General features: G+C 37.4%; 1 protein-coding gene across 5 annotated transcripts; it reads right to left on the bottom strand.

Moving 5' to 3' along the window:
- Positions 1-223: 223 nt before the first annotated feature.
- On the bottom strand, positions 224-78089 carry FAP (fibroblast activation protein alpha). Of its 5 annotated transcripts, XM_086369893.1 has the most exons (26): positions 77978-78089; positions 77562-77646; positions 60086-60184; positions 58790-58884; positions 57797-57871; positions 55272-55324; positions 51431-51503; positions 50614-50734; positions 49541-49695; positions 47348-47451; positions 45407-45542; positions 41098-41142; positions 34434-34538; positions 34265-34335; positions 31604-31657; positions 29761-29885; positions 24919-24966; positions 18995-19093; positions 18467-18536; positions 17531-17725; positions 11824-11878; positions 4150-4249; positions 2947-3011; positions 2390-2462; positions 2056-2129; positions 224-623 (listed from the first exon to the last, which is right to left on the bottom strand). In XM_086369893.1, exons 1-26 carry the CDS (start codon positions 77981-77983, stop codon positions 522-524), a joined length of 2283 nt encoding a protein of 760 aa, XP_086226019.1. In that variant the 5' UTR covers positions 77984-78089; the 3' UTR covers positions 224-521. The 5 variants fall into 5 exon arrangements, with proteins under 5 accessions (XP_086226019.1, XP_086226044.1, XP_086226028.1 ...); XM_086369918.1 differs by lacking the exons at positions 55272-55324; positions 57797-57871; positions 58790-58884; XM_086369902.1 differs by lacking the exons at positions 55272-55324; positions 57797-57871; positions 58790-58884; positions 60086-60184.
- Between the last annotated feature and the right edge of the window lie 25866 nt (positions 78090-103955).

The following is a 103955-nucleotide window of genomic DNA, read 5'->3' on the forward strand; positions in this document are numbered from 1 at the left end:
GGTGCCTCTACAAAATGTATTGCCAACCTGATTTCTGAACAATGCTTTCGCACACTCTGAGCTATTTTTTTCCAGCATTTGGAATTCTATTTACAAAAATCCCAAACTGCTTCTAGATTCTTCTCCTCCATGACCACCCTATTATTCAAGCATTTGCCTAACACAAGCATTTCTTTCTCTGATAGAAACTGGAACCTGAAAGGAAGGAACACAGAGAAAATAATAGCATTTTAACTTCTGATTTTATTCTTTTCCCTGCAAATGAACAGGTAACAAAACACTGTTTGTGTCCAAAGCAAAAGGCAGGGCCTCCTTTTCTCTTCTTTCACAGAGTGCCAGAACATGTAAACAATATTTAGGTTGAACTTCTGAGTCCTCTGAATCTTCTGTCAGCCTTCAGAACAACATTCGTGTGTTTGTTTATACCAACATTTAACAGCATAAAGAGTGAAACAAGTAAACGGTCTGAGGCATTTATAGGAAGTGTTCAGATTGTGATACAGTCTTGTATCTGTATTGTTTTAGTCTGACAAAGAAAAACACTGCTTTAGGAAGTGGGTCATGTGAGTGTATAAGTGCTTCGTAGATAGGCCGGATAGGCCATGGTTCTGGTCCGAGTACCACTGAAACACAAAGGGAAGAAACTTATTTTATTCCTGCGACCCCACAGTGCATCCGGCTTTGACTTTTTTGTGCTCTCAGAACCTGGTAATTTTTCTAATATTACCATTGAAATACCTAAGAATACTTGCATAAATAAGATAATTTACATGTATACGTGAAGAACAAGAAGATTTAAAGCCCTTTTACTAACTTTCACCATTGTTTCATATTTTTTAAACCTATATGTGAGATCGCATTGGGGTGGTTGAGCTCTCACAGCAGCCAGCACCCTGGGATTCCGGGCCTGGGTTCCAGAACTGGGGTGGTGGGTTGGTTACTTTGAATTTCCAGAGCTTGGTTTCCTCATTTGAAAAATGAGGGGGTTGGATTTCACTTCCTCTAAGGCGCCTTCTAGCTAAAAAATTCCATGAGGCTTTTAGCCTCTGAATCTAATTCCTCTCTATTGTAGAAAATCCATAATACGTATAACCATAAACATCCTTCATAGGAGTTAAAAATAGTATTATTAAAAAAAAACAGGGAGATGGTATTATGGATTTAAATTTTATTGCTGGAGAGATGCCAGTAAGATGATTTTCACTGAATAAAGTTGGCTAGTGGTTATTGATGTAATACTATATTCTTATGAGTTGAATGCACTTTAGGAGTCACAGTTTAAAAAATGGTAAAGGGGATAAAAAAAGACCAGAAAAGTCTCACCTCACCCTCTGTAAATTATTTTAAGAAGCCAAATTTCTGAAAGAAGGAGGGTTTCCTTTTCTAGGTTCTTGTGCAACATAAGCAAGTGAGGGAAAAGTGGAGAAGGGGGATGGAACCATCAAGGATTGTCTCCCTCGACTTGGATTTTGCCTTATTTTCCTCTCTGTCTCCATTTCCCACTCCTCAAGCAACTGGATTTCACAGCTAGCTCATTCATTCATTCAGTCAGTGAAAATATGAGCTTCTGTGGTGGGCCAAGCGCATGTCAGGCATAGAAAACAGAGATAGAAGGATTCTCTAGCTCTGAGTGGAACCGCATGATTTCTGGGAGCCTCTGAGGTCTCTGACAGCCTTCTGTGATGGCTTCTTACTGAATACACAGAATCTTCTGGCTGCTTTGAGGTTTTACAGGGATTTGAAGCACGAAGCTGCAGTCAGTATGTAGGACCATAGAACTGTTGGATGTTTGAGCTAGAAGAGCCTCTAATCTTGTGGATGCCTTTATTTAATATATGACTCGACTGGGGTCAGCAAAGGTGGCGTGGTTTGCCTAGTGTCCCTCAGGGAGTTCATGGAAGATCCAAGAGTCATTTGCTAATGTTCTGCCTACTCTATTGAATAGCCCTCTTGTCAGGTTTTAGCAAAAAAAAAAAAAAGGAGAAGAAGAAGAAGAGTCCTCCTTTTAGCTTAGGGGTCTAAGGCCATCAACCTGAATAAAATGAAATTATGTACCATTGCCTGGAAATCCACTTGTGCATTAACCAGAGCTTTAGCAATCTGCGCTGAGTTTTGAAAGTGCACATTATCTGCAACAAAGAGAGAGAGTTAAAGTGCTGTTAAATACCAGAAAGCAGAGTGACAATGTACTGCCTGGAAATGAACACCAACAATTATCTAGTCATGCAGTTGACATTGTCAGCAGTGAGTAATCACACTCGCTTATGGAAATGTCCCTGACTCTTAGGTACTGACCCTGAGCACAGGCATAGGAGGATGCTTAATGTTTCTTAAACAAAGTGATGCTGGCTCAGTATTTTTATGTGTAAGAGTCTTGCTTAAACCTCACCATCTGCTGTTCCGTGGATGAGAAGATAGTCTACATTTCTGAAATATTCTGCTCTTGCCATCACAGTTGAATTCTGGAAAAGGGGAAAAATTAACATTTTAGTTGCTGCAAGTTCTAATAGAAATCTAGCTAAATCATTGTGCAATGGACTTAGCACCAATACTGAAATTATGTATTGCTTTGGTTGATAAATATTTAAGAGTCAGAGCAACACATTTTCATCATCATTTGCATTACTTCCATCTGATTCTTAGTTTGAAAAACTGAAAGTTTATGTGTCATATGTTACATATGAGTGAGACCTTAGGCATAAATGATGCCCGCTCAAGCTGTGTAGGGGTTGGGGGTGGGGAGGAGGATGAGGAAAGAAAAAGTAGAATCCAAAGGGAGTTAATTCCTTCTAGTAAGGTGTTTTACAGCTGACAAAAGATCATCATATTTACTTGTGGACCCAGCAGCAGTGTAAACTCTGAATGACCGCTTTACAATTATTTAGCACATATGAAATATATTATTATATATATATTTCATATATATATAAAACAGAAAATGCTTACTTTATAGTGCTTGAGATTATCATCCTTTGTTGGGAGGCCCATGAATCGCTCTGTGTAGATAGATGCTGTAAAATATGTAAGAGCATGAGGTTTGCATGTGATAACTCAGGCTGGATAGTGAATGTATTAGTCTCTCAGTCATGTCTGATTTCTTGCATCCCTGCTAGGTTCCTGTCAATGGAATTCTCCTGGCAAGAATACTGGAGTAGGTAGCCATTCCCTACTCCAGGGGATCCTCCCAATATAGGGATTGAAACTCTGATCTCCTCCATGGCAGGTAGATTCTTTACTGTCTGAGCCAGCTCCTCAGTCTCCCAGGGGGAGCTGCTGAGGAAAGGTCTTGCTCTCCTTTCTGTAATGCTCCGCCCTAGTCATTTGCTCTGCTAGTTGTCTCAACAAGCCTGGAGAAGAGATGCAGGAGAAGATTGTGGAAACAGGAGCACCTAACAATAGAAAGGACAGCTCTTCAGTTTTTTCACTTCTGCCCAAAGTTCTTTGATGGGGGAAATGTTGAGCTAGGAATGACCTCATTACATTTTAAAAGAAATCACAAATGCAGCCACCTCTAGTACTCTCACTGGTCTCTTAATTTGGGATAGTTTCCTCTGAATAAAGATTCCCAAGTCACAATTGCCTCATTTTCACCTCAACACAGGGAAGAGGATCTAATGAAAGCTAATTTTTGTGCGTTTATTATAATTAACTCCAAATAGTCATCCTGCATTGATGTTAATCATAAAAATAGGCACACATGGAAGGTATACTTCTCGAACAAATTTTTTGTTTCTTTGACTTCTGGAGTAATGTATCAGGCAGCTGCAAACTATTGTGTGGTTGTGAATTACTTGGCTTGGCTTGATTTTCCCTAAGAACTGCTTAAAAGCCAGTTTGGCTACACCTGTGTGTCTGCAAAAACAGAGTTAGCTCTGATTTTTAAAGATTTGGTTTATCAGGGGGCACAAGGTTCCTAGGAGAGAATAACATTCATTGGGTTTTGGAAGAGTCCTTTTTCGTCTTAAGATTTCTTTGATTGTTGCAACATGATTATAATGAATCATATAAACAACCTCATTTATAGATTATATTTTTCCCAGTGATGCTGGGGTGAATTTTACTGCATAATTTGTTTTCCTAGCAACCTTAAATATAGAGTAATTATGTGTTAAATGTTTTTGCAGCAACATTTATGAAATGTTTCCATACCGTAATATTCCCAGCTGGAGACCGGAGCCACCGCTATCCCACATTTGAAAAGACCAGTTCCTGAAGCAAGGGCCAGCGATGAAACATAACCTCCATAGGACTGTGGAGACATTGTTAGGAGTCAGTCCCAGATTCACTCTCCTAAACTCTCCAACATATTTGTATAATGATTCTACTCACAATAGTGCTGATGGGAGCTGGGGAATATGGATTGGGTAGATTAAATGTCTATCTTGCACTCTTGGCAGCAAGTTCCAACAATTTCATCCTAGTCAATTACAAAGACTTGGTGTGCTGATCAGAATATGGAGGGGGCAGTTTAAGAGATAGATACAACTGCAATTTTTCTGCAAAAATTTCTTTACCCATGCCTCTGTGTTTTTCCACCAGGACCTTGCTATGGCAAAAGCAGAATTGTACTCTTAAAAAGTGCACACAAAAAAGATCATTTCCAAATGTAAAAGCAAGATACATTCCACAATGTACAACAGTAATGTGAGGCAAAACTTATATCTGTGTATTTACTTAATTTGTTTTCAAAAGAGAACGTCAAGGGAATGACACAAGAATCTTTTGTGTAGTTTAAGAGAAGGAGATGCAACCAGTCCATTCTGAAGGAGATCAGCCCCGGGATTTCTTTGGAAGGAATGATGCTAAAGCTGAAACTCCAGTACTTTGGCCACCTCATGAGAAGAGTTGACTCATTGGAAAAGACTCTGATGCTGGGAGGGATTGGGGGCAGGAGGAGAAGGGGACGACAGAGGATGAGATGGCTGGATGGCATCACTGACTCAATGGATGTGAATCTGAGTGAACTCCGGGAGTTGGTGATGGACAGGGAGGCCTGGCGTGCTGTGATTCATGGGGTCGCAGAGTCGGACACGACTGAGCGACTGAACTGAACTGAACTGAAGAGATGGCCAGAGTTTGTATACACGTATTCTGTTTTGAGGATTTCTGGCATAGCAGCTCAAAGGAGGAAAAGCCATTGGTGCCTTAACAAATCTTACTTGCCCCTACTACCTCAACTTAATGGGAACACAAACACAAAAGGAGATACAAATTGCAGAGTCTGAAGCAGGTTTCGCACTCATCACTTTTCTTTACCAGGGAATCAGTAGGTGATTCAGAAATGTGACTCTGATAACAGAAGGAGATGTGTGTCTGTGTCACTTGGAAATGTGAACCTTTTCCTGAAAATGAAAAAATGAACAGAGAACTTCATAATAAAGCTGCATCTTCCCCCAGAAGGCAAATTTGTCTACCTGTTGGGAGAGAGATGCTTCCTCTGGGCACATGGATTAAGCAGTGTCCTGCTCAAAACCCACCCTCACCCCCACCAATGTCTGTGCTAGATTAGGATGTGATTATTCTTGCCCCAACACAGGACATCCCTACAAATCAAAAGAGGACAATATGGCTCTCTAACTAAGGGTGTGCCCTGTTATTACCACAAACTTCTGGGAATGATCTGCCCTCAGGTCAGGAGAGATCATATCATCTTTTGTCACAGAAAAGTCAGTCTTAAGACAGGGTGGGAGTGAGAGCCCTACAGAGCGAGGGAGAGACAGCAGACAGACAGGGTGAAATCAGGCAGCAGGTCAGTGGCCGGGGTCTAGTCTTAATCCACGAAATACATGGTCCGCAGGGATCAGCTAAACCCTCTTGCTGAATTCAATTGTTAGAAAAAGAATGCTCTAACTAGTTTACAGTTTTATGTTTCCATCTCCAGGGAATCTTACTGAGGACCCTTGGCTACAAAACACAGACTAAAAGAGGCAGCTCCAATTATACCGTGGCCTCCTTTCATTATACTTGGAGGAGAACTAAAACGTATTTTAATAGAGGAAAAATATATTTTAAAAACAGAAGGAAAATGTGGGTTTTAAAATCATTTTGATAAGTGAAAATTCTCATCAGGATCAAATTTTTACTTATAAAAATAATCTGTTTGGATTAGTAGGTTAGCAACAACTATTACTGAAATGAAAGATTTCTTCTTTGTTCTTAATTTTAGATTTAAATGCATGTAGAGTAAGCCTGAGTCCTTTAGAAATTTGATTGTTTACGGTTTTATTGGAAAAGTACGTTCACTGCAAATTATAATACTGGGTTCTGCTTTTCCTCTTGTATGCCCCATAACACAAAAAAGCACAGAATGATATTTGAAATTAGAGCATTTGCATATAGTAAAAAGGGTTTTGAACATCTCTGTCCCAAATCCTAGAAATTATAAAAATATTAATCTGTATTTGTTCACTGATTAGATAAGAGTGTGGTATCTGAATAAAATCGTCACCTTTTCGATATGAACACATTGTCTCCAGAAATTTGTAAAAGCAAAACTAGTATAGCAGCAGCACAACAAAAGAAGGTGTACTTTAAATTCTCAGGCAGCTTAGAAAAGCTGTTTCTATTGTAGAAATAAAGAGAGGAAAAAAAAAAACCACCCGAGTTGACTTTTTTCTGTTCTCCCATGGGTGGGGCTCCAAGGCAGAGTGGGTGGATGCAGTAAGAAAAGAACCCACGGAGCAGATTGGCCATGAGAATTCTAGAATTTTGTCCTTTGCACTTAGATGCCTTGCCATTTTGTTTAAATGGAGGATAGCTTTAAAAACTTTCTTAGAACGGCACAGAATTTTGAGGGATTTATGGAATAGTATTCTGATGGGAGCTATAAATCGGACTGGACTATTTTGCTTACAGGCAATAATAATAACTAGTTAACATTTGTGGGGCTAAGGTCATTGCAACAGTCTTTGTGGTCCTACAGGCTCTGTCTCCTTTCTCCCCCATCCCACTTCTCTTTGCTCACTGGCTCTCTTAATGTTCTTTGAACTCTCCAAGCATGATCTAGCCCCAGGACTTCTGCAAATGCCACCATCCCCTGCTTGGAATTTTCTTGTCTCCAAAATTGGCATGGCTTACTTCTTTCCTTTTTCAAGTCTTAACTCAAATAAATAAATAAATAAATAAATGTCTCACCTGTCCTTCTAATCTAAAACTGCATCAATCTTGTATGACACTCCTTACTCCTTTCTTGTTTTGCTTTTCTCCATTTCATCAATCATTATTTAACATTCTATCTGTGCTATTTATTTTTCTTGTGTATTGCCTTGTTCCCCAACCATTCCCAACTTGATAAAGGTAGAGATTTTTGTCCATCTTGTTAATGAATGTCCCCCCTAGCACTGATGATGCAATCTGAAACACATTGGGAATAGAATCAATATTTGTTTAATATATGACTTTCCTATTAACTCATCTAACTCTCACAGTGATTTGGGGGGAAATTATTGTTGCATTTCATGATGAGGAAACTGAGGCTCAGAATAAATTTAGAGTAAGCGGAGCTGAGACTCAACCGCAGGACATCTGACAACAAGCCACTTCCTCTATATCCCTACATTAGAGCAACCTTGTTGGGAAGTTTTAAATTCAGTCTAATATAGTCTCAATAGAGGTGCATTTGTCCTACTTTTACATCGTTGATCACACATAGCAATTCAAATTGCTTATAATTAGTCACTGGAAGAGAAAGGAACTAAGATTAAATCACGAACTAATGCTTATTCAACACCACCTGGCTAGGTCTATATTAACAAAGCAAAGCCCATAAATGAGGTTGTTATTCTAATAATTTAGCAAAACCCCTGCTGCTCTTCAATTGTCAGAATAATTGCTTTAATTTTTCTTCATATAAATCAAGGTTTTTCAACCTTGGCACTATTGACATTGGGGGCTGGATAGTTCTTTTCTGTTGGAGGCTGTCCTGTGCACTGTGGGATATTTGACAGCATCTCTGGCCTCTTCTCATTAGATGCTAGTAGTGCTCCCCCAGTTCTGACAACCCAGTGTCTCCAGACGTTGCCAATGTCCCCTGAGTGGCAAAATTGCCAGGTCAGAACCACTGTCGTAACAGACACTTCCTAAGCACAGGGCTGAGTACATAGTGCATAGTACATATCTATTAAGTAGCTAAAATCCAGGCTACTAGAATTTGGTTTGTGCGCCAGAAAAATGAAAAGGTACAATGAAAATGTCTTCTCTCCCCTTCTTAATCTGGATAATGGAGGGAAATGTATGATTTGTAACTTACTGACCAACTGGCCAAAGAAAAAATTGTATAGTTAGCTTTAGTGTATTTCTCAGTTTAGAAAGGTATCTAATACTTTGTGGAAACAGATGTTTACAGAACACAGTAATAGATAGACAAACCCAAATGGTCATTCTCAACATCTTTCTCTTTCCCTTCTCCAATTTCCCATAGATGTCTGCTTATTATATTATAAAAGAGCACACAAAACTATGACCTATTTTTGCCCCTTTCTTCACTGCATAAATTCAGGCCCTTGGTATTTGTTGCCAATATTACATCCCTCCTACTCCTTTGAACCACTCCCTCTCCCAACATCAGGCTATTCATTCTGCAGCCAAAGTATCTTTCTAAGACTCCAGTTTCACTCCCTATTGACTTCAAGACCACATCTCAAAGAGGTATCCATGGAATCAAATACTTTTTAGTAATACTATATTAAAAAAAATTAACAGATTTCTTTACTGTTCTTCATGGAACCTATATGCACTATTATATAGACTTCATAATTTACCAAATTATTAGACCAGAGAACGTTTGCCCCCAAATTTCATGGTACGACACATTGGAGGTACGTTAACTTACAGGATTAAATTCAGCTTAAACTGCCTCATAGATATGTGAGATGGCCAATACTGTGCTAAGCATTTGAGAAACAAAGTTGAAAAACAAAGTCCATTCCATTGACGAGCTTACATCCTTGTGAGAGAAAATCATGCACAAATAAGATAAAATGGTAATTCCTATAAGAGCAGTAATAAAGAGCTATTGGAGCATACAAAGGTCATATCTGAGTTGGGTCTTAAAAGAATAAATAGAAATTTTGCATTTTGGAGAGAGGAAGACATGGAAGAAGAGGATGGCCACTGAGGTGCATTGAACAGGCGTGATTGACTCATGGGAACAGACAAATCAAATTATTTATAAGGTCTGGGGAAAAGTAGAGGGAAATGAGACTGAGAAAGTAGGTTGCAATCAGATTGCCAAGGGCCTTGCATGCAAGTAAATGTGTTTGGGCCCTAGGCTGAAGTCAGCAGGTAGCCCTAGAATATATATGAGCAATATAAACGAAAAAGCAACATGGAAAGAGTTGTGTTTTAGAACAATAATTTCATCAGCAACATTGGAGCTTACGAAACTAAAGCAAGGAGGCTAGTTAAGGTACAACTTCAAGATTTAAACCTGTACCTCCCAGCCTATGGTCCATGCAAGTGGACTTTCATACCCCACTCTGGAGTACAGAATCAGATGCCCTGGTGTGAGGGCCCTGGGAACTGCTTTAACATGCTCTCCAGGTGATGCTTATATAAGCTAAGGTTTGAGAAGCTCTGGTTTAAATTACATATAAAGAAACTTGAACTAAAATAATGTCAGTGAGGATGATGAGAATAGACTCAGATATTTGGAGGCAGAATTGACAGAATTCACTAATCAATCGAATATTGGAGTCAGGGAGCTGGAGAAGTTGAAAGCATCTCTAGAGTTATGAATTTGGGTGACTTGGTATACACTGTGCATGCTCAGTGGCTTCAGTCGTGTCTGATTCTTTGCAACCCTATAGACTGTAACCCACCAGGCCACTCTGCCCATGGGATTCTCCAGGCTAGAATACTGTAGTGGGTCGCCATGCCCTCTTCCAGGGGATCTTCTCAAACCTGTGTTTCCTGCACAGGTATATAGGCAGTATATAGGCAGATTCCTTACCACTGAGCCACCTGGGAAGCTCAGGTATGTGGTAAGGTCCTTATTAAAGATGAAGATTTGTTTTAAAGTAGACTATTATCTGTTTAGGGCTTCCCTGGTGGCTCAGCAGTAAAGAATACACTTACCAATGCAGGAGATGCGGGTTCAACCCTGGGGTTGGGAATATCCCCTGGAGAAGGAAATAGCAACCATTCCAATATTCTTGCTTGGAAAATCCCATGGAGAGAGGAGCCTGGCAGGTTATGGTCCAAGGGGCAGCAAAAGAGTCGGACATGACTTAGAGACTGAACAACACCAACGTAGTATGTTTAACTTCAGCAAGTTAAGCTTGAGGCCTCGGTAAGACATCTGGGAAACATGATCAGCGGGCATTTGAAATGTGGTGCTCAGAAGAGAGAGGTGGGGGCTAGTGGCAGGCATCTGGCAGTTGGCCTCGTCTTTGAAACCATGTGGATTTCCCCAAGAAAGTGAAGAACAATGAGAATCAAGACCAGATCCAGAAAAACACCAACATTTAAAGGATGAATAGAGTATAATGATCACAGAAACAGAAAACTAAGAAGAGAAACATGTTACAGAGTCATGGATAAAGCCCACTCTCCTTCATGTGATGAGTGGGTTTCTTAAATCATCTACATATGTGGTTCTCTACCAAAGTACTTCAACCTAGAATGTTCTAGAAATGAAATTAAAAGTTCACTTTATGGTTATTTCAAAGCCTGAAGTAAAAGCAAAGTGAAACTCTGAAAGAAATGTTCATGATTATATGTAAGGGTTCAGTTCAAAATGTGAATCCTTCAAGAATTTACTTTAGGAAATTTTATAAAAATGGATGGTAAGAAAAGTCTTATCTGAAATGTTTCACTATAAAATATTTCATTTATTTCCACCCATTTGAATTCCATTCTGTTTTGATACTTAACACTTGATAGTTTTAAGAAGGACCAAATGGCTCGAAGTAAAAACTTTTTACAAATTCATAACAGCTCTTCATCTGGTCACTGAGCTGAGAGGAATCCTGCAGATTCCCTTCAATATTGGGTTTCATTCCCTCCATCTTGTGCCGGCCGCTCTCAGAAAACAGCCAAGAAAAACAACCCAAGCACAAATGGCTGCAAATTGACTTGCAAATGTACAAATTCAGACCAAAACGTGAAACAGGAAATCTTTGAAGGGTGATTATCATAATTTATAATAGGCGATTCTAAACTCTTTCCCATAATTCTCTGAACTTTCCAGTGACTTTATTGCCCAAGACTGGTAAATGTCGCCACTTTTTTTCAGTATGTATTTAGAAAACCAGTATAGTTTCTCAAACTTGAGAAATGATCTCCACGACCTATAACTAGTAATAAATAATTATTTCTTTCCAGTTAGCAGAAATTAACATTAGTTCAGGGGAAAATTTTGATTACAAAAATAAGAATCAAATAGCCAAGATATGACTAGGATAGACTGGGTCCTAAGGAATTTATACTTTGAAATTTCCTGTAATTTTCAACTTTATTGTAGCTTTTCATTAAAATGAAATGATGAGGTATAAAAGAAATATGTTAACTCTAAAAAAACAAAGGGAATTAAACTTCTGATAAATATGATTTAGTTTTATATACTCTAATAGCAGAAATTAAGTGAAAGAGTATCAATTATGAGTTAATTTTCTATACAAAGGAGAAATAAAATGATTTTTAAAAAAGGAACAAACGCTGAAAGCCACCACTTTGAAGCCCAGATTATCCAAATTGACTGTTTCCATTGACAGATCAAATTATGTTGCAACATTAACATTTCATGAGAAATCTTATAAGCGAACACTTTAGAAAATGATGATTGCTGAACCAAATAACAGGCATAAAACATATAAAACAACTCACCCAGCCCCATATGGCTATTCTTTTTTCATCAATGAAACCCATTTCTATGAATTTTCTAAAGTAAAAGAAACAAATTTTTAGAATTTTAAGTGTGTACACATGACATTTACTTCATTACACAAGCATATTTAATCCAAAGATTTAATAGAAACGCTACATTTTCTTTGTTTAAACACATGCATAATAAGGTTGCATTTACAAATAATTAAAATAATATTATTGTGTTTTCTGCAAAGGATAAAAGGAGCTGTTAAACTCTCTGGTACATCTATTGAGTAGTACTCTCCTGGCTGTAAGGCCTCCTACCCTAATTGTCCTGGTGTTACTTGGGGCTCAGGTGAAGAAGCTCATAGTCAGCAAATGAATATTGATCAAAAGGGGAAATAATTTTTTAATGCACTGAAGAAGTAAATGGTTAGTTCAGGTTCTCAGACTACAGCTACCTGTTTTTGAGTTTGATATTAAATGTAGTTAAATTATTTATAAGTAAAAAAGAGAGAAAGACAGGCTCATAGTAACACCAGAAGAAATAGTATTTTGAGTGGAACCAAATTTCCAAATCTGCAAGTTTTTGGGGGAAAAAAAAAAGGGTTTGTTGTTCCTGTTTTAAATTTTATTAATTTCTTATGATTTTGTTTGCTTACGTGTTAATGTGAAAGAATTTCAATCTAAAATGGGACTGAAAAATAAAAATGAAAATCACACACAAGTGCCCTCAGGACTGCAAGAGACTGATTTCCATATATGCCTGATGTACAGAAAACTGATATTACTGAAATTTTCTTAAATGATAGAGAGTTGGCCTCATATCAACCTTGGAAAGTTTTGCTTATGGTTTCCAGAGACCAGAACAAGAAATAACTCAAGTCAGGTTAGTTCCTCAAAATACATTGAATTGAGCTTTGTGTGATGGGACTAGTTTTATCTGCCCAGGTAGTAGTCAAAGTTTGTCTCTGTTTTTGATTTTAACAGACTCTCACTGAACTCTTCCCTCCTTATATTCCCTGCCTATAATACAGCCTATCCCAAACCCTCAATGAACTGGCCTATAGCTTGCTAAAATAGTTTGTGAGTCTAGAACTGCAATTCCTCTGCTATACCTGAATAAACTCATTTTTAAACAATTTTGAGTTTGCCTCATTTTAACCTTTTATTTAAGTTGACATGCATTATAATTGGAGAAGGGCAGGGCAACCCACTCTAATATTCTTGCCTGGAGCATCCTATGGACAGAGGAGCCTGGCAGGCTACAGTCCATAGGGTAGCAAAGAGTTGGACACGACTGAAGCCTTAGTACACACGCACACATTATAATCTCTGTCTCATTTTTGGTCACATCCATCCATGGAAAAATACCTATCCCTCTCTCATATCATATTTAGATACCCTCTGTTTATCATGGTTTGGACAACTACATGTATCTTTTAGAATATGAACATGATTCATTCAAGCTCCATCACAAAAGACCCTCCATTTGAAATCAAGTTTGAAGACAAATCTCTCCTTAGGAGCAAAGGGCCATGCTTAATGGTGACCTTCAGAAAGTCCCGGGAAACTCTCAGAAATCTAAGTGCATTGCTGCTACAAAGCAAGAGTGTTTTGGGCTAATTTACTCCATGCTTACCTGAAGGCTGGTATTCGAGAGCCATTGTGATTTATTTAGGGAGTGTTTTGATAGAAGAAACTCTCAAAGAAACAGAAGCAGTGGAAGAAAAAAGCAAAGTGAATGAGCCATTACAGAGGCCTGGATGGGACAGCGAAGGAAAAGAAGGGGATGAGACGAAGTGACACTCAGGACCAGAAAAACTTTTTTTTTTTTGGTTGCCTTAAGTGACATTAATGTCCTTCCTCATTCTTCTCTGGAACTAGAATGGAGTGATTTGCGTTAGTTGAATAATGGAATTTCTTAAAGGGATTTCACAGCAACCATTTTGCTCGTTGCATGTATTCAAAATGCATGTTTCTGCTGCACAGAGGAGTTGGGCAGATGCCCGGGACAAACAGATGGGAAGAAGCCCCGTCAGTCACAGCTTACTCGACACTAATTCTGAAGGACACTGAGGCGTCTTCAGGGGAGAAATGCAGTAGCAATCGGAGAGTTGCTACCTGTGTGGATGCTTGTTCACAGTAGGTAGAGAAAACGGGCTGTCAACTGCGGTATTTTGGCAATTTGCCCACAAACTTCAAAAGCCAAATGGAAGAAAAGAAGGTTCACTTTCTTTGTCAAAAAAAAAACACACACACACAAAAAAACCAAACAAAGCAATCTTGCTGCTAGTGCTTGAAGCCAGTTCGAAGCCATAAAATCAATCATGATTTTATGATCTCCCAGAAGCTAGCAATCATATTGCCTTGCATCTGGGGTAAAAGCAAATAACAGGTGATACATGGGAACAGGAAATTCTTAACAGCTCCCTTCCTAGGTTTATTCCAAAAGGATGACATTTACAGGAAATGATAGCGCAATAGTTAACATGGAAATGAAACATTAACACTTAATGTGGCAAGACTAGGTTAAAGGTTAGCTAGATAATCTGAGCACTTTGAGACCAACCAAGCTTTATAAAATTTACCTCCAAAATTCTGAAGAGCTTTCAGGAGGGTTATCAGAAATACTGCCAATAATGTAGTTAAATCAACAAATGTTAATAACAGGGGAAAAAGCATGTTTTTCTAATTTTGGAGACTGGTCTGGACATTACAAATTTTCTCTCTTAAAAATAACCCTAGGCTAAAGATCAGTTTGAAACCCTATTGATTGATTATTATTCTATTTTGGAAATGTTTTTATTGGTATCATGTATAACAGTATATTGTTTCTCATATAATTCTTTCTTACCACTATCCCTGAAGTTATATAAAGTTTCAAAATTGTGGGAATGTCTAAAGTGCCGAACTTACCCCAAATGAACAGATTTGACCCTGTAACTACTGAATGTGTACCACTTTGCATGTGTACCACTTGCAAAGGAGACTGAAGAACATAGGTCTCAGTTTTACTTAAGCTTTGACCTCAAATGCATTTCCTTTGGGGCATTCAAAATTTGTGCAGCTGTAGGGCTTTTTTTTCCCCTGCTTTGCTTCGTTGAATTTATTTCTCAACCTTGACTAGAATTTACTAGTATTTTCAAATATGTACATATGATTTTTTTGCTATGTAAAAAATTTAGCCTGATTGCATTTGCTAAGAGATTCAAGGAAACAAATTTCATTTTCTTTCTTTCTTTTTTTTTTTTTGCAGGAAGAGGTAATTTGAGGACCATGGACAGAGAAGCCTGGTGGACTATGGTCTGGGGACTGCAAGTTGCAGAATCAGACACAGTTTAGTGACTGAAAGACAGCAACAAGAGTTGGAGGGCTACCATAGAGGGATTACAATCCCAAGTCTTCAGGTCAGACATTCAGGGTCTGATTCCTAAAATATTTCTCTGGAAAATATGTGATTGAATTCTTTCCAGAATTATCACTATGAATCTATTCTCTAGCTTTTGTCTTCTCAAAACATCAGGCTTCCAGGCCTCCCTTGTACTTTGGCAGAATAGTGGCTTCAAGCAAGGTGAAGGCCAGTTGGCATCTCCACTGCTGCAGATGCACTTTGCATGGGCCACACAGACACCCCTGTTCACTGAGGCAAATACAGAAAGCTCCATGTGGTTTATTCTCTCTTCAGAAACTGCAAGTGCACTGAAAGCTGAGATTGTAAATTGCATGATTTTATACAGAGTATTGTAATTGCATATACTACTTCACCTGCTCTTGAATGGCTGAGTCAATGAGTGAACATATGTCTGATCTACAGTACAAAAACTTTCTTCAGGTTCCATCCAAAAATGGCTCAGAGGAGGTAAAGGTAGACAGTTACAGCCTCTGGTGCAATCTTCATTTCAGTTCTAAGCGTCATTTATGTTATTGTGAAAAATCAATAGAATTTGTGGCTTCCTGTTCTATGTGTTGAACAGAAATAACAATTTATGTTAAGGTCAATGCATGGATATCAGGTTTAAATTTTCAATTCATCCAAAGAAAAACTTTCAGAAGTTATCTATTCTATCTCTTCCGTTTCTTGAGGTATTCCTCTTAAATTTGAATGCCACATTTTTGGTGATAAATAAATGCACAAACATATAATGATGTATGATGGTAATGATTGTTTTTAATCAACACCAAACAAATCACTTTTTAGCTCTACCAACTTTGGAAAGTTGAATTATAAACCGCAGTTTACAGCTCTGTCCTTTGATATTGTCCCACGATTACGTGTCCCTGGTGTTTTATTGCATGGTTTAATACAAACAAGTGTGACACACAGCCAAAAAAGAATTAAGTCTATAATGCTGATAGCTGCATTAGTATTTGTAAGGCATACCATAGTCTTATATGAGACATTGTATCTTGGGATTTTTCTTTGAATTACCTTTCCTATGACTCTCTGTCACACAGAAGTATCTCTCAAAAAAGTTGAAACAGTGGAAAGGCCAAAAATCTGGGTGAGTAGGAAAGACAGAGCCTCCTAGAAGTTAAGTGTGAATAATGCCTACAGATTGTGTAACATTATTTAATAATTTACTTATTAATTTGTTAGATTTTATCCAAATAGACTTTGCTTTTAATTGAATGGTTTTTGTGTGTGTGTGTGTGTAATTAGTGTCCACAGAATGAAAGTTTAAAAGCATATGATTACTTTTCTATTTTAAAAAAATATCACTTGTGAGTCTAAACTCTTCTGCTTTGATTAGAGACAAAAAATACAGAAAAGTGTTGTCTGGGCCTGGCTCCTATTTGTTAAATACAGTCTGTGTTCTGTGTGCTACACTGAAATCAATAACCATTAGTGATATTAAGATGATAAAAGAAACATACTAATTAATTTTCTAAATTGCTCTTTCTGTGAAGCATTGTTTGACCTTTAGCTGTCATGCATGCACGTATATCCATGACCAAGAGTGCAATCAGACTGTTAGTTTTTACATTTACAAGCTACTATTCTCTAATGTCACCTACTCATACCATAATAACAGAAACCTGACAGCTATAAGAAATATCCAGAAGAATCCTGCACAGTGCTTCCAAATTAGGAACAATTTTGGTGACTCTTTTCTTTTTTTTTTTCAGGAAGAAATGATTGAGCCATAAATTGTGGTTGAGAATGTAATTGGGAAGAAGTCAGATTATAAATCTGTATTTCCTCTAAATGTTTTCATAATGTAATTTCCATTACATAAAATAATTTTTTTTTGGTCAAGTGAAAGTAGGAAAACACTTTCTTGCTAATATGATAGTTTAATTACAAATGAATGTCTGATATCTGTAAGTGCATAGTGCCGATGAAATCTTGAGCCATTTCTGAATTTATGAGGTAGAATCCACAAGGCTTGAGCACTCAGATGTCCGGTTTTCTACAGACCATTCCTAGAGTTATACAAATTTTTCTGTTAATTGTGAGCCATGTTAATGAAAGGCTATTAGAATGACTAAACCATGGAAAGAGAGTATTTATCATCTTTCACTACAAATTATTTTTCTACTCTTTTCCGTGAATAATTTTTTTCTCATATTGGGTAAAAATATCCCTTGATGATTAATGATAGCTTTAGATGATGTTAGGAAAACAGACAAAAAGCATTAAGGCATTAAGGATGGAGAAACCCAGAAGTTATTGCATAACTTTTGCTGACATCAGTTTCTGTTTGAATGAGAAGGCGCTCACCTGACAGCTGTGATCTGGTCCTCAACTTCATAAACACCCAGCTTTCGATACACTGCATACAGGAGTTTGTCACCTTGGAAAGCTGTTCCTCGACCATCCACCAAGGCAATGACTATCCCTTCCTTACTTGCAAGATAAGATATCCAACTAACAGCGAATATAGACCTTACACTCTGACTGCAGGGACCACCATACCTAAGGGGAAAAAAGAAAGAGAATCTCTGATGTTTTTGTGAAACTCAACTTCCCATCGGGGCCAAGAATTGCCTTTAGTATTTCCCAGTACATTTGTATGATAAAATTTCAATAACAGCGGCATTAGAACTGGCTCAGAATCAAGAGAGGACCAGGCTTTTCCCAGAGGTTTGCTACAAGGAAGTTGTTCTGGGACACAGCCCCTCCTATTCCCCAAAACGGATACATCTAGGGTTGGCATTTCAAGGAATATGTGTGGGTTTTTCGTCATTTCTGCCACCTGCCACTTGCTAAAAGCAGGCATAAGATATACTAAAAAAAATGCATGGTGTTTTAAGCAAATTGTGTGTAGGTCAGCACTGATTTGGGGTGTGATTCCACAAAATGTATTCCATTCCCTTATTTCATTTCTAACTCAATTACATAAGATGTGAAGATGATTTACAATATTTTTTTGGCTGCAATTTCTCTATCTCAAAGGTATTCTGACACATTAGGCAATTTGCCACACAAAGGAAATTCAAAACAGCAAATGCAAGCAAGTCCATCTAAAAATCTCAAAACTTTCTCAAGCTATTTTAAATAGCCATATTTTATTTACTCTGATTAGTTGGGGAATATATAAAACAGCATCAATAGGAACTGTTACCGAGGAGAATGGTTCATTCTATCTCACAAATGTGTATTTAATACAGCATGCTTTCAATAAATAGTTTTTAAACCAAAGAAAATATTACATACACTTGAATTAGCAAGGGATACTTCTTTGATTTGTCAAACTGAGGAGGAAGAATCATCTTGTACCACAATGCTTGAAAAACAAAAACAGAGAAAAATCTTCATTCCACTATACTCAGCATTATTTATTTTCTTTAATAATAATATATAATATAAAATCAACTTATAATTAGTAAATTGTGAAGAATCAAGACTATGTTTTTCTTGATTTTTATTATGTATTTTGTCTAATTTACAAGTTATTAGAAATATCGAACTATTGTTTTTCTAGAAGCATGCATTCTAAAATTAAAATTAGATAAACTTTTAAAAAATCAGTGTTGAAATGGAGCTATAGAAAAAATATCAACCTTATTCACAAACATATGAAAGATATTTCATAAAACCTTACTGCTACAGTAAGACTTTTAAATTAAGATCCTGTAATATTATAGGGTTGTACTATAATATTTACCCTACAATTTTGTTTTTAAAAAGCAAGATAAGTGCTCAGCTTCATATTTATTCATGAGAAGTTTTTAAAGATCTTACTAATATCATCCACTTTAAGTTTCTTAATTTCTTCTTTGGGCAGCTGAATATTTTTCAAAGCATTTTCCAATTCCTTGTTGTCTTCCAGGATTTTAATTTCTTAAAAAAAAAAGTTCATTTTTAATTAATAGAAGTTCTATAAAAAATTTCTTTCTTAAAATGTCTTTGAATTTACTATGCATGAAACTGAAATGGTATATGGATTGCTTAAGGATTTTCATATTGACAAGCAGATTTTTAATACAGGCTTTAAAGCAGGGATGACCTTGTAAAAGACCTCAATCATTGTCTCCTAAACTGACCCTGATGGCATCAAAACACATTTTGAGCAGAATCACAGAAGTAACAATGCTTTTTCAGCCACATTTTCCTGTGTTCAACCTTTTTTTTAATAAGTACCCTGAGTAGGTAGCATTTTGAAAAAAATATTCACTAAAACAAAAGTGGTAGAAATAAAATCCATATTGCTGATACTTCATATTTAAAGCAATTAAGTATATAGCTATAAAGTTTGTTTTTAAATCTTCAGTGCACAAGATCAAATATTAAGTCTGTGATTTTTTCATATCTGTTTCTTTCTTAAACTCTTCCTGCTGTACTTGCTTAATATAGGATATTCTTTTTTTTTTTTTTTTGTAATTAAATTACTGTGCAATCAATTCCTTCAAATCTTTTCTTTCAAGGTAGTTATATATCTTAGTAGGACAACCATATATACACACTATGATCTTTGTCATTCATCATAAAGTGTTAGTCACTCAGTCATGTCTGATTCTTTGTGACCCCATGGATTGTAGCACTCCAGGCTCCTCTGTCCATGGAATTCTCCAGGCAAGAATACTAGAGTGGAGTGACATTTCCTTCTCCAAGGGATCTTCCCAACCCAGGGAGTGAACCTGGTTCTCCTGCATTGCAGGCAGATTCTTTACCATCTGAGCCAACCCAAGACTCCTAAAGAGAACTCTCAAAGGGGGAACCTGGAAAAGATCTCCTAAAAAACTGCTGTTTAACTGAACAAATCCATTGATCTCCTGAGAAAAGTTAGGTTTTTGAATAATAAGTGACGTTTGTAGCTTTATTTTTAAAAAGAGGGTCTGGATGACTTCTGAGATACAGCAGGCCTGTGGACTCCTTGTTTTTGTGCTTTTTTAAAGAAGTGGTCCTTAAAGATGGGGAGCTGGGGGAGTACTTGTAACTACACTAAGTTTGCCAAACCACTTCTCTTTTAACTCTCAGTTTTCATGTACTCATGGCATTTTGCTCCAACGTGTTACATTTAATCTTAGAACAAGGATAGATGTTTTGGTATGAGTTGTATAAGATACATAATACATTTCATTTTAACTTTGGATAATCCATCAGGAAAGAGATAGTTGTGGCAATTTAAAAGTTAAAACTAAAAAAGGGAATAGCAGGAGATGGGGAGAGATAAATTAGGAGGCCGGGATTTACATATATGTACTACTGTGTATAAATAGATAAATAACAAGGACCTAGTGTATAGCACAGGGAACTATCAATACATTCAGTATCTTGTAACACCTTATAATGGAAAGGAATATGAAAGAGAATATATATATATATATATATATATATATATATATATATATATATATATGGACTTCCCTGGTGACTCAGAAGGTAAAGAATCTGCCTGCAATGCAGGAGACCTAAATTTGATCCCTGGGTCGGGAAGATCCCTGGAGAAGGGAATGGGCCCCTACTCCTGTATTCTTGCCTGAAAAATTCCATGAACAGAGAACCCTGGCGGGCTACAGTCCTTGGGGTCACAAAGACTCAGACAGAACTGAGCGAATTTCACTTTCACTTTAAGGACTTTCCAGGTGGTGCTAGGGGTAAAGAATGCTCCTGCCAATGCAGGAGATGTAAAAGGTGTGGGTTTGATCCTTGGGTTGGGAGGAGAAAAAGGCAACCCACTCCAGTACTCTTGCCTGGAGAATCCCATGCACAGAGGAACCTGGCAGGCTACAATCCACGAGGTCGAAAAGAGTTGGGCACAACGGAAGTGACTTAGCTTGCATACATAATTGAATCACTTTGCTATTCACCTGAAACTAACACAGCATTGTAGATGAACTATATTTCAATTAAAAACTCAAAACTAAAAAAATGAGTTAAATGAATATTCAGTTCTTAAGTACAATGGAGCCAGTCCTTCATTCTCTGTGTGCGGGTTCTGATTGTGGAACTGTCAAGGATAAAGGGAATCTATGTGGAACAAGCACACAGAGTGGCTGTAATATTTACTTAGACCATGTTTATCATTTTGCCAACAGATGCTGGAAGTCTGAGACAATCCACGGATGTTGCCTGATTGGGTTGACCTTGATTCCTTCTCTAGTCTGTTTCCAGTTAAGGACTTACTGAAATGACAAGTTGAATAGAAAAGATTATTAATGCTTCTACAGTCCAGAGTTGCATCTTTATGGATAGTGGATGAGCAATTTTCCTACCTCATGGAGCAAAATAGAATTTCATAGGGCTGTGAAGAGAGGGAGGAGTTGCAATTGGACTTCTCTATGTGGCTTTGCCTTGGAAGTATATAATATGGCAAGGATTGATACAGCCCAGACTATACCTTTTACCTTCTTTTACTCATCATTGTATACTCGATGCCCAGCATGCTCAGTACCAAGTACATGATATGTGGTTGTGTTCTCCGTATATTTGGAGACTCTTCATTATGATGAAATCAAGGTGTAAGAATGATAGATCACATCTGATTTATTTGTTAAAATCATGTTAACTATGATATATTATTCATTGATTAAATTATGTGAAGAATCTTCAGGAAACCTGATAAATAAGGCTATTCAATCAGCTGAGCAATTTTAATGAAAATCTGCTGTGTCTGAAGTTCCTAAGCCTCAAATGGGTCCTCCATGTCAAGTGTCAACTCTTCTATGTTTTTTTAGCATCTGGGTCAAGTGCTATCTGTTATTGTCCAATGACTTTACTTCACTTTGCAGAGAAAATATAGCCATTGCACTGTTTTCTACAAACTGTGGCAGGTGGATTCTTTACCAACTCAACTATCAGGAAAGCCCTATTTTCTGCAAACTTTCATAGAATTACATCAGAAATTTCCTCACTGTCTCTCATCACAAGGCCAGAGATTAATTTCCTCACCTGTCTCTGGACTCCACTTTACCCAGAGTGGAGGGACATCCACTCCTTTATGTCTTCAACCATGGTCTCCACATTTCTTCCATCAGCATTCAACCATTCTCAAATGTTTATCAGCTTTCAAAAGCTGATTTAAACCTCTATCAATCTCTTCCAGGATTATTCACCTCTTTCCTCCACTCATCAGTCAGACCTATTGAAAATAGTCTCTTTTTATTTACTTACCTCCTATGCAAACCTAAATTTACTTCAATCTTGCTTCTACCTCCACTGCTCCACTGAAACTGTTCTGACTAAGCTAATGCTCATCATTACTTTGTTAAGCTCATTGATTTAGGGCAAGTCTTGTTTCACTCTGAAGTGCTTGACACAGTCGAGCACTCCCTTTTCTTGAGATCCTCTTCTCCCCTGCATGCCATGAGTCCATACTCTCAAGGGTGTCCTTCTCCTTCTGTCCGCCCTCAGTCTCCTTTATAGGTTCATTTTCTCTTTCCATTTCTCATGTTGGTGTTCTGCACAATTTTACTCTAGGCTCATTCTTTACTACCCTTGCCCACCCTCACTTTCCCCACTCTGCTCTCTTATCCATTTCCACAAAGTAACCAGGTATTCCATAAATGAATAACTTTCCGATAGTTATCTTCAACTCAAACTAATCCTCCAACATCCAGATCCAAAAGTATGTCACTCCAGGACAGCTCCTTTTGGATACATGTCATCAGCACCTCAAACTCAATATTCAAAACAAAATTCATCACCTCTCCAAAAACGTTCTCTCCATTGTGGGTCCCGTATTTCAAGAAAAAGCATCATTGTGAATCCATTTGACCAAGTTAGACATCCAAACAGCATCAACCTCTCCCTTATATTTATGAGTCTTAAGATTGACGTAGTCATCATTAGGAAACATTTCTTAATCCCCTATTCCAGAGGAGGAGCCCTGCTAATATGCTCTCATGAATCTCTACTTTCCCTATCTTAATACTTTAATCCCACTGTGTTGTAACTGTCTGTTCACACTTTTGCATTCCCCACTGACCTGTAATCTCCTGAGAACAGGACCATCTCTAATGCAATATCTGTTCACTTTTAGGATGTATTTTCTAGCAAAGTGCCTGGTTTAATGGGTGCTTAATAAATGTGTATTGAATGAAAAATTTTGGCACCAAATGCAAAGAGAAACTACAAATAAATAGAAGACATAGAATCTGCTCTGAAAAGCTACTCTAAAACTTATCTCGTAATTGATTAAAAATACAGATTCCCTAGCCCAATATAAGACTTATTAAACTGGAATTTTGGAGGCGGGCCTGAGAACCTATATTTATAATAAACCTCTCTGGAGAATTTCATCATGGGGCAAGTTTGCAGAACTGCACTATAAAAGAATTTTCATTGGTTTTGAGAGTTAAAAACATGTAAATACATATAACATATATAGACACATGAACATTGTACCTATTTTGTAAGTACTGAATGAGGTGATAAAAGTTTTGTAATCAGTACAAAAATTGGTATCTAGCAGAAATATGAGAAGAATAGTAAGAAAGTGGAAATTCATTAAAAAAGAGAAGCTGACCTTTACTTTGCAGTCATGCAATTATTTCCCCCGGATTCAAATGGCTAAAAGTTATCAAGATTATTTTATGCAAATCAGAGATTCTGTTCTCTTTTGAGAACAAATGAGAATTACACATTTATGGTGATTTCCATTAAAACAAAGACTTAGAAATTTGAAACTAGTCTTGCTTTAAAATTTCTCTCACTGAAGGTTGAAATGAGCCAAACTCAGAAATACAATCTATTATTCTTTAAAGTATTTCATTATTAGACACAAGGTTAAAAAAAACAGCAAAACCCCCAAAACTTCAAAACGAAACTAAATTCACAGTTTCATTATTTCAATGCTTGTCCTGTCCTGAGCTCCTGAATGGACTCTGATTTTCCTCATTGCCTTATTTTCACCTGTGTGTAGGCCATTGAGCTGGCAGCCAAACTAATTCCAAAGCAGTCAGTCTCCTGACTTGTCACCAAAGCTGTCCAAGGACAATCACAGGCTTGAGTGCTGAAGTCCCTTTTTGCCCTTAGATTCCATCAACTTCAACCCCACAATGTCTCATAGTAAATCAAAAGGTAACAGAGAACCGCAGGAAGAGTCTCAGGGCAATTATACACTTGTATATCTCCGTCGAGAGTAAAAATGGTCATCTTTGAGCTGTGAACTATTTTTGAACCAATATCACGAATACAGGATGGAGGAGATCTGCCTTGATAGCAGTTGCAAATGGGAAGAGCCTCCAAATTTCAGGGCTCTCATACGTGGCAACAGTGTGATGTAGCTGTTAAAACAAAAAAGCTAGCATGATAGTCACCCTCTGCTTCGAACTGGAGTTATATCCGGAACTTATCTCCAGTTCGGGATGTTAAAAAAAAAAACAAAAAAAAAACAGGCCTTCTTATTTGGGAGGGAGAGTGTACTAAAAATCTTCAGTTTCCTTCCAATTTTAAGCTTCTGTGTTTTTATAAGGGTGATTGGCGAAGACAGGATTAATTCGTCTTACATAACTCATCTGCTTTATGCCAGGTTCTTACTGCAAATAATAATTAACTTTCATCTGGTCAGGTTTGACAAAGAATAGGTTGATCAATATAATCAAAAGCTATGCAATAAGCTATATGTCACTGTTCCCCTTGCTGGTGTGGGGAAGCTGTCTTGCTTTCTCTAGTGTCACAAGAGTCCAGGATTTCTTAAGACTACAGCATGTAGGAGACAGTACCTTGGTCGGTGCGGCCATCATGAAGGGTGGAAATGGGGAGGCCTGGGCCTGTGCAGAGGATGAAACAAAAGCATGGCTTAGTTTTCAAATAACATTTAGCTTTCAGTAAGAATTGCTGGTTGTATTTATGATTGCTGTCAAGCTCAGTTACCTCTTTTAATTATGCAACTATTTTTTTTTCTCTCATAAAGAAGTAAACATTCCCTTTTAAGTTACATTCAAACAATACATGAGACCAGAGCCCAGTCAAAGAACAGTCATAGGAGAATAGTTGCTTGTATATATTTCCAAGAGTGATCCTAAATAGTCAGTATCTAATTACACAAATGGGAAGCGGCAGTGATAAATGGCCTTCTGGGAAGATATGCTGTATGGGCCAGTTTTAGCTGTGTCTTTAACTTCACCAATACTCAGATTATATTTTCAATTTTGCTTCCTGGTTCAATGTTCAGTTTATTTTGGTAGGTTGAGCTCAGCAACTTTTTTTTGCTTTCACTTGATTGCTATGAAATTAGTCGCACAGTTGTGTCCGACTCTTTGCAATTCCATGGACTGCAGCCTGTCCAGCTTCTCCGTCCGTGGAATTCTCCAGGCAAGAGTACTGGAGTGGGTTGCCATTTCCTTCTCCAGGGGATCTTCCTGACCCAGGGATCGAACCCGGGTCTCCTGCATTTCAGGCAGATTCTTTACCAGCTGGTTCTCTAGGAAAGCCCCCTTAATTGCTATAGGCAGAAATTAATTTATACAGAAAATATTTCCTGTTCAAAATGCTGTGACAGGACACATTCCCTATGAAACAGACCTAGAAGGAGGTCTGTTTTGTGCACCAAAAGTTCGTCTGGGGTGCTGTATTAGGATCCCAGCTGTGGGGGAAGAGAAAAAAAGGGGGGGTACTGAGGGAAAGTGGGGCGGGATGCAGTCACAACAGAGACCTCAGCCAACCTCACTGGGAGCTCTGGAGCTGGCTGGCCTTTGGCGCTGTCTTGAATGGAACCAACTAGTTTGCCTTTTATCTCCAAGAATGGAGTGATTCTTGGTTTTGGCCTGAGAGACAAGTGATCTCTGGCTTGGGTGCAGCGGGCCCAGCTGTAAGCTTTTAGCCACCAGCTCTTTCAGCAGCTGGAGAAATGACGACTCAGTCCTGAAGGTAGGAGGTCTGAGTGGCAAACCAGTGTCCACCATATATTTTGACATGGAATTCAGGTTCTCTGTGCAGAAATTGGCCCCCTTTCTTTTTTTTTTTTTTTTTTTTTGATCTTAATTCCCCAACCAGGGATCTAATTTTTTCTCTCCTGCAGTGCAGCGGAAGCATGGAGTCCCAGTCACTGGACTGCCAGGGAAGTCCAAAAATTGGTCATTTTAACAATATCTGTAAATATTAAAAAAAAAACTATTACTTGAACTATAGAATAAATAATACCTAGAAATATGTTTGTAAAGTTATTAGAAACCCTGGATGTGAGTAGTTCCTTCTTCTGCCTTGCACCTGACATCTTTTGGCCTACAGAGAAGATGCTTTTGACTTGCTTCTCAGTGTGCTATAAGTGTTAAAAGTGGCAGGCCCCACGGGCGAAGCCAGAGGCTGTCTGGTTACACCCACATTTGTATGAGTAATTGTGATTCTGGGGTCTTAGTCCCATTTTCCAATTAACCTTTATAGGCAGTTAACCTTTCCAGTTAACCTTTATATTTTGATTTCCTGCCTGACTCCTCAATCTGACCTGAGAGCGAGGAGAAAGGATATCATTTATTAGGCTCCCTCAAAAACCAGCAATACTTACTGTGTGGAGTCTCAATTTTATAGAATTTGATTTCAGAGATTTTCATTTTGATTAGATTTTCTTCAACATTATTAAAATGTACAAATACACATTGTAATTTTTGTTAGCATGTAAGGTCATGTATGGATGTGAGAGTTGGACTGTGAAGAAGGCTGAGCACTGAAGAATTGATGCTTTTGAACTGTGGTGTTGGAGAAGACTCTTGAGAGCCCCTTGGACTGCGAGGAGATCCAACCAGTTCATTCTAAAGGAGATCAGCCCTAGGTGTTCTTTGGAAGGAATGATGCTAAAGCTGAAACTCCAATACTTTGGCCACCTCATGCAAAGAGTTGACTCATTGGAAAAGACTCTGGTGCTGGGAGGGATTGGGGGCAGGAGGAGAAGGGGACAACAGAGGATGAGATGGCTGGATGGCATCACTGACTCGATGGACGTGAGTTTGAGTGAACTCCAGGAGATGGCGATGGACAGGGAGGCCTGGTGTGCTGCGATTCATGGGGTCACAAGGAGTCAGACACGACTGAACGACTGAACTGAACTAAACTGAAGAAAATGAGACATGAATCTGAATTTCTAAACTTTAGTCAAACAGCACCCACCTTATGGGATGTTCATAGGTGTGCAGTTCCAGTAGGGATAACTAGCATATATCTTTTGTCCAAACTATGAGACAAACTAATGACCGACTGCCCTTGACACAAGTGGCCTGAAGGTGTGGCCCTAGTGGCAGAGTATTCTTTGCCCTGCTTTTGTTCCATTAGCATCATCAATATGATTTTACCTACTTCAGTCCTATTATCTGGGATTTACTCACCATCTCTCTCAGAGAGTTTGAAGTTACATAATGAAGCTTTACTCTTAGTCCTAAAGGGGAAGATTTCAAGGTTTTTCCTATGATGGTGCAGTGACTCATTTTACTGGAGCTTCAAAAACACCAGACGATGTGATGCTTCCCACACAGTATATTTTTTGCTAAATGGGAAATTACCATACTGCCGAGGAAGAGTGAGTGTGGAAAAGTCAGGCGATTCAAGTTCCAGAAAGGAGTCTTTCACCAACTTTTGATGAGAGATTAGTATTTGATTTCTTACTCTTCAGGGGGTACTTAGGCTCAAGAAGATCTTAGGAAGACACTAAGAAGTGGTATAGTGCTTTCAAAAAGCATTAAAGCACTGTACAAATGCAGAATACATAAACTATAAATGTGTTTGTATGAGTAGGGTCACTGATGTCTTTATCAGTAAATATATCAGCATAAAGGGCTTCCCTAGTGGCTCAGAAATAAAGAATCTCTCTGTCAATGCAGGAGATGCAGGTTTGATCCCTGGGTCGGGAAGATCCCCTGGAGAAGGAATTGGCAACCCACTCTAGTATTCTTGTCCGGGAAAACCCATGGACAGAGGAGCCTGGTGTTGCTGTAGTCCATGGGTTGCATAGAGACAGACACAACTTAGCAACTGAACAACAACAAATATCAGCATAAAAATGAGGCTTGGGGTGTGCTTTGCAAAAGGCAGCAATGTTTTGATCTCCCCTAGTTACCTAAGTTCGTTCCACAAACATTCTACGTCTATCATGCACTAACCATTCTTTTTTGGCCTTATGAATATAAAGATGAAAAGAAAGTTTATTCTGCCTCCAGGAGAGAAAATAGACAACCAGATGATTCAGGACAGTTATTTCAATGATACCCTGTGCCTGGCATGTAAGCTTCAATATATGCCGCACGAATACGTAGCTTGGGATGAAAAATGTTGCGCATAAATTGAGAGGGACATTTAACGTATACCTTGAAATGCTGTAGCCACAATCAGCACATATGGTCATGAACAACAATCTTTTGACTTTACAGAGATGCCACAGACCAAACCTTTTGTGAAAGTGTTGTATTAAAGTGGTATCTTGTGCCATCTTGAAGGGAGCATTTGAATTAAAATGCTTACTCATTTTCACATAGTCAAAAGAGCTGGGGTGAGGGTCTGGGCCCAGGTGATTGGACTGAAGAAGTGGCATGTCAGGGTAACCTTTCTTTTGGCAAGTAAAGGGAACCTCAGGGTCCTCTACACTGAGCAGGGATTGAAATCAGTCAGAGATTCTGTTTATATTCTGAGCTGCCCACCTGAATATCAGCAGTTGACACCAGAAATAAGAAAGGCATTATGTTTTGTAATAACTCCCTTTTGTTTTCTGTCCACCCTGAACTCTCAGGGAAACTCAGGGATTAATAGCGGTGGGGGAAGGGGTGTCAGAACAAAGAATGGAGGGGTAGATACGTTTCAGATCAGTTTTCCAAAATCCCCATAATGACTAGCAAGGACCTAACATATCTCAATGATTTATTGGTTGCCTAACCCAACTTTGCTATGCGTTCAAGATACAGATGAAAGGTTATGCATAAAATAAAATTATCTGGATAGAAATTATTTGTTAAATGGACATGTAACCTAAACAACCAAGAAACATCTGGTATATTTTATGGGCTTTTTTTTTTTTTTTAAATACTTGAATGAATTACTTTTCATGTTTCTCAAATTCAGAAAGGATATACTAGGTGACAAAAGCTTATTTTCCATACCCATGGAAGCTATAGTTCAAAGAATTGCTGGCCTCCAAGACAAACAGCTCAGATTTCTTTCCCTGGCTATAGGAGACTGTCATTTCTCCAAGCAAATGGGGCTGAAGTCCAGGAACCATTTTATCAGAGGATGCTTCTTTTTATGATATTGCTCTCACAATACAACGTCATGGTGCTGTGGTACATGGTGGGTACGAGGTTGGGATTTACAGCCAAGAAACTCTTACTCCCATCTGGCTCTGATGCTTACCAGCAGTGTGGACCTTTTACAAAAGGTCTGTTTCCTCAACTGCAAAAAATGGAGATAATAATACCTTCCTAACCTCCTTACATTTTTTCCCGTAAGCATTAGATAAGATAAGGCAGATAAGGTCCTCACATATAACAGGTGCTCAATAACCTGTAGCTAAGGATTGATCAGATAATGGTGACAAGAACAAGGAAAGAGGCAGAGGAGGTAGAGCGTGTGTTAGGTCCGTTACCTACCATAGCAGACGAGTGCGTAGTACTTGGCATAGTCGCTGAAACTTGCTGTGTAATATTGGCACCTTTTTTTCCTTAGATGGCAAGTAATGCACTTCTTGCTTGGAGAATGGCTTCCAATGCTAATTCTGGAGGGAAATGAAAATAAAACTAAAAGCTGAAATTTTGAGATTGTATTTATCAAAATGTACTACTCTGTGCAAAATGACTGATTTACATATTAACATCAAGCTCACTATTTTTCTGTTGCCAACATCATTTAAAGTAAAGGGAGAATCACAGTATTTTGATTTATCTGATCTTCAATCCATCTTTGCCTGAATAGGCACAGACGTTGAGGGAGAAGCCCTCGGCGGTTTTCTGGCGGTGGGAGAAATATCTAGCACCTCAAATGGGAGCGAGGTAGTCACTTCTCATAGCTATCAATCTCTTACTTTACAAAGTGGTTGAGAATGCATAGTTCTTTCATGTCCCATGTACCATCTCTCTCCCATCTGCTCAAAGCAAGTCATGTTAAAATAAATCACACATTATAGGAATAAATACAATGGCTGGTATACAGTACTAACTTAATGAATGTGTATTACATGAATTTTCTCAATACCTCCTATAATGTGTGCTCCCATGGCAAAACAGACAATAAAGATTTGACAGTATCACCAAAAAGGGGATCTCTTGTCCTTATCATATATCTAGAAGGGGAGGGAAAAAAGCCAAACAAACATGGTTCTCAGTAGATCTCATGCCTTTCATTTTATTTGGCAGGAAATCTGGGTTCATGGAAGCTCTTCTTGGAAATGCCCCCTCAAAATGGCCCTACACAAGCCAACCTGTACCTACCACTCTGGGGAAACTCTCTGAGTAGTTGGCTTTAACATACAACTCCCAGACCTTACCCCAAACCCTCAGAGTCTCATTTGGGGAGGACCAGGTGGTTTTACTCCAGGATGCAGCCAGAGGTGGAGTCCTGATGTGGCTGGTAAGTGTACCTGTGGCCACTGCAGTGTTCCTTCTACTGCTGCCCCGACTTGCCTTGAGCATGGTAGAGGGTGATCAGTCATTGCTATCCTCAGAGGGGGATTTTTCTCAACATATGAAAAGCTATGACCCAGAAGAGAACAGAGGAATGCAGCAGAAGGAAAAATTTATTTTCTCACTACAGTTAGTAGTAATCACATTTATATTTTGGTGTGATCTTGGAAAACATTAGGTAGGCAGTTAGCAATAAGGAGTCAAGTTCAGAATGCCCAGGTATAAATCCTGGCCCAGCAACATCACTGACTGCATAGAGTTGTTGTCGTGATTAAATGAAATTACATGTATCAAGCAGATAAAAATGTGCAAGGCCTATAGCAGACCACCAACCCATGGAAGCTATTGTTTTCACTTCCATATCCAGAAGGGACTATTCAGGGCACTATTCCAATCACCATATGAACAGAGATGAATTCCTTCTAATCATAATAGTCTCAAAGCAAGTCATGTTAAAAGAAATCACGCATTATAGGAATAAACACAATGCGTGGTATACAGTAGTAACTTGACGAACGAGGGTTACATGAATTTTCTCAATTACCTCTAAATTTAGTTGAAATGTTTAATGCCATGTTTACATCAGCATTAAAATTCCTTAATTTTTCTTTTTGAAAACATTTGGTTAGCTAGTATGTTAGGGCATATATTTTTATAGTGATGTAGTATACACATTCTCTGAATATTTTAATTCATAAATTAATTTTATTACATTTCAGCTTTTTAAAAATATTTTATACATTCTGAGGACTCTGATAGATTTTTATTCAAATTTCAATATATAAAAATATTAGAATGAATTGACATAAGTTACCTATAGATATTTCTTCTTCCAGGGTAGCCTTCAAATTCATTGCTAGAATAAAACCTGAAAATACATTCAGAAGTTACCAGATAATTATTGATGGCTAAATGGTGATAGAATTGTTCAGTTTAGTTCAGTCTCTAAGTCGTGTCCAACTCTTTGCGACCCCATGAATCGCAGAACGCCAGGCCTCCCTGTCCATCACCAACTCCCGGAGTTCACTCAGACTCACATCCATCGAGTCAGTGATGCCGTCCAGCCATCTCATCCTCATATATAGTAAACAATATAGTCCAACTTTAATGGAATGAAGCAATTAATTGGCGCTTATGTACACAAACTGTTGCTGTTCATACTTCTGAATTTTATGTACTCTGACTTATACATATATAAAATATATTTACACAAATATATTTATAAATTATAGGCAAAATATTAAATTATGTTGAGTACTCTTTTTTGGTTAAGCTAGGATGTTTGATTAATATCACTTCTTTCCAATCCATAATTAACAGTTTACTGATTTCTTTGTGCTATACTATTTAATTTTTTCTATGATTTTTGAATGTTTTGAATTTAGTTTACAGAAGCACTGACAGTAGATCACTTTTTTATAAATCAGGAAACTCATCTACCCAAGGATACCACACAAAGGGGCATGCTAAATACCCAGAAGCAAAACAAGTCACAAGAGAGCATGCTTGTTACTTAAGTATCTCGGTCCCAGTTCTAACCTGTCTTAACAAAGTGGGAAATCCAATTTAATGGGCATGATTTTCTCCTCTGTGAGTTCATCTGAATATAACAAAATAACTGACATTTAATTTTTAGAAAGAGCACAATAAAATGTTAAAAGTTTTAGGTTTGGTTTCTTATTTTTAATTCTCAGAACTTTTCATTCACCCAAGTACTTGTATATCCTCACTGAAACAACAACCTTGTTATTCCCAGTAAAAGGCACCAGTGTGCACGGTCATTGTGTCTGAATCTTTGGGGCCCCATGGACTGTAGCTGCCAGGCTCTCTGTCCATGGGATTTTCTAGGTGAGAACTCGGAAGTGGGTTGCCATTTCCTCTTCCAGGGGATTTTCCAGCCCATGGATAGAACTTGTGTCTTCTGCGTTGGCAGGTGGATTCTTTACCACTGAGTCACCTGGGAAAACCCCCAGTAAAAGGAAAAGGCAACAGGATACACCTGATTCCTACTATTAACTTTACCTTCTAAACCAGCATCCTCCTAAATGTCTTACTGACTTCATAGGACTCCAAACATCACTATACTCGCTTTTCCCACATCATCTCAAACTACCTGTGAATAAACTACTCAGATTTTTCCAAACTGCCTCCTATAGTTTTTTTGTTATGTCAAAGGTTTCTCAACTGTCTTTGTCTCTAACACTTAGAACAGAGTCCACATTCCCTCTTTCCCTTCCCTTTTCCCTCACAGCCACTGACTTACCTTTTCAGCCTCTGTCTCTCTTCACTGTCTGTCTGCCCTTCCTCTCATTCATTTAACTATTTTGTGCCAGGCACTATCCCATGTTCCAAAGATTTAAAAAAATGGAGACATAGTTTTCTCTCAGCGTCTGCATTTCATTGCCACTATTCTAGTTCAGGCTTCAGTCCCCTCAGGCCTAGATTATGACCATACCAGGGTCTTCTTCTGCCTTCAGTTTTCCCCAACCTCCTAAATATATTATTCCTGAAATCTCCCATTAGGTTTTATCTTGTCACTCATCTTACACGGGCAGTTTTAATGGCTGCTCCATATAATGGCTAAACTCCTTTGCTGACAGTTCAAAGAATTCCATGGATTGGCAACAGGTTTCTAAACAAATTTTATCCAGTGAAGCTGGACTAATCTTCCTCTTTTGCTCTTAGAATTCAAGCTAATGGCAGGGAAGTTACAAGAGAGTGCCCTAGATTTGGACTTTATTAGAAATAAAGGGGAAAAAAAACTACACATTCTTGATTAGAAATGTTTGATCAAAAATGCTTATTTTAAGATGGTCTATTTAGCCATCTATTTAAGATGGACTGAAAAGGAAAGACCTAGAAGAAAGAAGCCCCATGTTGAGGTTAATAATAAGAATCTTAGATTTAATATATTTTAGGTTTAAATCCTAGTTCTACCACTAACTATGTAGCCTTGCCCAAGTTAATTAAATTTCCAAGTATCAGCTTTCTCATCTGTAAAACTGGGATTATCATTTCTACTTTATATTATGTGGTACACAGCAATCACTTAATCAATAATAGCTATTACAGATAATAATCTCAAATGTATACAACAATGAATCACTGCAAGAATGTTTCTTATCAAGGGGCTGCCCTCATGGACTTCTGAATCTAGCTTATGGCTTCAAGTGCTAGAGGGAAAATTTGTCTTTAGGACCAGTTACTATTTTAAAACTTTTATACTTTTAATGTAATTATATACCAACTATCAGAAGAGAAATTACCACCTACTAAATGTTCTTTCCAAAAAAGGAAATTGTGTTGACTAATTATTAAAGAATGTGTAATTCAATGAAACCACAGCTGTCGGAACTACACTTTAGAATAAGTAACAAAAATGCTCTTAACTGAAAGCAGTGATGCTGTAGATTTCATCCATCCATCAGTGCCAATTAAAACCTGAATGGTGCATCAAGCTTCATGCAATACTTACAGTGAATCCTGTGTTACTCTGAATATATTTATGGCCTCCCACTTGCCACTTGTAATTTGAATAGCATTTTCCTATAAAAAGACAAACATTATGTTGTGTGAAGCTGAGCGTTATTTGAGCAACCTCAAGTGAATGATCTTTCAGGAGATAAATCTTGGAAGGAACATACCACAGTGTCTCTGATATAGTGAATATGTTTGTAGCCATCCTTGTCACTAAATATTTTGTAGTATGAAATGGTATCATGGCTGAACACTGGTGTTGAAACAAAGAACTGAAAGAAATGAACAGAGGTTATGTTCAGGAGACAAACCAAACTAAAATGATTGGTTTTTTAAAAGCCATGTGTAGTTACAAGTATCGGAACCACAAAGTCTTGCCTCCCCTTCCTTCCCGCACTCACACCCTAGATTCCTTCCTTTCAAATAGACAGCTTTTCTCGTGCTTCTAACAGGCACTTATACATTCCAACTGCTGCTTAATTGCTACTACATATCCTTGGGTTTATATTGCTTAGTTTGAATTTCTGTATTCTGAGGTTATGTGGTTTGACATGGTTAAAAAAAATTCACAAATGAATGTTGATGTTTAACTAAGTCAAACTTCAAAATGTTATATTTGACCAAAATGTGACTTTTCTGAATGCTGATAGCCTCTTTTAATTCTTGATTTGTTTGATATCAAGCACCTAATACTGATGATGCAATAAAGACATTTTAAATATTAAAATATCACAAACTGCTAGTCACAGCTTTTAATGGCAGAAAGGGACTTCTGGACTTGAGAGAAAAATGTAACCAATAACAAGACAATGAAAGGTGTACTCCTTGAGCTTAGGGAACAGACCAAACCTCACTGTTCACCTCTGACCTCTTCCCGGGGCCCATGCTCACCACCTGTAGGGAATTGCTGAAGAACCTAAGGAGTTTCTGCCACAGGTCTAGTGTGTCCTGAACAGAGCAAGCTACAACTCAGCATCCTGAAAGGTACAGATAATTAAAGTCCTGTAAATGTCCTGACATCAGATTTTAGCTAGTAGTTTCTCCCATTAGAAAAAGAGACTCATTGTACATTTGCTGGTTTCCATTTTTATCCTGGTCATTGGGTGGAAGAAGGATGGTAGCATGGTGAAGGGGCTCCATGAGGAAAGATCTATTCTACATCATACAGAGTAGATATTCCCGCAAGTTATTCCAAACTAGATTTCTTAGCATGAGTGCTTCCACATGACAGTGTTAAAACATTCAGACCCTTCACAATTGTCCAAGCAACAACAATCAAAAGACTACCAGTAGTTTCAGCTACAAACACCTAATTTGCTGACACTCATCTTGCCGGGACACACTTTACAGCAAAGGGAAGTAGTTGTAGGTATTTTTAATGATGATCCTGTGTGTAATCTGACATAATGTTTTTTAATAAAAGTCATGATTATGATTGAATGATATTAAAATGTAACTTTTTGATGTGGTATCTCTGGGGTCTAACTGCTGCTCCTGCTGCTGCTAAGTCGCTTCAGTTGTGTCCGAGTCTGTGTGACCCCATAGACGGCAGCCCACCAGGCTCCCCCGTCCCTGGGATTCTCCAGGCAAGAACACTGGAGTGGGTGCCATTTCCTTCTCCAATGCATGAAAGGGAAAAGTGAAAGTGAAGTCGCTCAGTCGTATCCGACTCTTAGTGACCCCATGCACTGCAGCCTACCAGGCTCCTCCGTCCATGGGATTTTCCAGGCAAGAGTACTGGAGTGGGGTGCCATTGCCTTCTCCAGGGGTCTAACTAGTGTCCCCCAAATTCTTTTCCACCTAACCCAGAAGATAACTGCTATGGATTGAATGTTTCTGTTCCCCCAAATTCATATATTGAAACTCAACCCCTATTAAGATGGTATTTGGTATCAAGACGTGGGGGCCTTGGGAAGTAATTAGGATTCGATGAGGTCATAAGGGTACAGCTCTCATGAATGGGATTACCCCATTTCCAAGAATTACCGGAGCGTGTCCTCCCCCTGCTCTGCTCTCCGCCATGGAGGATACAACAAGTTGACAGAAGAGAGCTCTCACCAGAACCTGACGATGCTGGCATCCTCACCTCAGACTTCCAGCCTCTGGAACTGTGAGAAATGATTTTCTGTTGTTTATAAGCCACTCAGTGTAGGATACATTGTTATAACAGCTCAAACAGAGTAGGATAATGACCTATTTGAAAATAGCATTTTCAAGGTGTAATCAAGGTTAAGAACTGAGATGTGATCATAGTGGATCCAAGCTGGCCCTAGAGCCAATGATTGGTGTCCTCATCAGAAGAGATGAGGGTCAAAGAGACCCAGGGGAGTAGGTCATGTGACGATGAAAGCAGGGGTTGGAGCTGGTGGAGCTCCAGCCAAGAAAGGCCAAGGATTGCCAGGAGACTAGAAGCTGGAAGAAGTGAGAAAGGATTCTTCCCTGGAGACATCTAAGTATGGCCCCATCAACCCCTTGACTTTGGACTTCTAGCCTCCAGAATGATGAAAGAATGAATTTTTGTTGTTTTAAGCCAAGTTTGTGGTAATTTTTTACAGATACCCTAGGAAACTAATATGGTGTCCTTATCTATTTGGCATAAAATTGATGTTTTTAATAAAATAAAAAATGGAATAATGAGAAACTTCTGTCTCCTTACATGAGACACTAATCATAACACCAGTTCTGGCAGGATTCTGGGTATTGACTCATTGAAATTGAAAGCCATGAGGCCCCTGAATAGGAAATTCTGATTTGCAATTTTGTGGAAGGAATTTCATTAGTAGTGGTCTGAAAAATCATTCTTTCATTTTAGAACGAGGCTTCACCCTCTTAGCCAAGTGATTCCTTATTACTGAATACTTTACAGTGTCTCCCTCTCCCCATCAAGATGAAAGATGAAAATTGGCTCCACATTTTCTCAACCACTGTAATGGAACTGGGGTCACAAATACTATAAGGTACCTTAGTGAAAAAAGTACTCACTTTACATCTGCAGAGAGCTAAGGAACTCTAAAAACGGCTTAGTTCCAGATTAAAATAGAAAATTTCATTTTCATTGAAAACAGAAAGTAAGAGGGCAGAACATTATGTTTCAAGATAGTAGAATCAGGCAAACAGGAAGAGTATTTTTGTTAGGCAAAGACTGTTATCTTCTCTCCTTTAATTGCACACATCCAAGACAGATGCTTTAGATGAACAGGTAACTTGGGTGAGGTAAAGAGAGTGTAAAATATTTCCGCATTCACACTGCCAGAGTGAGATCCATAATGCATCCTGAGTTAAGTGCTCCGGCAGCAAGTCACGCCTGGGCCCTAGATAACCACATGTCACTAGGTGGTCCTCAGTTTAACAAGACGTCCTCACAGCTCCCTTTATCATGCTTAGATGTACTGATAAACTCCTCATCTCTACTTACAAAGTCATTGAAAATATTTTTCTTGGAAGGTAAGATGATGTAACACCAGTTAATTTTTTGCCACAGATGGTAAATAACCTGCTTATGGAAGGCTGATGCCTAAACTGAGCCCACATTTAGTCAAAGGCACAGACTTTCAGGCATCAAGTAGAGCATCCATTTATCTAAGCCATAGGATTTCACCAACAACTCAAATGTGATGCGGTGTATGGCTTAATTATTTTTAAATGATTTAAATGTGGCTTTGCATTCTAAGCATTATGTGTTTAGTATTTGTTCTTCACATTTTAGTGATTAAATACTATTAATAGAGTCTTTGATTAAATCTTCCTTTTTTGTCTGCTCTCCACAGAACAAAAAAAAAAAAAATTTTTTTAAGTGAATTTGTTGTTATTTTTCTGATAAAATACCAAAGAAGAAATTAGAGCATTTCCCCCAAATTAAGACACAATATCTCATGTGGAAGAAAAGGAAGTGACTTTAAGAACTTCCTTAAAGTTCTCAAGGAAGTATTTGCTAGTTCTCTGCCTGAATTAATAGGTTAACTGCCATTTAGTCTCTTTTCTAGTTCATAGGGGATCTCTGAAGGCCTTTTTCATTTTAAACCTCTTTGACAAATACTAAAGGAAAAACTGGTCTAAAATTGCTCTTTAAATTTATATTAATATGACTAGCCTATACACTTTATCTAAAACCCTCATAAATATTATTTGAACAGATGTCTGAAAAACAAATATTTCTGGGTTATTTCTAGGTAATTTTATTAAGCCACTGGTTTGATTATGGGTCAAAGGAAGCTATGCAGCACATTATGACATATGAGTTATGACTATACAAAGTCATGACTCCAAAAAGCTTGTCAGGACTTATAAAATCTAATGAATGGCCCCCTTGAAAATAGCTGCCTTGGGGAAGTGTGAACTTACTCTTGAAAACTCACTTCAAAAAAATTTCCACAATTCTTCTAATATTCAGAAAGTTAATGACTATTGGATACATTTGGAGAAATTGAGATTAGTACACAGGAAAACTAATTTTTTCCATTAGAATTCTAAAACTATAGATACTATAATGATCTAGTGTAAAATCATATTTTGCAGATGCGTATTTCATTTATTCACTAGATTTATTTTGGCATGATTTTTGATTTAATGTAGAGACCTCATTCTCCCTCAAAGGGCATGTATGTGCTTCCACTGAGGGTATTTAAACAATGTTCTAAAACTTTAGAAGTCAATTCATTCATTCATTCAGCTGTTGTTTGCTGGGATTACAAGACTTATGCTATACAGACTATAAAAATTTACAAGATAAAATTGTCCTCAACCTGCTTATAAACAGATTTCAAAAGATGTGTTTTAAAGCATTTCAGAGTGTTCTGAATGGTGCCAGTATTTTCAGAATAAATGTGTATGGATTCCTAAGATCATGTCTTTGATAAGATTGCTGGTATCATGGTTTGTCTATTTGTAAAATCACATCATTCATATTACTTTATAGAAACTCTAGCTATATCATTATCATGGAGAACATAACTAAAGATATTTTCAAGTATTCTTTCTTCTCTCAGTCTTTACAGGAAATCTCCAAAATGACAGTGAACTCATAAATTAAAATTTTCCCTTTTCTCAAGTTTTCAAATGCTGATCTAGGAATTACCTTTCTGGAAGGCAAGCTTCTGGTTGACCTAGAATCCAAAAAATTTAGAAAATCCTGTTCTTTCACTGACTTCTTCTCTTTTTTCCTGTTACTTATACAATGTTAAAGAGTGAAATAAAATAGGATTTTCTTTTTCTTTTTTTGTCTGAATTACACACTTATCCTTGTTACCTTGTTAGGTGGTACTAGTGGTAAAGATGATGCCTGCCAATGCAGAAGACATAAGAGATGCTGATTTTATCCCTGGGTTGGAAGGATCCCCTGGAGGAGGGCAGGGCAACCCACTCCAGTATTCTTGCCTGGAAAATTCCATGGGCAGAGGAGCCTGATGGGCTACAGTCCATAGGGTCAAAAAGAGTTGGACATAACTGAAGTGACTTAGCCTGCACCCATGTACAGTTACCTGCATAAAAAAAATAAAGTAATAACTATTCTCTGGTTAGGGGCTTCCCTGGTGGCACAGACAGTAAGAATCTGCCTGCAATATGGGAGACTGGGGTTCAATCCCTGGGTCAGGAGGATTCCCTGGAGAAGGAAATGACTATCCACTCCAGTATTCTTGCCTGGAGAAGACCATGGACAGAGGAACCTGGTGGGCTACAGTCCATGGGGATGCAAAGAGTTGGATAAGACTGAGCGACTAACACAACTAAATTCTCTTAATGAATAAAACTGAAGTATCTTTAACTGAAGATAGAAAGTAAATATATGTAAGCTAAAATTGCTGGATCTAGGAAAGTATACAAAAAATAATTTTCAATACCTGAAGATGTTTACTTCACTCTCCATCTTAATTTAAATTTTTATAAGACTTATCATCTCAGAATTTACTTCTGAATTCTTTATTGTCCCTTGTCTTGGGTTAATGTGTTAAACTATATAAGAGTTTCTTTTTTCTTTGCATGTGTCCAAATCTCAGAAGTAGTCTTTCTTTTTTTTACCCAAATGTTAGTTGAATTCAATGCCATATTTGTGATAAATGGTAGCATCCTTACAATATTCATTTATTATTTGTCTTATTTTGTGTTCTTCGTATAAGATATAAGATACAATTGATGTTTTCCTAAAACACGATTTAGTTTTACACTAAAATCCTTAAAAATCACTGAATAAATCTATCCAAAATAATCCAGATATATATGATTACAAACTGTAACAAAACACACACTTCCCTAACTGATACCACTTTACTTAAAAACTAGAATAAATATGGGTATGTATGAAATTAATCTACTCACTTATTTATATAAAATATAATGAGAGGTAGGGTTGTCTCTAAACCAAGGATACCAAATGTAATTATTTTCCCTGGATTCAAATGGCTAAAAGTTATCAAGATTATTTTAAGTAAATCAGGGATTGTGTTCCCTTTTGAAAAATGATATTTATTACATTTTTAAAGAAGCAATATTAATTATAGATATCAGAGAGTTGGTTGAAAAAGTTAAGAAATGAACATGAAGTATATGATTCATTCTCAATAGAATTCTAGATATATAGACATTAAAATTGTCTGGCACAAAATTGCTGAAGGGATCACTACCTTTGTGTTTTTTACCTTGTTATTTTTCTATAAAATCAAGTAGTGCCAGTTTGCATACATTTCAAATAGTCCTTTAATAGCTGAGAATTTAATTCATGTATACCTGTGATAGATTCATTTTGATATTTGGCAAAACTAATACAATTATGTAAAGTTTAAAAATAAAATAAAATTAAAAAAAAAAAAAAAGATAAGGAAAAGATAGCAATCATACTCCACCAGCCCATCCAGTTCTGCTTTCTTCTATATGCTCCTGGGTCTAAGAGGCAAAAAAAAAAAAAAAAAGATCAAATGAAACATAGTATTAAGAGGACAGTTTTTTACTCTGGACAGTTGAACAAGTTAAGCTGGCTGGTCAGAGTGTACTACTGTTAGTCAACCAACTATACACTTGAGTTGAAGATGACTAGATTCAAAATCGTATGCAACATCACTATTGCGTACATAAGGATGATCTGAGGGCTGTGTCTTATTGCAAATCATTCATAATTCTGGTTAAATTTTCCACAAGTCAGTGACTAGAATTATAACAACATCCATGGAGACCTACCACAAACCAAACCGTTGTCATTTAGGTAAAAAGGCATTTCCCAGTGGAATTTAGGTTAATTTTTTTTTCTTTCCTCAATCTTATAAAGTATCTAGAAATCTTAAAATTTGCACTGAATCTTATTTTTGGTATATACTTGACTGCAGCCATGAAATTAAAAGACGCTTACTTCTTGGAAGGAAAGTTATGACCAACCTAGATAGCATATTCAAAAGCAGAGACATTACTTTGCCAACAAAGGTCCGTCTAGTCAAGGCTATGGTTTTTCCAGTGGTCATGTATGGATGTGAGAGTTGGACTGTGAAGAAGGCTGAGTGCCGAAGAATTGATGCTTTTGAACTGTGGTGTTGGAGAAGACTCTTGAGAGTCCCTTGGACTGCAAGGAGATCCAACCAGTCCATTCTGAAGGAGAACAGCCCTGGGATTTCTTTGGAAGGAATGATGCTAAAGCTGAAACTCCAGTACTTTGGCCACCTCACGGGAAGAATTGACTCATTGGAAAAGACCCTGATGCTGGAAGGGATTGGGGGTAGGAGGAGAAGGGGACGACAGAGGATGAGATGGCTGGATGGCATCACTGACTCAATGGACATGAGTCTCAGTGAACTCTGGGTGTTGGTGATGGACAGGGAGGCCTGGCATGCTGGGATTCATGGGGTTGCAAAGAGTCGGACATGACTGAGCGACTGAATTGAACTGAACTGAGGATAGTACAACAAATTTATTGAAAAAATACCTAATAAGCCTAAAAATGAATAGAATTTTATAAACAGTTAAATGAAAAGTATTCTAGATGAAATAAATAGCATAGAGATGAGGCTAGCTTAGAAAATCACAGGTGGCTCAGTATGGCTGAGTGAGGGCTGACCGTGGGAAAGAATTAGAAGATAAGGGAGAATGTAGGGGCATCAGCAAAATCTTGGAGAAAATTTTATGCCACAATTAGGAAATTTGGATTTCTCCGGTGGATAATAAATCCTTTGAAAGTTTTCAAAATCACAATTTGAAAAATATAATTGTGAACATGATAAGAGAATAGATGAGAAGTGGGTAACATAGTGGGAGGCTTCCCTGGTGGCTCAGCAGTAAAAAATCTGCCTGCAATACAGGAGATGTAGATTTGATCTCTGGGTTAGTAAGATGCCCTGGAGAAAGAAATGGCAACCCGCTCCAGTATTCTTGCCTGGAGAATCCCATGGACAGATGAGTTTACATCTGTCAGACAGATGTAAGACAGATGGCGGGTTACAGTCTTTGGGGGTCACAAAAAAAGTCAGCCACGACTTAGCGACTAAACAACGACGTTGTAATGTTTGGAAAAAAGATGCTGAAGACCCAAATCTGGGTAGTGGTAGTGAGGGTGGAGTAGAGCAGATGTAGCCAGAGATACATAAAAGTTCAAATCCTCAGAATGAATTTGTGGGTCAAGTGGTAATTGAAACTTTCTTGCATTAGATAAAAATCACCTAGGAGAGTAACAGAGTGTTGGAATAGAGACTTAAGATAATTAGCAATCATTTACTTCCTGGTTTTCCTAGAACTTCAGGTAGGCTACATTTCCCAGGCCCCCATACACTTGGATGTGGTCATGTGTAAGTTCTAACCCGTAGCTTTTGAGCAAAAGTAACTCATGCTACTTCTATGTCTAACCTACAAAACCCTTTCATACATATCCTCCATTCTTTTTTCACTCCCTAGCTGGATGTTGATGACCAGCTTTGAATAACCTTGGAATATCCTTAGAAGTTACTGGATGAAGACAGAAATGTTATCAACCTGGGTTCCTGAATGACTCTGTGGAGCAGAGCACCCATTTCCTCACCCACTTACCTGGACTCACTATTAGATGGTTACATGAATGTGCAAACCTATTGTATTAACCTGCTGAACTTTTGGAGGGGTTAAATGCATTAACTTGGAGAATAATAAGATTTCTAGAAAAGTCAGAAGAGGAAGAGCTAGAAAGAAACAGTAAACTAGAAAGAGAAACATGAGAGAGTGTATTGTCATAAAAAGCAAAAGAATAATAAATTTTGAAAGCATAGTTTGGATTTTCTCTTATAGGGATAGGCCAGTGTTTCAGAAAAAATAAGATAAGACTTAATAGAGTGAAGTGTTTTATTCATTTCTAGCTATTAAGATAAAATTAATTTTAATTCTCTTGCAGAGAATATGATGAAGGATGTTCCTCCCTCAAACTACAAATTTATTAATACAGTTATATTACAAGTAATTATTGCCAGTTTCCTTTGCTTATTTTGGGTATGACTCCCAACATGAATAAAGTGTTGCCAAGTCTCTTAACCTTAAATGTTGTTTGTTTTCAAAACTAAACACACACACACACATCAGTCATAAGTATGGTTACTGGAAAATTCAACTCTATTGTTCTTAAATCTAAAAAATATGTTCCATGTGTTTACCAGACTATTTCGAAACTGCAGTTGTTTTGAAATTTTAAGGTTATTCAAACCTGGTATTCTAAACTTAATCATTGATTTTGGCCATAAAACTAAAGTTTATATTCCAGGGAATTCCACGTCTCATTGAATGAGCATCTTATACGTTCTGTCAGTTTGGATTAAGTTGTCTCAGATTTGATAAATTAGAAATTCAAATTCCAAAGCAATTATAGTTTTAAATGCTTAGTTTTAAGAGCTAAAAATTTTATCTAAATGACCAATCTTATAAACTAATATAATTAAATCAATAATTCCTAGTATTGAGATTCAATGAAGATATTAACAATATATTCACCCAGTTGTTTCTATTTACCTAGAAAAATTAAATTTATTCTATGTTTTCTTTTTGCCTATGACACTGCATTAATGCCAAAAATCTTCCTGCTTTGTATATCAAAACATAAATAAGATAAAAATAAGCTTCTAGCATATTCCATCAAAATTAGTCAGGCTTCTTACAGACACAGTAGTGATTTAAAAATATTTTTAGCCTGAGTAATGTTGACTATTATAGTCCTGATATATTTCCAAACAGATTCATATGACTTTTTTCTTGCAAAACATAATGTCCTAATTTCTAGATGGAATTTAGTGTTTTACTTTGATTGCTCTGTGCTTTTTTTCTTACTTTATAAAATAGGTTTATTCTATATTTGGTTTAATGAAACATTTCTTCATAATTAGATGTCTCATGAAATGTACCCATCAAATTTCCTATTTAAAGAAAACATTTTGTGTTTCTTAGTCTCTAATAGGAGTACTTAAGAACAGGCCTATTTTGAAGCTTTCCGATTGGAGAAGTAGCTTTCTGACTCATTAATTCAACAGATTATGTTTGGATTTGAGCAATAAAAACAATTAAAACTCAACAATAAATCTGTGCCTAGTTTTTTCTCCCTAAAATTAGCACAGTATTGAGTACTCTGCAAAGATAACAGGATAGCAGGATAATTAAAGCTGTTTCATATCATTCTCAGTTACCTACTTTTGATTTTCAAATAGAAGTGTTTGGCTTTCCTTTGATAATATTTGTTTACTTTGGAATTCTTATTTTTCAATTTTGACATTGAATAGAACGTTTGCATTTGCAAATGCAAACATCACCATTTGCATTTTTCTCTAATTCTTTTGAATAGAACACATCTACTTCTTTAATGGACCCATCTTTTATTTTTATCATCATTATTTTGCTTTTTTGGACTGACAATTTTATAATCTTAAAAGGATGGACTTCCATCCTAATTCAAAACCAGATACCTGATTTTCCCAGTATGGCATTGTCATTTAATCTTTTTCTCTATTCAGTTTCAATGCAAAGTCATTCAAGAAAACAAAAAGTATCTTACTGGTTTAATAAAAATAACGAACCTTCAAATAGTGTTTTTTGCAAAGCAATCAGGAGTTGAATGCAGTAATTCTGCTTTATAATATAAAATATTAGCTATAGATAAGTCCCCACTCTTGTACTTTTATCTTCAGAAATATACCTCTGTGGTTTTAATGCAACATACCTTTGGACAGTTCCATGTCTGCCAGTCTTCCCTGAAATCACATGTAGACAACACTGAAACATTTTGGATTCTTTTTAGCCACTGCAAACATATTCGATCATCAGTAACCCATGTGAGCCAACTGAAATAATAATCACTGCAAACAAATCAAAACAGAAAGTCACAACTATAAATCAATATCACATTCAAATAATTTCTTAATTTGTGTTTTCTAAAGGACATATTTTATTATTCTGAAACACTTAAGCCACAGGTAAGGAAGGCAAAATATTCTTTTAAACATTAAAAATTTAAATACACCTGCTAAGTTTTAGAGAACATATAAGAGTTCACTGATCTAATAGAATGATTTTATAATTGAATTTTCTCCCCAGTTGGGATTTTAATATCTTAGGAAAAAAATTAATACACAAGGCCAAAGTTATTGGCCAACTTACAGGACAAAAGCATTAAATTGCCTATTTTTCCATAGCTGAACTCAAGTTTTCACTTTTTAACTAATTAACAGAGAGCTAAGTGGATAAAAGACCACCTTTATTTCCAGGCAGGTTTGTGTTGGAAGCTAAGTTTTAGCTACAGGTCAGGGGTTGAAATTTGAGTTAGTATAATAATCAGAGATAGTGTATGCAAAGTAACTCAAACAGTGCTTGGCACAAAGTGGATGTTGGTGAAAGGAAGCAATGATTACTTGGCCCTGAGGGTGAATGTGTAGAGAACAACAATGTAAATAAACCACAAAATGTTGGACCTTGTTGTAAAAGGAATCACAGAGCTACAAGGGATCTCTGGTTCAGAGTCTGGCTTTATCTCCTACTAGTTATACTACCTTGACTAACATATCTGTGCCTCTGTTTCTATATAATATGGGAATACTAACATTACCAGTATGAAAGGTTGCTGTAAAGATTTACTAAGAATGCTTAAAGTGCTTACAAACTATACATACAACATAGTGAGTGCTCAAAAAATGTTAGATATTATTACATAGTTAGTATATTACGGATGCACAAATGATGCTTTCTTTTGTTCCACTTGCCTCTGGAGGAGAATGATGCATAAAAAAATCAGATATATTTAGTCCAGTTTTCATCAACCAGATTAGGGTGGGGAATAATGGATAATTGAAAAAAAAAAAGAATGTTTGATTATCCGAGAGTGGATTCACCTTGGCAAAGTCCGGCAGAGGCCTCTGATGAGGTGTTTTTTTCCTATTAATCAATCATCTGGCCCTGGCTGACCTACCTCCTGAGACAGGAGAAGAGGAGTCAAGCCTTGTTCTGAGAGAATATGGGAAGGAGTAAGGATGCCAGCCAGACAGGGCTTATGGACCCCTCCCCGTTTTCCATGTCAACCAGAATGACCAGGATCAATTAGACAAGATCTCAATGGGTACCATGCTGGTACCTTTCACAGAAATTAAAATGCTTCTGTCCAGGTCTGCCTGCAGTTCATCCACAAACAGATAATGCTACAACCAGGTCACTTCAAATAGACTGCATCCTAGTGAAAAACACTAATATTTGGAGGGGGTTGGCTTATCTTCTCCTGTTTGAGGTGCACATATAATAAGCATGATCCACAAACACTGGGAAAAAGTAGGCCAGACTTGAAGGAAGCCAGGCTGAAAGCATGCATAAATTTTACTATCTCCTTGTTTGTCCCTAGCTTACACTCACATATCCAAGGGAAGCAGCACTTAGACTGAGTACTCTGGTCATCTTTATATGTATGTCAAGGGTTAGTATGTTCACATCAGTTTAGAAAACTTATTTGTGAATTTTAATTTTGCTATGTGTTTAGCTTGGCATGCTAATTTATTTATTTATTTTTGTTGTACAATAGTCATTGCAAACTTGCTAGAAAACAAATGTAAACCCTGATGAAGAAATTTCAGTGCTAAAATTCAGTTTAAAAGGTGGGGAGCATCAGAGATAAATATACCTTGAGGCTATCATTGCTGGTACTGGCACTTCTCTGGGACCTATATGCTCAGGGTAAGTGGCATCAATAATAAAGATCCGAACAACAGGATTCTTAGCTCCAGCCTGTAAAGAAAGTGGAGATAGATAAACTCACAAAATTCTAATTATCACCAACATTTTAAAGACACTTTTGGATTTTAGGCGTATTTTTATAAGCTAGTAATTGTTAGGTATATTACTGTTGAAAACATTCTAATTATAACGTTTACAAATTTCATTGCAGTGTAATTACAAATATTGTGCAGCCAGAGTGAAAATACATACTCTTAGTGATTAATGGGAGCTTTAATTCATAGGGAAAACTATTAGGGATTTTAAAATGCAGTTCCATAATCGATACTCTCTTTTCTGACTTTTAAGACAGTTCGCACTATTATTATTGTTATTAGGATAATTGTAATAATTTCTCCATGTGCCAAGGGGAGTGCAGAGGGAGCTTGATTTGGGGAAGGGAGTGTAAAGAATAAATAATGAAAGATACTTTTTGCTTTTACCCTGTAATTTGATCTAGGACAATTACCAAACAGTCTAGTAGCTGCTTAAATTATTACTGCTTTCAATGCCCCCAGATTAGGAAAATTCCACCCCAAAATAAAATGTCATGTGGTTTACACTGTTCTTGCTTTGTGCTTTTTGCCTTAGCATATGCCCTAGGTTTACATGGCAGTGTAGTTCATGTTCACATATCTTCTTAGAGTTCTGTTATTTTACCACAGAAAAAGAGAACCTTAAAATTGTCAAATAATTTAAATCCACAAAAATTAGGCATATAGGCTATATATACAGTTGCCTCACTTCTCAGTCCAGTGTCAGATGTTCAGTAGCTTCAGCTTCAAAGAAACAGGAGAATTTGGGTCCTGACTTCTCTGTCAGTGTGAGTTGCTCTGACTTCTGGGTTTCTTCATCTCTTCCTGCTCCATACAACCTTCTAAAGATCCAAGTTCTTTTCCATCTTTTGGGTTCCAAGGATCATACCTCTCACTTCCAAATACCTCCAGCTTTCAGACTTAATACACAACCTTTGAAGGATCTTCTACCTAAACAGACACCCTCCCCCATACTCATTTCCTTTTCTCATATGATTTTTAATATAAATTTTAGACTATCTGGAATTTCTATTTCTCTCACTATGGCCACTTTGACTTGCTTCAGAATCCACTTGTGTCTATGCATGTCCTTCCCATCTTTGTCAATATAGGGACCTCTATAACAGGGTTCCCTTTGGCAAGGAAAAACAATAGTGACTTAAGAACAAATTACCTTCTAAAATCACTTCTACTTCTCATGCCAGAGGAGAATTTGTGATTTGATCTTTCAGATTTCCTTTCTAAATTAACTCAGACTACGACATTTCTCCACTGTGACATGACCATTCTGGTGGAATTTATTTTCATGAGGCCTCTTATTTTCAGAAGGCCTCTCTTGAGAGGTGGGACTGCATGTGAAGTACATAAGCTAAGACTTTTAGAATGTTTATGTAAGAAACATTGGCTCACAGCATGCCTAATTCCCTCAAAGAAGAACCTAGGCTTATAAACTTAAACTACCATGCTGCTGCTGCTAAGTCACTTCAGTCGTGTCCAACTCTGTGCGACCCCATAGACGGCAGCCCACCAGGCTCCCCCGTCCCTCGGATCCTCCAGACAAGAACACTGGAGAGGGTTGCCATTTCCTTCTCCAATGCATGAAAGGGAAAAGGGAAAGTGAAGTCGCTATAAATGTCCAGAAAAGACCATAACTCCTACTTGCTTTGACCTGACAGGAACATCACATTCAACGTCTTAATTTCCCATTCTAGTTTGCATTTAGATCAGAATTCAGAAGGAATTGCAAAACAGAACTTTACCCTGAATTTGGAGCATGAAGTAAGAAAAAAATTAAAATTAAGTTAAGCTTGTTTTTCCTCCATGATCTAGACCATATGTTTTTCAAAGACTGCAATGGATTTTGCAAAGACTACTTCATCCAGCACAACCAGATGTCCAAAGCAACAGATGTCCACATAAATAATAGAGCACAGTACAATGTTTGCCTTACAATGCACAAGGATAAGAAGCTCTCCAAACTTGTTGATCCCACCTCTATTCACGGTATTGGTTGCTCATTTTGACAGCAAGGAAATGGAAGCATCTGCTAAAAGTATTCCACATACCTTTGGGTATGGAATATTTATTGTTCTAGGATATTGTTCATCACCATAATAGGAATAGGCAATAACTGGTATCTCTGTGTCATTAAATTCTGCATACGCCAAAAATTTTCCATTAGGAGACCACCAGAGAGCATATTTTGTAGCAAGCATTTCCTCTGAAAAATAAATACTAGCATATTATTATTAGTTACTAAGATGGCTTACTCAAAATAATTGTAAATACTTCAAAATACATTGTATATAGCCATTTATTAACTGAAATAATTTAATAATGTGGATGTGATATATATCATGCTTTGGTTATCAAAAGATGAATAATCTGGGTATAGAGGAATAGTGTAACCTTATACCCTATATCAAACATCAATTAGTGTACTAGGGAATTGACATTAATCAGGAATGTATTTTTTAAAATAAAATCTCAACAATAATTAATTTTCCCATTGGGGGGAGCTTCTTTATAGTCATCTAAAGTAGCCAAGACAAGGAAAACCATACTTATACTACAGAGCAACATAAATTTGGAAGTTAACTTTCTGTTCTAGGAATATTAAAAAAAAACCAGTTAATTTAGTGTTATATATATATATATATATATATATATTTTTTTTTTTTTTAACAAAGGCAAGGACTAGAAGACCTTTTAAAGTCCAGTTAAGTCCTGGATCCTACATGAACTAAGAAAGAGGACAAAATTCATGACAGCATTGAGAACTAAGAAAATTTTCCTGCACAATAATATAGACAGCTCTTTAGTTTTGGATAAAAGGTTTATTTTGCAAGAAAAAATAAACCTGAGAAAAATATACTCACACTGCTTCTAAGGACCATATACTTCTTAGAATATAAATTATTACTACTGCTTTATAATGCTCATGAAAATAAATTCCACCAGTCTGATAACAAGATTTCGTTCTTTCAGAATATGTACGTCCTGTTCATAACCTGATAACAGCTTTCAGAAATGCCACCCTCATCACAGTAACATACCACTCATCTAAATGTTACTAAATGCGTGTGATTATTTTCAATTAAAAGCCTAACCGCAGCAGAAGAAAAAGAATACGATGTACCTTCATAAACCCAGTCTGGGATTCCATTAAATATTTTATTTTCTTTTCCATTATATGTTATTTGAAAAGGTGGGTCTTCTGGTCTTTGTTTCAGATAGATATTGTTTTGATAGACATATGCCTAGAAGTGGTGGTAAGTTAGTTAATAAGGAGAAACTTCATAAGAAACACAATAAAGTTTGCATATTTGTGTTAATTATTCACCTAATACTTTTAAAAAGAGTGATAATCCAGATATGAAAAGACTTGCAACTAAGATACCATTTTAACAGGTCAAAAAATACCAACCAACTCACATTAACATTATGATTTTTAACATATAAAAGTTATGATTTTAAAGTCTATATATTAAATAAAGAATAATGTCTGCTATTATATTAGTTGCTTTTATTAAGTAAATAAATAATTGTGTATATTAACAGAAAGTCAAATAAATCTCTGAATATTAATAGCTAGCCAGATCTAATCTTTATTTAGAGTCCTTAAATAAGAGCTTGGACAAAATTTCATGTTGTCTGAAGCTAGTCTGGGAAACTTGTGAAAACCATATTTTTCCTGAGCTTTCTGGCACAACGCATTCTGGCTGGGTATGAGGATAAAGTTTTTGACTGCGATATTTAAAGAAGTCTATCCATGAGCTTGAGATTTTGCGGAATTCTCAGATGGGTTTCAATTTATCTAAACTCTTCCCATTTTTAACCACTTAAAATAGTCATAAATGTATTTTTTTTCAGGCAGGGAAATTTAACAAAGGCCAAAATCAAATGGCTCCTCTTTTATTTAAATGATTAAACACTTCTATAATTTAAACACTTACTAATTTACTCCCAACAGGCGACCAGCATAAATACTGAATTGGACGAGGAAGCTCATTTCTTCTTATAAACTCCCTGGAAGAAAAGAAAGAAAGAAAAAAAACAAATAAATGAATTTTGCTGTTCAGTGCAAATAATAGGTATAAAAAGAAAAAATTTAAAAAAATAAAAATAATGCATCATCATCTATGCTTCTGCAAACCTATAGAAAGAATGTGATATAACATGAGACAGAAGACATGGGGCAGTAGTTGCAGTTCTTAACTAGTTCACAGGTCATTTAATGTCTCTGGATCTCAGTTTTCTGACCTTTTATACTGAGGTGAATGGATTAAATGTTTATAGACTAAGTGGAAATACCTCTAGAAATTATCTAATTGAATCTCCCTAGTCTTGTGAAAATAAACTTAAGATTAGAGAAATGATAGGACTTTTAAAAAATAACATTGCTAGTTCTTGGCAGACCCCTCATTAAACTCAAGTCTCTTAACCCTCAGAACTGTAAAATTTGTACACACCAGGCTGAAATGGTCGCTGAAGAGACTTCCAGCTCTGAAATTCTATAATTGTGCTAAAGTTTAATATGTACTCTTCCACATTTTCATTCACAACCCCCATCCCTGTGAATGCATATGCATTTCAAATTTTTGAAAATAAGATGCCATTTGACAATCTCCCCAGGGATCTGACTTGAAATCAGAAAAGGAAAGGAACATCTGATCTCAAGCTAAACTGAAAAACAGATCATATACTGGGCAGTATGCCTTAAGCTTGAAAGTCCTCCACCCATGGGGAAATTTCAAATATGCATGCTTGTGCGCTAAGTCGCTTTAGTCATGTCCGACTCTTTGTGACCCTATGGACTGTAGCCTGCCAGCCTCCATCTGTCCATGGGATTCTCCAGGCAAGAATACTGGAGTGAGTTTCCATGCTGTCCTTCAGGGGATATTCTCAACCCAAGGATCAAACCCACATCTCTTATGTCTCCCGCATTGGCAGGCGTGTTCTTTCCTACTAGCGCCCCCTGGGAAGCCCAATTTCAAATATACTATTGGCCCAAAATCTCACTTTGATGCTTAAGTCATCCTGCAAATACTCAGTTGACTGACTTGCACCATGGAGACTTTGTAGTTCTTCAGCAAGAGTATGTTCAGACTTTTATAAGTGTTAGAGTCATAGGATGTCTTGTTTAAATTTTGACTATTATCTTCTTGAAATGAATAGTTTCATCAAGAATGCTTGTGTGGAGATGCAAAACAAGACCTGCCTCCAAGGTATAATGTGAGGCATCTGAAGGAAGACTCCTTGTTTGCCCCCTCCAAAAACATCTCTCCAACCTGACATAGGCTTGCTGTTTCTATTTTTCCCATCATTTTAAAGTTTGGACTCTTGTAAACACTTATAACACATGTTACCTTGATTTAACTTACTACATCACAAAGTATGATGCGGCCTAGCAAACATAAAGTATGCTGCGGCCTAGCAAACAATGAGGGAACACGGCACTGGACAGATCAGCTTTGACTGTAGAAAAAGTGATGCCCACAGAGGAAGAATCTTGGTGTTGCAGTGGGGATCCTGATCGTAGAAGGCATTTTATAAGCACCAGGCCACTAGAATGTTCGGAACAGATCAACATAGGAGGGCAGAGGAAAAAGAATGTCTCAGAAGAGAAGACATTTGCCCCAATTTACTGCTCTGTCTCAAATCAGTGTCCATGTTACCTTGACATCGTAACATTGCTTTAGGTTTCCATATCCCATGGAATCATCTACGCAATCATGCAGACAAGCTGAAAATCTCAGCCCACAGTCTCTTCACAGCTGGCAAGCCACCACAGCAGCCATTGTCTGTTTTACAGTGTGAGAGAAAATGGAGGACGGTTCTTTACAAAGGCTTTCATCTCTTCAGTTACCCTTCCCTTGCTTGAAACCAGAACTATCCTCATCTTCTCTAAGGTAGATTTTTTAAATAAAATTTTCAGAGGCACATAGAAGACTTGGAATGAATGATATTCAGTCTTGCCTTGAATTTCAACAAATTTGTCATTCTTCACTCCTTAAATTATGGTGTATTTACCTGACCAAAAAACAATCTGGCAAATTAGATAGTTGTGCAGGAAAACAAACAGACAATGGCTTGATTAAATTCACTTCACAAAAGCTAAATATTTAAAATGCTTCTAGGCCATGAAGTTTATAGAAACCATGATTAAAATACTAGTATTGTCATCTTCTTTTGGAATGTTATTTAATTCGGTGAACCTCCACAGAGATAGGACTTGGAGAACTTTAAAATGATTAAAAGAAAAACAAGGAAATGATTAAAGCCTTGAGAAAGTCTACTGAAAGGGTAAGGTTTCCATTTCACTAGTCTAAAGATTTTGGTAATAGGGTTACCACCTCAAACTCATTTGTGTCTCCCTGTCATATGCCGTCTGTGCTTGAGCTCACTTGCGTCTGATCCTTTTCCACCCTTTGAACTGTAGCCCACCAGGCTCCTCTGACCATGGGATTTTCCAGGTAAGAATACTGGAGTGGGTTGCATTTCCTTACCCAGGGGATCTTCCCTATCCAGGGACTGACTCCTCTGTCTCCTGCATTGCAGGCAGATTCTTCACCCAGTGAGCCATTGGAGAAGCCCATCTAAGAGTTGCTCAATAAACACTTCTTGACTTTGGTAACAATGGGGATACAGAGGAAAAGATTCAAGAGTGTATTGGATGGATTTAGAGTCTACATTATATAGCAGATCCTATTTCTTAATTTGACAGTTTAAGAAGATCAGAGTTATTCTTTTCTAAAAGAAGTAGAAAGAATTTAAAAGAAGTAGAAAGATAGTTGTCTTTAAACTTTTGTGCTTTTACTGGACAAAAGAGGAAATAGGCTGTAAGATTTTTAATACCTTTTCAAGCCATATAATTATTTTCCCTTTTATATAACAGCAAATAGGATATCACATTAAGATGAGTAACTAAACCAATTCATTGCCCATATTTAGAGTGATTTTTCTTAAGTGCAAATCTGATCATGTCATTTCCCATTTAAAACCATTCAGTGATTCCCTATTGTCATCAGGATGAGAACTAAACTCTTCTTAATGGTTTCCTTATTATTATTTGGCGCATGATTTCTGGCCTCAATTCCTTCCCAACCTTACACCACCTCCTATTAGTAAGCATGCCCTCCTCCAATTTCAACTCAACTGACCTACTTTGAATTTCCTGAACACTCTGTGCTCTCCCTTTCTTTTTAGGTCTTTCATGTTGTTGCTTCTGTCAGAAATTCTCTCCCTCAGTCCTTTGCCTACCTACTCATTCTTTTAATTTTTTTTAAGCTGTAAATATTTCAAAAAATTAAACTCAGAGATACAGAAAATAATATAATAGATGATAATTTACTCATCTAAATTAAAAATATTAACATTTTACATTTAAAAACAGTTAGCATAAAATTAATTAAATTTAGATTAAATGCTACATTTCCCTCTGTTCTGCTTCATTCCATTGAAGGAGCCCCTCTCCCCATGTATCATTCCCATGCATTTTTGGTACTTTTATAGATATGTTTACTTTCATAAACTAGAAATTTATAATTAGGTGTTCAAAAGTAGGAAAAACAAAACTATGTTTTGTATAAAAATGTAAGATATCAGTCAAATGAAAACAGGTGAATATTCCAAGGAAGTATTTCTTTGAATTTCTTAAGTTGCATAGGTATATGTTTATTATAAAGACATAAGAAACTAAGATTAGAAATAAGATAACACAGTCAATCTCAAATTAGAGTCTGGAGGCTCTATATGAGATTGAAGTTGTGTTAATAAAAAGACATGACATTTTACCCGTTTGTAAGGTCGTAGATGTGATATGTTGCTGTGTAAGAGTATCTCCAAAGCTGTCAGGAAGAAAAGAGGCAAAGACAAATTACGATTCACAAGAGGCTCAGGTCAATAAGGTAGAATCATAGATCACTCAGTTCAAGGTTCAGAATTATAAAAGAACTGTTTTCACAAAGCACTAGGAAAGAGATGTTTTAATTCCAAATGAGTGTCATTTAAAGAGTTTTACTGTAGACTTCTGTGCTGTTCATCCAAATTCCAGAACTAATCTCAGCAGTGATTCAACCCTTACTCCATAAAAAGTATATCCAAAGACATTTCTTAATATAAAAAGCTTTTCTCTAACACTCTGTATTCTAAATTTGTTCCCTTTCTACTTAACCTTGATTGAAGTAAAATCACTACAATTTCCAAGTCCTGTAAGGATTACCCTGTACCTGAGTAATAATTATAATATCCCATAAAACTGGGTAAAGCTAATTTTCTCCATCATATAGTTTCTTTTTTTTTTTTTGTCATCAATGTATCAACCTCACTTTATTTATTTATTCTTTTTAAATTTTATTTTATTTTTAAACATCATATAGTTTCTTGTAAAATGCTTGCTTTTTTTTGAGCATAGTTTTTTTCTTAATAATAGATATTGAAAAAATAAATAAGAGATATACAGCTTGTAATTCCTCCAGGAAAAAAAGAAAACTGCTCTTTTTTTCATTGTTTATCTGTACTGTTCAGTTCAGTTTCTCAGGCGTGTCTGACCCCATGGACTGCAGCACACCAGGCCTCCCTGGCCACCATCAACTCCCAGAGTTTACTCAAACTCATGTCCATTGAGTCAGTGATGCCAGCCAACCATCTCATCCTCTGTCGTCCTCTTCTCCTGCCACCTTCAATCTTTTCCAGCATCAGTGTCCTTTCAAATGAGTCAGTTCTTCGTATCAGGTGGCCAAAGTATTGGAGTTTCAGCTTCAGCATCAGTCCTTCCTATGAATATTCAGGACTGATTTCCTTTAGGAATGACTGGTTGGATCTCCTTGTAGTCCAAGGGACTCTCAAGAGTCTTCTCTAACACCACAGTTCAAAAGCATCAATTCTTCGGCACTCAGCTTTCTTTATAGTTTAACTCTCACATCCATACATGATGACTGGAAAAACTATAGCTTTGACTACATGGACCCTTGTTGGCGAAATAATGTCTCTGCTTTTTAATATGCTATCTAGATTGGTCATAACTTTTCTTCCAAGGAGCAAGCATCTTTTAATTTCATGGCTGCAATCACCATCTGCAGTGATTTTGGAGTCTGTCACTGTTTCCATTGTTTCCCCATCTATTTGCCATGAAGTGATGGGACCAGATGCCATGATCTTAGTTTTCTGAATGTTGAGTTTTAAGCCAACTTTTTCATTCTCCTCTTTCACTTTCATCAAGAGGTTTTTTAGTTTTTTGCCTCCTGCCATAAGAGTCATATCATATGCATATCTGAGGTTATTGATATTTCTCCCAGCACTCTTGATTCCAGCTTGTGCTTCTTCCAGCCCAGTGTTTCTCATGATGAACTCTGCATGTAAGTTAAATAAGCAGGGTGACAATATACAGCCTTGACGTATTCCTTTTCCTATTTGGAACCAGTCTGTTGTTCCATGTCCAGTTCTAACTGTTGCTTCCTGACATGCATCTGTACTGTAGTTAAGTGAACAAATCAAGTATTATTTTGGATTTTATTTCTTAAAGGGTTTTCAACCTTTTGGCAAAGAAACTCCAGCATGTTGAAACATGTCTTTCTGAAGATTGCAGGTGACCAAGACCTGGTCCACTGGAAAATAATCAGCTGTCAGAACAGTGGAGGAGGGGCAAGCTTGACTTTTCATTCTCTGCACTGAGGGAGTTTTGCATCTCAACTAAATTTGAAAAATGGCAGTTAAAACAAAAGGTTCTTGATCTCAAAGTAATTATTAGAAGTTGAATTTGAAATAAATTCTTTTTCCAGTAAAAGTAGAAAAAAAAAGTTGATTATCTTCCCTCCACAACCTCATCCAGGAAGGGGAAATTAAGTAAGGCTAAACAGTCCAGCTATGGATACTGCTACACTACACTAGGCTTTCAAAGACACAGATTAAACTGTGGTCTAACCACTGACTGTATATTATTGTGCTTGAGCAAGTGAGTTAAATAAGATACACTGTGATAGTTCCATTTTCAATAATAATAAATATTTAAAAGGTTAAAGTAAGTGAGAATTGACTAGTGATTTATGATGGCAAATAACATTTTTATGATGAATATCAGTGCCCCCAAAATAAATTTTTCCCTCAGCATGAAAGTAATTTTTAATACTTGATGATAGCCAGACAAAAATACCAAATTCTGAATTACTTGTATATTACTGTTATGCTTTGGGGATTCAACTAGAATTGCATTAATTTCTCAAGTATTTAGAGATAAAGAGACTTTTGTTTCCTCTTTTATAGACCAGTCTGTGGGTTAATAGGAGATGTAATCAGACAAATCCAAATTAAATTGCCAATACCTTTGAATAATCACTTTCTAGGTATGCAAATTGCCGATCAGGTGATAAACCATAATTTGAAGCATTCACACTTTTCTGAAATTATGAAGAAATTGATTAGAATACAGAAAAAATAACAGAGCCATATACATTTATAGTTCTAAGAGAATATTATATCATTAATATAGTGCCACATATACATTAAAAGTAATTTTTTAGAAGTTTAGGTAATACCTACCATATACAAAGAAATTTACTACACTTTAAGGGATGATGGTGTGATAAATAAGATACACTTTGTGATTTTAAGAGGCTTATAATATTAAACTTGTAAATAAATAACATTATAATTTAGACAGTTTTATAAGAGAGAGGTAAATACAACACTGCAAAAATTTTGAGGAAGAAGTGATTAAATGCAAATGAGAGGATCATTTGTTGCCCAGAGAAGGAGAAATATCAGCCAAGCTTGACTAAAAGATTACTAGGCTATTGAGGGTAGAGAAAGCAGGAGGTCCGAGGGTCTAGGACAGAACAGTGTGTGCGTATGTACCATAGGACTAGTCACTGAGCTCTTACTGAGCACTGTTCTAAGCACTTTCAAATGTTCCTTTATTTAATTCTTATACTAACCCAAAGTGGTATTATTATTCCTACTCTACAGAAGAAGAATCTGAGGCACAGTGAGGATGGTAGAATGTGGAACCCCAAGGCCCCATAACTAGTAAATGAGAGCGAGGATCTGAACTCAATTTGCCTGGCCAGAAGAACTGAGTTTGTACCTCTTATCTCACGGGATACCAGTTCTACAGAGGAAGAAAAATGCTAGTAATTGAGGAGGCAAGGATAGTAACCTAGTGTGACTAGAAGAGAGAATTGGAGGATAACTATGGTGGGAGACAGCTGAGAAGGCAAGTTGGGTCCAGATCAGGTGCTCCGAGTTTGAACTCTGTTCCTTGGTCAGTGAAGAGCTGGCAGAGGTTTTTGAGGAGGAAGATGATGGTGGATACATACCATGGTGGTATTACTCAAAATGGTATATGATTCTCCTGTTTCAATATTATAAAATACTACATTATTATCTGTAGATTGATGAAGATATTCTTGTCCTTTAAACAAGAAGGAAAACAAAACTTGAAATGATCTCCTGTAGCAAGAAATATATTTATAACAAAGAAACACCTCTCTTATTTTATAGACAGACTATTTTTTTTTCCTCTCTGTCCACTACACATTGCTTTGTCAAATTTAAAATAAGTTGAAAAAAAAAAAAAAAAACGAGTACGTTGATGGTGGAAGACAGGAAAGGATGCTTTCCTCTACTTTATACAAAAATGCTGTATTTACCAGTAGAAGCCTTATTTTACCAGTTCAGGATGATTAGGAATAAACTTGGATTTTCTCTGCATTAATTAGTTCAGTGGCTCAGTTGTGTCCGACTCTTTGGGACTCCATGAATTGTAGTACACCAGGCCTCTCTGTCCATCACCAGCTCCAGAAGTTCACCCAAACCCATGTCCGTCGAGTTGGTGATGCCATCGAGCCATCTCATCCTCTGTCGTCCCCTTCTCCTCCTGCCCCCAATCCCTCCCAGCATCAGAGTCTTTTTCAATTATTCATTATAAGGAGAATAAACTAGTTAAAATGGCATGTTTCTTTCGCAAATATATATATATATATATATATATATATATATATATATATATATATATACACATTCCATTTAGGCTGTTTTTGACTTAGTTTAAAACCTATTTATATGCATGTTATTTTCTAAAGAGAAAAAAAATATTCAATTTTTAGTGGCATTTTGGATATAAATTATAATGTACACAATTAGTTTCTCTTACCATTTGTTTGACTAGATTCATTTAACAACACACTATTTTCAAAAACTATATGCAAATATCAATTTTATGGCCCTTAAAGGATTTGTCTTCAGGGTAGGATCTGTTCATTTCTTAGATTATCTAGATTAACAATGGAATTTCTCTTTGTAAAATTCTCATGACCTCTTTTAAATAGGTGCTTATTTCCCATTCTGAAAAGCTATAGCCTATGCTCAGCTTATTCTAACAATGCATTCTCAGATTTTACTGTTCTGCTAAAACTACAACTGGCATCATTATTATTGAGCAAATCCTGTCTAAGTAGTTCTGTCAAAAATGCTTTGGTGGCCACTTGACTTATCTAAATAATTGCTCTTTTAATCCATTTCAACTAAGGTGGCTTATGTTACAATAGAGATGTGCTGGCACTAAAAACACTAAAATCACACATTTAAAAAAATGTAAAAAATAATTCACTTACCTGAAATCCAATTTGGAAAAAATGTTTTATAAGAAAATGTCCCATTTAAAATATCCTTCAGTGTGAGTGCTCGTGTTGTACTCTCTTCAGAGTTGTGAACTTTGGGGAAGGAGGAAACATATCATTACTTAAAAGAAGATTAATAACTCAGATATCTCTCAGATATCATATAAAGAAAAGATCTGCCATTGCTAAATCCTTGTTTTTTGTGTGTTTGATCAGATGCTCCGTCGCGTCCTACTCTTTGTGACCCTATGGACTGTAGCCCACTAGGCTGCTCTGTCTGTGGGATTCTCCTGACAAGAATACTGTAGTAGGTTGCCATTTCTTCCTTCAAGGGATCTTCCTGACCCAGGGATTGAACCCACATCTCATGTCTCCTGCACTGGCAGGCAGATTCTTTACCACCAGCACCATTAACTCTTGTCCTAATGACTACCAGTGTTATTTATTTTTTTATAGAGAGAATAATGAGGCTTAGAGAAGTAGTTTGATTGCCCGAAAGGAACATGTTGTGGGAAAAACTTGAGAAGTGTGAAGGAGACCACGCTGAACATCAGAGACATTATTCTTCAGGCAGTGAAGAACTTTCAGAGATTTTTTTTTTTATTTTATTTTATTTTTAAACTTTACAATATTGTATTGGTTCTGCCATATATAGAAATGAATCCGCCACGGGCATACATGTGTTCCCCATCCTGAACCCTCCTCCCTCCTCATTCCCCACACCATCCCTCTGGGTCGTCCCAGTGCACCAGCCCCAAGCATCCAGTATCGTGCATCAAACCTGGACTGGTGACTTGTTTTGTATATGATATTACACATATTTAAATGCCATTCTCCCAAATCATCTCACCCTCTCCCTCTCCCACAGAGTCCAAAAGATTGTTCTATACATCAGTGTCTCTTTTGCTGTCTCTTACACAGGGTTATTGTTACCATCTTTCTAAATTCCATATATATGCGTTAGTATACTGTATTGGTGTTTTTCTTTCTGGCTTACTTCACTCTGTATAATAGGCTCCAGTTTCATCCACCTCATTAGAGCTGATTCAAATGTATTCTTTTTAATGGCTGAGTAATACTCCATTGTGTATATGTACCACAGCTTTCTTATCCATTCATCTGCTGATGGACATCTAGGTTGCTTCCATGTCCTGGCTATTATAAACAGTGCTGTGACGAACATTGGGGTACACGTGTCTTTTTCAATTCTGGTTTCCTCAGTGTGTATGCCCAACAGTGGGATTGCTGGATCATAAGGCAGTTCTATTTCCAGTTTTTTAAGGAATCTCCACACTGTTCTCCATAGTGGCTGTATTAGTTTGCATTCCCACCAACAGTGTAAGAGGGTTCCCTTTTCTCCACATCCTCTCCAGCATTTATTACTTGTAGACTTTTGGATCGCAGCCATTCTGACTGGCGTGAAATGGTACCTCATAGTGGTTTTGATTTGCATTTCTCTGATAATGAGTGATGTTGAGCATCTTTTCATGTGTTTGTTAGCCATCTGTATGTCTTTGGAGAAATGTCTATTTAGTTCTTTGGCCCATTTTTTGATTGGGTCATTTATTTTTCTGGAATTGAGCTGTAGGAGTTGCTTGTATATTTTTGAGATTAGTTGTTTGTCAGTTGCTTCATTTGCTATTATTTTCTCCCATTCTGAAGGCTGTCTTTTCACCTTGCTTATAGTTTCCTTTGTTATGCAGAAGCTTTTAAGTTTAATATGGTCCCATTTGTTTATTTTTGCTTTTATTTCCAATATTCTGGGAGGTGGGTCATAGAGGTTTTTAAGAAGGAAGATGAGATGAGGCTCCAACAACTCTAGACCTTACAAAACTGAGATTGCAGACCACACATGCTTAGTTGCTTCAGTCGTGTCTGACTCTGGAGACGCCATGAACTGTAGCCCACCAGGCTTCTCTGTCATGGGGTTCTCAAAGCAAGAATACTGGGTAGGGTTGCATTTCCTCCTCCAGGGGATCTTTCCAACCCAGGGATCGGCTCCACATCTCCTGCAGCTCCTGCATTGCAGGTGGATTTTCTACCACTGAGCCACAGGGGAAGCCCATGCACATTTGACTAAAAACTCAGTCTTTTAAGCAGTTCTTTGTAGTTCCTCACACATGCTTGACTTAGATTTCTATTGACTTATAAATGATGTATTTTAGCATCCCGATTGGTCAGGTGACATCAGCCAGAATCCCTACCTTCAGACATCTCAAGAGAGACATTAATGAATGCAGATAATTTCTTATCCTGGCTAGGGATTTTTATAAAGACAAAGTGGACCAGAAGAAAAGAAAACCACGTCATCTATACAATTGACCTTGGAAATTCCAAGAGTAGAGGTTAAAAACTAAAGTAGTTCGCAAACCACAAGCAAAACTCAGGTGTATTTGAACCCTCCAAGACAATTATATGTTTCAAATGTGATTTCCATTCTCAGACCAAATTCATTGTAGAGCCTGGCAACGGTCTGCTACACCAGAAACTATGGTGACCAACTTCCAATCCTTCTTCACATCCATATTCCTGTCCTCCATTTCTCCTATCTTACCCCTTCTCCAGACCATCACTTATAGAACCAAAACGTAGGAAAGTGTCCTATGCCCTGGATAGGATATACAAATCTGGTATTTGCTCATGTAAAAATAAAACTGTCAAAGATGAGCTTTAACTTTATCTTCCTGCTAAACTCTTCCACAACTTTTCAAGACTCTCAAGATAAAGAACAAAACCATTAGTCTGGACAATAGGCACTGGCTGATCTGGGATGATCTATCTCTCCAGCCCTTTCTTGCCCTTCTCTCACTACTTCTAGATTCCAAACATGCTGGACTTTCTGTTCCTCAAATATTTACTTCTTTCTCTAGAGCCATTGCACCTCGTTTCACCTTCTCCCTTCTCCTTATAACTTATTTTCAGCCCTTTGTGCTTAATAAGAGCCACGTCCTCTAGCAAGCCCTTCCTGACCCCCTGGTTTAGGTCTGGTTCCCTTGTTATACAGTACCATAGGTCAGGTTCCCCTTTCAAAGGATACTTGTCTTGGTTTGTTATCTTGTATGCATTTGAGTGATTATTTTATTCACATTTCATTACCTCCCACTGTATTCTCAAGAGAGTCATGTAAGGCCAGGGACCATGTCTAGTTTTGATCACCACCATATCCCTAGGGTCTAGAACATAATAGGCATTTAATAAATACTTGTTGAATGAATGAATACATGAAATGAAGGATTGATGGGTGGATGGATGAGATCTGTGCCCTCTTCTTTACAGAATGTTTCTACTACCAATTTCCTATACTGGGTAAGACGATCTCTGGCATCACAGCTTGCTCACCTATAATGTAAAGGACCGGACTAGAAAATGTTGATAATACTTTCCAGGTCTACCACTTTAAATTTTGGAATTTGAGAAAAAATATGCTCTATTAACTATACAATCACATAAGTAAACTGCCATATGATAAGGTCCAAGGGACCAACTGGATAATAGCATTTTTGGAGGTTTTAACTGATTCACACTGAAGTAAGTATGCTCCAACTTTTTATTAGGACCATGAGTTATCTTAATTTACTAAACATTATCCTGGTAGCTAGAAGAACATGAGTGACTAATGAACCCTTTTGCAACCAGACACTAAATAACTTAATGAATGAAATTAGATTATTCTAATAATCACATTTGTACAGGTACTTTGCATCCTAAATAAAGTTCTACATGCTATACATTTATTTGTAATGAAAGTGCTTCTAATTAATTAAATGATCTTGTACAAAATTCATACCACTGATTTGGTAATTCCCATTCAATGAATAAAATACCATTTTACTACAATAGCATTAGTATAATTGCTAAGTATTTTAATTTGATTTTATTTAACTTTCAAGAGTAAATTGCAATCTGTTTCTAAATAATCAAGGGAAAATTCTAGTACTATTTAAAGTGGAAATTATTTTCTTTTGAGATATATTTAATTTGTGTCTTTACAATACTGAACTTACAGATGAAAAAAATTTACCTTAGTGAATCCCTGTACTATGAATACCAAGAAAACTTAGGTAACTGCTTTTTAAAAACTTTTTTAGTTATTAATTCAATAAATTAATATAATCGTGGTGACATCTTTTTTGTCTAGCATGAATAATGCTTTGATTATGGCTAATGACTTATATAATAGATTTTCCTGTTTAAGTATCCTTGAATATAATTTTCCTTACTTGCAATTATGTTTAATTGAGAAGTTCTTAGCTATAATTAGTCTTCATTTTTATAGAAGGTTAAATTAAATGAGCTAATTCAAGTGAAACATTTAACTCTATGCTTGGCAGTCAACAAATGTTAGCTTTTGTTATTGTCATAGCTCATCATATTCTTGAAATAAATATTTTTGATCTGTGTTTTCCAAACTAATTTGGTCACTGAGATTTAAAAAAAATATCTACTAAAATCACAGCAAGGAGGGCATGACAATTCACTCCAGTATTCTTGCCTGGAGAATCCCCATGGACAGAGGAGCCCAGTGGGCTACATACAGTCCATGGGGTTGCAAAGAATTGAATGCAACTGAGTAAGCACAAACACACAAAATCACAATGTAGTGTTGCGGTCCTTTAATGGACCGGAACCTGGTGGTCTGGAGTCGCTGATAAGAAAGCAAAAGAGAGAAAGAGGCTAATATTCCCTGGATTATGCAGAGAACCAATAAAGCCCTAGGACAGGGCTTGTACCACTCATGGAGGCACAGGGCATCCTCTCGAAGAGGTCTTGAAAGCCCGGGCAGGAAAGTGAGCTCAGCAGGTTTCTGCACTCCAGAGAATTAGCCAGAGGGAGAGAGAGAAAGAACGACATGGGGTCTCTAGTGGAACAAGGGTATTTTATTAGCAGAAATGCAGGTTATATATCTTTAGTAAAGTAATTAGTCATTACAAAGGATGAAAATGGATAGTCTAATACACACAAGGTTGCTGACACTGAAAAGTCATTGAAGGGAGCCACTGAGAGGAATCCAGGCAGGTACCATTTCCCATGATCTCAGTCCTGAGAACTGCATCCAGCTCTACTTGTTCCTGGAATAGGAACTGATAAGGAACAGAGAATCCTTGAGAAATGGCACACAAAGGAAAAAAAGTGCAACATATTGGATTCTTTAAAGTTGAACATCCCCTGACAATATAGGAAATGTAGTTTCAGATTAAGCTATTAGTATATAAAGGTTAATTTTTATTCTAATGTAATGGAATTCATCAGTTATACTTGGAACATCTTGGTTATCCTAGGGCTCCATAACTGAAATAGTCCAATCATGATCATAAGTACAGTTAGTACTGATATCACACATATGGATAAATAAAATTTATTAAAAAATAAGAATTTCAAATTATTTTAAAATTCCTACTCATTTTCCTTTAACATTAACAATCATGCTGATTCTTATCAGATTTCTCAAGAAAATATCAAGGATTAGTTATTTACTCTTTGTAACCTCTAATTTAGATTATCCAGGAAAGTTATGTGAGAGTAAGGGTATATGTCATATTACTTCTCAGCCAGTCATTTATTTTAAATGGGTGCATAGTAGCTATGCAACTGTGGTATTGGAGAAGACTCTTCAGAGTCCCAAGGAGATCCAATCAGTCATTCCTAAAGGAAATCAGTCCTGAATATTCACTGGAAGGACTGATGCTGAAGCTGAAACTCCAATACTTTGGCCACCTGATGTGAAGAACTGACTCATTGGAAAAGAACCTGATGCTGGGAAAGATTGAAGGTGGGAGGAGAAGGGGATGACAGAGGATGAGATGGTTGGATGGCATCACTGACTTAATGGACATGAGTTTGAATAAGCTCCGGGAGTTGGTGATGGACAGGGAAGCCTGGCATGCTGCAGTCCATGGGGTCACAAAGAGTCAGACACAACTGAGCGACTGAACTGAACTGATAGTAGCTATAAATGCTAATGATCTAGAGAACTTAACATATGTCACATTGACTCAATATCTGTGAAACAATTTAAATATGCATTAATTATACTGCTAATTATCATAATGATAATAAGCCTCACCAGCACCCAGGAAGAGATAAGGTGTTATACTGAACACATCAAGAGGAGCCAGCTGTATTTATCTGGAAATAGGGTTTGTGGAAATAGGGGAAATAGAGCTTTGGGATAGGTGATTACTCCTAACCTTGCATGGGGTGTAGCCAGGGGTCAAAAGGTGTCAGCCTGTCCTGAAGTCGGGCTGATTCTACTGAATCAGATGGGGGAAAATTTACATTAGGCATTCTTTTCTTTCTGCTTAAAATGACCACACGTTCATAATAGAATAATGTACCTGCTCTAAGATGATGGATTAGATCACATATTAAGAGTTATAAAACATGTACTTAGAATTTCCAATCTAATCTCTGGTTCTTTGTACCAGCTAGGACCGTGTTTGGCATATAGTGAAAGAATAATAAATATTTGTCGAGTGAAAAAATAAATCAACTGTACAGATTTTATTTTAGGTGTGTGTTTTTTTTTAACTAATCCTCCCCCAAAGATACACCTGCCCTTACTTTTTACCATCCTGTCCATGTTGTAAATTTCATATATAAACTCTTCTACCTGGACATCATTTTAAAATATATCAAAATTTTGTCCTTGGAGTTAGCTGGAGCACTTGTTTGAAAAACAGATTCCTAGTTCTTATCTCAAATCTACTGATTCAGAATTAGGGATAAGGCCCTGATTTTCATTTTTGTTCAAGCCCCACTGGTGAGTCTTCTTCAAAGAATCCAAATTTAGTGATTTCACTGAATCTACTTGGTTCAGTGTTCTCCTGTACCTATCAGTTGAATTTCTCACAGCCTATGAACTCCTGGTAGGTGGATGGGTCTGGCCTGCATAGCAATTTACATCTCATGGACAGACTCCCCACAGCTAATGTTGATCATGGCTTTCAAGGAATGTTCAAAGTCTCTTGTAATGTTTATGTCTCTATTCAGTCCTCTTGCTCATCGCCAGATGGATTCTTCTTTAGGTACATTCTCTCTGCTGACTTCTATAGACTAGAGAAAGGGCAAGGGGACTGATCCTGCTGCCATAGCTTATGTTTAAACAAGATAACAGGGAAAGCAATGATAGGGGAAGGAGCCATTGTTTTCTAGTGTTTTGAATATGTGTGTGTGTGTGTGTGTGTGTGTGTTTGTATGTGTAAATCAGTATAAAATGCATCACTATGGCATCAATCACACCAAACAAGTTCTAGTCACCTAAAAAATTGAATGCGTGGATTTTCATTACTTTTTCTAAATAATGTTTTAATATTGAATTATAATCTCCTGATTATTTTGAAAGTTTAGTTTTGCCATCTGAAATTTTTAAACTCAAAGTAGTTGAGCAGAAGTATAAATGAATTCTGAGAGCGTATCATTCTTCCACCGGTAACTCACACTCGCTTAACACTTAATTCCTGATAGTGCCCTTACAGTCAATTTGGCTCATCTTTACAATTACTCATACACTGCTTAAACACTCTAATTAACAATAATTATTTGCATTTTCAACTTAGTGAAACAAAGATGGGAATTATTTCAATTACTAATCCAAAAAATTACAATTCACAGAAATAAGTCACAAGTAATGATTCACTATTCTCCTAATTCTTTCTTAAAATTTTGTATTTATTCTTTATTAGGATTCTGTTTTTGTCATTTAATTTTCTAGTCTTGAAAAACTGACAATAACTGTCAGAGCAGAGACATCAGATGTCAGTTCTAATATTCATCATAAACTAAATGAGAAAACATGGTTTATTATAGTGGGCTCATAAATGGCTGGTAGGTCTTTTTGTTCTCACTTTCATACTGATTTTGAAACTGATGCTTATGAGGCCATCTCAGCGGAGTGACATGGACTTCCAAGCACACCGCATCTGTCTCTCTGCTTGCTCTACAATGATACTGTCCTCAATAGGCAGTATGTCCAGCCATCACATCAAGTCATGTTTATTTCTGGAGTGAGCACCACAGGAGTAAATGCTGGAAATAAAAGGGTGGGGAACAAACTATTTAAAACTAATATTACATTTGGGCAAAGGCTGACAATTTTGAAGAAATGGGACTGTGGTAGCTTTAGACCAGTAACAAAAAGTGTTATACTAAGTTCTATGTATGGGGCACTCTACATGTATAGTCCTATGAAACGCTCACAGCAACTCTCTGATACAGAAGGACTATTATCAACACCATTTTGAAGATTAGGAAATGGAAACTAGAGAGTTAAAATAACTTGCTAATATATAACAGAGCTGGGGTTTAAATCCAGCTCCATCTGATTTTAGAGACTGGGCGCTTTACCACTACCTTTTGATTTAAAGTGAATGCACACTGTAATAAAACACCAACAAAACAAAACAAACACAAAAATCCAACAGCACACAAGGGGAGGTAGGATAATTATACCTCAAAATGAACATTAAGAGAAAATGAGACAATTTGATCTTTGTCAAATATTAGCAAAGAGGTTGCTATAAAGCTTTTAACGTCTCACTGAAAAATATAGTAGCTCTTGGTTTTGAAAGAATATTGCAAGGTTCTTTCTGTAGATAACACTAAACAATATAAGTTATTCAAAGGAATTGTCAGGTTTTTAAAAGTTCATTTTGTGTATTATGTTATTTTTGTGCTATGTTAAATGGGGCTTTCCCCCCACCCCCCCGATCTCTAGAGCAGTAAGGGCTTCCCAAGTGGCTTAGTGGTAAAGAATCCACCTCCCGATGCAGGAGATATAAGAGATGCGGGTCCAATCCCTGGGTCAGGAACATCCCCTGGAGAAGGGCATGGCAACCCACTCTAATATCCTTGCGTAGAGAATCCCATGGTCAGAGGAACCTGGCAGGCCACAGTCCATGGGGTCACAGAGTTGGACACAACTGAAGTGACTGAGAATATGTGCATGCACCATGTTCTTATGCTTTATGTTGACCATACCCTGTGATCTTTACTACTTTGCGTGCGTGCTAAGTCACCTCAGTCGTGGGAGACTCTGCAATGCTATGGACTGTAGCTCACCAGGCTCTTCTCTCTGTGGGATTCTCTGGGCATAAGTACTGAAGTGGGTTGCCATGCCATCCTAAAGGGGATCTTCCCAACCCAGGAATTGAACCTTCATCTCTTAAGTCTCCTCCATTGGCAGGTGAGTTCTTTATCACTAGCGCCATATGGTGTTAAATGACAAATGTTTTGGTGACCCTGAAGATGAAAGTAAACCCGGTCTATATTTGAAGGACCACTCGGTCTCCTTTGCCATCTCATCTTCCTCTAATCTCTGTTTTAAATTGTGATGTAACTTTTATTGAATTTACTTGGATTTCTTCTTTGAATCCTAGATGATATTTCCACTTGTGTATTTCACAAGCACTTCAAAATCAGTATGTCTAAAGCTCAGAAAAACAGGAATTCCATCCTGCTGCTCCAGATTTCTCCAAGTCACTGGCACTATCATCCACTTCGTTGTTCAATTCAAATACCCGTGATTTATCTTTGCCTTCCCTCTTTGCTTACCGCCTTTGTGTAGCACCCAGGTCTGACAATTCTATGTCCAAAATCTTTCTCTACCCTCTCTATTTCTACTACAACCTCCAAGGCCAAGCTATGTCTCACTAGGTAGGCTGTAATGGATATCTGTTTGCTACACCTGCAATTTCATTTCTAGTATTTCACTGCGGGTTTTTTTGTTTTTTGTTTTTTTTGGCCACATCTCTTGGCATCCAAGATCTTAATTCCCTTGGATCAAACCTGGGCCCCTTGCAGTGAAAGCCCACATTCTTAACCACTGGATCACCAGGGAAATCCCTTCATTGTGAATTTGAATTACATTTTTCTAATGACTAATGATGTTGAGTCTCTTCATAAGTTATTGCTTACTTTCCAGTAGTTATGTATGGACATGAGAGTAGGACCATAAGGGAGGTTGAGCACTGAAGAATTGATGACTTTGAACTGTGATGCTAGAGAAGACTCTTGAGAGTCCCTTGGACAGCAAGGAGATCAAACCAGTCGTAAAGGAAATCAATGGGAAGGACTGATGCTGAAGCTGAAGCTCCAATACTTTGGCCACCTGATGGGAAGAGCCAACTCATTGGAAAAGACCCTGATGCTGGAAAATAAAGACGGCAGGGGAAGAAGAGGGTGACAGGGAATGAGATATTTGGATGGCTCACTGACTCAATGAACATGAGTTTGAACAAACTCTAGGAGATAGGGAAGCCTGGCATGTTGAGTCCATAGGGTCACAAAGAGACACGGCTTAGTGACTCAGCAACAAGCACAATATCTTCTTTAGGGGATATGTCTGTCCTTTGGCTTCCCAGAAGCTGTGGGCTTCTCTAATGACTCAGTGAGTAAAGAATCTGCCTGTAGTGCAGGCAGATTCAGTCTTCCATTTCAAGATAGCTATTCTCGACCCTTTGTATTTCCATGTGAGTTTTGGAATCACCTTATAAATTTCTGCAGAAAGTATGGTCTGGGATTTGGATAGGGGTCATATTTAGTTTGCAGACATATTTAGAGAATATTGCCTTCTTTAAAATACTGTTTTGTGATCTATAAATATAGGATTTATTTTCATTTATTTATATCTTTTTGTATTATTTATTGCTAATGTATAGGAAAACAATTGATTTATATATATTAATCTTGTGTTTTGCAAATTTACTCAACTTGCTTGTTAGTTCCATTATTTTTTAGTGAATTCCTTAGGATTTTCCGTAAACAAGATCATGTCATCTGTAAATATAGTTTTGCTTCTTCCTTCCCAATCTGGATACTTTTTCTTTCTTTCTTTATCTAATTGCCCTGGATACAACTGCCAAAAAGTGAAAGAGAAAATCTCTCAGTCATGTCCAACTCTTTGCGACCCCATAGACTATACAGCCCATGGAATTCTCCAAGCCAAAGTACTGGAATGGGTAGCCTTTTCCTTCTCCAGGGGATCTTCCCAACCCAGGGATCAAAACCAGGTCTCCCACATCGCAAGTGGATTCTTTACCAGCTGAGCCACAAGGGAAGCCCATACAACTGTCAATAAGACATTTAATAGAAATAAGAACTAACATGCTATCTTATTCTTGATCTTAGGGAAAGAGCACTGACTTTCACCAGTGTGATATTAACCCTGATTTTTGTGTGTGTGTGTGTGGATGCCCTTTATCAGATAAAGGAAATTCCTCCTATTTCCAGTCTGCTGAGTGTTTTTATAATGAAAGGGGGCTGTATTTGGTTAAATCCCTTTTCTGTATCTATTGAAATCACCATATTTTTTTTTGGTCTCTTTTTCTATTAATATAACTCATTATAGTAATTGATTTTTGGATGTTAAACCTTATATTCTTGGGATAAATCTCACTTGATTTGGTGAATAATCCTTTTTATACATTACTGGATTTGGCTTGCTAGTAGTATGATGAGGGTCTTTCCATTTATATTCATAATAGATATTGGTCTGTAACTACTATTGGTCTGTAACTTCTTTACTTGTAACGTAAAGAAGTATGGTTTTGGTATCACAGCATCTGGCCTTAAAGATGAATTGATAAGTGTTCTATTTTATAGTTTGAAAGAGTTTGTGAAGGGTTGGTAATAATTCTTAAAATGTTCTCTAGAGTTTACCAGTGAAGTCAACTGGGCTTGGGGTTTTCTTTGTGGGAAGTTTTAAAATCATTAAAACAATTTTCTCAGTTGTTATAGTTCTATTCAGGTTTTCTGTTTACTCTTGAGTGAATTGTGGTAGTTTTTATCTTTACAGGAATTTGTTCTTTTCATCTAAGTTGTCTGATTTTTTTTTGATATACAGTCTTTCTAACCTGTTCCTTTAAGGAGTACTATCTCATCAGTTTTTCTACCAAGTATAAAAACCATAATCTGTTGGAGAAAATTTTAATTTAGATATGAAGCAACTCTATTTGTTTATTATTCACAGGGATAAAGGTTAATAAGGATTGTAAGCTATTCCATTTTTACTACATAATTTTTGTTAATTCACAAGGACACTGAAATAAAAAGTAAGTTCTTTGCTTTACATAAAATAAGCAATAAGTAAATAAAAGACTCATTAATATTGATTATCCCATGGAAATATTATTTTAATTTACCCTAGCATGTTCCTAGATTTTAAGGCTCAGTTTGACTGTCTCTTGTTGTTAAAAAAACCTTTAGCCTTGATTTCATATTCCAAATTAGAGCTTTAGAACCTGTTTTTTTCAAGGTGTATGTATGACTGTAAATTCTTGTGTAGTTGTAACACAATTCACTTTGGAAATCAGAGACAGGTAAACTCCTCTGCAATATGGGAATCATCCAAGAACTTGGATTGTTTTCAAATTATTTAGAATTTGACAAAACTCAAAAAGAATTTGCCAAGATTCATCCTCTGTGACTTTAAAATCCAAGAGCAAAGTAGAGAAATATAATCTGCAAGGCTGATATTTACACTCAACTAAAAACTCTTTTAGGTCCATGAACTTTCTGAATCTTTTATTCAGCCCTTTAGACTTCCCCATATTTCCTCCAAAAGAACAGTGAATATTCTGTTTCACAGTTCTGAATGTTGATACTGGGAACATTTTAAGCCTTAAAAACAAATTCACATCTCCTTTGATGATAATTTGGTCTCACATATATCTTACTTTACAAAAAATTGTTGTTGAGATTACAGTACTAGTAATAGTTACAATAATAGTAATAATAACAATGGATTTCTGCTGAAAATATAGGCATTCTAAATGATACTTGTCTTTATAAAATATTGATCCATATTCTGTCTAAATCATCTGTGAATTCAGATTACCTTCTGAAATAATTATATAAGGTTATTACTTACCTAAGTAAGCAATCACTATAAATTTTATAAATGTGTATGTATACTCATAAGTCTATATGCATATATTTTTTTTTTCCTGTGTTCATTGGGTACATAATTTTGGCCACACAGGTTGAACTTCCCAGGTACTTGCCTACGTCAGAGACTTTGTATCTGCATTTCCCTCTGCAGTGAGGATCTAGCCTCCAGTTTGCATCCTTCCTGTCCTTTAGGTCTTGGCTCAAATATCATCTCAGAGAAGCCTTCCCTAGCCACTTTTGTTATGAACTGAATTTTGTCCTCTCAAAATACATAAATTGAAGCTCCAATCCTCAATGGAACTGTATTTGGAAATAGGTGCTTTAACAAAGTAATTATGATTATACAAGAACACACAGCGGAGCCCTAATCTGATGAAGCTAGTGGTGTCCTTACTGAAAGAGGAAGAGATACCAGGAAAGCACATACACAGAGAAAAAGTCATGTGAGGACAAAGCTTAAGGCATCCATCTACAAGCCAAGGAGGAAAGCCCCCAGAAAAACTAAACCCAGTTACACCTTGATCTGAGACTTTCAGTCTCCAGAACTGTGAGAATAGAAATTTCTGTTATTCAAGCCACCCAGGCTTTATTTTGTTTTTTATTATTATCACCCAGGTGATATTTTGTTATGGCAACCCTGGATGTCTAACACAGCCCCACTCCAGTTGTCTTCTGTAGCACTTTTACAAATTTTAAATATTCTATTAATTCACTATTTACTTGTTTATTGTCAGACTGTCCTTTTGTAAGGTCAGAGAATTTTCATTCATGCCTTATACCTGTGCCTGGTATCTGGAAGGTACTCAATAAATAACTGTTGAACAAATAACCAAAGTATCCAAAAGCCACAGTGGACTAGGCATTGTGGATAATGGATAACTATGGGATGCTAATCTCTGTTTTTTTTTTTTTTAATTCAGTAGATGGTTATTTTTAATCACAAGAGGAACACCATAACTTCTTCAGCTCATGAGTTAAAAATCCAAGTGTTTATAGGAGTCAAGTAGATGTTGTAAGTGAATATGTTACTTTATGCAAATAAAACTGAAAGTTTTTCTCCATTTTCTATTTTATATTGGGGTACATAGCAAATGGAGAATGCATTGCCAACCTAAAGACAACACCTGCTTCTGAGTCAACTATTCCCATGGGCCCAATGTTGTCAGATCTAATATTTAAAAAGAAGTAAAAAAAAAAATCTATATTTTTATGTGAAATCTTATGATTTAAAAAAGTTGACAACTAATGCAAATTTGTATAAAATACTGCAGGCCAAAACCAACAATAAAAAAATAATAAAAGGAAAAGTATGCAGAAGTCGACGAGAGGCTTTCAAGGAGATCTGAAGCTACGCTAGCTAAAGGTGGAGCTCCTTTCAATGCAGGCACTGGAGGCCCTGCCCAGAAGAACCCGACTTCTCCACACTATATAATCTCTCTTTTCTTTCTCCCTCACTCAGCCTTAGTCTCTACTCCCATCCACCTCAGCTTCCTTTTCCTTTCTTCTTCATTTCTCCTCTCCTGCTTTTGCCTTACAGCTGCCAATATCCTTGCCTTGCAACCAAAATTCCTGAAAAAATTTGTTTCTGATCCAAAAAGGTGGAGGATAGGAGCATGGGTGCTACTCAGGGATAACTGTTCCCTACTCTCAGACTTAAGAAGAGCGTTGTTGAGAAAAAAAAAAAAAATACATCACACAGAGGGAGCTGTCATCTTTGTGAACTAGGATGGAGAACACAATAAGATGCTTGCTACCATTTATTAAGCTGCCACAAAATGTTAGCAATTTTAGAAAAAAAAATAGTTAATGTTTATTGAGTGTTTGCTCATGTAGTGAACTCTATACTCAATTGAAATCAAGAAAAGTGCAGATAGCTCCCCTAAGTCCTTTCACAAATGTTCAGGAATTCAGAAACTGTAAATCATGAAGCAAGGCCATATAGAATTTACTTGCAAAATTCTGGAGCCTCTGTTACTTTCCAATTCTAGCTTTTGCTTGTCTGGCTTTTATTTTGTCACTTCTGCATATCTCTTAAATAAAAAAGTCTTGTGTTTGTCTTCAGGGTTGGTGAAAATGAGGGAAAGATGAGAAGCTTACTTTCTACTCTTGGTGTGGTTGTATCTTCACATAGGAAGAGGAATGATGCTTGGGAAGAAGAACCTCAAGAGAAAAAATAGACACAGGAGAAAAGAAAAGGAATTGGTTGGAGGGGAGTAAGCTGAGGCCAATGAGGACAACTTGAGTCTAAGGTGTGGGAACTCACACGTGTTTCTCATTGGGTAAAAATAAAAAATGGGAAAATTAGGAAGTCCCCAAATAGTTATCTGTTATTTTTATGATTATGTGAGTGAGCTAGATGGATCTTTCTCATTTTATCACCCCATTACCCTATTTGTTCCTAAAATCCTGCCTAATTCCCCCAAAGCTCTTTTAATTCTCAGACTGATGTTCCTGGGACCTACCCTCTCCTTGGAAAAGCCCTTCCTCTGCTTATTTCACTTAGACCTAGTGATTTAAGTGACCCAGTGGTCTAAGTGAATGCCTGATCCCACACTGGTGGTAATGACTGAGCATCCATACTGCGTTCTTAATCATGCTTTCAGACGAAAGTCTAAATGCAGTACCCTTATTTCCCCAACTAGCACAATGATGGGCAGAGGTGAAACTCAATTAACTGAGTGGGACTAACGAGTGGGACTTCATTTGTTTATATGTAACAATGATGAAGCTGAAGCTCCAACACTTTGGCCACCTGATGCAAAGAGCTGACTCACTGGAAAAGACCCTGATCCTGGGAAAGATTGAAGCAGGAGAAGGGGATGACATTGGATGATATAGTTGGATGGCATCACTGACTCAATGGACATGAGTTTGAGCAAGCTCCAGAAGATGGTGAAGGATAGGGAAACCTGGCGTGCTGCAATCCATGGGGTCACAAGGAGCCGGACATGACTGAGCCACTAAACAACAAACAAATGAACGAGTGTCTGGTAAGTGGGTCTTTAAGTTTCTCAAAATGTTCTCACTTTTATATACTATAACTGTCATATATTTCTTACTGGAAATAATGACTCAAATTCCAAAGTGCAAATGCAACTCACCCTTGCCTCTAGACATGGAGGCAGGTTCGCCATAAAATCCACATACTTTTCCTTGACTTTTTTTTAGGCCACACTGAGCAGCATGTGGGATCTTAGTCCCCCTAAAATCCACACACTTGTGTTTCCCGCACATTTGTTTCTGATGGAGCAAAATGTCCATTTCAAGTATTGGGGAGTTTCCTTTAAAAATTAGGTGTTATTTTTGCATGTATTAGCATTCAAGGAATCAATAGGATAGGACTTAATGCACTGCCTGACCACTGCTGCTTTGAGGAAAATATGGGCCCAAAATGAGGTGAGACACTGGTCTGAAAACAATTTTAACTTGACAAAGTACAAAAAATACAGACTCACACAATCTCTTTCAATCAACAGCCTCAGAACAATCTTGTGCTCGCAGAGAGGAATGAGTATTGAAGATCTACACTGAAGACATATTGCCTTTATCTTATTGGTTAACCTTCTCATTTTGCAATTCTGTGCAAATCTCATGAGCATTCTTAATTTTTCAAAGTATTTTCCTATATTTCATTTTTAAAGCAATAAACAATTCAGAACTCACGCTTTCTCCAGCTAAAGGCTTGCCACTGCCCTTCCATTATTGTCAGTTAGCTTTGAACCAGAGGTATTTCCCACTTCAGCTATCATAAGTTATCACAAGCTATCAGAAGCTCTTAGTGTTGGTGCAAACATTTTTCCTTTCCCTAGACTCCAACGCTAGACATGTTATTATTGTACATTTTTCCTGTTTTAGATCGTAAGCTTCTTTACATAGTTTCATAAAAACCTATGTCCTTGATATCACAGAAAGGTTTATAAACAAAGTATTAATTTAAATCCAAACTAGTCCCAACATCAGTCTCCTGAATTTCAGCAAAGTGAGATCAATGTTATCTAAGCCTGTTTAAAAAGGGTCAATTTAAAAACTAAACATAATGCTTGCTTAATAATATTTAGTCTTCTAATTTTATTTTCTTGGCTTTTGCATCTAGAACAACAATTTCACTTTTTCTATGCAGCTATTCCTGAGATCTCTATTCTTGACTGCCTCCCTAAATTTTTGGAAAGACTCATAATAAAAATTTCCATAGATTCTGTTTTAACTTTTCCATTCTTACTCATCTTTACTTTCCATGAGGCAATCCAATAATGAAAAGCAATGTTAGTTAAAAATACTGTCTCTAAAGGCCTGTCAAAGCTTGGAATTTAGCATGTATTTTGGAGAGACGTCGGGGTGTTACAGAGAGTGCTCGGGTTTTTCTATTGCAGAAGTAATACTGGAAATCTCTTGCTACTTATGCCTTCAATTCCTCAGTGATTCTGGTTGCTCAACAACATACCTGGGAGCTTATATGTCTTCTTAGAAATAACAGAGTTACTTTGGAAAATAAGCACTTAGGAAATGTTCAATCTCTTGTCACCATGCACTACTGCTTTTTCCAAACTGTTCTAGGCAGACCGAGCAAAATAGAGAAAATTCTTACCTCTTGAAGGACGTAAGACAATACACATCACCAGTAAAGCAAGCACGGCAGAGGTGGCAACTCCAAATACAATTTTTAACCATGTCTACATAAAATAAAGAAAATTAGACATATGAATGGTTTCTGCTAAATAGTAGAAATGGCAAGATTTTGTTTACATTTAAATCCGCTTTCTCCCTCCCCATAAAGCTTTTGATTGTCTTCCACTGATCTGGCTATAATTGCTGGAATTCTTCCAGCCCTGCAAGGAGAAATGTTTCCACAGTATATTTAGAACAATTCCCCTATCCTAACTCACTCCAGGAAGTACATACTTATGTACAAATCCTCACCTTCTAAACAACAGAAAACTCTTGATTGTGCTCAACTCAGCCAGCCCCCATCATTTAGCAGTATCTGAGGCTACATATACTAACCTTCATTTTTCCAGATGTTTTTGAAAGTTAGCTAATTCTGACTTCAGAGCGTGGGTCAACAGATCTGTGAAAACCGTTGAAAGAAGCAGGTCTGTCTTCGTAGTTGGAAGTCGAAGCTAGGGCAAGTTTTTTTTTTTTCTTTCCACGGACTTTCGAAAACCGTGCCAAATTTCAAAAGATTTCTGTAAAATTAGAAACAGATTTTGGGGGCGTTCTTGGCCTTGAAATGAACTGTGAGTGGCTCAAGGGAGGTTTTATAGCCTTCTTATCCTTGTAAATTCTACACCAACATCTGCTTACGTTGACATACAGAGGTTTTTTTAAAATATTTTTTTAACAAGTTTAGGTTTATGTTTCATTTTCTTCTAGAAATCACTTATGAATCATATTGGAAAGTCATGGGGTTTTGGATAACCTTTCTATTTGCAACCAAAAGAAGAATTTAAAATATAACTTTAAGGTGTGTATAATATACATATATCTAACTTTTAGCAGAGGAAGAAGATTAAAGCCACATAAGATTTTGTAAGACAGACTCCATGTTACTGCAATTTTTCTTTCTCTGGGAGATTATGAGGTACTGCAGACAGAAATGTTTTTCTTTCAGCACAATTTCTTTGTCCATATAGCACCATATGCACTTTCAGTAAATACAGAAGTTTAAAAATTCAACTGTCTAAACCCACGACTGCTTTACTTTAAAGAATTAAAATGCCATCTGGTGAAATTTAGTATGGGTTAGGTGTGTATGCACAGGCCAGAAAGATGGAAAGATCAGTAAGAATAATTTACCAGCAGACCTTTGAAAGAATGAACATGGCTTTGCAAAAGTGATATTTTTGCTTCCCTCTCAGAATATATTCTGAGAGAGAACAGTAATTATAAAGCCTTTAAAATAAATAAAAAGCATTTGAAAAAAGAAGTAAGTCATATGTATAATTTCATTTTGGCTAAATTTGCATAAATCCCAAGCAATCGGTCAACCTGACATCATCTGACATCAGTCTGAATTAAAACACACACACGTCCACATGCACACACATACCAGTTTATTAGCGTATGTTGGCTGCTTCAATGTAACTCCTTTGGATAGATTCTGTTGTTCCTCATAAATACAGTTGTTAACCTACTGTGTGTTTTTTCCCCCACTCATGGGTCTCAACCTGACTAAAACAAACTTCATGGTGAACTTTCATGGATTTTTCATGAACAGTAATGAGGAAATGTTTCTGAAATCATTTGCTGTTTGCTTTAGTCAACCGGTCTGACTACCATGGAAGGTTTTCTCCAGCAAAGCGCAGGACAGTGGCTCGTGAACTTCCTTTCAGACATTCTCCAGACATCCCTCCCTGAATTCCAGCCTTATGAAAATTCTGTTGAGGAAAATGAGTCATGAAGCACTTACTGGCAGCGAGATGTAGCCACCCCAGGTTGGAGAGGGGGCCCTCCCTCCTTTGCAGTTGATGGGGCCAGCTCTTTGCAAACTGGAGCAATCATTGAGATAAACATCCAAGTTGTGCTATATACATGTAGGCATCTCCGTGTGCTTGTGAAATCCTCAAATTCAAGATAAAAGCCACCAGCCAGGTTCCAAATGAACTGCTGCTACCATGTGGGTCCTCTCACATGTATTGCCTTCTTTGGAAAGTTCACACAGCGCATTCTCAGAAGTTCTGTTCCAGCTGCCAAGGCTCCAAAGTCTCCAAGTGCTTTTTAGTGAGTTATTTCCACGACTTTACATCCTGAAGAGGAACTGACTGTAGTAAATGATTAGGGCATAATTAAAATGGTTACTCTTGGCTTTAGCAATTAAAAATGTACTGACATGTGACTTGCCTGGGTACCACTTAGGACTTCAGTTAAGTGTGGGTGTCTATAAGAAACTCATTTGACAGAATCTAAGAAGAAATCTGAGTGCTTTAAGAAGAAAAAGTTTTGACTGAAACTTTTAGTGAGAAGGGAAAATATGAGGCTAAAACATGTTTCTTTAGTTTTGTTTGTTTTTTCCTTGGATGGTTGGGTAATTCAAACTGCAAATTTTGGAAGATTCTGACTAGTTTGAAAGGTTTCAAGAAAAATGAGACTGACTACAGAAATAAAGGGGAGTTAGGGATACAGTGCTTATAACAGAACTACACATATCCATCCCTTTGAGATAATGTGTAAGTGTTCTAATTTTCATCCAAACAAGTACTCCCACAAAAATAACTTAACATTCTTTTAATATTATAGCATCTTTACTGACTTTTTCTCCTTTTAGAGTCAAAATGCAAATTCTAATGCTAACATTTTTTAAACATTAAGGAAACTCAATATATCCTTATTTTATATAGTTAGTTAACATCCAGTTAACATTTTTTGGGGAAAATAATTATGAATAAGCCAGGGGGTGGAAATAATTATGAATAAGCTATGGTCTGTGTCTTCAGGAAACTTACATTCTTCTACAAGCCTGGCAACTGTGTATGTGTGTGTGCTTATGCTTAGTCATGTCTGACTCTTCAGGACCCCCTGGACTATATAGCCCATCAGGCTCCTCTGTCTATAGAATTTTCCAGGCAAGAAGACTGGAGTGGGTTGCCATCTCCTCCTCCAAGGGAATCTTCCGAACCCAGGGATTGAACCTGTGTTTCTTGCCTCTCCTGCATTGGCAAGTGTATTCTTTACCACTCCGCCACCTGGCAGGTGAGTCCTTACATATTTGTTTCTTTTGCTTTCCTGGAGCCCTTGCTGAGAATGAACCTGAAGCTGGCCTTGTGTTTAGTAGAAAAAAGTGCCCAAGAGCTCCCTGGTGGGTTTGTTGATTGCTACATGGACCCAGGAGGAGAGACAGAAAGTCAACATGGCACATGTTTGTGATCCTTAATTCAAGTCTAAGTCTTATTTTTATCGAGACGGAGACTTTCCTCATTTAGCAATTCTGGACCTATTCATTGCTGATAAAATGGAAAGTATGACTTTGGCCTATAAACGATTAAGAGCAAGTATTAGGATACTAGAGACTAAAGTGAGCTTTTTCCAGAGATGGAACTTACATGTTTTAATTTAAAATATAACTGCATTTTAGTAAGCCCACTGAATAAGTTAACTATAACATAAATCCTTAGCTTGCTATTTAGTAGCAATAGAACTATTTAGTAATAGCTACTGTGTCTGCCAAAAATGATTTTGATTTAGATGTTTTCCCAGAAAACACATTCAGTTGTATATTCCTTGAGTGTGAAGGTTAAGACAATGTTGAAAGCATAAATAAGGATTTTGTCTTTTTAATTTGGGGTAGGGAGATAAAGAAAGATGCTTTCATTAGTCAAAAGCTAAAACATATTATTAAGGTTGGGCAATAACTCTAAAATAAAAGTTTGCTCCCAAGAAGGCCATGCCTGTCCATTTGTCTTCTCACATTCAGTAAAAATTTCCTGCCAACTGTTTTGTACAAAGTGCATTAATACATTTCCTTTAACTCATACAAAACCCATTTTAATGATTAGGAAATGGAGTCCTGAAAAATTAGGTAACTTGCCCAAGATTCCAGCAGGAAACATTGTTACTATGGTATATTGAGTCTTTGTGGTAAGTCTTGAAGTTGATTCCAAAGCTTAGTTATTTTTTTAATTTTTAAAAATATATTGATTCCAAAGTAATAAATATATTTTTAAAAACTAAAAAAATAATAAGTAAAAATTTTAATTAATATCTTACTGAGTTTTCTGTTGAAAGGCATCCGAGTATGATGGTAGAATAATTAGAGGTAAAATATGTGCAGTCCTCACATCTTCAGAGAACACTGTTACGCGTGACTCCAAAGATCTCCGTCTTACTCTACAGGGTCTGCGTCCAAAATATCAGCTTGGTTAGAGTTTTAATAGAATTGAGGTCTAGTAATCAGAGCAATAGTTACAGAATGCCTAGGATCAGAAGGTATCCCCCCAGGGACCTGTTTAAATTAAGGGATTCATCAGAATATCCATCATCAAAGATATGAGATCTAAGCTAAGAAGAGCTAATATTGTCAAAGCTCAGGGCAACTGTCACATAATGATAGATGTGAAAGATGTGATGTAACAGCATCGATGACAAATGATACAGCTTAAATTACTTTTGAATCTGATCTATTTTCTAAAACTCCAGTTGTTACATGAGGGAGAATATGAAGCAACATGCCTCCTGGTTTGTAATTGATACCTACTGTCTTAATAAATGTTGTAATTAGATGTCAGTGTTTATTATCCTCTAATAATTAGGGGAAGGTCTCCTTGGTGGCCCAGAAAGTTAACAATAAAGTTGGATTAGGAAATAAACAGTAGAGAAATAACCTATTTCTTTGGGTGTTTAGATGCAGGTTAAAAATGCAAATATTACATTTTCCTAGAAGTAATAAATCAGTAGGCTTGATTATATTAAATAGTTTAAATTGAGTGTGTGTTTTATACACTTTAATAAAACTTACTAGACTGCAATTTCACTAGTATTTTTACAGTAGAGAATATTACTATTAATAGGTAATGCTTAATGAATACATATTAATCCTGACATTTTTCTAAGCACTTTATTTGTACTTTCTCATTCCACCTTCAGAACATTAGTACCATTATGTTCTTCATTTGAAACACAAGGGCATGGATGCAAAGAAAATTTAGTAACTCCCTCAAAGTTACGTAGCTTATGATTATGTGTTCATGAGCTATGTGGGTGGTAGAGACACCACATGAACCCAAACAGTCTTATCCTATAACACAATTTGATTGGTCCATGTTTAAGTTTCTGCTAGGAGGGTATATATATATATATATGTGTATATATATATGTGTGTGTGTGTGTGTGTGTATAGGTTTCACCTATATATATATATATATAGGTGTAGTGACTGGCGTGTGTAATCAAGACTGGATCTAGGAGAAGGTGAAACAGAAGGAAGAAATTAAATGGTCTAATAAGCTGGTTATCTTGATGAGACCAGTGATAGAATAGGACATAAAGAAGTTGTTATCAGAAATGAGCAGGTTTCAGTTTAAGATTTCAGTGCAAGGTGCTGACAAAGTGTGGGTGTGGATACAGAAGTAGGTGGCTATGGTAGAGGAAAGAGGTGAAGGTATCTATACTATAGTTGCCAAAACAATGAGAAGTGAGGGAAACATTTGGGATGTATATGGGAGCTTAATTGATTCCATATTATGGCAATAATTGATGAGGGGAAAGAAATACATTGAGTCACATTCTAAACTGTTTATAAAAGAATTATAGAGATTCTCAGGTCACTTCATTTCACGTCAGGTCAAAATGGTAGAATGAACATATACATCAATTTCTTTGCTTTCTAAAACACCATTAAACTGATTGGAAAAGGAAGAAAAGGATAAGACATGTAACAATGGAGAGATGTAGAGAGCATGGGATAGCAGAGCAGAAATAGCAACTGTCTGGGACACACCTCCAATGGGACTTGCATGGAATGGTTCCAGAATTGAAATGACATTTACCACTGAGGGTAGGAGAGAGAACTGGCACTGGAAAAAAGGAAGGCTGGAGAAGGAAATGGCAGCCCACTCCAATATTCTTGCCTGGAGAATCCCAGGGATGGGGGAGCCTGGTGGGCTGCCGTCTGTGGGGTCGCATGGAGTCAGACATGACTGAAGCGACTTAGCAGCAGCAGCAGCAGCAGTTAGATATGCATGTATGGATTCTTCACCTCTGGATGCAAAACAATCTGCAGCTGAGCATTTATTCCAGGCAGGAAGTGAAGAGGAACTAAAAAGCCTCTTGATGAAAGTGAAAGTGGAGCGTGAAAAAGTTGGCTTAAAGCTCAACATTCAGAAAAGGAAGATCATGGCATCTGGTCCCACCACTTCGTGGGAAATAAATGGGGAAACAGTGGAAACAGTGTCAGACTTTATTTTTTGGGCTCCAAAATCACTGCAGAAGGTGACTGCAGCCATGAAATTAAAAGACACTTACTCTTGGAAGAAAAGTTATGACCAACCTAGATAGCATATTGAAAAGCAGAGACATTATTTTGCCAACAAAGGTCCGTCTAGTCAAGGCTATGGTTTTTCCAGTGGTCATGTATGGATGTGAGAGTTGGATTGTGAAGAAAGCTGAGCGCCAAAGAATTGATGCTTTTGAACTGTGGTGTTGCAGAAGACTCTTGAGAGTCCCTTGAACTGCAAGGAGATCCAACCAGTCCATTGTGAAGGAGATCAGCCCTGGGATTTCTTTGGAAGGAATGATGCTAAAGCTGAAAGTCCAGTACTTTGGCCACCTCATGCGAAGAGTTGACTCATTGGAAAAGACTCTGATGCTGGGAGGGATTGGGGGCAGGAGGAGAAGGGGACGACAGAGGATGAGATGGCTGGATGGCATCACTGACTCGATGGACGTGAGTCTGAGTGAACTCCGGGAGTTGGTGGTGGACAGGGAGGCCTGGCGTGATGTGATTCATGGAGTCACAAAGAGTCGGACACGACTGAGCAACTGAACTGAACTGAACTGAAAAAAATAAAAGATTTAAGAGATATTAAACTATCTGTGGGGACTGTGACAGGAACTTGCTAGGAGTCAGTGCGACAAAGTAAATTTAATTCTTCAATTCAATGGATTCCTGACCACTTATCCTTAAACAAAACTCACCAGCCAACAAGCACCACCTGCATACCAAGGTCTCTCTGATCTTCCCTCATTCTTATATCTACTATGAAAACCAAGAATAAGTAGAGAAGAATAATATTTTTTTTTTTTAAAAAAAGACCAAAATCTTAAAATGTTAAAGAAAATGTAAAGACACTAAGAAAAAGAAGTAAGGGGAAAAAAAAAAAAAACTCAAGAAGAATCGGGAAAAACGACCACAAAGATAATTATGAGAACAGAAGACAACCATTTAAGCTTGAATTCAGTAATCCCTCTCTGGTTGATGTCCAAAGAAGTGAAGACAGGATATCAAAGGGGTATCTTCATTCCCATGTTCATTGCAGCACTATTCACAATAGCCAAGATATAGAAACAACCTAAGTGTCACGTCAACAGATGAATGGATAAGGAATTATGGGTATACATATACAATGGGCTTCCCTGGCGACTCCGATGGTAAAGAATCTGCCTGCAATGCAGGAGAACTGGGTTCAGTTCCTGGGTTGGGAAGATCCTCTGGAGGAGGGCGTGGCAACCCACTCCAGTATTCTTGGCTGGAGAATCCCCATGGACAGAGGAGCCTGGCAGGCTACTATCCATGGGGGGCTGAAAAGAGTTGGACATGACTGAGTGACTAAGCACACAATATATACAATGGAATATTATTCATCCATGAGAAATCGGGGATCCTGACACTTACTGTTAACAACATGGATGGATCTGAGGGGTGTTATGCAAAGTGAAATAACCCAATAAAGAAAGACATATATGTTGTGTTTTCATTTATTTATGAAATCTTTTTTTAAAAAAAGTCAGACTCAGAAATAGAGTAGAAAAGTGGTTGCTGGGGGAAACAGGGAGAGCTTGGTAAAGGATACAAACTTTCAGCTATAAGCTGAATAAGATTGAGGTGACATTTGTGCTTCCCATCTTTTGTTCCTCTTTCAGAACATTTATTCTGCAGCACAATAGGGAAAAGTGGATAAATGGTAAGACAAAACAAACAAAGCAGTTTACTCAGGCAAATTCACAGTGATAAAAATATAAACATGATGCTAAATTTGATAGAAATCAAAGAAATTTAAAATTACATAACCAAATGTATATTTTTTATTTATTGTATTTGAGTCTGACTCTTTGCAACCCCATGGACTGTAGCCTGCCAGGCTCTTTTACGCATGGGATTCTCCAGGCAAGAAAACTAGAGTGGGTTGCCATTTCCTTCTCCAGGACATCTTTCCAACTCAGGGATCAAACCTGAGTCTCCTGCATTGACAGGCAGATTCTTTTCCACTAGTGTCACCTGGGAACCATTTATTAGATTCAGTTCAGTTCACTCAGTCATGTCCAACTTTTTGCGACCCCATGAATCACAGCATGCCAGGCCTCCCTGTCTATCACCAACTCCCAGAGTTCACTCAAACTCACATCCATCAAGTCGGTGATGCTATCCAGCCATCTCATCTTCTGTCGTCCCCTTCTCCTCCTGCCCCCATCCCTCCCAGAATCAGAGCCTTTTCCAATAAGTCAACTCTTCACATGAGGTGGCCAAAGTATTGGAGTTTCGGCTTCAGCATCAGTCGTTCCAATGAACACCCAGGACTGATCTCCTTCAGAATGGACTGGTTGGATCTCCTTGCAATCCAAGGGACTCTCAAGAGTCTTCTCCAACACCACAGTTCAAATGCATCAATTCTTTGGCACTCAGTATTGACAAATTTTAGATTGATTGTGTGTTTCACGGGTATTGGACAGAGCTGGTCTAGAAAAATCTTAAAGTCTAACAAAGATGTCATGATCTCAAGCCATAGCCTCAGAGAGAGCAGCGTTTGAAAGGGCTGCAGAATAAAGAGTATAGAACAATCTCCTCCACATTATCAGAAATTCATTTCCCTGGCCTCAGCAAAATGGGAGGTGTCCCAAAGCACCTTATTTAGCTTTTAAGAGACCAAGATTGCACATGGGTCATATAGCCAGTGTGCCCCCACTGGTACAGTGGGAATGGATGGAGGAAGTAACCAAGATGCATTGTGCTATCCTGCATGGTAACCAGAGCCTTAGGGAAACAAAAAGTTTGCTTTATTCACAAATCAAGAGATTCTGACTCATTTCAAACCTTTTCCTCAGGACAAAGGAATTGTATCCACCACAGCTCCGTGATCCGTGTGGGTGGACCAGGGAACAGCTGGAGCCCAGTGAGCAAGTTCCTGGATGCAATGAAACAATTACTCCATGTGCCAGGAACATGACCACACGTGGCACTAGATGATAACCAAACAGAATTATGAGTCACACTGAGAACAAAAATAAGGTAATGTAAAGAAATGACTTGTATTTCTTTCTGTCACCAACTCTGTTGTCCTTTTGTATTTCTTTGCTAGTTGCCGTCAATTCGATGCCAGCCATGTTTTCCTCAGCTCGTGATGTTATTTCAGCATCATCTAGGACCAGTCATTTCTCTCACTGTCACTGCCAAAGATCAAGTCCAGATTTTCACCACCTCAGCCTGAATGACTGCAACCAGCTCCTTCCTTAATCTTTTCTCCTTCCGGTTTTTATTTCTTCAGTATGACTTAGCTTAACTTTCTGTAGATCATCTTGTCTAAAACATGTTACTCCACTGCTCAAAAAACTAGAATGACTTCATTTGTACTGGTTACCCAGTCAAGCCCAGACTCAGTCTGGCTTCACAATAGATGTGCAAAACACATTCATTTTTCTTCCCCCTTCTTCCTCATTACCTCCATTTAGAACGTATGTCCTACTCCTTCCCTTTTAAAATTATTTTAAAGAACTATGAACATCTATTCTACACAAGGCATTATTCAAATTCCTTATTACTCTAATTCAGAAGCTTTTCTCAATCCCTGACTTTTCAGAAGTATAGAATACCTATAGTTTGTATACCACACAGTTGTTGTATACCAATATTTTTTCTGACAATTTTGTACCTATAGTCACTGAACTCTCAACCAATTTGTTAACTCCCTAAGGTCAGAGATTACACCTTATATTAATACTTCAAGTCAGGAAAGGAGATTAATATTTACTGAATGCCTGCTTAGTGTTGGTCACTGTAAAATATGTTCAACGGTTGTTATCCAGAATTTCTCTGTCTCCACTTTTCTTTGTGTATGTGCTCTCCCTTCGTTGTTTCCATACTTCCCTGCCAGACCGCCCTGATGTCTGATGCCAAATAACACCAACTCAAGTATGTAATAAGCAGGTTTACTTGTGTTTTGGGACAATGATGGTTGAATTTCCATTGGTAATTTTAACTCAGGCTGCAGCTTCCTGCCTTGCCTCTGGGATTCCCTCTCTCTTCATTTTTTTTTTCCCCTTCCTCTTTAGCTCCTACTAAACTGATTCTGTTTAATGCAAAACATTTAAACTATTTCTTTGACTCATTACCAGTGCCCTAAGAAAGTCTCATCTTCAAAAATAAGCAAATATATTAGCAAGGGTTCTACAAAAGTAGTTTTCTCTTGCTCTCTCTCTCTGAGAGTTTTTCTGGTGAGTTTCAAGTATTTAAAAATATGTTATACACACATTTTCTCATTATATCCTCTCCACAACTCATTTCATGGTCTTTCATGTAAGATAGAGATTTGGAGTTCAGTTATTGGTATTATAAAGTGGATAGTTTAGATTCAGAAAAGGAAATTATCTAGTTATAAAATGCATTCTGTCCTGTTTCTAAATTTTTGGTTAGAGACTTTTTGGTTTCTAAATTTTTGGTTAGATGCATTTGAGTAATTCCAATGTGAAATCCAATGCTTAAACTTAAGAGAACATAACCGGATGTTTGAAAATGATAACTTCTTATGAACTATTTCCAATATTCCTTTACATATTGTTGTGTGAATCTGAGTTCAGTCTGCTGGGAGAAAAACCACAGAGTAATTTGAACTTACAAATTTTAATATAGATAATGACTTACTACAATGGGTTTGAAGTAACAGAGAATTAGCTAAGAAGAAGTATAAAGAATCTTAAAGAATATAGAAATAGTAGACCAAACCAGTCAGTCTGAAAGGAAATCAACCCTGAAGATTTATTGGAAAGACTGATGCTGGAGCTAAAGTTCCAATATTTTGGCCTCCTGATATGAGGAACCAACTCATTGGAAAAGACCCTGATGCTGGGAAAGATTGAAGGCAGGAGAAGTGGGTGACAGAGGATGAGATGATTGCATGGCATCACTGACTCAATGGACACGAGTTTGAGCAAACTCTGGGAGGTAATGAAGGATAGGGAAGCCTGGCATGTTGCAGTCCATGGGGTCGCGGAGTCAGACATGACTTAGCAACTGAACAACAGAGACATGAAACAGCTGCTTCTCTTGTGGTTGAGATAGAGCACCCAAGGTTGATTCAGACTTTATTGGAGAGCAAGGAAGTTGCCATGGTGCCATCAGAACTTGCCAGTAGTCTGCCTGTTGGAGCTTGCTGGAATTGTGCTCTCTGGGGACCAGGGAAAGCTATTTAAGGAGGCGTGTCTTATTGGAGGTACTTTAAACAAAACTGCCTGGGAATATGCAGTTGCTGGCCATGGAGTACTGCTGGCTGCCATGCAACACACTGATACTGGAGAAAGTCACAGGTTCTGTAGTAACTGGACACTGGAGAAACTACTCAGATTGCAGAAGGCTGTCGTATAAGCACACCAGAACCAGGAAATAAACCCTTTCTTCCTGTACTGCCTCTCCAGCATCCTCTCCAGGGGAACTTATAACATCACGGCAGCAGGCAAATCAAAAATATTCAAAGGACCCAGACCTATCTTTAAAGGAGCAGATAGAAAGGTTGAATTTTGAGATAAAAGGCAATAAACTGATAACTGTTACTGTTACTTTCAGATATTCCAGGGACTAAAAATACTAATATGGATATTCACAAAAATTTCCCACCTCCAAATTCATACTTCCAGGGTGGAATAACCAATTGTAGTTCAGGCATCCATCAAGCCTAGGATAATAAAGAGAGGAAAAGAAATTGAGAGGAAAAAAAAAATCCATGTTGATTTACATTAAAAGGAAGAGACTGGGAGAAGGAATAGGTGAGATAAAAAGTAATACAGGATGATTTAGGGAGATAATTTTGAGGAGTTTTGGAAAGAGGAAAAGAGGTTGTGAAGCAGTTCTGATATATAATGTATAATTCTTAGGGAAACACCAAGTTTAAAAGGTTTGAAGGTATTTTTATAATATGCAGTTTCCATTTGGATTTTTTGGGGGTGCCAGAAAAATATTAAATTAATTTTTAATTAGTCTGGATATTGATGTTATGTTTCTTGTAATATAACTTCATGCTAAGGGAAGCTACAAACAGAACCAGCTTTGTGTTACACTGACCATAACATTTTAAAGTTTTCAAACCCATCATAAACATCCAGATTTTTTCCTCTTACATACCAGAGAATACATATAAGGGAACTTAGTCTAATATCCAGCACATAATTATTTATTAAATTATTATTTCTACATTTATTATTTTCAATTCAGTTACTGAATGACCATCTTCTTCTTGGTTTCTAATTATTTATTTTGCCTTTATCAAAGCATGTTTGAAAATCCCTTCTATTTAATGTCTCCATGTCCATCCTTAAATTTCAAACACAGCTCAGCAGATAGCCTGGTAATTGATGTCAGAGAATATTTCCATCAACCTCCTCCTTCTGTGCTAAGCTGTATCTTTCATGCTCCTTTACTCTAAGATGTATCTTTTATTTATATTTACTTTTTTCCTAATTCTCTTGGAATTCTCCTGATTTTCTCATGCTGCCAACCTTAGTCTTTCCTGGGCTCTTGGTTTCATCCTCTTCCTTCTTCCTAGGCTTTTGTTTCAACAATTACACTCTCATTTATCCCTCTTGAGTCTTGAATCTCTCCTTGTTTTTTGACTCTTACTCCTTGTCCTGTAAACAGTCTTGAAACTTTAGATTCCCTTTCAAAATGTTCTTCCCATCTCTTCCCTCTTTTTGCAATTTTTTTTTTTTTACAATTCCTATTCAGAGATCATCTATTCTCATTACATCCATTTTTTCACCTCCGCAAATTCTCTCTGTTGAAGAGCATTTACTAGGTTCACTTGTTATAGGTCAGTTTTCCTTCAGCCAAACACATAATTAAATCAAACTGAGCACTCATCACAAAGCATTTTAAAGAACATTTTTACTGCATCCCAATCACTGGATATTGTAAACAAAGATGTATGTGGCATTAACTATCCATCCCTTCATCCACCGTCATAGTCCCAGAGCAAGTTATGACTGTCTGGGCATTCTTTTCCTCAGAATGATTATGAGGTTATGCTTATGACCTTACCTGGGCCAGAAGATGACTCTGCTGGTCCACTTGCTAAGACCTTTGTCTAGGAGAATGCTGGAAAAGTAGTACTGCTTCTCTAGGCATCTTCTGAACAGGATGGATATGATCAGAACACAGGCATCTTACAATTCTTCTCTTGTATATAACTCCATTCAGAGAAGTCCTGACCTCTCCCCATTACCGCTATACCAACAGTTGGCATCCTCTTAAATCAATTCAGTTCCATTTCACACTTTTACAGAGGCACTGAATCTTTTGAAACAATTCAGCTATTTTATAATTACTTCAATAAAGCATAATGTTTTAAAATTAAATACTATGTTATCTATAAAAACTCTCTCAAACTTATTATACATTTTAAGGCAAATTTTTTTTTTTTCCCTGAACAGAACAACCTTTTCTTTTCTAATGCGAGGTTATCTAACCCTACTTGATGGTAAAATTCTCTTTCCTAAATTGTTACATGTTCTCCTTTTTTCTTATGTCTGCCCTGCACACCCTCCCCGAGGTAGGATAATCCACAAAAAGATTTTGAAAAACCTCCTGTACACTCCACAGTTCAGTGACACCTGTTGGAAGTAACCTCTCGTTTATGGCATTGATCACTGTGTTTCATATATTATTGATATTTATGATATGGCTAATTTATGATTTGTGAATGTGGCAAGTAAATCTTAAAAGCAAAATTCTTATGTTACTCATTATGGAGTAAAAAATTCTCTCTATTGGGTAAAACATCCTTATTTTACTCACTGTTTTCTGTGCCTAAAATATAATACCTTACGAGTAGTAGGCTCTTTAGTTGCTTTTTTCTTTCTGCCATTAGAGTGGTATCATCAGCATATCTGAAGTTGTTGATTCCAGCTTCATCCAGCCAGGCATTTGCATAATGAACTTTCAGTTCGGTTCAGTTCAGTCTCAGTCGTGTCTGACTCTTTGCCACCCCCTGGACTGCAGCACGCCAGGCTTCCCTCACCATCACCAACTCCTGGAGCTTATTCAAACTCACGCCCATCTAGTCAGTGATGCCATCCAACCATCTCATCTTCTGTCATCCCCTTCTCCTTCCACCTTTAATCAGTCCTAGCATCAGGGACTTCTCCAATGAGTCAGTTCATCACATCAGGTGGCCAAAGTATTGGAGTTTCAGCTTCAGCATCAGTCCTTCCAATGAATATTCAGGACTGATTTCCTTTAGGATGGACTGGTTGAATCTCCTTGCAGTCCAAGGGACTCTCAAGAGTCTTCAACACCACAGTTCAAAAGCATCAATTCCTCAGCACTCAACTTTCTTTATAGTCCAACTCTCACATCCATTCATGACTACTGGAAAAAAAGTTAGCTTTAACTAGATGGACCTTTGTTGGAAAAGTAATGCCTCTGCTTTTTAATACGTGTCTAGCTTGGTCATAGTTTTTCTTCCAAGGAGCAAGCATCTTTTAATTTCATGTCTGCTGTCACCATCTGCAATGATTTTGGAGTCCCCCAAAATAAAGTCGTTCACTGTTTCCATTGTTTCCCCACCTCTGTGCCATGAAGTGATGGGACTGGATGCCATGATCTTAGTTTGCTGATTGTTGAGTTTTAAGTCAACTTTTTCACTCTCCTCTTTCACTTTCAAGAGGCTCTTTAGTTCTTCACTTTCAGTCATAAAGGCGGTATCATCAGCATATCTGAGGTTATTGATATTTCTCCCAGCAATCTTGATTCCAGCCTATGCTTTATCCAGCCTGGCGTTTTACATGATGTACTCTGCATATAAGTTTAATAAGCAGGGTGACAATATACAGCCTTGACGTACTCCTTTCCTGATTTGGAACCAGTCTGTTGTTCCATGTCTAGTTCTAACTGTTGCTTCTTGATCTGCATACAGATTTCTCAGGAGGCAGGTCAGGTGGTCTGGTATTCCCATCTCTTTAAGAATTTCCCAGTTTGTTGTGTCCACACAGTCAAAGGCTTTGGTGTAGTCAGTAAAGCAGAAGTAGATGTTTTTCTGGAACTCTCTTGCTTTTTTGATGATCCAATGGATGTTGGCAATTTGATCTCTGGTTCCCCTGCCTCTTCTAAATCCACCTAACATCTGGAAATTCACGATTCATGTACTATTGAAGCCCGACTTGGAGAATTTTGAGAATTACTTTACTAGCGTGTGAGATGAGTGCAATTGTGGGGTAGTTTGAGCATTCTTTGGCATTGCCTTTCTTTGGGATTGGAATGAAAACTGACCTTTTCCAGTCCTGTGGCCACTGCTGAGTTTTCCAAATTTTCTGGCATGTTGAGTGCAGCACTTTCACAGCATCATCTTTCAGGATTTGGAATAGCTCAACTGGAATTCCATCACTTCCACTAGTTTTGTTCTTAGTGATGCTTTGTAAGGTCCACTTGACTTCACATGCGAGGATGTCTGGCTCTAGGTGAGTGATCACACCATCACGGTTATCTGGGTCATGAAGATCTTTTTTGTATAGCTCTTCTGTGTATTCTTGCCACCTCTTCTTAGTATCTTCTGCTTCTGTTAGGTCCATACCATTTCTGTCATTTATTGTGCTCATCTTTGCATGAAATGTTCCCTTGATATCTCTAATTTTCTTGAAGAGATCTCTAGTCATTCCCATTCTATTGTTTTTCTCTATTTCTTTGCATTGATCACTGAGGAAGGCTTTCTAATCTCTCCTTGCTGTTCTCTGGAACTTTGCATTTAAATGGGTATGTCTTTCCTTTCAGGGCTTCTCTGGTGGCTCAGATGGTAAAGCATCTGCCTGCAATGTGGGAGACCCAGGGTCAATTCCTGGGTTGGGAAGATCCCCTGGAGAAGGAAATGGCAATCCACTCCAGCACTCTTGCCTGGAAAATCCCATGGACGGAGGAGCCTGATTGGCTACAGTCCATGGGGTCGCAAAGAGTCGGATATGACTGAGCGACTTCACTTCACTTCACTTAGCTTCTCTTTTTTTCTCAGCTATATGTAAGGCCTCCTCAGACAACCATTTTGCCTTTTTGCTTTCCTTTTTGGGGGATGGATTTGATCACTGCCTCTTGTACAATGTCACAAACCTCTGTCCATAGTTCATCAGGCACTCTGTCTATCAGATCTAATCCCTTTAATCTGTTTGTTACTTCCATTGTAAAATCATAAGGGGTTTGATTTAGGACATACCTGAAAGGTGTAGTGGTTTTCCCTACTTTCTTCAATTTCAGTCTGAATTTGGCAATAAGGAGTTCGTGATCTGAGCCACAGTCGGCTCTCAGGCTTGTTTTTGCTGACTGTACAGAGCTTCTCCATCTTTGGCTGCAAAGAATATAATCAATCTGATTTCAGTATTGACCATCTGGTGATGTCCATGTGTAGAGTCTTCTCCTGTGTTGTTAGAAGCAGGTGTTTCCTATGACCAGTGTATTCTCTTGGCAAAACTCTGTTAACCTTTGCCCTGCTTTGTTTTATACTCCAAGGCCAAACTTGCCTATTACTCCAGGTATCTCTTGACTTCCTACTTTTGCATTCCAGTCCCTTCCAATGAAAAGGGCATCTTTTGGGGGTGTTCTAGAAGGTCTTACAGGTCTTCATAGAACCATTCAACTTCAGCTTCTTCTGCATTACTGGTCAGGGCACAGACTTGGATTACTGTGGTATTGAATGATTTGCCTTGGAAATGAAAAGAGATCATTCTGTCGTCTTTGAGAATGTATCCAAATACTGCATTTCAGACTCTTTTGTTGACTATGAGGGCTACTCCATTTCTTCTAAGGGATTCTTGCTCACAGTAGTAGATATGATGGTCATCTGAGTTAAATTCATCCATCCCAGTCCATTTTAGTTCACTGATTCCTAAAATGTTGATGTTCACTCTTATCATCTCCTGTTTGACCACTTCCAATTTGCCTTGATTCATGGACCTAACATTCCAGGTTCCTATGCAATATTGCTCTTTACAGCCTCAGACTTTACTTCCATCACCAGTCACACCCACAGCTGGTTGTTGTTTTTGCTTTGGCTTCACCTCTTTGTTCTTTCTGGAGTTATTTCTCCACTGATCTGCTGTAGCATATGGGGTACCTACCAACCTGGGGAGTTCATCTTTCAGTGTCCTATCTTTTTGCCTTTTCATGGGGTTCTCAAGGCAAGAATTCTGAGGGGGTTTGCCATTTCCTTCCCCAGTGGACCACATTTTGTCTGAACTGTCTACCATGACCCGTCCATCTTGGATGGCCCTACATGGCATGGCTCATGATGTACTTTGCATATAAGTTAAATAAGCAAGGTGACAACATATAGCCTTGACATACTCTTTTCCCTGTTTGGAACGAGTCAGCTGTTTCATGTCTGGTTCTAACTGTTGCTTCTTGACCAACATACAGGTTTCTCAGGAGACAGGTAAGGTGGTCTGGTACTACAATCTTGTTAAGAATTTCCCACATTATTTGTGGCCCATACAATCAAAGGCTTTACTGTAGTCAATGAAATAAAAGTAGGTGTTTTTCTGGAATTCCTTTGCTTTATCCATGATCCAATGAGTGTTGGCAATTTGATCTCTAGTTCCTCTGCCTCTTCTAAATCCAGTTTGTACATCTGGAAGTTCTTGGTTTACATACTGCTTATGCCTAACTTGAAGGATTTTGAGCCTAACCTTGCTAGCATGTGAAATAAATGCAATTGTACAGTAGTTTGAACATCCATTAGCATTGCCTTTCTTTGGAGCTGGAATGAAAACTTATTTTTTCCAGTCCTATGGCCACTGCTGAGTTTTCTAAACTTGCTGTGTATTGAGTACAGCACTTTAGCAGCATCATCTTTTAGAATTTTAAGTAGTTCAACTGGAATTCCATCAGGCCCATTAGCTTTGTTCATAGTATTTCTTCCTAAGGCCCACTTGACTTCATACTCCAAGATGTCCAGTTCTAGGTGAGTGCTTACACCATAAGGGTTATCTGGTCATTAAGACCTTTCTTGTGTCATTCTTCTGTATTATCGCCAACTTTTCTTCCTCTCTTCTGCTTCTGTTAAGTCCTTACCATTTCTGTCCTTTATCATGTCCATTCTTGCATGAAATGTTCCCTTGATATCTCCAGTTTTCTTGAAGAGATCGCTAGTCTTTTTCATTCTATTGTTTTCCTCTGTTTCTTTGCCTTGCTCATTTGTAAAGGCCTTAATCTCATCTTGCTATTCTCTGGAACTCTGCATTCAATTGGATATATCTTTCCCTCGCTCCCTTCCCTTTCATTTCTCTTCTTCCCTTAGCTATTTGTAAAGGCTCCTCAGACAACCACTTTGCTTTCTTGCATTTCTTTTTCTTTGGGATGTTTTTGGTCACTGCTTCCTGTACAAAGTTACAAACCTCCATCCATAGTTCTTCAGTCACTCTGTCTACCATATCTAAAACCCTGAATCTATTCATCACCTCCACTGTATAATCATATGGGATTTGATTTAAGTCATAACTGAATGGCCTACTGGTTTTCCCTACTTTTTCAGGGAACTAGAGAGCCTATTAATGAGGGTGAAAGAGGAGAGTGAAAAAGCTGGCTTGAAGCTAAACAAACAAACAAACAAACAAACAAAAAACTGAGATCATGGCATCTATTTCTACCACTTCATGGCAAACAGAAGGGGGAAAGTGGAAGCAGTGACAGATTTCACTTTCTTGGGCTCCAAAATCACTTTGGACAGTGACTGCACCCATGAAATTCAAAGACACTTGCTCCTGGAAAGGAAAGCTATGACAAACCTAAACAACATATTAAAAAGCAGAGGCATCGCTTTGCTAACAAAGGTCTGTATAGTCAAAGCTGTGGTTTTTCTAGTGGTCATGCACAGATGTAAGAGTTGGGCCATATAGAAGGCTGAGGGCCAAAGAACTGATATTTTTGGACTGTGGTGCTGGAGAAGACTCTTGAGAGTCCCTTGGACTGCAGGGAGATCAAATCAGTCAGTCCTAAAGGAAATTAACCCAGAAAATTCATTGGAAGGACTGATGCTGAAACTGAAGCTTTAATACTTTGGCTACCTGATGCAAAGAACTGACTCATTGATGCTGGGAAAGACTGAAGGCAAAAAGAGAAGAGAGCAACAAAGGATGAGATAGATAGCATCACTGACTCAATGGACATAAATTTGAGCAAAATCTGGGAGATACTGGAGGATAGATGAGCCTGGAGTGCTGCATTCCATGGGGTCACAAAGAGTAGGACATAACTTAGCAACTAAACAGCAAAACAAATAGTAGGACTTAAAAATATTTGATTAGTAGATAAAAACAATAATTGGCCATTTATTAAAACTACACATATCTCTCGGTAAATTCATTTTTCCTTTTTAATTTCTTTGTCTATGTGTTTTAGTGTGGGCGTCTTTTTATCTTCTTTGCTTCTGTCTCTATTGTTTCATTCATTTAGTTTCTACTCCATTTTTGCCTTCATTTTCTCTTCTTTTTACTCTCCTGCTTGTAACACACCATTTTCTTTGGAATGAAACATTATTTTTGTTTTTTGCAGTTATTTGAGTTCTATGTTTTATCTCTAAACAAGTGATAGAATAAAATACTAAACTAAGTTGTTTATTACAAAATTTGGAGAATCTTAAAAGACCTTTCCCCAAGATGTTAGTGGTTTTCAAAACAAGAAAAACCATTTAGTCTAATTAAATACAAGAAACATCAGTGTTTTAGAGAAAGATTTGGGATTCATTTGTCAAATGTAATAAATGTTTTGAAAGTCACATGAAGTTGCAGTTTTGAACTTGACAGGTTATTTAGGCATGAATTGTACAAAGTCAAGTCATGATATTATAAATCTGGATCAAATGCTAAGGAAAAAAGTAAATTTAGTAGTAGAAACCTCAGTATGGTACTGAATTGATATGAATCTCAGGTGAGCAACACTAATTCAGATGTTCAGGTCATTTTAGTGTTACACAAATCCTTATAGCTGATTCAATCAAAATCATTTTCATGCTCATTAAGAGATTCAGAATGAAAGAACTAACCATCCAACAGTCCATTGATCCTGTGTATGTAAAATAAAATACAAGTGCTCATTAAAAACAGCAAAAGGCAGAGTTTGAAGGATATATTTAAGTTGAAAAAAGGCTCATCTTTGGTTCATTATTTGTTTACATATATAACTGAGCAAACATTTAAATTTCTTTCATATGTGTCTTAATGTCCAGTTTTGAAATTAGGTGCAAAACCTAATATATTTCATTAAGTATATTCAAGTTAAATAGTAGTTTAAATACATTCTAACAACTGCATAATTAAATATTACTTCCTATGAACAGTCTGTTCCTCTTCTCACCTAGAATGTAGCCTTTAATTTGGATTTTAAATTATAAACTAATAGACTTCAGCACTATCTGATGTCATCCTCAAGATGCTTATGGAATGACTAATTTCCTATATAGAGAGACTTGGTAATACTCTGTGTAGAAAATATCTAAAAATTATAAAGAATATCTGAAATGCTTTCCATATATATTTTATATTTTATAATTTATGACTTGAAAAAAATGTTTAGAGAACCACCCCCTCAAAAAAAAAAAACAATTACAATTTGTGCTAGACAAAAATTACTGTTCATATGCTACAACAAAAATCCTTCTCTCACTTGCTCTCATTTTTTCATGCAATTGCTGGCCTGCTCAGTATCAAATTATATTATTATTTTTAAATGCATGTTCAGTTTTAAAGGTCATTTTCCATTTACTGTTATTACAAAATATTGGCTAATATTCCTGTGCTGTGCAATATATCCTTGAGCTTATCTTAACCAAAAGTTGGTGTCTTCCACTCCCCAACCTGTATATATTGCTCCCCTGTCCCCACTGCTGATAAACCCTAGTTTGCTCTCTACAGCATGAGTCTGATTCTTTTTTGTTATACGCATTTGTTTGTTGTATTTTTTATATTCCACATAAAAGCGATATTATACAGTATATGTCATCCTCTGGTCTGACTTATTTTACTTAGTATAACGCCCTCTAAGTCCATTCATGTTGCTGCAAATGACAATATTTCATTCTTTTTTATGGTTGAATAGTATTCTATTATGTGTGAGTATACGTACATACACATATATATATGTATGTATATAGGTATAGTGTGTTTATATATTAGGTTGCTTCCATTATTATAGTCTTCTTGAAGATGAAGACAAGCTCTAATTGTAATTGTTATCTATATGCTGCTGCTTCAGTCGTGTCTGACTCTGTGCAACCCCATAGACGGCAGCCCATCAGACTTCCCCGCCCCTGGGATTCTCCAGGCAAGAACACTGGAGTGGGTTGCCATTTCCTTCTCCAATGCATGAAAGTGAAAAGTGAAAGTGAAGTCACTCAGTTGTGCCTGACTCTTAGCGACCCCATGGACTGCAGCTTACCAGGCTCCTCTGTCCATTGATTTTCCAGGCAAGAGTACTGGAGTGGGGTGGCATTGCCTTCTCCTCTCTATATGCTAGACCTAGTTAACTCATATAGTCACTTAAAAAAGTGTTGATCTTTATATTTTTCTATCTTTGTGATTGATACCTATCTTTGTGTTGCATCTATAGGAGATTTGGCCATTAAATCCTTCCTCAAACTACACCGAATAGCATATTCATAGCAATCATGTTTCATTACAACTAATACTTGTTGTTTAGTTACTACGTCCTGTCCAACTCTTTTGTGATCCCATAGACTGTGTCCTGCCAGTCTCCTCTGTCCGTGGGATTTTCCAGGGAGGAATACTGGATTGAGTTGCCATTTCCTTATCCAGGGAATCTTCCCAACCCAGGGATCAAACCAGCATCTCCTGCATTAGCAGGTGGATTCTTTACCACTGAGCCCCTTATTTCTTGAGAAAAGCCCTCTAGATAAATACTGAATGTTTATAATAATCATAATCAAACAAAGGCCTCAAATTTACTCATTATGCTACATCCACAGCTGTGCTTCTACCACTGCTTCTGCTTTTCTGAAAACTCTTACTAATATATTCTATACATATATTATTTGGAAATATATACATATATATTTGGAAATTATAGAAGAAACTGTTAGGTAGGTAGAATAGGGAAAAGAAGTCCAAAATGGCGGTGGCTAAAAGACAAGGAAGGGAAAAGCCCGTGAAAATAGAACAAAAGAAGGTCTGAGGACCAGAGTGAGGACCTCAGGTAAAACAAACAACACTCCTGGCTGGCCCTATTTACATAGGACAGGCCCAGGGAGAGATAAACATATAAAAAGATGAGCCAAAGCTAGCTCTCTCTCTCTCTCTCTCTCTCTCTCTCTCTCTGTCTCCCCCCACCGCCCCACACACTGGGGCACTCTTCTCCTCGTGTCTTTGGATTGACGTGCCCTCACACTTCGAAGATGGATTTTCCTGCTATCTTGTAAATAAAAAAGAGCTGTAACATTGAGCTGTAACACTGATTTGTCTAAGAGCTATAACACGGTCTATCCAAGACCCGAGAGCTGTGACACGCCGAGAGGACTTTAACGTCCGTCACTCCAAATCTTTGTTTTGACGAGACAAAGAGCCGAGGAACATACAGTCGCGTGACAAAACCAAATGCGTTTAGCACTTAATAGGTATGTTTTATGCAATATCCAAATTCTCCTGACAGTTCCTCAGGATTGGTATTAATTTCCTATAGTCTCAGATATTAAGTGACTTGCTCAAGTCCCAAAGCTAGTGAGGATCCACACCCAAGTTTGTCTCACTCCGTACTCCCCTAATAAAAACAAAGATGTAAAATTGTATGTCTAGTAGAACTAATTAAGGATAAATTCACAAACAGCAAACTACAAACTTACAGTCACTTCAAATTAACTTCCTAACTCTTAGAAGAAAACAAAATAATTTTCTTGTTTTTTCTTCATTGCTATGACTCATGTAATTGTTTACCAGATTTTGGCAGTGAGCACTTTGTTAGGCTCTGGGTGCATGAACGTTACTTTCCCTGGGTGTGCTCTCCATTCTAATTTTGAAAACATGAGCTGTGTTAAATACTGGGAAGTGACACACAGATGTTGTCTTTGAAAAATGTGAAGGATGTCTGCTGAAGAGATGGCAAGGAAGAGATTCTGCCTGCCTGCCTGCTAAGTTGCTTCAGTTGTGTCCGACTCTTTGGGATCCCATAGACTATAGCTTGCCAGGCTCCTCTGTCCATGGGATTTTCCAGGCAAAGACACTGAAGCTGGTTGCCATTTCCACCTCCAGAAGGGCTTCTACTTTTGTGCAAAGGCATCAGGGTGAAAAAGGATCAGGGTGACTAGAAAATTCTGTAGCAAGAACATTTTGTAGAATATATCATTAATACCCAATAAACAATTTACTTTTGGGCTGAACATTGCTAATTTTCTCACTTCCTCTTGTCCTTTTCTATTAGCACATAAACATGTTCAAGACTCTTACATCTTAAAAGCAACAACAACAATGAAAAACACTGAATCCTCTTTGCCTTTAGGTTCAAACATTTGAAAACAATATCAGAAGCCTTCCTTTCCCTAAGGCACAACACTTTGATATAGAGACTATTAAATTACAGAGAGGAAAATATTCACCTCTCTTATAGCATTTTTTCATTTTCAACCATTGCTTGTGACATGCACTAATCATCATGTGGAAAACCATTTCTCACCCATTTATGTGTTCTCTCAATGCCTTACACTCAATGCCATACAAAAAATACCTGTATAAACCATAAGTTAGTCTATCTTAATTTCATGGATTTCACTGAAATGATCTCAAACCTTTGGTAGTAAGCCTTTACATTTCTTATCCCCAAGGTTGGCCAATGATCTATTGGCTTGGAAATGCTGGTTGTTCTAAAATTTCCAGATCCTTTCAGACCTTTCAACCCTGCCTTGAGACGCATGACTCCAGCCTGTGAACCTGTTTAGTGAGACCTCTGCAATGCCCTTCAGCAAACAGGAGCTACCTTCAAAAGTGTAATGTATGCAGTAGATATTTAGCCCACAGTTGTTAAAGTGTTAATCACTCAGTTGTATTTCACTCTTTGCGATCCCATGGACTATATAGCCCACCAGGCTCCTCTGTCCATGGAATTCTCCAGGCAAGAATACTGGAGTGGGTTGTCATTCCCTTCTCCACGGTATCTTCCCAACCCAGGGGTGAAAATCTGGGTCTTCTACGTTGCAGGAAGATTCTTCATCATCTGAGCCACCAAGGAAGCCTTAGTCTGTGGTTGGTAATATCACAAATCACTAAACAAGGTCTCCATATGAGAGCAGCCAGGGAGCCAGAAGCATGAACAATGAGAATGCTAGAGTTCTAAGGAAACTTTGATACCACTTAATACAACCTGTGATTTTTCAATAAAGCAAACATAAGCTCTGTGAAATGAGGTTGCTCAGTTACCCAAGTAATTAAAGACTATATGGGGACTGAAACTCAGGCATCTGACATGATATCTACCTGTCATGAGGATATTCTGCAAATGACCTTAATATATTAAACTGTTCATTAACAATCAAAGTGTTACAATGATTACAATGGTTTTTGAATGCATCAGAATTTGAGTTCAGGTAGAGTGCATATTAAGTTTTATGTTACTTGAAACAGGTATTTTAAAACTTTGTGGTAAAAATACTATCTCTTTATTGAAAATATACTGGAAAACATTGATGAAAAAACCTAGTATTTGCTGATACTTCATAAACAGGCTACATATGTTGTGGTAGTATGTTTAGCTATTCTATGCATTTGATTTCTTGTATAATTTCCAAAATATTCTAGAAGGCAGAAATACTTGAAATAGAGTCAGATGGAGTTTTAAAAATATCTTGAGAAAGTCATAGCCTTCTTTTGTCCTCTTGTATTCTGAAGAGCTCTGATTGGTTAATATTCATATTTGCTCAGGTCTTAATCAAAAGATTCAAAGATATTGTTAGATTGAATTTAATTAATCAAAAAACCACAGAATTTACTGTTTACTGCCTCCAACATTTTGTTTCTCCTTAGTCATAGGAAGTAACTTTCTGTGAGGCAGACCATCTGTGAGACTGGGTAAGTGTGGGTTAAAACGGCCTGTTGTGGTTCTGCCTCGATCATGTGGTTCTTCCATGACAAAAGAGGCTACTTTTCTACTGGGAGAATGTTCTGTTGTGCTGAGCCCTGTGTCTCTCTGCAAACGATCACACTTAGTTCAGGAACACTGAAAATGTCCCAGACACAGAGAGGTTACTCTTCTATTAGGACTAGGGAGTGGTGCAGGTAAACAGTTTCTATTCATTTTCTAATGACATCCAGCGCCTGTAGCCTGTTGGACATCTCCACTGACGCAGGTAATCTTGTATGTATTAATAACTAGTCTGGATTTAACCTCCGTTCTTTTAAGGTAATTACTGAGCATAGTGTTATGTTCATGAAGGGAAAGCTGTGGAACTAAGCCTTAACCTACCTTATGTCTTCTTCTTAATAATACTGTTAGGTAGTTAGAATAGGAAAAAGGAGTCCAGAATGGAGGTGGCTAAAAGACAAGGAAGAGAAAAGTCTGCTAAAATAGAACAAAGGAAGGTCTGAGGACTGGAGTAAGGACCTCAAGTGGAACAAACAGCATTCCCGGCTAGCCCACTTTACAAAGAGCAGCCCCAGGGGGAGGAAAAAACATATAAAAAGAGGAGCCAAAGGGCTGGGGGTCTCTCTGTCTCCCGCGCGCGCTCCTTCTCTCTCTCTCTCTCTTCTCTTTACATCTTTTGGGTCGGCATGCCCTCACACCTCGAGGATGTATTTTCCTTTATTTTCTAAATAAAACTGATCTGTCCAAGAACTATAACACGGACTGTCCGAGAGCTGTGACGCGCTGAGGGCCTTAACATCTGTCGCTTCAAATCTTTGTTGTGATGAGACAGAACTGAGGAGATTACACTCCCCTGACAATACCTTGCCTTTTATGGTACTTTATATTTTTCAAAATACTTTCATACATACATATATATTGCTGTTGTTGTTCAGCTGCTCAGTTGTGTCTGACTCTTTGCTGCCCCATGGACTGCAGCACACCAGGCTTCCCTGTCCTTCACTATCTCCCAGA

The sequence above is a fragment of the Bos grunniens genome, chromosome 2 (genome assembly GCF_055505025.1).
Source record: "Bos grunniens cultivar Pamir isolate PY7600 chromosome 2, Bosgru_T2T1.0, whole genome shotgun sequence".
In the NCBI taxonomy this organism is placed as follows: domain Eukaryota; kingdom Metazoa; phylum Chordata; class Mammalia; order Artiodactyla; family Bovidae; genus Bos; species Bos grunniens.

Bases quoted from the DNA above. Each gene is read 5' to 3' on its own strand.
- FAP (XM_086369893.1), bottom strand. The intron at 58,885-60,085 runs GTAAGTGAATTA...TCTTGTTTAAAG, and splicing joins TTTTCCAAATTGGATTTCAG to GACAAGAATATCTTCATCAA. The intron at 55,325-57,796 runs GTATTGGCAATT...TCTTCCTGACAG, and splicing joins TAGAAAGTGATTATTCAAAG to CTTTGGAGATACTCTTACAC.